Source organism: Pogonomyrmex barbatus, unplaced genomic scaffold, assembly GCF_055798465.1.
Source record: "Pogonomyrmex barbatus isolate J1 unplaced genomic scaffold, ASM5579846v1 scaffold3, whole genome shotgun sequence".
Lineage (NCBI taxonomy): Eukaryota > Metazoa > Arthropoda > Insecta > Hymenoptera > Formicidae > Pogonomyrmex > Pogonomyrmex barbatus.
The window spans coordinates 10,521,416-10,635,161 of record NW_028297127.1 but is presented as its reverse complement, the minus strand read 5'-3'; the positions used below and the strand labels follow the sequence as shown (position 1 = coordinate 10,635,161).

At 33.4% G+C, this 113,746-nt stretch overlaps 13 protein-coding genes and 2 long non-coding RNA genes across 47 annotated transcripts in view; 7 read left to right on the top strand and 8 right to left on the bottom strand.

The window, feature by feature from the left end:
* The first annotated feature begins 7,183 nt into the window (after positions 1-7,183).
* Positions 7,184-10,892, top strand: LOC105429460 (uncharacterized). 3 transcript variants are annotated; one of them, XM_011642447.3, is made up of 4 exons: positions 7,184-7,343; positions 8,042-8,220; positions 8,496-8,775; positions 9,406-10,892. In XM_011642447.3, exons 2-4 carry the CDS (start codon positions 8,051-8,053, stop codon positions 9,649-9,651), a joined length of 696 nt encoding a protein of 231 aa, XP_011640749.1. In that variant the 5' UTR covers positions 7,184-7,343; positions 8,042-8,050; the 3' UTR covers positions 9,652-10,892. The 3 variants fall into 3 exon arrangements, with proteins under 3 accessions (XP_011640749.1, XP_088935013.1, XP_088935014.1); XM_089078887.1 differs by having other exon boundaries at positions 7,211-7,270; XM_089078888.1 differs by having other exon boundaries at positions 7,211-7,461.
* Positions 10,893-11,452: 560 nt separating this feature from the next.
* Positions 11,453-14,815, top strand: LOC105429459 (uncharacterized). Of its 2 annotated transcripts, XM_089078889.1 has the most exons (4): positions 11,453-12,173; positions 12,256-12,442; positions 12,546-12,748; positions 14,378-14,815. In XM_089078889.1, exons 2-4 carry the CDS (start codon positions 12,437-12,439, stop codon positions 14,586-14,588), a joined length of 420 nt encoding a protein of 139 aa, XP_088935015.1. In that variant the 5' UTR covers positions 11,453-12,173; positions 12,256-12,436; the 3' UTR covers positions 14,589-14,815. The 2 variants fall into 2 exon arrangements, with proteins under 2 accessions (XP_088935015.1, XP_011640748.2); XM_011642446.2 differs by having other exon boundaries at positions 11,453-12,442.
* On the bottom strand, positions 12,761-14,371 carry LOC148936067 (uncharacterized). The gene is made up of 2 exons (XR_016139739.1): positions 13,964-14,371; positions 12,761-13,654 (listed from the first exon to the last, which is right to left on the bottom strand). It is a non-coding gene; the product is annotated as an uncharacterized LOC148936067 (long non-coding RNA).
* Positions 14,816-14,978: 163 nt separating the features above from the next.
* On the bottom strand, positions 14,979-29,173 carry LOC105429458 (popeye domain-containing protein 1-B-like). Of its 4 annotated transcripts, none has more exons than XM_011642443.3 (7): positions 28,586-29,173; positions 26,904-27,234; positions 20,032-20,379; positions 19,380-19,777; positions 18,624-19,045; positions 18,061-18,329; positions 14,979-17,101 (listed from the first exon to the last, which is right to left on the bottom strand). In XM_011642443.3, the coding sequence occupies exons 3-7, from the start codon at positions 20,365-20,367 to the stop codon at positions 17,078-17,080; spliced, it is 1,449 nt and encodes a 482-aa protein (XP_011640745.1). In that variant the 5' UTR covers positions 20,368-20,379; positions 26,904-27,234; positions 28,586-29,173; the 3' UTR covers positions 14,979-17,077. The 4 variants fall into 4 exon arrangements, with proteins under 4 accessions (XP_011640745.1, XP_011640746.1, XP_011640747.1 ...); XM_011642444.3 differs by having other exon boundaries at positions 26,904-27,023; XM_011642445.3 differs by having other exon boundaries at positions 28,651-29,173.
* A 720-nt stretch (positions 29,174-29,893) lies between these two features.
* LOC105429457 (popeye domain-containing protein 3) lies at positions 29,894-32,799 on the bottom strand. Its single transcript, XM_011642442.2, has 7 exons — positions 32,604-32,799; positions 32,176-32,310; positions 31,755-31,936; positions 31,432-31,671; positions 31,216-31,368; positions 30,854-30,923; positions 29,894-30,622 (listed from the first exon to the last, which is right to left on the bottom strand). Exons 1-7 carry the CDS (start codon positions 32,656-32,658, stop codon positions 30,447-30,449), a joined length of 1,011 nt encoding a protein of 336 aa, XP_011640744.1. The 5' UTR covers positions 32,659-32,799; the 3' UTR covers positions 29,894-30,446.
* A 903-nt stretch (positions 32,800-33,702) lies between these two features.
* On the top strand, positions 33,703-35,560 carry LOC105429456 (uncharacterized). 4 transcript variants are annotated; one of them, XM_011642441.3, is made up of 6 exons: positions 33,703-33,860; positions 34,232-34,391; positions 34,464-34,645; positions 34,851-34,977; positions 35,077-35,249; positions 35,337-35,560. In XM_011642441.3, exons 2-6 carry the CDS (start codon positions 34,245-34,247, stop codon positions 35,419-35,421), a joined length of 714 nt encoding a protein of 237 aa, XP_011640743.2. In that variant the 5' UTR covers positions 33,703-33,860; positions 34,232-34,244; the 3' UTR covers positions 35,422-35,560. The 4 variants fall into 4 exon arrangements, with proteins under 4 accessions (XP_011640743.2, XP_088935853.1, XP_088935852.1 ...); XM_089079727.1 differs by having other exon boundaries at positions 33,725-33,860; positions 34,238-34,391; XM_089079726.1 differs by having other exon boundaries at positions 33,728-33,995; positions 34,238-34,391.
* A 426-nt stretch (positions 35,561-35,986) lies between these two features.
* On the bottom strand, positions 35,987-39,177 carry LOC105429455 (sin3 histone deacetylase corepressor complex component SDS3). Of its 2 annotated transcripts, none has more exons than XM_011642438.3 (8): positions 38,945-39,177; positions 38,726-38,789; positions 38,543-38,656; positions 37,764-37,965; positions 37,462-37,642; positions 37,022-37,136; positions 36,845-36,929; positions 35,987-36,786 (listed from the first exon to the last, which is right to left on the bottom strand). In XM_011642438.3, exons 1-8 carry the CDS (start codon positions 39,072-39,074, stop codon positions 36,691-36,693), a joined length of 987 nt encoding a protein of 328 aa, XP_011640740.1. In that variant the 5' UTR covers positions 39,075-39,177; the 3' UTR covers positions 35,987-36,690. The 2 variants fall into 2 exon arrangements, with proteins under 2 accessions (XP_011640740.1, XP_011640739.1); XM_011642437.3 differs by having other exon boundaries at positions 37,022-37,139; positions 38,945-39,172.
* Positions 36,165-36,753, top strand: LOC105429454 (E3 ubiquitin-protein ligase MARCHF2). Its single transcript, XM_011642436.2, has one exon. The coding sequence runs from the start codon at positions 36,165-36,167 to the stop codon at positions 36,657-36,659; it is 495 nt and encodes a 164-aa protein (XP_011640738.2). The 3' UTR covers positions 36,660-36,753.
* Positions 39,178-39,746: 569 nt separating the features above from the next.
* On the bottom strand, positions 39,747-79,852 carry mmd (disintegrin and metalloproteinase domain-containing protein mind-meld). Of its 15 annotated transcripts, none has more exons than XM_011642427.2 (26): positions 79,041-79,852; positions 65,247-65,300; positions 62,925-63,073; positions 62,611-62,667; positions 62,412-62,491; positions 62,192-62,258; positions 61,570-61,716; positions 61,000-61,203; positions 60,573-60,647; positions 60,322-60,494; positions 59,953-60,122; positions 59,682-59,845; positions 59,390-59,557; positions 58,337-58,641; positions 57,953-58,072; positions 57,777-57,858; positions 57,578-57,673; positions 57,090-57,246; positions 55,054-55,156; positions 49,766-49,918; positions 47,712-47,783; positions 46,052-46,197; positions 44,502-44,847; positions 44,121-44,237; positions 42,509-42,718; positions 39,747-40,553 (listed from the first exon to the last, which is right to left on the bottom strand). In XM_011642427.2, exons 1-26 carry the CDS (start codon positions 79,126-79,128, stop codon positions 40,061-40,063), a joined length of 3,996 nt encoding a protein of 1,331 aa, XP_011640729.2. In that variant the 5' UTR covers positions 79,129-79,852; the 3' UTR covers positions 39,747-40,060. The 15 variants fall into 15 exon arrangements, with proteins under 15 accessions (XP_011640729.2, XP_025074638.2, XP_088935845.1 ...); XM_025218853.2 differs by lacking the exon at positions 55,054-55,156 and adding an exon at positions 52,271-52,370 and having other exon boundaries at positions 42,509-42,712; positions 61,000-61,200; XM_089079719.1 differs by lacking the exon at positions 55,054-55,156 and adding an exon at positions 52,232-52,370 and having other exon boundaries at positions 46,019-46,197; positions 79,041-79,851.
* A 256-nt stretch (positions 79,853-80,108) lies between these two features.
* Positions 80,109-81,510, top strand: LOC105429451 (uncharacterized). Its single transcript, XR_968096.3, has 2 exons — positions 80,109-80,895; positions 81,155-81,510. It is a non-coding gene; the product is annotated as an uncharacterized LOC105429451 (long non-coding RNA).
* Positions 81,511-87,215: 5,705 nt separating this feature from the next.
* Drep2 (DNA fragmentation factor-related protein 2) lies at positions 87,216-102,336 on the bottom strand. Of its 3 annotated transcripts, none has more exons than XM_011642420.2 (5): positions 101,637-102,336; positions 95,150-95,246; positions 94,075-94,248; positions 92,945-93,309; positions 87,216-92,577 (listed from the first exon to the last, which is right to left on the bottom strand). In XM_011642420.2, the coding sequence occupies exons 1-5, from the start codon at positions 101,646-101,648 to the stop codon at positions 91,723-91,725; spliced, it is 1,503 nt and encodes a 500-aa protein (XP_011640722.1). In that variant the 5' UTR covers positions 101,649-102,336; the 3' UTR covers positions 87,216-91,722. The 3 variants fall into 3 exon arrangements, with proteins under 3 accessions (XP_011640722.1, XP_011640721.1, XP_011640724.1); XM_011642419.2 differs by having other exon boundaries at positions 87,216-92,580; positions 101,637-102,334; XM_011642422.2 differs by lacking the exons at positions 95,150-95,246; positions 101,637-102,336 and adding an exon at positions 93,571-93,761 and having other exon boundaries at positions 87,216-92,580; positions 94,075-94,215.
* A 29-nt stretch (positions 102,337-102,365) lies between these two features.
* On the top strand, positions 102,366-106,844 carry dila (centrosomal protein dilatory). Of its 6 annotated transcripts, XM_011642599.3 has the most exons (11): positions 102,448-102,816; positions 103,543-103,810; positions 103,969-104,062; positions 104,157-104,226; positions 104,318-104,750; positions 105,100-105,317; positions 105,399-105,558; positions 105,641-105,897; positions 105,978-106,149; positions 106,214-106,377; positions 106,477-106,844. In XM_011642599.3, exons 2-11 carry the CDS (start codon positions 103,598-103,600, stop codon positions 106,613-106,615), a joined length of 1,920 nt encoding a protein of 639 aa, XP_011640901.3. In that variant the 5' UTR covers positions 102,448-102,816; positions 103,543-103,597; the 3' UTR covers positions 106,616-106,844. The 6 variants fall into 6 exon arrangements, with proteins under 6 accessions (XP_088935846.1, XP_011640901.3, XP_088935847.1 ...); XM_089079721.1 differs by lacking the exon at positions 103,543-103,810 and having other exon boundaries at positions 102,449-102,762; XM_089079722.1 differs by lacking the exon at positions 103,543-103,810 and having other exon boundaries at positions 102,450-102,816.
* Positions 106,845-107,105: 261 nt separating this feature from the next.
* Positions 107,106-109,613, bottom strand: 128up (GTP-binding protein 128up). Its single transcript, XM_011642391.3, has 8 exons — positions 109,426-109,613; positions 109,183-109,348; positions 108,529-108,659; positions 108,065-108,304; positions 107,802-107,970; positions 107,583-107,712; positions 107,374-107,496; positions 107,106-107,270 (listed from the first exon to the last, which is right to left on the bottom strand). The coding sequence occupies exons 1-8, from the start codon at positions 109,465-109,467 to the stop codon at positions 107,168-107,170; spliced, it is 1,104 nt and encodes a 367-aa protein (XP_011640693.1). The 5' UTR covers positions 109,468-109,613; the 3' UTR covers positions 107,106-107,167.
* Positions 109,614-110,577: 964 nt separating this feature from the next.
* LOC105429428 (uncharacterized) lies at positions 110,578-112,308 on the top strand. The gene is made up of 5 exons (XM_011642393.3): positions 110,578-110,974; positions 111,079-111,211; positions 111,281-111,398; positions 111,683-111,812; positions 111,954-112,308. Exons 1-5 carry the CDS (start codon positions 110,845-110,847, stop codon positions 112,016-112,018), a joined length of 576 nt encoding a protein of 191 aa, XP_011640695.1. The 5' UTR covers positions 110,578-110,844; the 3' UTR covers positions 112,019-112,308.
* The window catches only part of twy (fas-binding factor 1 twitchy), a 4,133-nt gene continuing 2,395 nt past the window's right edge, over positions 112,009-113,746 (bottom strand). The window contains exons 7-13 of one of the 2 annotated variants that reach the window (XM_011642394.3): positions 113,547-113,746; positions 113,189-113,421; positions 112,952-113,095; positions 112,712-112,876; positions 112,529-112,644; positions 112,334-112,448; positions 112,009-112,201 (exon numbers count right to left, since the gene is read on the bottom strand). The exon at positions 113,547-113,746 is cut by the window's right edge and continues 92 nt beyond it. In XM_011642394.3, the coding sequence (XP_011640696.2) occupies positions 112,127-112,201; positions 112,334-112,448; positions 112,529-112,644; positions 112,712-112,876; positions 112,952-113,095; positions 113,189-113,421; positions 113,547-113,746 (1,048 nt within the window). In that variant the 3' untranslated portion in view covers positions 112,009-112,126. Of the gene's footprint in view, positions 112,202-112,332; positions 112,468-112,528; positions 112,645-112,711; positions 112,877-112,951; positions 113,096-113,188; positions 113,422-113,546 lie in introns of those variants that run through there. The other variant, XM_089079713.1, reaches the window with a different exon arrangement.

Genomic DNA, 113,746 nt, shown 5'->3' with positions numbered 1-113,746 from the left:
ATCTTTGTTTGTATCGTGCTGTCTCCGTGCTGGACCACGATCTCAATACACGATCGCGTTTACATCTTCACGCTACACGACGAGTCGCAATTAATTACATATCTTTACTCCGTTTTAATCGGTGATACATAAATGTATTAGCGAACTATGTCGATGAAAAGATTACAAATCCATAAATTTTACATCTCCCTTTGTTTCTGTACGTACGATATTATTGCAAAGCTGTTTCATCGTGATCGTGACTGGAATATAAATGGAGTCATGCCTGCGATGTGAAGCAAACCTTATGGGATTAACCACCATGCGAAGCGGAGGAGATGAACCTCGTTTGAATGCTCATCTCTCGCGAATGCCGAACCGCATGATGGACCAGGAGACGGCTGTGTTGTACGTCGCCTGGTACGTACGTATCTGAAATACTCTTCGTCCTCGGCACGACGGACAGGAAATCGTCGTTAGGCTCGACGGAATTCAACGAGTGACACCACAAGTCACCGGAATTTGAGCGTCGCATAGCGGGGGTACCGCACGAGCCGCGAGTCTCTTTCCGAGCTGGATTCTGACGGCCGTGAATCCTCGGACTCCCCGTGGACTCTTAGCTTCGCATATTTGGAAATCGATGCTGACGACATTGCTGAAGATAAAAAGATTAAAGAATCCGAAATTTCCATTGGTCCCCTTATCAATCACGATGAAAAAACGTATATAAATATACAAATATCCTAGAATTATTTGAAAGAGGTATCTCGTGCTTGCATGTAGTAACGTTTCGATTTCAAACGTTCTGTCTCTCTTAAATTTTTACGACACCAATTTGTAAATTTATACATTCCTCTTTAGATTCGCACGTATTCTTAAACAACTGAATTTCTAAATTTTTGCATCTTGAATTGTTTGGATGCCTCGACTTTCTCACGCGTTTGCATTCCTGCGTGCTCGAGTTCGCGACCTCGTATTGCCGAGAGCGAGGGTATTCCCGGCGAATCCTTTCTCTTATTTTTATCCCGCAATGAACTTCCGAGCGACGGCGACGGATGAAGCGCGACGCTTTTCGATTGTCGATTTAATCCCCGCTACATCCCTCGAAACCGCCGACCATCCGTCCGCGCACCCCCGCGCACTCATCGAGATACCCTTCCTTCCCCATCAATTATTATCGTCCTTCTCGTCCTCGTACAGCCGACGTCGACGCGATGTAGGCGCCCTACGATTGGGCGCCGGGACGCCCGGCGTCGTCATGGCGACCGACCCTCTTCGACGAGGGCCATAGGGATGGGAGGGCGAATAACTCGCGAAAACACGTAAATTAAACGCACTATGGGGGTTGATGGGGCGGAATGGGGCCGAGTGGGTGTCTCAGACTGTGAAACATAGCCGTCATAAGCGGATATTAAAGCGTCCTTCCTTGGGGCAGGGTCCTTCCGCAGCTCTGAATCGGCTCGTAAACGCCAAATAAAAATTTTCATCCCCTTCCGAGAACATTTCCGTCCCGCCCTTCCTCCGTAGCTCTCCTTCCCTCTCTCTTACAGTAATGAGATGAATATCTTTCAGATAAATATCTTTGAAGATTTGTTTCTTTTTTTTTTTAAATATCTTAGATTATTACTTATTTACAAAAAAGCTAATAAAAAATAAATCTTTATTCTATAAAATAATACATATTTTTCTAATTTTTTTAGATTAAACTAGATATTTTACTACATAAATTTAATATCAAATTTCTACATTTGAAGAAAACAGATAAATAAGTTTTCTTTATGCTAGATAAACAACATTTTTATAACTATATAAAAAACGTGTGAAAATAAAAAAAATTTTCTTATTTTTGGTTTTATCTTGATTTATCGTTTTTTGCACTGATAATATTGCGCAAAGTACACAATTTTCTTGCTTGATTGCTCACAAAAGGCAAATATTTAAAAAATAATTAACACTTTTGACGTAAATTCGATGCGTAAAAAAAATAAAAAGACATGATCATCATCAGGTGTGCAATGTTTGTGTGTATGATCAATTCTTGAATGTTACGCACTTTGTACCAGTCGCAGGCAAAATGTACAGGTGTTTCATGGCGACATCGCCACTCGTACGCATAGATTACCGTCACTTGTCGTTCCAACGTCTTGTGCTTGCTGACAGTTCCAGTTCTGCAGTCACCAAACGTGCAATGCCCTACTGATCGAGCAGGTGATCACCAACCGTCGAAGAAGTCGACTAAATATCCTTCCCAGCGCGACAACCGACACGTGGACAGTGCAGTCTATTTTCTTTTGTATGACACGTCGCAGAATACATTCATAAATTAACTTCTTAGCTCTAGCGCCATTACTCGCCGCGCAAAAAGCGCCGAGACTTCTATCTTCAGTATTTAATATCGTAACATGATATCATATCCCTATCTTTGCGTATGATCATCAAATTTAAATTAAATACCTTCGAATAAATTTATTTTAATGTCTATTAAGATTTCTGATCCATTACCGTTTAAAATTTACTTTAATTAAAACAGAGAGAACAAATACTGAGAGTTTTTAGGTATGAATTAACATACGGGAAGAACAGTTCTGCTGAAGTATCAAAAAATTTCACTAGTTACAGATTTGAAAATACTTTTGTTGAATTATTAAAATAATTATGTAGGACTCAAATTAATGTTTGTACACTCAAATTAATTGCTAAAATATTTTTCAACAAAATTATATTCAAATTTCCATCTGAATCCAAATTTTTAGACATTTCAACAAAACTGTTCTTTCCTGTATTTCTTCTCTTCATTCTCGTACATAATCGTTAGTAAGTTTTTTCAGACTGATATATAATAAATAATAAAATAACCAAGAGTATTTCATTATTTTGGAACAGCGTTCTAGGATTTTTGTAATCTAGGATCGGAGGATCCCGAGAGAATGTAAGAGCGACCGCGGTGACTCGATCGCATAAACGCGCAAAGTCCATATTGATGGCAACTAAACTAGTTTAGTCGATCAATATGGCAATAATCATATTCTCTCTATATTGAAATAAAGATAGAAGAGGAACAAGTAAAAACTAAATGAAATGCGAGAAATCAAAATAAAATTATATCATCTACGACTCCAAACAATGTTGACTTTGAAATATTTAGATTCCTCAAGTTAGAACTTAATATTTATTGAACGTTATACAGGGAATATATAGATAGACATAATTTAATTATAACTGACCGGTCAACGACGGTCGGAAATAATTTTTTTTGAAAATATCGCACGTGTTCTTGTGGCGGGAAGAGAGAAGCGATAACAACCAACGGCACGAACCACGCCGGAGCCACTGTTGACAACGTAAAGGCGAACCATGTGGTCAATGCGCGTTAAACGTCTGCCGCGTAAAACGTTTAACGTTCCGTTGGAATATATGGACGTTCCGCGGTTATTTCGAATACGTTCCGCCGGTTGTTTTTACGTCGGCATAAATCACGTCCGCATTCGACTTTGTGCGTTTATGCGAACGAGTCACAGCGGTCGCTCTTACACTTCTCTCGGGATCCTGCGATCCTAGATTACGAAAATCCTAGAACGCTGTTCCAAAATAAACTACTAAACATTATTTCTTATATTCGCTAATAAAATGAGAAAAAATATTCATCGCAGAAAAGTTGGTGGAAAGAAGCAATTGGGAGCAAATTAGTGATTTATTGAAGAGTATAGAATGATTATTGTCATATTGATGCGTATTAAACTACTAAACGTTATTTCTTACATTCGCTAATAAAACGAGAAAAACTAGTATTCATCGTAAGTAGAAAAGATGATGGAGAGAAGCAATTGGGAGCAGATTAGTGGTTTATCGGAGGGCAATCTATCGATGAAGAGTGGCCGGGGAAGGATAGAAGATGGAGGGCCGATGGACCAGATCGAAGGACGCGAGTTGCATTTCAATGCGATCAGCACGTACGTAAAAGCGTTTTGTGAATTCCACGAGGGTAAAAACCCTCAATGGCGATTGTCGGCGAGGAGGGCCTCAAAGGCGGACGGTGTTTTCGCGATAGCGAGCAAACCCCATGGAATGTTTGGATCAACGCGTCGACTTTTCGACTCCGAGTACGATCGTTTAGGATTCATAAGATCTAGGATATCTGTAATTCATGAGATTTAGGATTTAGAAAATATAGAATATAGTATCTTTTATATTTATATGATACAATCTCATATGCAATAATTGTCTGCAAATAGAGAAAATTGCAATTTTCTCATCGAATCTTTATCAATACACGAAATAATCGATAATTAGAATTAATATGAAGAAAATGCAGTTTTTATATATATATTAAATAAAAAAGATTGCACTATAAAGTTTCATCAGACATATTACCATTAAATATAGTTTTATTTATTTATAATTTATTTATTTATATTTATTTATAAATAAATTGCAAAGATATGTTTAATAAAAAAAAAAAACATTTTGGCTACAAATTGTTTATATATGTTTTTTTATTTAATTTAGATTAATTTCAAGTTTAAAAAATTTAACTTGATAAATTACTAATTTATTCATAAATTGTTTTTATTTCTAGTGCAGATTTATTGTCATCTTAGAGTATGTATTTTGTTAAGAACGGCGAATAAATACGAAAGTTCAGGTGTGAGACACGTGGCGCGAGAACAGGCCAATCTCAAGATCCGGCGACCGAAGAACATGTAGATAAGGCACTTAGGTGACACGCGCTATGAAAATACACGGCGAAGAACCGGCGAAGGGGCGACAAGACAGAATTAGAAGCGGAGAAAGAGGCGCGACGTCCGACCGTTTGTTTTACGGCTTCGCCCGTTTCCACGACATCGAGCGCAATTTTTCTTGCTGCGTCCTCCTCTTCTTCGTCCTCGTCCTCTTTCTCCCTTTCCCCATACCTCGCTCGAGCTCCTTTATTCCGGAGAGGGCTCACGACCTGCCGACCCCCGCTCTGGCGGGAGATTAATGCCCGCCTTGACGCGATTACTCGTGATAATATCGCGATAATATTCTTGAATATTCAAAGATTTCGCAAAATAAAGAAATTCATAAATATATGAAGTGCGTGGAGTGCACCTTACGTGCATATATTGTATCAGACACTTTTCTTTCTCGTTTATTTTTAAATAAATCACATATTGCATTTAATAAAAATAATGAAACGTGTTATATCTAGATCTTTGTAATTTTTTTTCAGTTTTTATAATTTTCTTGTAAAATTTTAAATAATAAATTTTGCGTTGTCTTTTACACGAGATTACCTCACAATTATGTCAACTTGTTGCGTCATAGCCAAAACCCATTTCTATAAATGCATTCGATTATATCTTAAAGAAAGCAAACATAATCATCGTTGACAACAAGGGAATAAAAATACTCGTCCTATTATATTTAAACATTCCTAGAAGGGCTGACGAAGGTGCTCTCGATGTTTCATTTACGGCGCGGACGGACGGCGCGTCCGCAAATTCGTCAACAGGCACCCCGTTTAAAAATAAGACGTAAGAGCACCCTATCCCCGCCGAGACCCACTGGCTTATTGGCGTTTCTGCTCATTAGGATAACCCGGGGGGGGGGTTCCGACGCGATAACTCATTCGGCTCTAAGAAAAAGTAAATAGAGCGGAGAAGCGCGTACGCCGGCCGGGAATTCTGCGAGCGACCGAGATTATCGAGGAAACGTTTATTTTTGCTCGTTAATTTCACGTCTCGCTTCCGCCGCTCGTTTGTCTCCCGCCCTTTTCATAATCTACATGTCCCTTTTAGTCCCAAACTAAAGTAGGATACTTCACGTGCTCCAAGATCATCTTTTCTGTCATTACGATAATATTATTACGAAGTATCTTAAAGGAAGAAATAACTTAAAACTACATTCAAGTTTACGTAATAATATTCTTTGTAAAATTTTATTTTATGATATTTTCAAATATCAAGAAATCTCTGCTAGAAGATATAATTAAAAATACAATATTTAACAAATGAGATAAATAGATAGGATTTTGGAATAAAATGGTAGCTTAATAATATTGCTCGTAGTTATTCAATTTAGTGTCGTCAATGTTGGCTTTTCATGTTCATTGCGTTTATCATGCGTTACATATTTATCTCAGTATTCTTTTATAAATTTAATAAGGAAACCTTATAAAATTAGGATTAATATGAGTATAATTGTCTCTTTTTAATGAAAGATTAATCATTTAAAAATTCTTCGACATGCAAGTTTAATGTCAATGATAAATCTATCGAATAGTTAAATTTATAAATAGATAAAACTTTTGGAAAAAGAAGAGATTTATATTATGTGAAATCATTAAAAATATACTGTATTAATGCATTGTGTATAATAAAAAAAAATATTTGCATTCACAATTTTTGTATGATTAGGATTAAGACATGTGAAGAAAAAATAATAAACATAAAAATATACATATGCCAATTCTACTTTTATTTTTACATTAAATATATTGCTTTCTTAACATTTTGACATACTTTCGTTGCAATATCTAAAACTTTGATTACTAGTAATAATTGATTATATTTAAAACTAGATTTACTTTCATACCGCAAATCGATATGACAGATAGTGTCATAATATAAAATTACTTAGTCTATTTTTTATAACAATTTTTTTAACAATATCTTATAAATTTCTAATTACAATAAGAAATGATTATCTCTTAAATTATTTTTGGAACTGTTAATATTTTATTAATTTAGCGTATCACATTTTGAAGAGATTATCATTATCATCTATGAAAAATCTGTCAATAATATAGGAATCTGTAAATAATGATATTGTTAAGTTGTATTTTTTAAATATCTATAAATATTAAGTTTTTCTTTTTCAAAATTAATACCTACGCTCTCCCAATTATATAAATTTATAATAGTTAAAACAAAAAAATGATTTTCTGTTATTTGCAAGCTTATAAAATTATCAATAATCTTATCTTGAAAAGAATAACATTTAAAAAAAAAAAAAAATTATTGCTAAAATTATAAAAAATCAATATCGCAAACGCCAATAAAGTATCTCTTTAAATTAACAAAATAAGAATGCAAATTTAAAATATTACAAAAGCAGAATGTGTAGACAAAAAATATTTTATTAATTTATAAAATAGTATATATTTTATACTCTTTATTTTATCTTGACGAAGCCACCCTCAAGGAAACTGTCGGTAGAGAAGAAAAATCAATATCCTGCAACGTTGCCGCATCGAATATGTCAAGGGTTGAGTGTCGGAGTCTTTATGAGAAAGTGGTTTTCGTCGCAAAGGGTGAGAAAAAAGCAAAGGGAAAATTCAAGAAAGTCTAATCACACGTGGGTCATGACTACGTCGCACATCGCGAGTACGTAACTCGAGTGTCGTTGGTTCTTTACAATTTGTTCTCTGTGTTCAGAGTCGCATGAGACAAGTGTCGTCCGAGAGACGAGTATTGTTAATGTTATGCATGCTTCTCAGGGGATGTGAGTCTTTCTTATAGACTTTTCTCAAATTCACCCTGAACACGGCAAACAAATTAGTTAATTATTTAAATAACCGCAATTAGATTGGTAAAGTAAATGTGGATTTTATTTTTAAAGAACATTATATTATCTTCTTAGAATTTAAGAATTAAAACATTTAAAGTAACACTTGAGACTCTGCAAAAGTCAAAGATAGCATAATTTGAAAATCATCGAAAATTTGAAGAATCAAAGGAATAAAAATAATAAAAAGATCGATTAATTCTGAGATAAAAAAAAATGTTAAATACAAATCAATAAGTTAATAATATCGAGAATATATAAATAATAAAATTTAAAATAAACTCTCTTAGAAGCTTAGATTTAAGAAAGTTTTCGGAAATATAAACGGGAAAGGGAATTTGAAGATTCGCAAGTCTATATAAAAAAATTAAATTGTAATCTTCTTGATTGATTTCCTCAAAAAAATTAAATATCTCGAAGATTTTTACTATCATGAAGAAACACATTGTATAAAGATTGACTCGGATAATATTAGTGAAGCTCTTAACCGAATCATTACATATTCCTTAATTTCCAGGATATCAGCATGAGCTTCTGTCCACGGAGACGCTTTCGCATCACTCCTATGCGAGCTCTGGCGGCATTCTTCTTGATGGTCGTACTGTTCTGGTATAGCCTCAGTCGGCAAGAGATTCCGCAGCAACCGTGTAGTATGCCCGAAGAATTTACCGAGAAATTACATGATCTCGCTTATAGGTCAGTATTTATAAAATGTTGAAATAAAAAAAAAAAATTGTAAAAAATTCAATTCAAGAGATATTAAATATCTAATAATTCACACTCTTCTTCTCGATCATAAATTTTAAGTCGGAAAAATACATATAATTAATAACATATTCTATATATACTCTGAATTATATTAGTCTAAAGTAGAAGTTAGATTAGAAAATATTTTTTTGATTGGCTTTTGTAACCTAACTATAAATATTAATATAAAACATCTATTAACAAAACGTACGTGATTTCACCAGGGCTCACCTGGTTCTTACTAAATTGGGCATCGTCCACTTTCTCTGTCTGGGCGGCCTTTGGGGTCAAGTTCGAATAGGCCGCGCACTGCCGTGGGCTCGTAAAGTGGAATTATGTTTGGTGGATACGCTCCGCGACGATGTCTTAATCACGAAAGCCTTCCGGGAGGTCGGACTGAGTGCAACTTATCTTCACGCAGCGGGAATCTACAGGATACAGGAGCACGAGGTCGGCGAGGACGCACCCAAGGTGGAGGTAGTCGTTTTCGAGGAAGATGCAGTGGTAAGGTTCTTTAAAAAATTATTTGCATTTTGTTTAAAATAAATTTTATGTTAATAAAAATGCGTTTGTGTTTAAATAAATTATTCTTCTTAAAGATTACGGTTTTACGTGAAAAATAAAAGATACTACTTTTGTTAATATCTGCTTTAGATATTTCATTTATATCTTCGCGTTTTATTGTCATCCCAATTACCAGTTATAACTTTAATGATTCTTCCTTTACGTTAAAAGCACTATTTGTATTCAGTTGCGTTTTATATATCTAGCATTCAAATGTAAATTTGACACTTTATATGTTGTTACTTTTACGCTTTTATGGAAGATTGAAGAAAATTATGGAATATACGATTGCTCGGTGTGCTTTATAGCATCTCGTATGTAGGATAAGCGAAAATACTCCTTTGGCAGCGTCAGTGATCTATAAATCGGCAATGTAAATCCACCTCTCCCTCCCCCCCCCACACACACACACATGCGCGCGCGCGCGCACACACGCTTCCGCTAAAAAAAATCCTTTTTAAGATGTTTTATTTAAAATGAAAAGATGATGAAAATAGAAAAAAAAGAAACTTAACGGAGACGCCATAATATTAATACTTTGGAAAAATTTAATCTTATCGACGCTTGCAGACGCAGATGGTGAGAAGGGTTGGCTGGACCAGAAGAGTCCTGCCTCCAGATTGCGAGTTTTCACCGAGTCTACAGTGCTTTCCACCGCAATTAGTAATACCTCCTCTACCAGCGAAACAATTTGGCGGACGACTGATGCCCGTGCCACGAGAAGGCATAGAATTACAAAAGTATCATTATCCCAATGACTGGTGGTTGGAGATCAAACCCACTGACTGTACCGAGCCCCAAGACACAAATGTGTAGCGTACAATCAATTAGCCTGGTGCTAGATATTAGAACATTGTAGATCGCTAGATCGAAACATTGTCTATGGTTCAATCAGCTTGGATATAATCCAGTTATAGTTTGGTTGATTTATCATGTCTAACTGATAATTAGCTTGGATTATAATGAAGAAAGATACCAGTGTATTTTATTATAGCCAAGATAATTCTTAGAAGTATACAATGAATAGAAAATGTGCATGTGACAACAACAATAGATTCTGAGTTATTATATAATTATTTATAAAATTTATTTAAGTTTGCAAATGTTTGATCGCGTGACGACGCGATCATCGCTTATAGAAAGTATTCAAGTGCTGTCGTAAAATAAAATCTATCGATAACATTATTGGTAGTGATCGACTGCTAATCATCGTAGCGATTGTACCATTAGACAGTTTTATAAATAGATTAAAGTTTGAAGTAATTTTTTTCTAACCGTTTTTCATTTTTGAGATCTTCTATTACTATTTCCATTTTTGAATCTCATTTTTTCATTGTTTTTCTTAAACTTCTAATTTAGAATTAAAGCTAATATAAGCATTTTTATAAACTGGTAATTTACATTTACTATACGCAATTATTGAGATTGCAGAAAGATTTTTTATGCATTTTTACAGCTTCCAATAAACTTTTTTGATTATTTATGCTGGAAATTTTTAAACACAGTAACATTTACATTACCATAAGTGCTACGAAGATTCAAATACATGTGAATATATGATTAATGTTCGTACATATATTCTTCAAAACGCAAAGTATTATACTTAGTCGTGAAATTATAGCGAAAATATACAATACGAAGTAAGCTACGTGTAGTTAAAATGCATCGTTAGCTCTAACTTATTAAATTATATACTTATTTACACGTTTATATACATGCGCTTTTTTATACGAGAACATATCTTCTTAAGATGATATACTTTGTTTAAATAATTAATACAAATACTATTATACTTCAATAGACATTCTTATTGCAATTTATTATAAGCTGTAAAGGCAACTATAATTATTCAGCGCAAAATAATGAAAAACAATAATACGCAATAATAAGATGTATTTATTATACATCTACTAATTATGCGCAAACTTATATTAACAAAATTATAAATGTAATTGTAGAAATACATTTTGTAATGTTATAGTTATGTTCTGGTATAGTTATGTTTTGAAATTTTCTATAAGTTAAATAAAATTCTGTGAAATATTAATATATTAAAATATCTTTTAATCTTTATTTTAAATCCAATTACGATCTTGCTTTATAATTAGAAAGAGAAAGTTTTGAAGAGCTTAAGCAGACTCTTGATTGTGACTAGATTGATGAAATAGACAACACAACAGCATCATCATTCAAAATAATGAGCATTTTACAGCTTAAAGAAATCTTCGAAAGTGAACGCGCGCATTATCACGCGCATTACCATGCATTCCTTGTTGAAAGTATCTTGAAAGTACCTTTATGAATGTCCTCGTTAACTTTTCACTCCGCTCGATTTATGACTTATAATTATTTTTTAGTGTAAACATTTCTTCTACGTTGACATTTCTCTCAGATTTAATGTTTACTTTAATAAAATCAATTTAAATTGTAAATAAATTATTTTAACATTAATTATTTTAACATTAAAAATAGAACGTTTTTTGAGATTTTATATATTTATATATACTTTTTCTAATTATCATAGGGAATTAATATCGTATTAAGTTGAATTTAATTATATTAAATTAATTTAATTATATTAAACATTTAATATTGCTTTTGCAATTTTCGAAAAAAATTAATATTGTCCAGTAATATTGTACAGTTTGATTATTTCAATGTGTGTGTCTACAAAATTAAGGAATATATTAATATTTTATAAATTTGAGTCACAGAGAAAGTATTTATTTTATGTAATATAAATCTTGTGTAATGCATGAAATTTATATCTAATAGGCTTTCTTTAAATACAATTCTTTCATTTCTTGAATTATTGTGCATTAATGTCATTAATTTTTTCAAAACAAGCTTTGAACTATTAAATGATCTTTGTGCTTTGTACTATTTAATGATATCTTTTTATGAAATATTTATTTGTCCGTTTACGTGTAAAGTAATAAGCTTGTTTTACGTTCATATTTTTCTTAGAAATTTTGCTTTATTAAGATTGTAGCAAAATTAGTCATCGTTATGATGACATTTGTGTCATTGTACACATGTCTCTTTAGTCGCTTCAAGAGAAATAGGGAATAGGAAGGGAAGATATAAAGTCTTCTGCTCGAAGACTTTCGAGTTCAGTCTGATTTCTATCCATGAAGGTTTCGTCTGACTACGTGTGAACATTTCTCTTCATCAAAACTTTAAGTGCTAATATAATATGTCCTAAATTTGATTCCAAAAATAGAATAATATAACGATAATATAACGATTTCAAATCAAAGAATATCGATATCTAACGATTTCACATTTTATGCTTTTTAAATGTGTGATACGGAATTGTTAGTTGCAAAATTATTAAGGTGACTCAATTAAAAGTAAAAATAATTACTTTAAAGAGATAAATTAATAGGTAGTGATAATTGATAAATATTCTTTTATTAGTTCATGGAAAAGAAGATGACCATTAAAATGAAAAAAGTATCTAGAAAATATCATTCTAACTATATATTTATTTAATTAGCAATTTAATTAATTAATATCAAATATAATAAAGCAAATTGCATACATTGGAGCTACAATTATATTTAAAAAATTAAAAGAAACATATTGTACATTCTATAAAATGAAGGTAAGTTAATTAATTAATATCAAACGTAGTAATAACGTAGATTCCTTTTAATAAATGAAAATCGATATTAATTTTATTGTAACATGTTGATAATAATTTTTAGTTATATGTGATTATTATGCTTATTGGTCTAATATTGGAATTAGTGAAATTTAGTGAAAATTATAAAATTAAAGCATATAAATATCATAATCCCCATTCATGGCGACGTCCAAGATGGCATCCATTTCCAAAACATCGGAAACATTCCAAAAGAGGGCCATCACAAAAGTATCATTATTACGAACCAGAACAAGAGTATCACAGGTAAAATTATACTTTGTTAAAAATTTCATCTTTATTGGATATATTTTTACTGATAATACTTTTTATTATTGTTTTATTTTAATTATATATATTAGGTGTACAAAAAAGTTCTGAACTTTTCTTGTAAAATTCAAGCTTTATTCAAAAACAAACAAAAAAAATATTAATCAGCGAAATATTACCCGTTTGCATCAACGACTTTTGCTATCTTTCGGGTAGCTTGCGAATTCCTTAACGATAGAAGCTAACTTCGAAGCGATAAAGTCATCAATGCATTTTCGTATCTCTTCAAATCTCACGAAATGTGTATCAGCCAAATGATGCTGCAGCGACCGGAATAGGTAGTAATCGAAAGGCGCCATGTCTGGGCTATACGCCGCGTGCGGGAGAAGTTCCCAGCCTAACGCAAAGATATGGTCCTGAGTCGCTTTCGCAACATGTGGTCGAGCATTGTCATGAAGCAAGATCACTTTACGACGTCCTTGGCCAGTAAATGGCCTCTTTTCTTCTAATGCATCGCTCAAATTGGTCGCTCAATTGTTGGTAGCGGTCTACCGTGATTGTTTTACCCGGTTGTAACAACTCGTAATACAACACACCTTTCCAATCCCATCAGATACAGAGCAAAACCTTCTTGACGTGGATATTGGGCTTTGGCGTCGATGTCGAAGGTTGACCAAGGTCAATCCATGATTTTCTACGTTTAGGGTTATCATAAAGAATCCACTTTTCATCGCCTGTAATGATTTTGTGCAGAAAATCTTTTTTCCTTTGAAAGCAAAGTGAGTGCAGTGTCACGCCGACGATTTTTGTTGTCTTCGGACAATTCATGCGGAACCCATCTGCCTTCCTTCTGAACCTTTCCCATATGTATGTAAACGTACGGAAATGGTTTGCTACGTAACGCTGTAAGTCATACTACATGTAAAAGATGGTATCAAAAATTTCGCCAAGAAGATTTCAGTCTTGAAGATGAACCGCGTGCTGGACGCCCTCAAAAAATTGAAACAGACGAATTGCAAGCACTGCTGGATATAAACTCTGCGGAAACTGAAAAGGAGCTTGCGAACAGCTGCCAAGCTTTATATCCAGCAGTGCTTGCAATTCGTCCGTTTCAATTTTTTGAGGGCGTCCAGCATGCGGTTCATCTTCAAGAAATCTGAAATCTCCTTGGCGAAATTTTTGATACCATCTTTTACATGTAGTATGACTTACAGCGATCTCTCCATATGCAGCACAAACCATTGCAGTGGCTTCAGCAGCATTTTTCTTCAGATGAAACGCGAAGTGGATGGAAAATCGAATATGCTCTTTTGTTATTGCTATCGTGAACACTACTGATTTTTGAGGTTATGTGCATCAAACGCCAAACCGTATGGCATTTTAGAAGGCCAAATGTCAACGCTTTAAAACCGCAAAAGGGCGGGAAGATATATAAAATTTAAATTGTTATTTCGGTTGTATGAAATCTAAAACTCAGAACTTTTTTGTACACCTAATATATATATATATATATATATATATATATATATATATATAAGCGATTAAGATAAACAACAATAAAAATTGTATGTGTGTATGGTTTGTATATATACTTATTTTAATTATTTTAATTATTTAAATACGCAGATATGCACCCCATCATGATTCGGTAGATACATCGGAACATGATAAACCTTATGTCATAGTTATACAACTTCCACAAAGGAAGGAACTTCCTAAAAAGGAAAAAGAGAAATATCCCTACGAGCGTCTGCATACTATAGATCCTCCGCGAGATGCTGATTATATTGACGATAACGATGATGAGCTGAAAGTATACCAGCTTAATAACAATTAAAAGTCAAATAATCAATTGTTACTCAATTTTACTTTCTAACATACGTTATAATCCAACAATATGAAAAATTTTATAACAATATGAAGAATTTATAAAGTTAAATTTTAGTTTAGATATTTGTGTTACATGTTTTTTTGTTACGTTTGATATTTTTTATATGTTATCCTTTTGTATTTAAAACTGTATTAATTTATAAATATTTGTTAATAAAAATATATTGCTTTGGAAATAATTTGTAAATTATTGTTTTATTTTTATCTTTATAATTTTTATCTGAAAATGTAATTTATGATTTATGAATTCTGGATTTATTATTCTGTTATCTTATAATATTGCAAGGAAAAATAAGGATTAGGAGATGGTGGATTTTATGTCTTATTACACTTCACGTTTTTCAATGCAGTTTTTATTTCTAACATAATAGTCAACGAACATATTGTAATTGTAAATAATAATAACATATAATGTCGTGATGTTGATGTGTCGCTGCTGTTATCCGCCTTGCGCAATTTGCTCTGCTTACATTTATTTTCTCAACACGACGTCGACAAAGATCATTCAAACGGATTCTTTCGTACTTTAGGCTCTTGTCTACGTCGGAAAATAGATCAGTCTTGCAAATGAGAGTTCGAAATTCAAATTAATTCTAGAAGTAATTCAACAAATTCCCTCTGACTGTTAATCAAATCTAAAATCACTGTAGATATCACCCAGAACTAACAAAGTTGTAGCAGCAACTCAGTCTTTTAAATTTCGATTGTTACAAATATATAAAGTTTCCATACTCGCTATATATGTATATACGTTCAGCTTTTACGAAAGCAACTACGTAATAATAGAATATTACAACGATCTCGTCTGATTTGACGAAAGTAACTTCTACTTTAAACAACGACGATCCTTTCCGACGTGCGCCTCTCTTAAAACTTCACGCAATCCTCCATAACATTACAATATTCTACAGTCACTTTTTGTATTTAACATTTATACTCGACTCTACACAGCCGTTTTAATTTAAGTTTTATCCCCTTCACGATTTTTGTTTAATTGTTTGTGCGTCTTTATTGATCTTCTACGGCTTCACTCTCACACGCGGTGATTATATAAACATAGAAACATACAAACACACATGTTTTTCTTTTCTTCTACATGTCTATCACGCACGACGCATGTTAGCTTTTTTTCGTTTAATTTGCGTGAATAATTAAACTTTGCTTTTTATAATTTGCATCTCGCCATCAACTACATTTTTTGAAGCACTTTATTGCAGGTTTTCTTTTTTTTAACGAAGCACTTATTTGTTTTTTACACCTGGGTTATTCGGCTTGCTTTTCATTTCACTTTTACAATTTTTTTTTTCTCTTTATTTATTTAACGCGTTTTACATTTGATTAAGGGGGTGTGCAAATGCAATTTTCCGTTCGCCCGTGTTGGATAGAAACTGCTGCGTGTTTTCTCGACATATCACATTTATCGTGAATGCGCATTTTATGCACTAATTTTATACAACGATCCCGATCTATTTGCGCTGTTCGGATGTCCTTCGCTAATAATACGTGGTAATCAAATGTTATTTTTGTATCGAGAATATGCAGTTGCATAATCTTGGCGATTTATAGAGTCAGTGCTTATACAAATAAAAAAGACATTGGACTGGTAGATAGAAACTTGATAGATAGAAAAACAGGATAAGGATTTTTAAAATTAGCAATTTCTAAGAGTATCGAAACCGAAATCGTTACGAAGGACACCTCAACTCACGCAAATGCGAGATATGGCTTGCATGATTATCGCGGCAGCTAATTACGCACGTGTTTTTCTGTATGTGTATATAATCAGCGTTTCTCTGAAAGACTTAATAATTATATCCGTTGTAATCACAGTCGATGTAAAAGTGTACACAGAGGCGATGCTCATTAATACAATATATTTATATTTAATCTTTCGTTCACGATTTCTCTCTCTTATTCTACCTCTCATTCACGTTCCCTTCTCAACATTCGACCGTATTTCGGGTCTACTCCGAAACCCCGACGGATGCTCCCGAATACGGTCGAAAGACATCGAAATATATATTCTTTTTTTTTTTCTCAACGGCCGCCATCGCGGTTTCGATTTCACACGTGCGTGCGTGTCTCTCTGTAAGGCGTGGCACTTGCAAGATATGAAAATCAATCGCACACATCAAAACTGCGCCCACAGCAACTTCGCCTACCCGCGCGCGCTCTCTCCTACGATTACGATTCTGCGGTGCCAAGGAATCTCGTGGTACCGAGGCGTAATCCGTGGGATACCAAGACCGTCGCGTTCTCCCCCTTCCTTCCAAGGGAGTAGGCCATTCGTTGGTATCGCGTCGAACCGGAAGTTCAAAGGGCGAGTTTTGCGGCGTGCCTTAGGATGATGACGAGACCACGACGGGGCTAGGCGGAGCGTTGCGGCGACAGTGAGAGTAGAGGCACGCTGGCAGGGCCTTCCCCGTCGGGCGAGCGTCATACCGGTGTCTCGAAGGTTACCTGGAACGATTATTTTATAATCTATGATAAAGATAGAAAAACGACAAGAATGATTTATGACATCGAAGAAAAATCGATCTGTGGACATTGAATTTTTCTTTTTGTCTAAAATAACAACACGATATCGCGTTGACAGACCGAGTGCAAAGATTGAAATTTTTATTTTGTTAAAGCATAGTAAGTACAAATATCTTGGTTTATCGTTAAGTCATAGCTTGGTAGCATGTATGTGTGTTAAATGTCTGTTTTGTCAAACTGTTAAAGTCGTTAAAGTAGATTCCGATCTGCTATCTCTAAATCGGCCGAAGCTACAGTAAGCGTAAACGTGAACGGAGAAGTATCTATAGTTAAACACAGTAAGACAGTATAATTACAATATTAGAAATTGTAATTCGTTCCTCTAATACGGTGCACTGAAGCGTACTAGACAATTCAGGCACGTTTGCTAAAGGAGAGTCTGCAAATATCTCGATATACTTAGACACAAGTTGGCGAACAAAATATATTCGGACGACCAGAATAGCTTCAACTTGCTTGTAATAACAAATATAATACAGCTCAAGTGCTTGGAGAGAGAGAGACAGCATTAATGATGGCGATATATTTCTTTTTTATTATTAAAATAAAAAAGATCTTATATAAAAATTATTTGCATGTATTCTTATTTTAATTCAGCATTAATATTTGATATTAAATTCAGCAAACATAAAAGGAATGGGAAATTAATCACGTTTAATTAAATTTCCAGAAAAATAAAAAAAGATATCACTCTTTTATGGACATACGCTTTTTTATGGATTTCGTTTTTAAAATTTGCATGTAAATTTGCATGTATCTTGCTTTTGTTTGATCTAAAAATAAGTCACTGCATATCCTGCATCACGGGATAGCACTCGATCTTCTATCGTCTCTCCGTAACGAAGTCGACGTAACGAAGTCAATAAATGAAATCAACTTACCTCTCTAGTCCCTTTTCTCGATCGTTTCCTCTCGAGCTTCGGTGTTTGAGGTAGCAGGGTGTAATCGCCGCCAGCACCCCCGCTTCGCTGTCGCGCCACGGGAGGGTGATGGGACAGCGCGGGTGCTCGCGGGGGCGGCGAGAACTGGATACCCTGCGGCAGTAATGAGTAGCCGAGGTTTTCGCTTTGAATGAACGGCGAGGTCGCCGGGAAATGGTTCGCCACTACCGGCGCCCAGTACTGATGCGAATACCGGACCGAGGAATTCCCTGAAGACAGACAAATTACGACTACCTTGGTAAGGATAGCCTTTAAAAGGTTTAACCTTTTTCGAATCACGAGCGAGGGAATACATCCCTTGTAGTATGATTGATTATGTAAACTAAATTGTTGAAGGTCTTGGTGAAGGCAAATGTTACGGCAAGATACTTTTCACAGCTTCATGACGTAAGATATTAAAGCTCAAAGTCCAAGGATAATACAAAAATTATATATAGAATTAAAAAAAATCGATCTTTAATTTATCACAAGAAAAAAAAATGGAAAAGATTGCAATTACTTACTGTCACTACGCGAATTGCTATACTGCTTGTGCGTTTTCCAGGTCGTCGATCGAACCCTTCCGGCGGTTTCGGTGTTAACGGCATCGACGCTGAGACTCCTCGTGACTCCCCTGTAAGGATTCGACGTGGCGTTCTCACTGGCGCTCGCGACACCAGCGAGCTGCTCGTTAAGGGCGTACAACTTGGACGTAATGTCCTTACCGATGAGGGTGTTGAGAACGACCTTGAGCAGTGGCCTATGCCGGAGCACTCTGAGCAATTTCATTCTCGTCCAACAGATGTACGTGCTGGGCTCCTCGGCTCGTATCGTCACTTGGAAGACGTCGGCATCGTTTTCGTGTGTAGCCTCCCATTCGGGCGAATCGACGAATTGGTAGGCTCTGATATAGTGTAAGTGAGTTCCGTCGCAGGTTACCTTCAATCTGAAATTAAAAAGTGAAACATCAAAGTCGTACCTTTATCATTTTTATCCTCGACAAAAAAAAAAACGCTCGATAAAATCTCCTTTACTAATGAATTAATGCAGCAAATAAAAAGAGATTAAAAGTTTTAAAAGAAAGATATAAAAGTTTTAAAATTATATTTCTGATATTAATGATTATTCCAGGTCGCAGAGATAAAATAAAAGGATATTAGCGTCTGTATTAATTCAGTTTCAATTAGCTTTCAATTTCAGATAGGATCAGCACTCTTTTACAAGAAATGACGCCTCCATTCGAAGAGAATTAATTTTTAATTAAAAAGAAGGATACCCACTTCCCACGTAAAAGAATAGATAGCCTTCTATCCGCCGGCGTAACCCCTTCCGTTGCATAGGTCTGATCAGAATCCAACTTGAGTATCCTCGCTTCTTTCGCCAGCTCCTGGAAATGCTTCTTGCTGACCTTATAGGGCTTGAAGAGCTTCAGATAGAGCTCAGCTAGTTCGGGACTAAGAGCCGGGGGTAGGAATCGACAGGCGAGTATCAACGAGTGAATGCCATTCAACAATCCGAGGGCTAAGCACCATAACATGGCGTCCAGAGCGCATATGGTGAACCCGGCCCAAAGAGCCGCCAACATGAAACCCGCCGTGAGGAATGTGCGAAGAGCCAAGACGGAAGCCTTGAACGAGCGCGGCACCAGAAATGCAGCCGCAAAAAATAAATTTGCTGCCTGAAATTAACGTAGTCAATAATAAATCTATATTTCAAGAAAATATTTAAAAGTTCTAATTATTAAAGCATTTTGTTCATTTTGTTTCATTCAAATTGTTTCAATTGTTTCCATAAAATTTTTATGGAATTTTTTGAAAAAGAGACATATCGAGGACATTAATTGTTACTCATATTACATAAAGAAAAATTTATATAAAATTTTAAAAAGACTTAAACATTTCCAGTCTCAATATCTTCAAAGCTCATTTTTACCTGAAAGAGCTTATGCTGAGCAGCCTCCCATTCGTCGCAATAGCCACCCGGCATCAACACCGTCGCGTTTAGCCTTTCGGTGACATTGCTGACCTCGGTGCCGTTCCAGACGTCCGACCACAGTTCCGTGTAGTTGAAATCGTCCAGCGAATAGCCGCCTAGGTTCGGCAGACCGCTATAGTTGAAAGGGTAGCCTTCGCTCGAATAAGTCGCCGCTGATGTCGACGAGGTGGTAAACGGCGTTGTCGTCGAGGACGAAAGAAGGCTGCCCCCGGTCGTCGCGGGTGAATCAGTCGTGTTCGCCATTTTTTGTCGAGGGCGCGTGGTACGTGCCATCACCTTCAACTCCTGCAAGTCAGACATTCCCCTCTTAAATATCGTTAAATGCCAAGCGTCAAAAATTTGTGAGAATTGCGGTTGTCGATTTGTTACATATTATTTAAATCGCTTCCATAATATATTTGTAAAAGAATATCTAATACCACTTTATATCTTCATAAAACATGTTTATCGATTATTATAAAATTAGGAAGAAAATACGATTAAAGAGAAGAAAACTGATTATTGGATTTTACAGATTAAATATTTAATAGCAGAGTTAACAAAAAAACATTTAAAATCTCCGCTGTTAAATAGATATTAATGATCAATCAAGATGCGATATTGCAAGAAAAAGTTCTCTCCTATGAACAATTTTTCGATATCTCCTAGAGTTTCCAAGCGAGTTCTCGAGTCGACCTTTTATATTGAGGGCGCATATATTGTTGCCCTTAATTCATCTAAATTACAGTTAAGCACTGTCAGATTTACAGCGGAAGTCGAAAGCAACTGGCCGATTAACGTGGAATATCGATTTGACTCTTCGTGATTTAGGATGTAATATCTGCGCTTTATTATCTTCGAGGTCGCGCGCGAGGGCCTGCGTGACTTCAGCGTTTCGTTTCGCCGCCCCGACCCGAAGATTTCGCGGGATATTTTCTAGCCGAAACGGTGAAAATCTCGAAATAGCATGCAGTTAAGGATCGACCACGTCATCGCCACCAGGAAAGTCGATTTTATCTGCTTCCAAGCTGAACTGTACTGAATGCCCCCGAAACTGCAGGGGCGTCCTCCAGACCGCAAAACCGAACAAAACCTCTTGGCACATGTCGGCTTTTCTAGACTGTTTTCTCTCTTTCGAAGATACATCTGTGTATAATTTATACTCCTAAGGCACATATTGAGTTTCATATAAAACCTATTATATATAAGATCCATTTCTTGCTTCTACTTCGATCCAACAATTCCAACGTGATTTCTTACTAAGCTAAAGCTAACAATTTGCATTCTAATAGGTTTTTTTTTACATCGAATAGAACGAATGCATGCAATTCTTGTCCGGCAATAGAGATTTTATATTTAGCGATATATGAAAATACTGATATCCATCTTCATCGCGATAGATATTTGCGTTAGATTACGTAAAACGATTATATACGATCTTTCCACAATGAAAAATGTGTCGTTTTATTGCTCTACCTTGCTTCACCTCTTCGGAATCGATTACAATTCGATAAGAAAGTCACTGGTCCGTGCGCTCTACAAGAATCAAGAAAAGGAACAGAATCAAAGTGAAGGAAAATTAATCGATTAACTCTTATTGCGAAACGATTGCTGTCGATACGAGCTGCGCAACCAGCCAGAAACGGCAAGAAATATCATTTAATGTCTCTTCCGCTGACACAGCATGCGCCGATAATCGTGGATCCGCTCTCGAAATGATTCAATATCATCATTCGATTTTCGATATTTCCGCCCGGGGTGAGCCAGTGTCACGCTTCCATCTAACGGAAACGGAACGTCGGTCTATTCGGAAATTCGTTAGGACGCTTCTTCCGACCTAATTCAACTACCGTACAATAGGTGTAAACTGGAATTCAGGGAAAGTCTATTCATAGATAACTATAGTCACAGTTCTGATTACGTTGGCTGTAATATATTCCATAAAAACTGGATATTCTTGTCTTAGAAAGAATAATACATATCTAGAATCTATATTCGAAAGAGGACACTACATTTAATTAAATGTCCCAGTTGATAATTGTGTTCCATCTATTCTCGCAACAATTCGTTGCATGTCAAAAAATATTAGTACCGTTACGAATATGAGTATTATTTTTAAAACTTCACTTCTACAATTTCACACATACAATCTCACTGGTTGTGAGATATCACTCTGTTATGAATCGACGACTGAGATTCTCCAAATAAAACAGTTGATATGGAATTTATATTTAAAATAATGGTTATATAGGTCATGTCATATTGTCTGGAAAAAAAAAAAAAAAAAAAAAAAAAAAGAGAAAGAGAGCTAACTATCTTAAAAGCATCAAGACCAGATATTGTTTAAGCTTGATTCATCTTTGATATAGTCCAGTTTTGCCTAAGAGGTTTCCTGAACACATTTACTTGATTTTACGTTCGTGCAATCCCTAAAGAATTAGCGTCTGCCTGCTGCAAGGGCAGTTCGTGCATTTCGTTATGCAAATCCTAATTCGCGGCTTAAGCCGCGTCATGATACAAATTTGATCTTATCTTGATATTCTTTCGCCGTGACGTGAGCTCGCGAAAGGAAACGCAAAGTAACTAGATAATCGGCTTTGCCAGCGAGATTTCAACTGCAGATTTCATCCGCTCTTGTTAGACACCCTGTGTGTGTATTCCTTGTTATCTCAATATATTCCACAGACATTTCGCACGACGTTCTAATCATCGTAAAATTCTTTGCCATTTAGAACTTTAGTTAATATTAGAAATAATATATAGGACAGATATATTTTTATTTTAGATTACTCTCTTTGCGGGTTGTGTAATAATCTCTGTTGGCTGAACGAAAGAAGGGAAAGTACAACAACTTTGAAATTCTTTTAAATTGAAGATTAAATTAAAAACAGAACTTTTCGGATTTATTTCTCTCTCTCTCTCTCTCTCTCTCTCTCTCTCTCTCTCTCTCTCTCTCTCTCTCTCTCTCCTCCTTCTTTTTTCAGAGAGTCTAAATTTCTTCATTAGTCCGACGTTACCTTTATCGGTGTATTTCTGCTTGTGTTAATTAATCCATCTAATGACGTCACAGCGGTAATTCGCACGAAACGAACAAATTTGCTGAAGATTCTTACGGACGGCCGAAAAGTTTCAAGGTCATCGTGCCTCCGTATCGACTTAGCTCGTATGGTAATTAAGCACGAAAGCGGAGCTTTCGTGACTGGCTGCGCTCACTATCGCCCCAGAAGACTTATTCGCGAGTTCTGCATGGGCTCGGCTGGGTCAGGGTAAATCACGTGACATCATAACAGGGTGTGGTGATTTACGTGAGGTTCTAAAAGCTTCCCTGCAGCGTGTGCAGCTTGCATTTACGACACGTCGAATTTTTATCCGCGCGAGGTCCAAAGTTATGAATTGGATTCCAAGAAGAATATTTAGGAAAGGACTCTTGTTTTAATGATCGATGGTAAACATAGCAATAGTGAAACTAAATGATTTAAATAAAAACATTACAAGCAATTTAAATTTAATTATATACATTATATATAATATTGTGTCGATTATTCTTTAAACAAGTATATATTACATTTGAATAACTGTATATTAAATGTTTGCTTCAAATTTAATTGATATTTAGCTAATTCCACTTAAAAGAGAAATCAATTTTAGACTTGGCAAACAATTAACAGTTACATGACAGCTAGCATAATAATCCTAAAATAATATTTCAGAAGATTCGATAATGCATATATTACGATGTTGAATCAAATATTATTTAAATATCATCTGCTATTTTTTTCCAACCGTTTTTTTATTCAATCATGTTAATTGGTTCTCTTCAATTCAAGCTAACAAATTAATGTCGATAACGTATTGGGAAAAAAATGAAAAAGCCAATATGCTCTCTTTTATTGCTCATGTCGTGAGTCCATATGTAAATTGGGTCTCCTGAAAATATGAAAATAATCTTGTCGACGGGCAAGATATGGCTTGCGTGACGACAATCGCTTCCTTGCGATTTTACTTCCGTTTGCCACTTTGTTCCGACCTCGAAGATGTCGACTCGTATAGAAAACGCCGATTCTATTAATTTTAGAATATTTTTAGAAAACTAATGACATTTAATTGGAGGAAATTTAATCACAAATATTCAAGTTTACTCATAATGTAGACGTAAATGTAAGATATCTCTATAGTGATCGAAAGGTAATCTCAATGCAAAATAATTCTGTTATCCGCTTATTCTATTATCTGATAGAAATTCAAAACTGCTGAAAAATCGGTGTAATGTATGCAGATGAGAAAGATGACTAAAATGCTACGTCACGTAACTATTCTGGTGTCACGTAACCATTTTAGAATTGACCTGGAATCGCCGAGCGGACACGTTCTGTCAGTCCCGATTCGTTTTACGATGGACAGCGGCGGTTTGTCGGACAGCTTTCGAATTGGATTAGAGCCATCGGAGGGTTTGAAGCCAACCCTTCGCCTTTCGGTCTCTCCATTCCCATCGTAATGGTGGCCGACAAGCCGCAGGAGACAGAAACGATTCCGATAGTGCGGCGCTTGATCGGTCAATCCAATTTATGCCGATGCCAATTACCCAACTTATTTCTTTTGCTCTCCATGGAAATGACTCATCTATTTTCAACTATCACTGAAATTCCTCGCGTATTTTCGGCACCTTCATTCACAGTATTTTCTTTATCTATAGACTTCTGGATTTGCTAACACATCGACCGTTATTTGGAAGTTCATAAAAAGCGACAATAGATGGATGTCAATAGATGGAGAATGGATCTTAAGTATCAGATTAAATATTAAATTACGTCAAATTTGTTGTGACAAAAATTATTAATATAAAAAAAAAATCACCAATTAAATATCTTCAAAACTATTTCCAACCTTTAATTAAAAAAGCAAAAAGAAAAAATAAAAAAACGAAACAAGATAAAAAAAAATTACATCGTTTCAGTCAATTATTTTTGTGGCCAAAAACATTTATTAAAAATTTATTAAATAAATCGAATTCATTTACACTATACATTTTAATCTTCATAGAGAAAAATAGTGATAAAAAAAAAAAAGTAATATTTGCAAATGTAAATAAATCTCGACTATTGTAAAAATGTCATTTGCCGAGTCAAGGTCCAGGCTGGAGCATGTTGGACTTGCGCTTGGATTTACGCCGGGAACACTTGTTGCCCCGTCAAGCTTATCGTGTGCGAGTCATCGCATGTAAATAGTTTTGTGCGACTTCTCGACCTCTGTTCGGAATTTGTGCACGATTATTTCATAAGTAAATCAGAATCTTTGTGTGGCAGCGCATTATCCTCGCGTCTCCTGCGTCACCATTAATTTTCCTCTATACGTCTCTTTTCTCCGATGCAAAGTCACGAGAGTTGTTCATATTCGATCATGCAATGTCGAATTAACTAACGTTGGTTAACACGCAAGTTGATGACATTAGCGTTACTTGATGTCGAAGAAATCGCGTTTCACCAATCTAGTCCTTCATTACTTAAGCGAGTAGAAGGACTTATTATTCAGACAAGTGATAAAACCCAATGGCCAATCAAGAATAAAAATCAAGGATAGATTGGCAGATTGCGAGACTATTTATAAAATGGCGATCTTGTCCTAAATCAAAGAAAAAAAAAAAAGAAAAAAAAATACATACAATGATTATTATATAATGTGATAATAAAGAAAGCTACGAAAGAAAATGTGGTGCGTAACTTCAAAGTAACTTTAAATAATGCGTCAATAAGAGGAGAGTTTATTCTCCGTACTATGGAGGCCGAAGGTTACAGTATAGAAAACTTTGACGGGGGTAGCGTTTACTCGTCTAGTAAACAGCCAGCAGCTGTCTACAATGTGGCGCGTGGGGTTGGCGCGAGCGCCGTACGAGAAGAGAGGGCTATCGACCCTTTCGACAACGACGGAGGAACCACGCGGTCTGCTACGTGCGACCCTCTTTCTTAAAGGCCACTACGCACTGCGATACACGTGTCGGCAAATTGGCTGCGAAGTCTCTTCGCCATTTCAAAACGCGATATCCAAATCTGAGATTCAATTTACAAGTTTTTTTTTTTTTTTTTTTATCACAATATTACAGTTATATGTATCAACATACGAGTGCTGCGTCATATTGTGAGGTTCAAAAGCACATATGTATACGTAGTAGTCAGTTTCCGCAAAATATTAAATCATTCAGAACGCGTTGCTGCACTGCGTGCTAACGAAACCTTTTTCTCTAATTGCGTGAAATAAATTGAATTATAAATTATGACTGTGTAATTATTTAGTTTATTTAATCCTTTCCTATATATGTTTATATTATCAAATAAATTAAATTGTATAATATATTTACTACTATTTGCGCAATTCAGAAGCGAAAGCATTCTCTCATATTAAGGTTACTCGTTTTAATTCTTCTCGAGCACCTAGAAGGTAAAGTTCGATTTTGCTTTTACACGCAGAATTATTACAAATTGCGAAATTAGCGGCTAGTTATTATTTGCAAGTTTCGTCGTCTCTTTGCACGAACATAAAGCAACAGGTAAATGCTCTAGCATCGCATGTCACAATTAATTTCTTTTACGTCGGAACAGCGCGAACGCGACCGATTAGGGAGATTATAACATAAGATAGAGATCTTAATGGTTGAAAAGAGTATTTAATTATCTGTAACCTTTCACTTTTGCAAAATTGCACATTCTTTCATCATCGGTAGCTTATAAGAGAGCTCTAAGGCTGTCGTGCAATTTTTCAATTTTAATAGAGCGATTTAATTATTAATATGCTGTCGTTTTAATTAATCTACGTAATAGTATCCTTTAGATCCTTACCTTATGGTGGATAAGCGATATGTCTTTTGGAGTGCAAGATGATACACCTCAGTCTGCTGTGAGTGTGCGACGACAGCAGCAAGCACGAAAGCGCTGAGCTCTCTTTGTCCTCGTCGGAATCTGCGAGGCAAACGACCATCATTCCGCGCGACACCATCGCGACCGATTACTTTTTCAAACCCGACACAACCTTGCCACACGCAAGAAAAGAAATACGTAGATCGATCACATAGATCACATAGATAAGTAAAGTCACAATAACTGTCGCCAGTTTCCCGTGATTTGTTTTAACGAAGCGTTTCTGGATTCTTCGTCGCCTAGTGGCAAATGCCTGAAACATCACACGATTTACAAATCAGCGAGGATTTAACTTTTTTCTTAACTATTAAAGAGATAAGCGACCGTCGCAATCTTGTCTCTTGGTACTGCAAAGTTTAAACGAGTTAACTTGAGTTAGTTTAAGTTTTGACGATTGAACCGCGTAAAGCGATTATAAGCGCCAGCTATTCTCTTTTCTATTTATTTTAAATAAATTTAAAAAAACGTTAGTCATTTATGTCATTTTTAATTAATTTTTAAATTTTAACAGAGATATTATAAAATAAAAGAGAAAAGAAATGAAAACGCGCGCGCGAGAGCGAGAGAGGGAGAGAGAGAGAGAGAGAGAGGGAGAGAGATATTAAAAGTTTATTGGTTTAAAATTTAATTTTTAAACACTTAAATCTTGTTTAAAATATTAGAGTTTCACTTTTTGAGTAATCAAGGTGTCTAAGAGGATTAAAATCTGTATTAAAGAATTAAATTTTTTAATTACTTAACTTTTTAATTTAAGCTTGCAGCAATACAAGCTTTTCTTAATTCAAAAGTTTAAAAAAATACTTCGTCAAACGAGAGGAACGTCATCATTTTATTACTAAGCGTTACAAAGCACAAAATCTCATCCGTTATTAATAGTGATAACTCGCCAACTTTCATTCGTAACCCAATTATTTTCTGCTGACTAGCACACAACTAGTAGTACCAACTCGAACGATCATCATCATTCTTCGTAACCCACGCGAAACTCTTTAAACATAGATTATCCCTCTCAGCATCCCATAAGTAACGTCAGATGTTCTCGCATCAGTTGCGAAACTATTAGAATTAACTTCCATCAACTTGCCTAACTAGAGAAAATAACTAGAGATACTAGATTAGATATATTTTAACATAATATCCAACAGTCAGCACCTTGATTTTATTTTTGATCAATAGCAATTACATATTCATTGATTACATATTCATCTCTCTTTCTTTTTCCCCTCTCCCTCTCAGTCTTCTTCGTCTATACGAAATTTTCCTAAAACTTTTGATTCTTCTGCTATGTCAAACAATTTAGACGAGTAACGCGATATTGCTGCGGTCTGTCGCGAGAGCAACAACTACGCGGCCAAGATGCATGTTTTCATCACGCTACTGATCAATAACAATCGCACATCACGCTCATCGACTCTCTCGCGTTCGCGACCTCGAGCCGTGAATCTCCCGCGCGACAATACACCCTACGGTCCAGCAGTGAGATTATCACACTCTGATTTTTTTTTTTTCTCTGGTAGCTTCGCTGGAAGCTGCACGAAAACGCGCCACAGCTTCTCTCTCTCTCTCCCTCCCTTTCTTTCCAGCATCCCCTGTTCTCAACGCACCGGATGTTCCGCTCGCTCGCCAACGGAAATACGGCAGCATCACCAGCCTGGAAAGTGGATCGTACTTTTCATTGGAACACTGTTTATACGGCAGGCTGGACGCCATGGTCACTGTCGCCAGAAGCAAGGAAGAGTAGTCCTCAGCAACGGCGTCGTCCTTTGTCCTGTCGATGGTGGCGGTGGCGGTAGCGGTAGCGGTAGCAGTGGCGATGATGATGGCGGTGATATCCTCCTGTTCTTTGCACAATCTTCTCGCAGGATACGGCCTCATCGGTGGGAAGACGCAACACAAGGAACGACGGCCACTTGTACGCTCATCTCACGGAGTCTTCCCTTACCGATGTATACGCGCATGCAGAGTACGCCAACCAGCTTTGCTCTCTTGTTGGTCACCCCGCAGAGCTTTTCTCATCCCTCCTTTATCTGCCCACCTGTCCACCTTCAACCCCCTCGCGCTCGCTCGATCGCGTTCAAGCGCGCGTCCCTCTTGCTCTTAGCGGCCCTGACCCGAGGGCGCGAAACTGTACACTCCGGGGGTTGCACTCCGTACGATGACGCGCCTCTGGGGGCTCTCGCGACACTAAACCACCCTTGGAACTAGCACCACGCCCTCCGCGTAGGTGGCACCACCGTTCGCTAACCCCCTTTTCGAGGCCGAAGGCACCTGCTATAAGTCTTATTCGAGAGTCCTTCGAATGGTCTTTCTCTTCTATAAATAAAGGTATCTTCTCTCTTTCTTTTTCCTTCTAGAGTTTCTTTCTAAACTTCTGTCAAACTTTTTTGGCCACAAACTTGGCTTTTCTGATATATATAATAAATTATATTTATAAATGGATAAGAGGGAAAGAAAATGAAGAAAAAGACCTTTTGGAAAATGTAATAAAATTTAACATATTGCAATTGAAAAAATAAAAATCCAAATGCATATTAATAATTTAAAAATATATAAATACATATTTATAAAAAATTAATCTTATCATAATTTTTCCTTCAAGTATTTTTCGAAATTTTTATTAAAAACATTTGGGACTTGTTGATTAAGGTATAATTTAAAAAAGTGTAAAGTAAAATTGATGCAATGACAAAATTAATGAAACATTTTGTCTTTAATATCATATATTTTTATTTATTCAGTTATAAATATTGATTTTTTTTTTAAGATTTGGTTAAATATATGTGGACATTTTTCTAATATCTTTTTATAAAAATCTTTTATTGATAAGAAATTCTAGATTTCTACTAAATTCCTTTGATCATTCTTGATATTTACAAAAACATTATAGGCGCATTTATAAGTATTTATAAGTATTTATCTATAAATGTTAGATTTATTTAATATGTATTTTTTATCCGGAAATTGTTCCGAAAATACTTCTGTAAACATTATTTTCTTTGCACAATAGAATTCATTCTTTGAAACCATTATCAAGTTTGATATTTACACATATGTACATAGCGCATTAAATTTACATTATATATACCTACTTTTTGAAAGGTGCCTTCGTTGCGAATTTCGTTGCTAGGCAACAAACCTACAGAATATATTGTACCATATTGCGATGTAAAAATCTAGTCCTTAATGAGACTATCTTAACTATTCTCTAGTAAAATTCAACTTATAATTAATTACAGAAATAACATAACAATGATTTAATATACAAATCTTTAATATAAAAACTTCGTTCCGGCGAGTTGAAATCCGGAAATTGCATGAACTGAAATCGAACAGAAGTAAAAGTATGTTTTTCTACTGCTAGTCTTCGAATGATCGCCAACTCTCCGTACTTTTGAAATCGAAAGCCTGTTCGACGTCATCGGAGTCATCCAGCACATTCTCGTAATTCGAGTAGTTGGCGTAATGCTATTCATCGTCAACAATTTCGCAACTGTGATACTTGCTGGAGGAATCCAGCCAGCTTTCCACACCACTAGAAGCCAAATCGTCACAGGATGGCAACTCCGGAAGAGGCTCCATGCTCGGCGCACCCTTCTTCGTCAAGTTATTCGCTGCGCGTTCCTTGGCCTTCGTGCTACTAACTAAAATTAACAATTATTTGAAACAATAGCTTAATATTGACAAAAATGAAAAGGAGAGCAAAATGATGTCTTTACTTTTAAACACTTTTCCTCAGAGTTTTGTAAAACAATAAATCAATTAGTTTAATCGTAACTCGATCTCAATTAATAAATAACCGTTGTTAAACGTCGGTTTGATTTCTTCTTTATGAATTAGCACTTTTTTATAAGCTTGAATACTTCTATACTTACTGCTAATTCCTAAACCGGCGCTGATGGTAGGAAGGCGAATGTCCAAGTGTGATCCTTTGTCTGTAATTATCTGAAATTTTGATAAGATTAGAATATTAATAGATAAAACTGTAAAAAAGATTTTATAATAAAAGAAATACAATATGTATCGGATATTAGAATCATTTTAAATGCTTAATAAAATGACCTTTTGTATATTTAATAAACTATATAAAAAGTTATATATACTTGTATGTAAAAAGAAATTAGATTGTTAATAAAAAAGAGAAAAATAATTTTACATTTGACTAAATAATTTCAAGAAATATTAATTTAATTTTAAAATAAAAATAATCTTTTTAATAATTTTTTTTAAAAAGTACCTTGTTATTCATTGCATATAGCTTCGTGGCGATATCTCTTGCCACTAGTGTAGTTAAGACAGTTGCAAGATAAGTTTCCTTCACGAGTAGATATTCTAAAGCTGTTCTCTGCCAATATAAATATCTGCAGGAACTTGCCGCCACAATAGAAACCTAGAAGATTTATTTTGGTTTAGAATTTTTAGTAATTAGATAAAAAATTAATCAAGATTGTACCTTAAATTTATCGTCAACAGAAGCTCGGGAACTTTCGAATTCTGGTGAATCTAAAAATTCGCAAGGCAATATCGGATGCAGAAAGTTAGTATCACTCAGGACGTTGACTTTCCCGGTAAGCAACAAACCTAATCTGTCCGTTCTCGTTAGGTTCTGCATCGCATATGCCTCGCCAGCATGAAGAGACATTATCGTTGCAAACTCTGGCGACACTAATCGTTTGAATTGTATCCGTGAGACCTATGCAAATTAAAAGTCAAAAAGAAAAATAGATCAATTCCAAAATATTTTACGAAGAGATCTCTTTGTCATGAAAAACTTACTTTGAAAGGATAGAAGAGCGTGTGATAAGCTTCTTCTAATTCGGGATCAAATCTAATGGGTCTCATTTGATAAACAATATACACTAATTGACCGATATTGAGCAATAAAAAACTAAAGTTCCAGGAGAAGATATCTGGTGCGCAAATGACATGCCAAGCCCATCCTGATAGCAACATAAAACCTAGAAGATAACAATAGAAGTAAGAAAAAAACTTAATCAGATTAAATTTAATAATTCTAAAAAAATAAATTTAATAATACAAATAAATTTAACAATTACAAAAAATGTTGTGAAAATTAAAATTATTAAAAATCAATATTTTTCTTAAAATTAATTCCAAAAAAATTAACATCTTTAATCTATCTGTTGCGCATTTTTTTCATCATATTTACGACATAGATAATCGTTTAATTACTTACCTATGATTAGAACGGAATGCATGAATAAAATTCCCTTTTTCGAAGACGGCGCTGAGTACGACAATGCGAAGCAAAAATTCGCCAACTGGAATAAAATATGTTGCGGCTGTTGCCACAAGCAGAGTGCGGTGTTTCCTTGAAAGGCATAAAGAAGAATCGATGGATTGATTTATTGCTTTTCATAAACTTTCCATTCACGTAAACGTGGTAATATTTCTGCCGCGTGCGACGTCTTTTCATTCATGTGACGAGCAACCCTTACTATTGCACTTTTACATTTACTTTATTAAAAAAAAAAAAAAAAAGAAAAAATCGAAGGAAAATTGAGAATTTCTTTTCGTATTTTTAAGAATAAAAATTATTTTTTTGTTAATACGAAAAAATAAATCTTGCTCTAAAATGCAAGAATTCTTTTCCCCAAAACTCACCGAGAACAGTGATGTTGTATGAGGGCAAAGGATCGTGACCCAACCCGGGACTCATTTTCTTCAGAGCAGAAATACGCTATTACGTGTTAAAATGCGCTATTACGGGCACGAGAATCGACTGTTCATGTTCAGTGATATTTCTCGAGCAAGAACCCAATGTGTTTTCACCCCTCGCACACGCGGATACTAAAGGATATCCCTTAGGGCGCATGTGCTGATTCCACAAGATCGATATTGTTTCCCGTCGGTTCGAAAGGATTCAACATGATAATTTTGCAATACCGATTCGTGATAAAGGATATCATATGGTAATATATAATCATATATAAGTAGACAGAAAGTATACATATATATATTTCTTTTAATAATTTTATTATACAGAGGATAAATGAATTGTTAAAAAATAAATTTTTATAACACACAATCTCAAGAATTATTCATTATCATTTTAAGGCTTCGTTATTTTTCTTTTGAATTCTTTCAATTTTTAATTATTACTCTAATATTTCAACTGTAGTTCAAAAACTTTTAAGCAAATTTTTAATTCAATTACGGAATATATAATAAATGATAATATAGTTAAATATATATATATATTGAACTTGAAATCTTTAAAATGAGAGGTAATGAAAATAGGTAATGATAACATTTTTAGCATGCGTTTCGCTAAAAAGTTTAATTTCTTTAATTTTATTTTTCTCAATTATTATATGTAAGCACTATACTATAATATAAATATAATCTATATTATAAGTTAAATAAGTCAATTCTTTTAATTCAAAATTGTACGATAAATTTTAAAATAATAATAGAATAAGAAAGACAAAATTAAAAGCAAAAAATTATATATTGAAAAGGTAAAGTATTTAAAAATAATTATTTATTTGCAGTACAATGACAAAAGTAAAATTGTGTTGATAACGCATGAAATATTTATTTTCTAAGATATTTCTATTTTAACAATTATATTTTTTTATAATTTTCTTATAATTTTCTTATAATTTTCTTATAATTTTCGCAAAAAATGCTTTTCAAATTACTAGAGATAATTCATTATAAAATAATACTTTTGCGTCTTGATGTTGGCGATACTGGCGATTCGACGCGCGCTTCCGTTCGACCGGCAAGGCGCTGAAGTTACTGCGGAATCGATAAAGAGTTCAGAATGGAAGCCAGTCATAAACAGCTTATTTATCTTCGCAATAATCGGCCGCCGCGAGCGCTTGCGACGTGCGACAAATCGTTCTGGGGTTTCAAGTGAGTGCAAAAGAAAATCGGCCGTTAATATCACGACTAATTACAGCCTGACATTCGTTTCCTTGCACAATTAAACGACTGGCGCATAAGTTAACGCGTTTCTCGCGGGACTTAACCTCCCAGAACGACACCAAAGTGCGTCTCTGAAGAACTCTTTGTCCATTTAGTTTTAATTTTAATTTTTTATTACTTGTTCATTTATTTGCTTTTCTTTAATGAGAATAAACATTTTTTATTTGGATAAGCTTTTTTTTATTTATTATATCTATTAATAATTGATTGTATACAGTTTTTGTATATTATAACATTGAGTATTAATAGAAAAATTTTGAAGAGTTTTTATGAATGATGATAAAGGTGTTTTTTTGCAGTTGCAGATGATCAATGTTGGAAGGATGGTATTGCAGATCCATTGCCAACAACAATGCAGATGCAGAAGAAGAAGACGATGAAGAGAGTCCTGAGGAAGAAGTGCCTAACTATAAGGACCAGTATCGCAACCTCAAAAGGAAGCTAAAATTCTTGATTTATGTATGCAACGATATTTGTTTTTTGATATTGCTTATTTCAACAAAATATAATAAAATATATATTATATTGCAGGAGAATGAGTGTTTCCAGGAAGCTCTACGTTCCACGCAAAGAAAATTGCTCAAGGTGAATAGGGACAAGAGTTTCCTATTAGATCGTCTTTTGCAATATGAAAAGGTAGATGCGTCGTTCAGCGAAAGTGATGAAACCGAATCATCAGATGAGGAAGTTGTTCGTCTTGACAATTCCAAGAGGTAAAGAAGTTATATAAAGCAATGTAGCAATCTGATTATGAAAGAGAGGAAGTTCTGTCCTAAATAAATTAACTATTAAAATGGTTTAACTATAATTATATGATTATAATAACATGCAATATACATGTATAAAAAGTATTACATATGAAATACAATTTTTATCAATTATTTGTTTTGTACGAATATATTTTTATATAATTTTTAGGAAAAAAGTTGAAATGAACGTTAATAATCATACTTCTCATCATTCGTCAATGGTCACAAAACCACTTAGTACTAGCAAAAAGAAAAGAAATACACCAAAAGTTGCTAAAACGAACAACACACCTATAGTAAGTGCATTCATGTTATTAGTAATGTGTTTAAAAATCGAAATTTATTGTAGAGAATAGTTAGTAAAGAATATTATAATAGAGATATTTTTATTTCAGGTACAATCCTCAAATAATATGGTTCCGATGTCCTTGATGTCTGATGGGCACATGACACCTGAGGAAGTAGAAAGACATTTGGAATCTCGTCAGACATATCTGGAACTCGTGCCAGAGAAAGCACCACCTACAGTTCCAACAGAAATGTTCAGTAATGATCCTTCCTTGGACAGGTGGGCTTTCTACTTTATTGCTAATAAATATTTCTATTTTCATTGTTTTTAATTAAACACAAGATTATTGAAATAATATATTTTTAGCGAATCAAATGAAATTGGAGAACTCGAAACATCACCCAGTAATATGGGCGAAGATTGTCTCAGTGTGGACATGATGGCAGAGTGACAAACATTCGTTTATAGTTTAATCATTAATTATAAAATGCACATATAGTTACATGGCTCTTTAAGATTATTTCACGCGACTAACTCAACTGTATCCACTATAATATAATACAAATTTTTATACACACAATAATAAAGAATGCTCCTAGCTTTAATTCCCTTTCCAAACACCTTTGTGAATGATGATGCATCTGTCTTATGTTTCATACAGTTTGTTGTTTGTTTATAAAAATATTTGGCAGAAATTTCATTCTCGTGATGATTGAGAAAAATGATTCGGTAGCCAACATTTTAAATAGTATAATTTCAAAAATAGAAGTAGAACTAGAGCAAAAGTCATCGTTACGTGCAAGCCAATCAGAGCTCGAGGACGTTACAAAATCGGAAAAAAAATTATCACGTGATTCGGTGGAAGACATAAACTGTCGTATTTGTTATGATCCTAGTTCAGAATTATCTGTTATATATCCCTGCAGGTGTAAGGTTCGGACGAACAGAATTGTATAAACAAAATTCGATTAGCCAAGAATTATGAGAACTAAGGGTCGAAATTCAAAAATCCAAAATTCATTGAAAATTCACACAGTTTCTATGTTTCTTTTATTGTTTTATTTTTAATAAATTATAAATATTCCAATTTATAAAATGATTTAATTTTGTCAATGAAATATATGAAACACTTTTGGAAAAAGAAGTTAATTTTTATAATTATATAAATATTACAATTATGATAATTAGGGAACGATGGGCGCGATCCATCTGAAATGTTTGGAGCGATGGTTAGAAGAGGGCAACAGGGATAATTGCGAATTGTGTGGTCATGTATTCCGAGTGGAAAGAACACCTCGTTACAAAGCTCTCCGGTCCGTTACAGTATGGCTGTGCCTGAATCAAAACGAGCATCAAATATATGTCCGCAATGTGAAGGCTGATCTACTCAGGTGTCTTATAGTTATCCCCGTAACCATTGCATGTTCTTACGTCTGCATAGTGGCTGCCGATTTTTACTCTATGAACAATTACGATAATTTTCCACCGGCACGATGGACCACCTGTTCTCTACTGTCAATGATGGCGCTACTAATTTTGTCTTTTTTTGTCTGGATTTACATGACGCTACAATATCATCAAAAAGCATGGTTTTACTGGTGGCAGAAAACCAGCAGTGTGAAAATCATTGATTTAATGCCAGGAAATATCGCTTTAAGAAATGATAAGCGCGACGTATCACAAGTCTGATAATGGATATCGAGGATAATAGAGGAGTTGATTAGGAGGCCCGTCGTTTGATGGAGATCTTTCCACGACTCAATTGCGACGTGTAAATGCGTACTTTGCTGCTGTCCGATACTTTTTTCACCCAGATCTGAAAAAATATGTATCTTGCGAAGATGCGCGACTTATTTAATGCTTCGAACACTTACCACTTCTGTGCCAATTGCGGAAATGTTCGCCGCAAACCTACTAAGATCCTTGCCTTCGACATAGACAGGCTGACCACGATGGAACCTTTAATAAAATTTGACCAAAGGATCCCTCTATATTTAAGGATAATCAAGTTTTCAATATAAAGTCATAATAGAAATATAAATCGAAGGTACCATCTTCGCTCATATAATAATTTCCCATCCTCTATCCGAGTTTCCACCAATGGAGTCTCAGGCGGCTGTGATATATGTTGAGATGGAATATTTACCGCATTGTAATGTGGTAAAACTACTGTAAATACAGCATTATAGTTATGTATTAACTAAAAAATTTATTTCTTATTTTTAATCTTTACATTCGATTATATGTTCGCTTTTCGTTTATGTACAAGGCGTCACAAAATTCGGGCATTAAAATACTATTAGTCCTGGAAAAACTAAATACTAAAAGTTATAACCTACCTATATAATTGCAATGCTAGTATGAAATTTTGTGTTTTGCAAATTACAAAAAAAAAAAAACAAAATTGTAAACTTTCATTATTTAGTTTTCCAAGAAGTTCTCTATTATAGTATTTTGAATGGTGAATTTTAAGATACCGAGTAATGTGCACCTGGTTTACGAATGGTGGTTGGCGCTTTCGCACGATTGATTGCTTTTAAGTCGAGTTCGATCTCTTTCTCATCCAATAGATAATTTAATTGTGCAGGAGGTGGTTTTCGCCGTTTCTCTACTTTTTCAGGTACTGGATCGTTGGGACGTCTGCGTAATTTTCGTGTCATTACCGGTTTTACCTAATTAAGATAGAATAATGTCACAATAAAAAAGAAATATTTTTTAATTAATATACCGCATCCAAGTAACGAGCTCGGGTTTTTAAACGTATATTATTTAAGCAGGAATAAATTCAAGTACCTCCATGGAGTCACCTGTGAGTTCCATCGTTTGACGGTCTGACTCAATCATTTTTCGTTTTTCCTCCATATCAGTAAGCAGATTTTCCTTGAGGTCAATCTTTTTTTCTTCAAACTCTTTCGCTGCTGCTTTCTTCTCCAATATATAATCACGTTCGACCCATTCCGTCAAGTAATCTCGATAAATTATGTTCAATCTCAATCTAATAGAAATAATATCTCTATTAATATAAGTTTTATTTTTAGTAGTTTTTCAAAAACACTAAAAATCTTCAAAAAGTTTCTACACTCTTATGATTTCTAAAAAAACAGAAGGAACAGGAGAAATATTATAACATGTCATGTGATTAGTTGGTAAGATAAAACCAGTTAGATAATCTAAATATTCTTCATCAATCACTTCTATAAACAAACATATTTAAATATCTCAATTTATTCAGATACAGTTCTGAACAATAGAGAGCATTATCTCTATATTGAACACATCTATAACAATCTATGACAAATCTATAAATCTCAGATAAAAAAACACTTCCTATTCACAACATTATCAGATCATTATTCATCCTTAGTATAATTCTCAAGTTTCACAGTTACATTCATTACATTATAGCTACTTTCGTATTAACTGCAAGGTCAATTTATTCTGCTAAATAATCATATAATACTTTTCAGCTTCATTTATCCTATTCTTTTCATTTTTTTTTAGAAATTATAAGATTATGAAAACTTTCTAAAGATTTCTCGTAATAAAATATTCAATAATCAACAAATAATCACCGTTCTTTATATTGTGCTTCTAGTCGTTTCAGTTTTCGATTGTATTCGGGATGCGTGCCTTCATTTAATTGCTGCAATTGCTTTTTTAAACTAGCTAATTTATCCTGATACATCCTGAAAGATTAAATATTGATATAATTTCTAGCGATAAATATATTAATACAATATAATATTTAAACTTACTGTTCTTTAATTTCTGTATATTCTTCGGATTTCCCCATATCGGTTTCGCTCGCCTCCTCGGTGTCTGAAAAAATTTTAGCTTTGTTAGTTCTTGCAAATGTTTCTTATCTTTATTTCATAATTATGTTTATTGATAAATTATAATTCCAAAAATTACAAGCGTAAAACTATGGACGATAGAACGTGCACTTATATAGATACATATAATTTCATTATCACCTTCATCACTTTCATCTTGCTCCTCGACGACATCTCTGTCTTCTTCCAGATATTCTTCATTATCTTCATCGAGATCATAATCGTCCTGCCGATCGTACATCGTAGAAAACGGCGAATTCTGATACGACATCGTTACTCATACTTGTGTTATTCTCTTGCGATACATAACAAACTCACTTTGGGTTAGGCTAACCTATGAGCTAACCTAGCTTGGTTAAGTAGGTTAGGTTAGTTTTTTTTCTCTATCTTTAAAGGTGTCTTTTCATGTTGATGCTCGACGCTCATTTTCAGAGTCAAAATGAATGACGCGATCAAAGATGATAATTTAATTTCACTATTCTGTATCAATTTTGATTATGTGATGATCTGATATGATCTATTTTGACGCTAAAAATGAATGTCGAGCATTAGCATGAAAAAACATCCTAAGTATCTTTTTTCATATTGATCAATGCTGATCAATACTCAAGCTATCAAAATAGATCACGTGATCAAATAAGTGACTAAAATTCAAATTTCATTACTTAAGATTAGGGCTTTTAAAACTTAAACTGATCATATTATTTCTTTTCTTGCTTATTTTTTTGTAAATACAAGTTTTAGAATCGTAAAATTGTTTTTCAATAAAAACTAAGAAATAAAGTTTGATGTCGCAAGGAAATTATTGCATCATTTCTCGGCTATGACGTAATTATTGCATCATTTCTCGGCTATGACCAATATCTCACGGTAAAAAAGTCGAGCTTTAAGTACAATCATTAAACTATTTATGCAGAAAGGTAAAATAACAAATACAGCGAAATTTGAGTAAATCATTTTACTAATGTTTATTAATAAACATTTCATATAGATTATTTGAATTTATTATAATTTAATATGTGTGTTGTTGTTCTTGTAATCGTCACAATTATAGTTCATCGTTATTTACACTATTCAGTATAAAATGCGAGTTCGAGATTACATTATCGTCGCCATCGTCATAATTATTACCACTATGTTTATTATTATTATTATTATTATTATTATTATTATTATTATTATTATTATTATTATTATGACTTTTCCCTTTTCTTTCTTTTTTTTCTCAGACACTACCTGTCATCGATTAATTAATTATCAATGCTTGTACTCAGGAAAATGGGGGGGCAGTAGGGCAGTATTTTCATTATCACTAGTGTTGTTGGTAATTAATTCTTTAGGGGAATCATTATTCATTATGTTACAATCTAGACTAAAGTTATCGTCTAGTGGGTGTTTGTTAATATTAGGCTTGTGATTAACATTAATTCCACAAACTTCGCTTAGCGTTTGCTGTTGTTGGGATTGAGCAGATTCGACTTCGGCGTTGCTGCCGACGTCGTGGTTGTTTTCGATTTGTGGGGGGGATGGATAATAACCACGCTGCTTGATTGGCAGTTGTTCCACCGGCAGTTGGTGTTGCTGTTGTTGCTGCTGTTGTTGCTGCTGCTGCTGTTGCGTTTGCACCGGCATCGCAGGCGGCGGTGGTGGCTGCTGCGGCGGCCGATGCTGCACTCCTCCTCCTCCTCCTCCTCCTCCATCCTCACTAGTCCACCGGGCTACTTGTTGTTGAGCTTGAATAAATGCATCACTAGAAAATAATAAGATTACACGAGCCCATTGGATCTAGTCCACCGCCACTAATGCTGCATTCAAACGCGGGACGTAACAACATTCAATAAATGGAACCAACGGAGAGACCCAGTCGACCCAGAAACGAGAGCTGTTAGTGCATACGTGATTGTTCTTTGGTTTAATCTTTATATCCGAACTATCGATGTGTAATAAAAAGTTTATAGTGTAAAATAGAGTAGGACTTTATATATAACAGGAATAAAAAAGAATGATTATAAGATTGAATTGGTGAATCGATAAATAATCTAACAATTAATTTTAAAAATTAATTCTAAAAAATATCGATTAATTAATAATTGAAAAATTGTAAATAGTGAATATGTCATTACATTAAAATGACCCAATCAAATTACCCAATTATTCCTTATTTGTGATGTAAAAGATTATACAAACTTTCTTCAAAATAAAATTCTTATATATAATGGTTTATATATATTATTCCAATTAATCTTGTCTAGATAATCAAGGTACTAATTAATTGCTATTATTTCAAATTTATTTTTTGAAAAAGAAATTAATTTTAAAAGAAATAATTTAATAATTGGAAATATACGTATATATTTACATATATACACACATATATATATATATTATATTTATATGTATATATATATATATATATATACATATAAATATAAATATATATATATATATATATACATAAATATAAATATATATATAATCATATGTCTCATATAACTTTAATTAATTTTGATTACAACTTCAAATTGTACTCTGAGAAGGAGATATCACGTATACACATTAATTAAAAAATTAATTGAAACATTTAAAGCACGTGCGAAGCCTTGCGATTCGTTTCTACAACTATTATTTTAATTCGGCATTCTTTATACTATCATCTAACATATCAGGAAGAGAAACTTCAGATAAGGATAAGTGCACACATTAATGACAATGTAGACCATTTCATTAATAGATTGAGAAAGATTTCTTGTAATGTTTAAAAAAATTGACAAATCTGTTCATTGTAATTTAGCGAGTTTTGCAATGCAAAATACTAGAGAAGCGGCATGCGCGAGATTTCTCTGTCATAATCATAAGTTCTGTTAGATGTCCCAGATCTGTTTAGGTATTAATCAAATATCTGAAAAAATTAATAAAAAATAAAAAAATTTTCTTACAAGGCAATTTTCTTACAGATTATCAATATTTGATGCATGTTATTCGGGGACATATCGAGTAGACCTGTGACGTATTCTTTTATTCTTTTAGCTATACGTGTGTTGTTATTGTTTTGTTGTTTAGAGCAACATGCACACAACGCAAAAGCAAACGAAAAAGCATGCAGATTTTCGTGTGCATTTAGCTTCTTTCTGCAAAATTTCATGGATTCCATTATTTTTAACAAACTGTTTTATTAATTCAATCTGCGATGCAATTGCGAACGCGACAATTGCGGAATTGCAAATATCGTATGCCGAGTCCATTTATACTTTATGTAGATTTTAGATTTTCCAGCCAATCGTATATATTGTGATTCTCACAATATTCACAATTTTCTTTTTATTTATCTTATTTTTTAATATTCGCGAGAACAGTAAAATCTCTCCGATGTGATTGCAGATATAACTTTCTTTATATTTGAACTCCTACTTTCTCTCAAATTGCGCCTTTTGTTAACTTTCGATATGACACATGCCTTTTACACATTCTTTACAATTATTTCGATGTCAGCTTTATCGATATTTCGATTCATTTTCTTTTCGCAGATGACAACACATGCACCATCCTTATCTGAGGTATAATGAAATCTTTATTGTGAGCTTATCGTAGGATTTGTGATAGAGGGGCGGTACAGATGTGAGCCGATAATAAGTCTCAGTGTCAGTGAATAATCGCTACTAGTGAAGCCGTAGGATTTTTCGTGTGACGCAAAGAGTCTTGCAATACCTTTCACAATCGGGTGTTTCACCCCTAGTATTTGAGCCTCTGTCAGGATCGGCAGTTTCATAGATACCCTCGTCCTCAGGGTGCATTTGATGGGAGTGTTGATGGGTGTGTTGATGGTTGCCGTAAGGACTTCGGGACGTCGGCTGACGGTATCTACCGTAGACGAATCTACTAGCGTCCTCGTCGCGGCCGCGGCTACATCTTCTGCTTCTACGTAGGAAATCCAATCAATCCCTGTGCATAAGTCCACGGGCTACGCGACACTTTCACTCGCGCTATCTGAGACTTTTATTCGCTATTTTCCAAATTTAATTCCTATCTTTTACGATACTCGAGAATTTAATTTAGATGTTATATATATGTAAAAAAATTTATTTGATATTTATTTGATTTTTCCTGATATAGAAAATATTTAAATTATTTATCTCTATCTTCACTTTTTCTACAATTAATTCATTGTCTGTATGCTCTTTGTACAATTCCTTCACTAATCTAATCTATCATGTTTTTTTTTATATCTTCTAGGCAACGATGATATTCACACCTGGTATCGATATATAAGTCAATTTAGTTGATGATAAATAATACAATTCTGCTGTTACTCGGCGCCTTATTAATATTTTAATTGGACCACAATTATTATCATAATTAAAAACTTGTTACGTTGATTATTTAGTATAAACAGACTCCGCATCTTACGCCTCAAGTAAATTTTCTATGCGTACATACTTATTTATAATTTGTTAATTACCAAGTGTGTATCCCTTTCTCGTTATCCTTGCGCGTGTTTTATTGTATAATCTACGATTTCGCAAAACATCGAATATAGTGTCTGATATATATATATATATATATATATATATATATATATATATAAATAAATGCGTCGAGTCTGACAGCCTTCTGATGCGCAAGATAGGAAGCAGAATAAGATAATAAATTAACCCTCTCATTTCATTATAATTATTTTATCTCTATTACATTACTACGTACCGATTTGTATATTTCTTATAATTTTGTATAAAAGGTTTTCCTAACTTAGTTTTTGAAGACATATGAAAAAATGATTACGACGATGATTCAAGTGAGGAAAAGATGTATATTTTAGACACAAAAACAACATATAAAAATTATATGTATAAATTAATTAGTTAGATAATAAAATTAATATATATTTATTAAAAAATATAATTTAGATATAGATAAAAAATTAAAAAAAAGACATTTTTTTATGACAATTTGCGATTAATTGATATATGAGAGGGTTAAGATAATAAGTTGGCGAAAGAGAAGATAGTAAGCAATTCACAGTGAGAGTTATAGCAGCGTGTGAAATGTCTGCTGACAATAACTGTGATCAACAAAGTATGAAAAAGCTCAGACGTATTTAGCCAACCGTTTCGATAAGAATACATTGTTGAATTAAAATGAATGTCTAATTTACAAATTATTGCTAAAACGTCTAAGAATATTTTTGTGTACTGTAATGAATATCCTTGTAATTCGAAATTGTTATCTCGATATTACTTCAAGTTTAACGCTCATTGTCTGAATTGAGTTTAAAAGCTTGTTTGTCATAAGCCCGCGTACTTTTCTCTCGTAAGTTTCTTACCCTTGTGATGACTCGCTACAGACAGAAGAATCGATTCTGTAATGTCGATCTGGTTCGCCCTCGGATATTCGAATCTCCTCGGACTCGCTCGGACTCATCTGACCAGTCATGTAGGGTCTGATGACAAAATTAATCATAAATGTCTTTTTAATTTTGAAAAAAAGCTCAAAACTTACAATTACTTAGTTGAAAACTCGAACGATGAACGTATATGCCAAAAGAATTTGCAATATAAAAACTAATCTATTTTGTGATGTTTAAAACACAAAAATTCACAAAAAAATGTTGTGAATTGAAGAATAATTCAGAATAAGAAAAATCTGAAATTTCCTGAGACCTGAGAGAAGTGTTGAGTGCTGTAAATGACATAAAGATCTATACCTGCTTGTTGCTCGATGTTCAAGTTGACGAATGAGATCTTCGAGGGTGCGTATACGAATAGTGCCGCACGGTGGCTGCAACTCCACGTCATCCTCCTCTTCCTCCTGTCCGTTGTCGATGCCATTGTCTTGCCCGTCGGTATCCTTACGATACATGTCAGGATAGCCGCATTCGGCCAGCGATTTGCGCAAAGCGTCATCGTCAAGGAGATTGCTGCTGCCCGACGGGGTGCCCGCGAGATCGCGACGGCTTGCCGCATTCTTCAGCACCTCAAGTATGTCCTCGTGATAACCGTTTAGCTGATTCAAGGTTCTCTCCACATGTTCAATCGCACCTCCACCTAGTCCTGGCGACATTTACATGTGACTCGAGTTACCGCTCCATTAAAAGAGGACTCTCGCTGATGCAGTTCGCGTTAACCCTTTCGTGCGCAACGATCTTTTCGTCTCCTTTTTCTACTTCCTTTTCGTGAAACTAATAAATTCCTCTTACAGGCGCACGCGGGAATTAATAAGTATCTTATGATACCTGTCTATTGTTGATTTCTTAATCCACATTTTTAAGATTAGATTTTGTAGAAAACGAAAATTATTCTAGTTTATTTGCACGTAGTAAAATGTATACTTGAAATATTTGGAATTAATCCATATTAAGCGCATGAGAGAGTTAAATAATTGTGAAGTCTTTTAAAGAATCCTTGTATGACAATTCTGTATTAACCCCTTATATGGACAATATTAAATCCCAAGGCAGATTTTTAGTAATGTTAATATTTATAACTACATGTATAGTGACTAATTTGTGTTTGTTAACCGCTCTTACTTGATGATGATGAAAATAAAATATGTTAGAATTACTGATTTATAAAGGGTTAACGTTCGTGAAGAATCGATGCAAAAAGTTCGAACTCGTAAGGGATCAAAAGACAACCGAGCATGTAGTACGCGCAAAATTGTGAATAGTTTTTTTAGATACTTAATTTCTCGAATGTTAAAAATATCTAATATCTATTCCATAACGGTACAAAAAATACAGCTATTTAATTTTATGGCTAAAAACATTTGTTTGATTAAATAAAATGTGTCCGGAAAACTCTTTCTATTTTCCCAATCGATATATATTATAAAAAATATTAAACAATAATTACATAAAAATAGATAATAATAATTCGTACGAGCGTTATTTGTATAAGAAATATTTTTCTAAAAATGATATTGTGACATTTTTTTAAATAGAAACAGTATGTCTATTAATATTGAATAAATAATGATTAATTATTATGATTATGATTAATTACTATTCAATATGATTTTTATTTTACTACAAATAATGAAATTAAAACTTTAATTAAAGAATTTTCCTTTTGCAATGATTTTCTATGTTTTATCATACAACGTTACTTGATTATCTGCATAATATTGAGCTACAAGTTCGGTTAGGTTAATCTTTCGGCTCGCCAAAGTCCGAGCTTCCTTCAACTATTCTTCACGTGAGATTTCGTGAGTCATCACGCTCACTTGTTGTGTTACAACTATCAGGCATTACAATACCGTAACCACCGTGTTTCTTTAAAATTCCCTTCTCAGGCAACTTTGTGACATTGTTTGGTGGGAGATCAATGAAAGAGACAACCTCCTCTGCCGTACCTCCATCTTCCTCCTCCACGCCGAGCCTCTTCGGCTGCGGTTTATGCTCCCTGAAAGATCAGATTTATATCGATGTTCGCTTTTGTTATCAACACCTCGTGTTATCTTTTATCTGCGCAAAAGCAAATGTGCAGAAACTCAATCGTGTTTTCTTCTCTTTTAAAAATAATAGAATAGTTTTTATAATACAAATATAAACCTTAAACTCTTGTGTGTTCTAAGAGCATTAATTGTTGTTCATAAAAATATAATATTATATATATTATAAAACAATGTTTTATAAATCAAAACAAAGATATACAAAAGTCCGTAAATTTTACAGAAACGGTGTATTAACAGATATCATACACACGCATATGCACGCATATACACACATTTTATTAAAGTAGTATTATTGTCCATAGCATTTTTTCTAATTACAACAAGAATGTAAATCATAACATTGACTGATGAAACAAATTGTTTAATCGCAAATAATAATTTTTATTTCTAACATTCTTTTTTTTATTTCTAAATTTTTAAATTTTGATTTAACTACAAATAAAATTAATACGTTTATTTAAATGTTTAACAAAAATGTTAAGAATTATAATATATACAGGATGTTCCGCGAGACTTCTGCCACCGCTCGTAAAAAAATAGATGGGACCGAGATGAACATAAAAGTCCCATATCATTGGTAGTGGTAGAAGTCTTGCGAAACATCCTGTATATTGGAATAATATAATTGAAAGCATTTGCATCGATTATTATAATTTTATTGATTTTACATTTATTTTCTATTAATTGCAATAACTTTGCAGTTATCCTATCATTACCTATTTTCATTTAATTACGAAATGGGTGATGATAATATTTAATGATCTTTTTGCGATGAGATGTTAAGTGAAAAATCAATTCTGTGATGAGAATTCCGAGTGAGTGTTCCGGGTTTAATATATAATTAATGATTAACGATATTTAACTGTAGTAATATCCCAGATTCATCGATTTATCTTTGGGAAAGAAAGAAAGATACGACGATAATACTGAAATACTTTGTATAAGTGCATCTATTATCATGCAATAAACAAAAATTATAGTGGGATAAAATAATAATAAACATTTCAATGCGATGAATAGCATGCGAGGATCGAATTATTTATATTTAATTCATATTTAGTTCGACCACAGCGTGTGTGTTGCAAAGTCAGCTGAATTATTAAAAATGTGATTGTGCAGAAAATGGTTTCGTGCGAAATACGAGAAGATAAATAAAGAACAATTCGGGGCCGGATTGATAAATATAATTACATATAGAAAGTTTTGATTCTCTAGATTGTTAAAAATTTACAAAGCTAATTGCAATAACGCGACAATTTCCTGCGTCATTAAAACGCAAAATGGATCGCCGATCGAGAATTACGGCGATCTCGTTAATAAAATTATGATCCAAGTAAGGAATAACAACTATTCCAAGATTTTTTGTATGCAAATGGACTGTAAAAAAAAATCAATGTAAAAATGATTCCTTGATTGGACCAAACTTGATGGTAAACATGACGGCGACACACATGAGACTTACTTGACTCTTGGCCCTTCGGTGGCGAGGACGTTATTCGGATGTCGAAACAGCACGCGCTGGGTCTCGCCGCGGCTAGAAATATACTAATATAGGCATGCCGCGGCTATTCTTATTAACCCTCAACTACTATGTGCATCGTTCATATTCAATTCTCTTTCAACCTTGATCAAGAAATATATTCCATTCTTACAAATATCTAGCTAAATATCTCTCTGTAATTTATATCTAATGTTATTTATATCTAATCTAAAAAAATTTTTATCTATTTTTACATAATAATAGACGATACTGTTTTTTAGAAAGTTAGATACCGCAATTGGGATAAAATTTAATAGAAAATATACTTTGTTTAAATTTTATTTCCTTTACAAAACTAATCAGTTATTTATTTCTTATAATTATTTTTGTTAGTAATATTAATCTACTCAAATAATATTAGAAGATTATTATAAATTATTTTGATGAGAAAAAAAATGTACATTTTAATTAATAAAAATATTTCAGTAATATTCAGAAAAACATTTGACAAGTAATTGTAAATATCTAGCAAAATTAAGCATATATGTAAATTAAATTGAATATTTATTTCTATATTTAGTTATCTATCTAAATTTAGTTATTTCTGCACAAAGATCAGCGCTGCACTTTTCATAATAATTGAGGATTAATAAAATTCTGTGAGTGTATACTATTTTTCATTTTTTTACTTGCAAAATAAAAGAAATCGACCGAGCAAAATTCATAATTTTCTGTCGTTCGCGCGCTTCGATTATATTATCAAGATAAAAATGATTAAATAAACATAAATATATAAATATTAAAATCTATTTCATCAAATTCCAATCATCTTCGAGATTAATAAAATGCTTTATCTTGAAGTTATAAGTTAATTAATAAATTATTATCAATATATAACGAGTCAGGATAAAACTTTGTGAGAATCTCATGAAAATATTATACTTTGTCATAATAATTAATTACATCTATGCATTACTTTGAAATCTTTTATAGATTTGATATTTATATTTAGGGACCTAAAATACAATTAACAGTATCGGGAAGATTATTATAAAGCGCATACTAAAGCTTATAAGTTTAGGAGTAAAGTTTAGGAGTCGAGATCTACCTGAAATAAAAAGGTATCGAACTCCAAAGTTACATTGATTCAAGCAAACTTTAGCTCATTTTTTATAAAGCTGCTCGCATATTTTCAATAATAAGCGTAACTTTTTATACAGGATGGGCCAAAGATATAATTAAAAATTTATATACACACATATATATATATATATATATATATAGGAAATTGAGTAATTGCGTAATTTTTTTTTAAATATTATAGAATCCATTTTAAATATTAATTATTTAATCGTTGATAACTTTTGGCCCCTCTTGTAATCATCTAAATTACAAAAATATACTGCGAATTTTTCGTTCGTCGTTATATTATAACAATGCTCTTCGAAAACGATCGAACGACAGAAGCATCTCGAGCTGCAATAAATCCTACATCATACATCAATGAATGCATGATATTTCATTAACATTTGTTAGACGAATTCTGGGACATCGCGATAGTTTAAAAAAAAAATATATATTTAACATGCACGCGCGTTGAAATTCGCCGATTGTGTGGAAAATAACGAAGAATATGATGAAAAATGAGATAAGATGTAAGATGTAATGAGATGCTCTTATAACTATTGTCAGATATACTTTTTGTTAATATAATAATTTTTATTTAATTATATTGTGATAATCTTTAAAAAATTTTTAATAAAAAAACGACTATAATTATTAGTTAATTGGAAATATTAAAAGTAAATATTATCTTCTTCGGAATTTACTTAACTACAATTAATTTTTAAAATTGACTTTCTATTTTAAATATTAAAATATTTTATTTTAAAAACTCGGTTTTGAGTAGCCAATTTTCCGTATACTTCACCCTTGCAAAGCCCAAGTTAATTTTTGGCAAGCTCGTCCAATGTGTTAAAATATTCTGTAATTCAGAATAGAGAATGGCTAGTAAAAGAGGCAAATGACCGCCGTACCTGTACTGAGGCATACTGCCGAAAGTCAGGATCTTGTTAACCGTGTCCAAGGCCGCAGCTTCCGCGTGATGATTACCGGAAACGCCGCTGTAACTTTTCTGCTGCGGCTTCTTCGAATATGGCGGATCGTACTTCTGGACGGTGCTCTTCCTTCTGCGAGAAATTTATCGATTACGCACAACTTGTCATTTTGTATCGCGGGAAAAACGTAATAAAGCGCATGCAAGCTAGTGGAAGAGTATTTGTTTGAAAAATATCGGATAATTTTCAGGGATTTTAATGATGTTAAAAGGGATTATCATTGCGGAATTGCATAAACCGATTAATATTGTTATTAATTACTAGCATAGCTATCAATGTATGATTTAGTTTAGAATTAGTTATAAAATAATTTTATCTAATTATATTAATTAATAACAAAGTTACCTGGAGGATTGCTGTAGAATATTCAGTTTGTTCAATAAAGATATGAATAGGAAATGTAATTCTTGCTAACATAAAAGGGTTTAAAGAATTAATCGACATAATTTAGAAATTTAGAAATAAGAATTTAATAAATTAAAAATCCAAATTCAAGAATAAATGTTTAGATAACAAAAATTATAAATATAAAAATAATCTGTTATATATAAATATTTATTCTTGTGTATTGAATTTTTAATATATATAATTCTTTTTTCAGAAAGAATAGAAATAAATTATATATATTATATATATAATTATAGAAATAAATAATAATCTTTTTACTGTTAGTCGCGTCAATAGAATATTTTAAATTTTAATTATTTACGTCATTGATTAATATCCAACATTTTGCAATATAGCTCATTAATATTCAAAAATGTTCAATATTATTTGCAATATTCTTATTTATTCTAAGGCTCTTATTTATTTATTTTAATAACATACAAATGCAATCCATCGATGCAAATAAACATGGCGTCGATAATCCCTCTTAAATTGCCAGATGAAGTTCATCAGAGTCTACGTATATTATTATCTGTGATCAAAATTATTACAGATAATATAACCATTATAAGCAAGATTTGCATTTATTCAATGTTCGATCTATATTCTCGCTACAGAAATCAACGGATCTTTTCAGCATGCAAAACTTAATTTCGAAGAAAAACGGATAACCAGTCAATTGGTACATTTGCAGCTATCCTTAGGGATTTCCACTGCAGTACCCATTAACTAATCAGTAAAAGACAAGTAGGAAATAGTTTAACTCTAAACAGCATTAAGATATAGTAGCACAAAAAATATCGTATTTTGATTACGTTAATCTATGATTATTATTAAATTTAAAATATTGAAATCTTTTTAAGAAAGAAATATATTTTGTGCTGCTTTAAGTTAAATGTAAGAAATAAATTAAGTTTAAAAGTAAATAGTGAATTATAAGAGAACAATATTTTATTTTTAAGGAATAAAAAATTTTTTTGTTTAATAAAAATACTGATTATTACAATGTGCAATAGAATGTATACTTAAATATTTAAAAAAATATTGATATAATTGATAAATTTAATATAATATATAATTAAATATATTTAAATTGTTATGCTTAAGGGCAACTTCGTAATATTTTGTATATGCAATTTATTTTAGCATTTAACAAAAAGTGTGAAAATTAAGTTCATGAAGAAAGTATCAAAGAGAAATATAAAAAGATACAAGATATGAAGTTTGATACCATGAATATATATATTGCATAAAGAAAGAGTTGCGAAAGAGCATATGTAGTAGCAAAGCTTTAATCTTCGTAGAATTTGTAATTATATTCTTTAGCAAGAATTTGATTTAAAATTTTTATTTTAGAATAACAATCTTTATATTATAATTAATTATTATATAATAAAATTTATTAACCTATCCAGCAGAAATGTCCAAAATACATTACAGAGATATTTTGAAAATATTGCGATATGCCTGATGTATTTTGAATATTTCTGTTATATGGGAAGATAAAAAAAATTTTTTTTTGCGATATTTGATAATCACAAATATATGAACTATGAAATGTTATAATTTAAGACTTTAAGAATCTTTGTAGAGGATCTAAAAATTATTTTAATTAAAACATATACTGAATTTTAACAAGAGAAAGAGAGAGAAAGAGAGAGAGAGAGAGAGAGAGAGAGAGAGAGAGAGAGAAACTGCAATAATAAAATTAGATTTTAAAATTGCTAATGCGTAAAACTACAAACATGGAAGCAGTATCAAGCAACAAAATCAAATGCTTGCCAAAGAAAAAAGCAAATTTTCCGAAGAGCAGCGTGCCATTTATTATATGCATACACTCCTTTCATCCCTTATAGCATATACAGAGAAGGACAGAGAGAAAAAAAGAGAAAGAAGAGATGAGAGAGTGTAGATAGAAAGAGAAAAAGAGAAAAATGAAGAAAAAAAAAAGAAGAGGACATAGAAAAGTTCTACTTGTGTATGTTTCTGCACACTAACCTGAGACAGAGGGAGAAGTTTTTATGTACTACGACTGACCTGTAGCAGAGAGCCATCAGAGCAAATACTACGAAAACACCCCCTACCACCGACATGAGCATACCAACTAAAAATACAGTGTTAGAGCCGTGGTAGTTCTCTGTATGCGTATTGTATGTATGTAATTCGTCGTCATCATCCGTCACCATTATCATCATCATCGTCAGATGTGGCGGGCCATCGTTTACGCCGTCATAAATGGATTATTATTTATTCATTTATTTATTTAGTTTTTGTTTTGCGAAACGAGGATTTACACCATCGCAGTTTACGCAGTGCAGGAGGGTGGTTTGATTCGGTATTTTCGTATCCGAGCGTCCCACAGCATGCAGACAGACAGAGATGGCAGACAGAAACAGACAAGAAACAGAGAAGCCAATATCAGCACGTGAAAAGAGACATACACCCATATATTTATATTATTATATACGTTGACAATTACGATTTATGTTACAAAGTGTTCATTTTTTAAATAAAGCAACCAAAGTCTTATTTATATTATTATATCTACAAATATTATATAATAATACTAAACTGTGTGATTCATTTCTTGATACATATCGATACATATTGTATATCTTGCGGGATCATTATAATAAATATACAAAAATAAAACTCGAGTTGCGTTTTAAAATGAACACTCTGTGTAGCATTGCTGAATTATCAAAACTTGTAATTCTAAAAATGCAGACGACGAAAGTCGTGACGCGCATTATATGGAATTCAGTCGTTTCAGCAATAAAAATAAGAAAGTCTGCAAGAATTTGAAATTACAATGTTTTACAATCAGAGCAATGACACACAACAGATTTTCAGAGTCTTGAATTCTTAGATCTGAAAATCTATGTCTATATCTTAATTCTCAAAGACCTAAAATTTCAATTGTTTAGGGATCCTATGAATAATCTGTATAGATTTATAGATCTGCGAGATTTCAATAAGCCAAGGAATTCAACATCCAGGGACACAGAAATCTGCGAATTTCAATATCCAAGGATATAAAAATCAAAAAATGGTTAGATCCATGGATTTTAAAATCCAGGAATCATATAATTCTAGAATCCTGCCCTTATATTTCTGGAAAAGGGTTCTGGAAAAAGGCAGTTCTGTTAACCCTTTCAGTCCTAAATATTACTTCTTTAATTAATAATAACAGTTACTTATAAGTAATTAAATAATAGAAACTTATAAAATATATCTTGCGAATAATCTTGCCGAAAGGGTTAATCGTATTAACTCATCGGAGCATCGATTTTTTACGCAGAATCTGTTTCATTGACTTTCTTTGAAAAAATTGATTATTCTAATTTGTAAGCGTCCGCCAAGTTGCATATAGTAGTTATCAATAATTGACGATGTCCAATAAGTTCTTCGCTAATCAGCTTCTTTCATGCTTTCATGGGGCATATAAGCAGCTGGCACATTGTAGTTTCTTGAATATCGCTTTTTGAAGGACGAGCAGAAATTCTGACTTGGAGGTAAACTTTTTCGTTATTCGATAGAATTTACTTATATTTGTTTAATATCATTTGTTATCTTTTTTGCATATATAATATTAAAGAAAATATTTAACATATTTAAAAAGACAAAGCGTTTAGTTTTCTTTAAATTCTTTAAATTGATATTATTATCGTTTTATTGATTTATTTACACAATTCTACTTTCATTTTTCAATCCATTTTTCAATATATATATATATATATATATATATATATATATATATATATTTGTTTATTATCATCGTCCCTCAAATGCAATAATCACTAAGATGGACTTCGCTCGAACAACATAGTCGCGATCATAAATCACTATGCCATGAGCACATCCATAGCACACACCACCATAGTGACAATATTGTTTATATATATAAATATATAATATGTAAATAAAAGAACGTGTATACATATATATTGATTTTGTCATGTATGCGAGCGATTCAGACGCAAAACCAGTTGCATTCAATTTTTATAAAAAATATTGATAAACACAGCTGAAAATGATATTGGAATTCTCAATGATCGAGAACAACTATTTTAATTAATAGTAAAGACTAATAGTAAATTTAAGTTTAAATATGTTATTTAGTTTTAATATCTTTAATAGATTTCATATATTTAGAATTTAAGGATCCTATAAATTAGCTATACGTCATCTAAAGTGTAAGTTTGAAATTCAACTTAGCTAATTCATAACTTAGAATTTATTGAAGAGAATTGTAGCGTGGGATTGTAGCATAATAGGAACTAAACCATTTCAAATCCATAATATGTGGGATATCTTGTTCTTCTAAGGAATTCCATAGCGAGGAGCGAATCTAGGATGCGGAGTAACTAGAATCTAAATGAACCAAAGGCTAAAGCGTAGGTGAAAGACGCAAGCAATCTAAACTACGAAGCATGTAACAAGATCCAAAAGATTTTCGAGAAATTTATATATTTGCGCTTCTTGCAACTGATTCGAAAGTGCTAAAAAGAGCAAGAGAAAATCAAAGAATAAGAATATAAAAATAAGAAAACATCAACGTAAATAAACTTATTTCTTATTGTCACGTGAGCTGAACGCAGCGAGTTTTGTCTTCTGCAACACTCGCGTTTATACGTGTAATAAGTGAACATCGAGTAGAATAGACTAAGAGTGATCAATATTATTATGGCTGCGTGCGATGCCTCCTCATCATCATCATCATCAATTATCATCATCATCCAGCTAGCCACGAATTACGACGACGAAGACGAAGACGACAGGCCTTGATCGCGGGCGATCTGTTCCCGCTGTTACTGTACCTGTAGCAAACAGCCATTAGTGCAAAACAAAGGAAGACGCCCGTCACCACACCCACCAGGATCACTACCATCAATCCCGTAGAGAGATTGTTGTTGGTGCCTCCTGAAATGACCAAGCATTTTGTATCCCGCGCGTGCGGCGCGCATGTGCGTGTCCGTGTCTCGTTTGTGTACGTGAAATGTATGTGGCGTAGTGATTGCGTCTTGATATATCGCAAATATATCGTCACTTTAATCGTAGAACTTTGTAACTACAAGAATTCGAACAGCTTCCTTTTCTCGCTGAAGAATTGACAATCTTGAAGATACACCAGCTCAAAAGAATTAAAAAGTTCTATAATTATTAGACGATCTCCTTTATATATATATATATATGAAGAATTGACAATCTTGAAGATACACCAGCTCAAAAGAATTAAAAAGTTCTATAATTATTAGACGATCTCCTTTATATATATATATATATATATATATCGCTTTTTTTTAATATATACATACTGTTAAAATACTATTAAAATATATTAATAACTACTTAATCTGAAAAAGGAAGGTACAGCGAATCAAGGATTTAAGAAAACAGGAGAATGTAATTCAATAAATCTAAAAATCTAAAAATGCGATAACTAAATAATTCCTTTTTTCTTAATAAGAAAATAATCTAAGAGTGTTTTATCGTAAGGGATAAAAGCGGGGAGTCGCACTTGAAAGGACGAGAAAATAGTAAAAGGATATTAGAGGATGTAAGAGAGTTCTTCTTTTCCCCTTTCTTGAAACTAAGTATGTTTATCGCACAGTATGAATCTAGATTTTATGCACAGCTGACAGTATGAACCTAAAAAATCCTAGCTTTGCCTTATCACGAGCCTAAAGTCGATTAAAATAATCGACTGGACTCATACATTGCTAGAATTGAAAGTACAGTAGACTTCCTTTTTATCAAAAATAATATTATTTCTATCAATGAAAAAAACGGTCTACCTCTAATCAAACGTAAAATTGATTCAGGAGAGTCATAATTTCAATATTGATCATTTATATATAAATTTTTGAAATAAATTTTATTTTATTTATTCTTAATTAAGTAAATAATTATTTAGAGTTTATTATTTCAGAATTGTAATTTCATTTATTTATTAATTATTATTATAACAAGCGCTTTAAATGAAAACATTATATTTTAAAAATTAGAATAAATTAAATTTGATATCGGATGATAATAATTTGATAATAATTATTATTTTTTGGACAAGCGCTTTAATTGTTATATAATTTAATTAAATTTCGATTGAAAATAACAATTTAACGGAAGTCTGCTATACTGCTAAATAAGAATTAATAATTTAAAGTTAAATAACGTTATGATAACGAATATTAATGGTAAAATATAAAATCAAATATTATGATTACTTTTTATATTTTTATAACGCTTAAATTCTAGAATATAATTAATACGATTATTGTCTGCCACTCCTATTTTCTTGTATCATATAATAATGTTAGAAATAATAATTACTAAATGACGTGTCGTAAAATTATAAATCAAAAACTTAGTTCAAAAAGCAGCAGCAATAATATTTCTGATGCATATATTTACGCGTATAGTTTTTAAATGTTTGTGAAATTTCAATTAATGTGTAACACTATTTTTATTCTTGTGTTAATTTTTATATAAAAATTGAGCATATACTTTAATTATATTTAAAGAATTGTAATACAAAAATATATAAATTTCAGATTTTTCTAGATTTGCCATCTTCTTGAACTGAGTCACTGATTTAAGAATAAAATAATGACTGTGCCAATAGCATGAATAATCATACTCTTTTCATACAGATAATACCCTTCAGAAAGCATGTTTGAAGCAAGTAAATTTGAATAATATATTAAAATTATAAAAAAGTAGATACGCTTATATGTCTGCTAGAGAATTAATTATAACGGTTAAAAAAAAAGATCTGCAAGAACAGTTGCGCATCAATTTCCCGCTTTTATCCTCACAATTATGAGAAAGAGTTGTGTAAGAAGCTGTAGCTTACCGTAGGGGGTCTCTTTCTTTTCCAGTTTAGAATCAGATTTATGTGCTATTTCAGGCGTGGGTGTCGTTGGTAATATTGTCGGGATGGATTGTTCTATGGAACAATCCGGTCCGCTCCATCCAAGAAAGCAGTAACACTTATTGACATTTGTACACACCTATGAGAAAATAGCAATTTTAAATAATATTGCATATTTAAGATTTAACATAAATTATTAACATAATTGTTTTGCGGAAATATATTTGATGTGCCATGAGTGTAATTTCAATTTATTATTTTATAAATAACTATTGAATTATTAAAAAAAACTTTAGAGAGAGAGAGAAAAGTATATTGATATTTTCAATAAAATAAAAGTTGAATTCTTTAAATAAACATAATTCAAACATATTTTTCTGATTTTGGAATTATTATTTATTATTATTTAATTTGTTCATAATCAAATTGACCTATAAAATGTTATAAAATATATTATAAAATATACTTACGCCATTTCCCGAACATTCTTTGTCGTCATGATTACTGGGACACTTTTCTTGATCGATGTGTGGAAACAAGCTTGTGCAAGTTTGATTCACGCAAATCTAAAATGTACGGTCAATAATTCAATAAGAATCATATTGAAATTATTCAAAAAGATAAAGTTACGTGCTCTTATAAGTGATATTTAAATGTAGCAACAATTACCAAATTATCACCGCAGGATGTACCATCACGAACTAATCCCATTCCAGGAATATCAAATCCTTCTACTTTTCCAGTCGTGGCTCTTTCAAATCAGAAAAATTGGTTTTTACAAAACGTATTATATATGAAATATCTGATTCAATCAAAGCATACAAATTCCGAATTTAAACTCTTACTTGCATTCATACTCCTGGCTCTTGATGGAAATTATAGTTCTAGTATGTAAATCTTTCATTCCATCGATTACCGGTTGTTTGCTTCCTTGTTGGCATTGAAGAGATCCACAACGAACATTTCTATAAAAAAGACTTTTCATTACTTTCATAACTAAAATGATATTGTATCTAATCATATAATAAATTTCTGATTCGATTGACTTGCATTATTTTTTATGTTAATATAATATAATGTTAATTAAAATAAAAATTCTAAAATTTATATTGATATTAATATTAATTTCTCTATTTTTGAATTTAACTCTTTATATCTTCTTTTTTTCCTTATTTTTTTATATTTTCTTACATTTTTATTTTTTTTATTATACGAAAACGACTACTCACTCGGGATCGCATTTGATATAGTGACCGCTGGAGTCGGTACCACAATGGCCGTTGATGGATCCTTTAGAGTTGAATTGTTCGAAACATTTCTGATCGGCGGCGATACCGCCGTAACCCCATACTTGCTCGCATTGCAGATCTAAAGCTGGGCAAACTCCGTTGAAGCAATGCCCAGTGTTATCTGAGCACGGGTTGCCATTCTTCTTGTAAACATCTGGTGGACACTGACCGGTGTCGCCAGAGCACACTTCCGGTAAATCGCATTCATTCGTCGATTCGCGGCAGACGACACCGCGAGCACGGAGCTGCAATTTTATTAATATATATAGAAACTTTAAGATTTACATTAAAAGGTGCATGCTTTTGTAAAGAACTGTAACTCTCTATATAAGGAGAACAGTAAAGCTATCAATCGATCAATTATTAAAAGTATATGCGAAAAATAAACAACAGAAAATTGTACGCCACAGTTGGAATTACTTGTTCTTCACAAATATGCATTTATCACTTTTCATACTGTTATATTTGTTATATTAAATTATATTAAGATATATTAGATTAAGAGAGAACTCTCGTCTTTTGGATAATCTCTTGGAAAAAATCAAATCTCGCATTCTATGCCTGATATTAAAGTACATTAATATAATTTATTTTTGAGAGCATTTCTGAATATTTAAGAAAATACTTAATTATTTATTAAATGTAAAATTATTAAATGTAGATATATATATATATATATATATATATATATATATATATATATATATATATATATACACACACACACATATAATTATATAATTATACGTGTAAATATATATACATATATTTAATAATTTACATTTATAAATAATTAAATAATGTTTTTCTGTAAATATATGTATGTATTTAATAATTCATATGTATTTAATAATTTATATTTGATAAATAATTAAATATTTAGAAATGTTAAAAGCGAATAATAGTATTTTTGTCATGTATAAGATGTGATTTGCCATATCGTATCTCTTCCAAGAGATTACTCGCTTGAGGATGAGTTCTCTCTTATCTCACCTTGCAATCGCTGCAACAAGGACCAGTCGCGCATTCGGCCTCCGTTGTCAGCTTGCAGGTGATAGGATCGCAGCAAGGATCGAGCTCCTTGCATTCCTCGATCGATCCGCAGTCGCATTGTTCCCCGTCATCGATTACCCTGTTTCCGCATGATCTCCTAATCTCCAACTATAACCCAGAACAGATTCAATCGGTTACGGGTATGTTAATCGAATTTGCTTCACTGATCATCCAATTTCCTCTTAATTCGATCAAAACATTCGATCGATTACGTATAAGTTTTTCGATGTACCTCGTTTGGCTTGTTAAAAAGGCAGATGCCATGGCCGCTTTTTAAAGCTTCTATATAGTCAGTTTTACTACATTCCGAAAACTTGTATGGCTGAACGTTTTCTAATCCGACGATGGATTGAGCCATGATGCATCCGTGCCAATCGCGGCAATTGCAATCGTTCCCTAGAATTTTTAATAGAAAGTTTTACCATTCCTGTGTGAAACTGAAAATTATTTTTCTATTTGCGAAATTGATTAATGTACTGAAAATAAGTTTTTGTGTTACTTACTTCCATCGTCGTGGCTCATGCCGATATTGTGACCGATCATGTGAGCCATGGTACCAGCTAAAAGATGAGGCTCGTAAGTATTTAGATCGACGCTGATTCCTACGGATTTTTGGCTGCACACGGTCTCGGGTACAGCCATCCCTGATTCTCCACCTGAGAATGTCTCACCCCTGTTACGAAAACATATCCAAAATCATTTATTTACTGGTTTTATATATTTGCTAACATTAAATTTTTATATTTATAATTTCTTTAGAAAAATAGTTATACTAAATCGAGATAAAATTATGTTTGGAATATAAAATATTGGTGATATTAAATATTAGAATTCGAGGAGGAATGGGTGAAAAACTAGAACAATAAACTCACGTGAGCAATTGGGTGGTGTCCTGAGCAACTTGATACATTCTCCGCATCGTATAATCGTTAAAGCTTAACAAGGCTTGATCGATGTCAATGCCGTTATCGATTTGCGCTTGGTTGCTACCTTTCCAAGTTTCGATGTATACGACGGAGACTCTAGTGTTTAATGTACGGAAATACTGCGGAGGAAATATAATTTAGAATATATCCTATCGAAAGATAAATTAACACGAATATTGTTACATAATCGGGCTTACCAAATCTGCGATATTAGCAACTTGGATGGCATCGTGAACAACCTCAGCTCTGCTACTACCGTTTCTTTTGTCAAACTGTGTACAGACAGTGTAATTATTTTATTAAAATTATTGGAAAAATATTAGGACTTTATTAAATAATTATTTATTAATATTGTTAAATTGTATTTTCATTTAAAACTTGAAAAGACAAATAATATAGAAAAAGAAGTAAAAAAAAGTTAATGTTTATTTCATAATTTTCTGTTATTATAACAGATTAGAAATTGCAGATTAGAAATTAAATCGAGCAGTTGAATAATCTACTATCTGTTCTTTGGAAAATCGTCTGTTTTCTGTTGCATATTATTTTACGTATATTTTGTCGCTTTATCTGTACAATTCTGTCAATTTAATAATTTACACTGAAAAGGATATAATAACATACCATAGCCTTATCGATAATGATGGCAGTTTCGATGTATTTGGTTGCTTCACGGACGTCTCTTTTGTATCGATCGGAAGTGATCTCTGATAGCCCGTAGGTGTGCTTTTGCCGGCGGTTCTTTACACGCCACTCAAGATTTCCCGAGTTAGCGCAGCCTTTGTTAACTTTTGTTCGGGCTTCAAATATAATGTGAGGATGTTTCTGCTAAAAGAGAGGCCTGCATATAGTTTATGTTCCCACCAGCCACCTTGCCGCCGTACCCGTCCCCGACATTCGACATTCCATTTAATTATAGCGCAACCTAAACTTCCGCGAAGTTATCTCTAGTAATGAAATCAAGCCAAATTAGTCGGCTTGAAAAGCCGACTCAAAGCTTTGGATTCAAATTTAACCGACTATTATTTCGTAATGGTAAATTATTGAGCGTTGATTGTACTTTTCTTTTTCGTGATAACTCACATTCACATAATTATCTCAATATTTTTAATAATGCGTACACTAGCCATAGTACAATGATAATTTCTACTACTTATTAAAATTATATAATCAACGAGAAGTAATTTAACTGACCGACAAATCGCCGCCATAAAATGGATGAATGACGAAGGTCTCGTTGCCTAAATGAATAACACCGCTGACACCGTTACACGTGTGAAAAGCAGCGCTAGCCCCTGGATAATCTCTTACAGTGCCGTGATAATAACAATGTTCTATCTCCTGCAAAAGATAATACTATTATGAATTTTATCGCTAAACTTGAATTTTCTTCCTAACACTTATTTAAGTCCCAGTGTGAGTGTTTTATTGTTTACAATATTGCTTTTATAACATGGTAAATAATATAACAATGCTTGTATATGCTTATATATATTCATTATTGACATTTTTTCCTTCTATGATATTAAAATAACTCTGCTATTACTCGATATCTAAAGAGTCACTTTTTTATCTCTTTTACCCTTTTATGCTCCTATCAAGGAAGACCTCTAGTTCTACAATGAGATAGCTCATATTAAAAGCAATTTGACTCGACTAAACTGATTGTAACAAACCGCAGAGCGAAGTACCTAATTATGCAAAAACAATTACACCTTTATTAATAACTGCGACTGTTGGATTGCGTCACGTAAATATTTAAATATCATTAAGTTATTACATACGAGAATTTCGCATTTTACTTAAAATATTTTACCTGTTTAGATACTTGTTCCGCGCCGGCTAAAAAGTCTTTTTGTATAAGATTTGGAGCTAAAAGTTGCCTGCAACACAATAATAAAAAATCTTGATAAATTTTTAAAAAATTTGAGAAAGTATGAAGAATATTTTTTAAAGATTTCCCTTACAATTTTTGTCTTGTATTGTAAAAATTTTATCTATATTAAAAAATATATTTAATGTACAAAGATACTTACGTATTTAATTCTAAATCTAGACGAAATTTGTGATTAAAGGCCTTGATCAGAAGAGACGTCCGGTGAAAATGTCTTCCTGTCTGAAAATATCAATTTCATAATTAATCTTTATTGCAAGCTATTTTAAAAATACTTATTTATTTCAATAATTATATATTAATAATTAATTATCAAAGTTTGTTTTCACTATAAAACTTACTCTCATTCTGCCTCTAGCATTCTGATATCCTCCATCTCCGTAACCTCTTTGAGGAAACTAAATTACAATAAAGAACACAATTAATTATAAATTAAAATAAATAATGTAAAAGTAATCTAAAATAAATTAAAAATATATAATATGGAAGAATATGTGAATATTTAATTTATGATATAATTTTTATTTTTAGAAATCTTTTCCCATTCTTAATTATTATATCTATATTTATTTATTAATTTTTCACTAATTTAGCAAAAATATTCACCTAGTGAAAACTATGGAAAATAATATAGATGATGACTACAAAATCTTACCTTCGGTAAGCCGACTTCTCTTGTGGATATCCCCATTTTCTCGTGATGCCGTAACTGTACCGGATAGATGATCTGATAGTAATGACCACCGATATTTCGTATTAGCTCTTGGTTTTGTCGATATTCGTGTAGTAGTCGTTCGACCTCACCTGAAATCAATTTCCACGTTCAATCGAACGCCCTAATTTTGCCCCTTCATCCCCCACTCTTTCATCCACCCCTCTATGATCTCTAATTTCATCTCGAATGGACTTTGGGGCGATTCATTGCGCCGCACCGACGAAATTTCACGCTATTGCCATTAACCTGCCCTCCCAACCACCGCCATCGAGATTTTAATCCGTATGACTCAATAATAACGACAGTAATAAAGTAGATTTTATTGTCCCATTTCCTTTTGTATCCACGTACTAGTCCTCTCAATCTAGATTGATTTGGCTTCGATCTCTTATACGAAAGAATGACATTTTCTTTCTCAAGCCTCGCGCATAAAATTTATGATATGTATACATATACATATATATTTTTATAGTATATTTTATATATATAATATTTACAAAATGTTTATATATTGTTTGTATTGTATTGTTTTTATCGATTTATAGATTTACAGATTTTTATAGATTTTATATTCATAATATAATACAATTTATTTAAATTTAAAATTATTCCTATTTATTTTATTTTGAAATTTTTCCACGAGCAATTTATATCCTATCCTTGACATTGCTCCTTAGAATCTATAAAGAGTTGAGAAGATACATCTTGCGTGTGTTTTGGAAAATTCCCATTACCCAGATTGGCGATAGATATCGATCGTCTGAGGCTCTTCTGAGCTAACGCTAACTATTTCACATACGTTAACTATTTCGTAAATCGTTCCGTGTCTTTATTTTGAAAAGTTTACGCTTACAAGTCGCAAATTCAATTTCCATTTTCACTTTTCAAACGTCGCCAAAACACGCCGAGATTACTCGCCGATTAATTTACTTCTTTCGCGCCGCCCGTCAGCCTCCGTCCTCCTCTCGCCAATTGTTGCCGTTGCCACAGAAATGTATGTCGTATAAATTGCGATTAATTCAACTGACACGACTGCCATCATTATGTTTCACTGTACAGTATTATATACGTTGCAAGCGAAAACTCGTGGCGACTTTGATTTCCTATCGGAAAATTCTGACCTAGTCCTAGTCCACGCGATTCTTGAAATTCCTTAAATGCTCTGATGACATTAGAATATGATATTAGAATCGGTTTCTTTTTTTCATAATTATTTAACTTTACATTTTTGTCCGGGACAGTAGCCGATAGCGGACTTTAATTTTTTAATTAAACTCGATTCTCCGAATCCTAGATTCTTTGTTACCAAGGCACCCCCACGTAATATGTTTTCCAACACTTTCAATCCAGAATTAATTAAATTGCAAATTGAATTTCTGTATAAATAATAGCTATATTCAAGTGGTATATCAAATTAAATTAAATTTCATGTAATATTACAGCAACTATTGCTGTTTACTCGTGTACGCTCAACACTGCTTTACACCCTAATCCCTAATTAAGCTCCCTAATTCCATGAATCCTGTATTCACAACGTTACTGAAATATATTATGTAGAATTTTCTCAGCTTTTAAAACCAGATTAAAATAAATGCAAGCTGAAATAACTTGAAATTTTTCTTCTCTCGCTCTTAAGACAGATTTTCCATTACACAATCGCCGTAATATCTAGGCCGGGTTTCGCGCCGTCAAGCTCTGTCCCGGTGCATTGTCCCCGTCTAAAATGTAATCCAATTTAAGTTTCGCGTTTCCGACCAATCAGCGGTGTTGACTTAACAATAAACCGCTCTCGAGGATTTGTCGTATCCTCGAGGATCAAGTTTCTAACGAAAGTGCTGCATTGCGGTCCTTCCATTTTACGGTAGTTTGTTTACGCAGAACCTTATCCCACAATCGTCGGAAATGTGCAAAGATTGCGACAGCATATCTTTACAAATTTTTCCTCTCGTGCAAGATTAGCGAAATTTTAATTACATTAATTGAAAGTTCGCTTATGTAAATAATGATAAAAATAAAATTCAATTATTTTAAAAATATAAAATAAAAATAAAAATACAAAATTGGCTATTTATTAATTTTTAATTCTTTTATTAAATTAGGGTTAATCTCCCAGAAAAACTTTAGAAAATGTAGAAAATAGAAAGTAATTTCTCAAATAATATTCATAAAATTTTGCTTATTAAACTTTAATATTTTTGCAAATTAACTGACTGTATTTCAAGTTATCCGTAATTTTATATCCACTATAATATGCTTTCTCACCAGCGGGAGTTTCCTCTTCCTTCCAAAAGGAATCATCTAAGGTGTAGTCTGCTTCTAAAACAGAGAAAAAGAATACGCAATTCAATAAATTATCGAGAGTTTTTTAATTAAATTCCCCGCAATATTCAAATATGCAAATAGGTAAAAATAGACAAATAAGCAAATAGAGCAGATGCAAAATGCAAATTAAACAGATAATTTTTATAATTAGATAGATTTTTTTATAATTAGATGAAACAGATGTTTTTATAATCAGCCAAAAATAATATATTAAAGATATATTGTTAAAGGGATTAACAATGAATCAACGTGTTCAGATATTTTAATAGTTCATTAGAGAGTTTTAGACGAACTTCACCAAAGTTTAACAATCTTGAGCAAACTCTTTACTGACCACGTCTAAACAAGAAATCAAAGATCAAAAGAACGGAGGATCAAAGGATCTTGGGATTTTGAATTTCTATATATTTAAAACGTCAGGATCTCAAGATTATCTCAGATGAGAGATACGCTTTAACAGTTTATGGTAAACTTTATATTAATTTAATTTTGAGTTAATTTATTTAATTATTTATTTATTTATTTACTTGAGTTTAATTATTAATTTTAAAGATATATAATGCTAGATAGATAAAGCATTTAAAAAGTATTCTATTCTTTTTCACATTCTTTATTAATGTTTATTCTGGAATTTTGCAACATTTAGAAATATGCAAAATATTTTATATACAATCTATCCGCATTGGTTGTAAAAGCACGCTGTTTAAAATGTTATAAATCATAATAATGAAAGACTAGAGATGACGAATGTTGAATATTTCAATATTGAAACATCGTAATGAATCCGTTAATTATGCATCAGTTACTCGTCTCATTATTACCGTATGTTTACTTAGCTTGCTCATTCATTTGTTACGCGAGATTAATACAGAAAATGCTAACTTTTCTATTCGCATACAGAATAATTTTCTTATATTAGTCAAATATCTGAAATTGCCTTCTATTACCCTGTGGATGTATGTCGACTTAACCATTTCCACTTCTTTATTTATCATAAGTACATGTTATGTTCCTTCCGTTTAAATAATCACGCGATACATCACGTCCAATGCAATCTGGATTGAGTAAAACGTTTATGTGAGCAACAAGAAAAAGAATATATGGCAGTATTTGCACTTTTATCCTGCGCGAAGACGAGAATGGATGATGAAACTTTTTCATCTTCGCGCAAAATTCCTCGCCGCAAAATTCATAAGACGGACGTAATACCGGATAAAGGGACGGCACCAGTTTGCACTGGCCTACTTCCGGTAGTAGAGCACAAAAAAATCAGCCGAGGGCGAAGTCGGCCTCGAATAGATCGGAGTCAATGACGCGACGGTGTACTATAACGGCGTTTCTTACCCTCCAAAACCCTTCGGGGCTTCTTTTCGAACAAAACCGGTACATTGCCTTTCGCGATTTTGGGCGACTCGATGAGATTTTTTTTTCAATTGTTGGTATAAATATTTATTGCCAAAAACAAATAATTTCTGAACAATTTACATCTCTCATCCGCAATTTGATCATTTTCTTTTTAAATTTAATATTTAATATTAAAATCTCCGAAATCAGAGCAACAAAGTTTGAATTGGATAAGATCGAGGTTGAGAAGAGCGTGAAAGATGAAGGAAGTTCGATTGCCTGACGAACTTGATAATTAAGTTATTTAGAACTCGAAGTCCTCGAAGGACTCTGACATCGCTTAAGTCTGAAGGCATTTACGGAGGAACACAGATGCATCTAAAGATATGAACCTGCGCAAGATTTGGTTCGAACCAATTATTATACGAAAGATTTAATAATATAATTATGTAGTTATCTAGAATTGAATATTTGAGAGCTTGAAAAATCTCCGATAAAAAAATCAAAGTGTTTCGAATAATACTTGGGAAAGGAGATGCCAGTAAGCACGTGAGGCTAAAGAGTCCCCAAGGAAACCTTAGATTGAAGATAAGCATCGTGTTGCCACGTATGGAATTGAACAATCGATTTATCTGAAACTCAAAGAAGAAGCCGGGCTTCAAAGGAGAAATCCTGAATTCCCTAAGTCAGAAGTTCAAGAAGGAAGAAACAAAAGAAAATCATATGAAAATCTTGATTATGTAATTAAATTCCAATATCGTTACACGAAGAATTTAATAATTTCTTTACCACCTAGAATAAAATAATTAAATTATCTAGAGAAAGAAAGAGAGAAGGAAAATTAAAGCTTGAAAAATTTATTATGAATGATTAAAGAGTATTTCGAGTAATATATGAGATGCGGGATGATTAGCAGGAAAGATAGAAGATTCTCGAGGAAGATTTTTCGAGGAAGTTCGAGGTACGAAGCTGTCGCATACAGGACTGAACAATCGGTTTATCTAGGACTCGAAGAGTCGAGCTTCAAAGGAGCCTGACATCGTCTAAGTTTCGAAGCACGCTCGAGAAGGTAGTGCAAAAGGGCACCCGTGAAAGAGAAGGAGAAAGAGAGAGAGAGAGAGAGAGAGGAAGAGAGAAAGAGAAAGAGAGAGTCCTGGGCAAGGTTCGACTAGGTTCGGTTCGGTGGCATTGCATATCCCGGCACATCTCGCAGGTGCAGGGCGTGGTGCCTTGTCGGCAATATCGATTACAAACCCGGGCGGTTGCGCATTCACGTCGACACGTGGACGTGGACCGGCAGCCAGACTAAATTTGTGTTGCCCTATATTTTAGGTTCCCGCACTCATCTGCCTCTCAAAGATTGATTGCTTTTCCCTCCATCCCTTTCCTTTCATCCTTCCTTCTCATTCTCTCCGTTCTCCTGTCTGTCTCGCTCTCTCCTTCTCTCCTCTCCCCCCCTCTCTCTCTCTCTCTCTCTCTCTCCTACTTCCTTCTTTGCTGTGCCTAACAGCGCCATACCGGAAGTTACGACCCTACAACCGGATTAAGATTCTTAGGTTCAAGCATACGAAGGGTCAAAGATGAAATTCATAGGGATAGTTAACGAATGATTCCATCCATCCAGAGAGGATTTATAAATAAATTGAAGAATCTTCTTATTTTAAAATCTAAGGTGATTTAAAAAAATAATCTTTTTTTATTTATTTAAGTTTTCTCATAAAATTGAAATAATTCACAGGATTAGATAAAATTTAAAATACTTTTAAACTATCTTTAAGATATGTATATTTAAAATATTTATTGGGAATTTAATAAAATTATTATAAATACATGCAAATAATCGTATCAGTATTTGTAAAGAAAACTACATATGTATACATATAGGTTTTAAGAAAATAAGTTTGCAAATCCCAAGATATTGGAATCACATTTGCGACCTGTTTCTGAGTCCCTAAAATTTCTCCGCGACTCGTTGCCGGAAGATAAACTTTCTAGGTTGAAAGCTCACTTTCCCACCGAATTTATTTTGTACAAAGACTATATTACTTAAGACTACTGTTGAACACCTTGGGCTTAAACTACCCTTTTATTTTAAGGTCTCTTAACTTTATTGCCACAGAAAGCGGCAGCTGTCGATTCTTTCATAACAGAGACTCTTCCCGTTGGCTCATATTGATTTCTTTTCACAGTCGCGTAAACCATTTCCGCGAAAGACTCGTTTCATTTGTAAGATAGACGTATCCGCGAATTTAGAATCACTAGTTGTACGAGTCTTCAAATAAATTTTATGATCGTCAATCTAAAAAAAGCTTAAAATTTTGAAGACCAGTAATCTCAACGTGGAAAAGCGAATTCATGGATTAAAAAAAAAAATTATAAATTATAAATTTTTTCAATAATCTTGAATTATAAAAGATATATATATATATATATATATATATATATATATATTATTATATCTCTTAAATTTTATTATATCTCTTAAATTTTATTATATCTCTTAAATTTTATTATATCTCTTATATGATGTATAATTAACATAAATTTAATTGCAATTATAGTTATTATGGATAACTATAATTATTTTCAATTATTGAATATTCAGTAATATAATAATACATATATATATAAACTTCATAACAGATCATTATCTGTTTTTTTTAAGATAAAGTAGTGATAATAATCTATGTACTGGTAAAAATATAAGCTACCAAAATTCTCGACACAATCACAGAAAGTAATTTCCTTTGGAATTATCGGCGACCTTGTCGTCGTGTGTTGCTTGTCCCGAAATCCTACGATTACGGCCTTAAATCCACGCGCAATCCCAAATCCGCAGTATCCTACTCTCTCCAGGCTCAAAGGGTTGCGTCTCCGCTTAATGGAGCCGCGTACGTTTGAGATAAATTGCCGGCGTGGAGAAATCCTTTTCCTGTGCAAACTATTTATCCCGAAGACCGGCATGGAAACGTTTTCCGATGGAATGAGAAGCCGCGTGAAGGGCGAGAGGATTGAGAAAGAGGAGGAGAAGACGAAGGGTGAGGAAAGTGCTGTGTGAATGGTGAATCGGTTAAAACACAACCCCGCTTCACCCACTACTATTTGCTCGTTTTTGTCTTAATTCTTGAACCTCCTCACAAATCCAAAGACTTCAAGATTTACGAAAATTCAAAGATCTGAGAATCTGAGGGTTAGAAGATTTTTATAAAATAGATTTTCAAAAGTTTTTCAACTTTAAAAATTTTTTTATTAATTTTTTACATAATTGCATAATTACGAATAGAATTAGAAAGTATAATTCCGAAATTCAAGGAAAGATTCAAGAAAGTACTTTACATATTTATACAGAAAGAAAGTTAGAAATCGAGATTAAAGAAAGATATAACGATAAAGTCACTTTAATTCATTTTTAACCCATTTTCTAAACTGATAGAAACTACATCGCGTGATTATCGCACGTTAACGCGAAAAGTGAATTAAAGTAAAAGCTCATAAATCTATGTTTGTAAGGTAAACTTCTTCCTGACGCGCCAATTTCTTTCGCTTCGAATTTTGATTTTTGATTTGTCCCGTCAACATCTCGTCGCACGCGAGAACGATCCAAAATCGAATAAATATGCAATCAGACACGAGCAAAGATTCGCTTTGAGACCATCTTTCCTCTCGAAATTTGTCTCTCTTTTCCGTGTTTGTCGCAACTATTTATTTCCTGCATTTATGGAAGATTGGTGAATCCCAGGCTGCAAGTTGAACAAATACTAGTGTACACGACATCTCGGAAATACTGCCATTCCTTTCGTCTACGAATTCTTTGATCAATTTAGAGTCCCTTGTAAAGGAAAGATTTCACCGGATATTATATTTCCTAATTTGCAACATTAAATATCTCAATAAACAGTTTTAAAAAAATTTTAACTGTATCTAAATTTATACTTTTGTCTATATATAAAAAAATTAATTTTAAGTGTATAAAGAATACAATCTACTTTAATGATTTTCATATTTCATGATATTTTTTTTTATTATTTATTACGCTGCTAAACTCACAAAAGGTTATCAGCAAAATTTCATGATATTTCTTATATATATATATATATATATATTTCTTATATATATATATATATATATATAAGAATACACACACACACACACACACACACACACACACACACACACACGCACACCCACCCACCCACCCACCCACCCACACACACACACACACACACACACACACACACACACACACACACACACACACACACACACACACACACACACACACACACACACAGAGAGAGAGAGAGAGAGAGAGCGGAGAACAAATATTTTTTTTTTTAAATAAATGGATGTTAGTACATGGAATACGCAATCAAAATAAAAACCTTTGCATGGAATGCCACGCATAATAAAGCCTTCTAACGAACGTAGGACAACATTCTTATTCACTTACTTAGCTCGCGTATGATATTTCAACATGAGATTTTCCCAACGAAATGCTGTACTTGCAAAATAAAAATGATACATCAATGACAGGCCAAGGAGAATGAAAGTAATGATCAATTATGCCTAAGTGTCTCATATTTTCCTTTCGCGTCATGGTTTGGCGTTCAGGATCACGCATCTTCTCCGCAGGTTACGGCGCCTCGGTCTGGCTGGGATGAAGGTTTGCGCGCATTCGTTTCAGATTTCAAACGCTTTGCCACTTTGAACATCGGTAAAGCGTAGGAATTCTAAAACAAATACCACGCTTTGCGCTTGTCCTGGCCGTTCCTCTCTTCGACATCTCGATCCTCTGTCGCATCGCGCCAGAATGCAATTCAACAGTACCTAGTACTTTGATTAATAAACATGATGATGTCGGGATTCTTGCAACTTTTGACGTTGCATTCTTTTTCATATGAATTTTATACTCTTCCGAATATTCATACAATTGTATTTGTAAATCTTCGAGCCTTTTTTTTATTTTTGATTTTTGATTCCACGAAATCTCAAATTCAAGATACACAGCTGAAAAATTAATTTAATTAATTAATTTTGCTCCGCGCCATCCAGATTTTGTCTGGAAAGTTTATATATTGTCACAATCTAATAAAGTAGACATTTCCGCCGTCGCAAGCCTCCTGCGACGTCATATTTATTTCTTGTCTAACGTTCTGTCGTTGCCGTTTGCTGGTTCCCACATTATTCGCCCGGTATCGAGATAGAGAATGATGACGGTCATTCCCGAAAAAGGAAAATGGACGAGACTGGCGGCAGGTTGTGGATGAGTCAGCCGGAAAAGCAGCAGCCAGGTTCGGGCAGAATTTCTCACGTCGAAGACGATTTAAGAGGACATCCGGAAAAAATGACCTGCCATGAGTCCGGCAATTTCGATCCGAGGTTACGATTCGAGACGTATCGATTCAGAAATTTAGAACTATTATCCGAAATTTAGACGACAAATTGCTCCTTGCCAATAGAATAAAAATAGAATAATAAGATTTAGATCCAATTAATCTAAAAGAAGTACTTAAATCTTTGTATATAAAAGCATACATTCTATCTATGTATCTATCTTGTCTGACCATTGAAGTATTTTCTACTTAACTTGCTCGCAACATCTTATCGAAAGTAGATCTTATAAAATAGTAAATCAAATGTTAAACATTTATCATTTTTGTTATTAGTTCTAGTATTATTAATATTATTAATATTACTAGTTATTATTTTATACAGAGTTAATGTAAAATGTTTTAATTTCTATTTTAAATATTTTTTTTATAAAAATCTGTTATTGGCATAACATATCGTATATTTATATAAAATATTCAGTCCGATATACCGAATGAACAATATCACAGTTTAGTAATACAGTATTTAGTAATACAAAGATAACAAACAAATGCAAATAAAAATGTATAGGATGCATCAACCAGAAAAGATAGTGAGCGGATAGTGAGCTCGAGCAGAATTTTTCAGACATTGATAGCGTCTTAGAGAACACGTAGGAAAAATGATCCGGAAGTTTGCTCGCCTTGCTCTATCATGATATTGTTTGCAGACGAGCAACCAATACGACATGACACTTTCTCGCCGAAGAAAGGATGAATGTAACATAGCTGCGGGACGAATTGATACCTCGTTCTTCGCTGTGCGATCGAACTCTCTGAAATTCTTTAGATTCCTACTCGTTTGAATCAGTCGACAAGTTTTAATTCTTCTCGATTTGCATGAATTAACCGACCGGATAGATATCGCGCTCGGCAAATCTAATAGCACGGTTTGGCGAGACGAGAGAAAGAACGTAAGCACGGAGACGCACAAAAGAGCACCGCCTCGTATACAACGCCACGGCCTATTTTTCGTTGCCGCTTTCAGAGATCATGCTAAAATTGGAGATCTCTCCTTTTTACCTCGCCGCCGGTGAGGTGACTCGGCCTCTTTTCGCCGAGAAATTTAATTTCACCCCGCGTCCCGCTCTACCCCGGCTCACCGGCTACCCTCCCTGAATTTTTATCGCTACGTGATCATGTTTTCGATTCGACGGGAAACGTCGAATTCGCACGGAAGACAGAATTCAAACGGAATACGCGAAACTTACGCGAAAATTCGCGAAGCGTGATAAAATTCACTGAGCGTAGGGTAGGTCATACCCCGGGGTGGTTCATTGATAATCGACGATGGCCCGATGAATCCGTCTCATTTTATTCAAGATATTCCGCCGCGCTTCGTTCACCCGAAGATGTCCTAGATCGATGTTCGCAAATTCGCCCGAATAAAATAACCGATATACAATTTACGTTCTAAAGGAAAAACTGGATCGGATTGACCCATATCATGCATTCCGAGGGTTAGTAAATCCATCGTTCTTCCGTCACTCGATAACCGCGTAAGATCCCCTTCTCCCGCCCGACTCTCCCGTTCTTCCCTTTCGCCCTCCCGCGTTTCCACCCTCATTACGTCATCAACGCATACGTCAATGTACACTGCAGGCGCTCTGCAGTCGACTGCCTCGTTATTTCGCGATTTCCTGTTGATCGCCGCCCTATGACATCGCGAGAGATCGATCGCCAGATACGTACGTCGACAACGAAATGGAAGGACACGCGCGTACGCGTGTGCACGAAATCGATCGTCCTTTTATACGCTCGTATACACGCTTACGCGTGCAAAAATGCAGCTTTTAACGTATCACCATTAAAATGCAACGTCGATCAATAACCTCGATCGATTTGTAGACTTGGCCGACATACTAACGCTATTTGCGCGATTCCAGTTTATTCCCTTCCGTATGCCATCGGCAAAGATAGCGGTAGGGTGAAATTTAGAAAACAAAGAAACTCCTTCTAGATTTTTCGCGAGAAAAATCGATTTACTACTCTTATTTTGACGGAAGCCATTTCATAAAAATATAGATCACGATCTATCCAATCATCTTTTATTCTATAGATTGTTCTTATCAATTTAAAGTTGATTCTTCCTTAATAAAGTCTTTAAAGATATATGGTCTTTAAAAACTTTAAAAAAATATTGATCTCTAAACAATTAAAAAAGATTCGTAGATAAAAGACTCGCTAGATTTAGAATAATCTTTATAAATCGAAATAATGTTGAGAAACATTATATCAACAATTAAGTTTTTATTTTATAGATTTATATTTAACAGAAAAATATTAAAAAGAAATTTATTTTAAGAAATTATTAATTTAATTATTTGTTAAAATAACTGTACACTAACTCATTATATCATTATATCATTAGGAAAGTAATATTAAATCTATAAAGGAAAACGCAGACAAGCGAAACGCGTGGATAATGATATGATGAAGATGTATTTACTAGACAAGTGGTTAAGCGAGTAGATATGTAGTAGGCATATGATTGCTCGAATGAATGGGTATTTAACCACTTGTCCAAAGACTACGTCTTCACTGTGCAATTATTCAACTCATCTTCCGCAATTGTTTAGCATTTTTTCACATTAAACGTGTTATTATTACTGCACAAAATGGCTTTAATAAAATAGTCTCTTTTTCGAGATACAATGTGCACATGATAAATTTTTTGAATTTGATCAGCGTTTGTGTGTGTGTGTGTGTGTGTGTGTGTGTGTGTGTGTGTGTGTGTGTGTGTGTGTGTGATCTTTGGCTTCTTAAATCTTGCCATTTCAATCGACTATAAATTTTGCATTAAATCCGTACGTATTACTGCGATTTTTCCAGGATCTATCGTTCTATTTCGTTGAGCTGCAAAATCGGCCGCGGATTCACGTATTAAAAGCCAATAAATTTGAACTGGCACGCTGCCATTTCAATCTCATGGGTCCTGCTCGAGGAAACTCGTCGACGAGCCGTCTTTTCGTCCCACGTCTTTGATTAATTGCAGGATACAGATTGATTGATTTCATGAACAATGGGTAAACAAAATATTCGCCCGCTACACCTCTTTCGTTATAGCCGATGTCATTTTCCGCAGATGGATTTTGATAATTTTACGAAATATGAATATATTTCAGATTGCAATTATTATTAAAAGAATTATTTTTTAAACTGCTTATTAAATTAAGAATATTTAGCTGGAAACTTTTATAATTAATTTATAATCAATTATTCATACGTAACATATAATTAATATTTGTCAAGTACTAGAACTAGCGCAAGAATGTAAGGATGATATCGCTTACAAATGACATTTTTCACGGTTACTGATAAATATCATGTAACATGCAACTACTTGTGAATTTTTCATCGATGCATATCCCGGAGATAGTTGAGGCTTTATGCTTGTGAATATGTTTTACGATTATGGAAATATCCGGTAAATATAAACGTGTATCTTCTCAAAAGGGTGCCATATTTATGGCTCCTTCAAACAATATCTGATACCGATCTTCCTTTAACGAAAATTTGATTAGGCGCCATCCTGCTACACAACTTGTACAATTTCCGCGTTAAGTGACTTTGTAACTAAAGTCCAAAGAAACATTTTTATAAGAGCAAAGTTTGCTCAAAATGACTTAAAAATGGAAACGTTATTTCTATTTATAATTTTTATATCATATTTTCATTATTTTGAATAGTTTAAACACGCCAATAAAATAAATCAAAAGAAATATTATTTTTCAATGTTTCATTCTCTCTCTCTCTCTCTCTCTCTCTCTCTCTCTCTCTCTCTCTGTCTCTTCCACTCTTCCAATCATACGAGAAAATACTAAAATTGTCATTAAAATATTTATTGGTACTTTACGGCAGCCTGTATATTTTCGAAACTAGCATATAAGAAGCTTATAAATATTTTATGACCGTACCGATATAGCTCGATCCTTAGCGATATTTTATATTGATAAATATAACCGACACCGAGTAACACCGAGTAACATATAACGTAGCAACACTTCGTACGATCAAGATACGATACAAGTAATTGAATCACTTAATAATTAATTTTAATGCACAATTTGATGAATTTGTTATCTTCCCTTGAAATTTTCATTTTATAAAAAAAGGAAATTTTTCATTCGTAAAAATAAAATTGTGCGAAGGTAAATTTTAATTTTCAGAAAATTTCATGAAATTCAACTGCATGCCTTTAACATTGCGCGATAAAAATATTCCTATTAAGGATCACGATGTACGTACGTGCATCATCATCGCCGTCGTCGCTGTCGCGAAATCGACGGCGCGATAAGCTGCGACGATGCATGTGCAAAGCGCCCATTCGCGTGCTCGCGGTTTTACGCGGCAACGAGCGGCGTCTAACGGTATGCAAAGCGGACGAGCGGACGAGCGGAGTAATTCCGCACGCGATAACATTATGAATAATGCAACGGCGGGATTTGAAGCCCGACGGAAATGTACGTAACGATTACGCGCATTCCGACGACCGACGCGGCGCGGTGCGGCGTCGCGCGTTTTTCCCGCGGCCGTTTCGGGAAAATCCGCGACGTGCCGCGTACGTACAGTCGTAAGCACCGGTCGTTCCGCTGATCTATATTCGCATTTTCCACTGTCGGCGAATACCAAAACACGCCAATTCGCGCTATTTACGAGAAATGTCGCGCGCGCGGTCAGCAGTTTTTATCCTGCGAATTGGTAACATTAATAAGATGCTTTTCTTTTTATAAAGTAACGAGGCAACGGATATATATCGCGCACATTACTTTTGGTGATTATATTCAATTTAACATGCTACATTGTTTTTGGATAATTTTTTTTATAAAATTGAACATATGTACATATATTTTAGATAAATATTAATAAATATGAGCTTATTTTGAAAAGATTGTAATTTACTTCTTGTGGTTTAATTTAAATATTTGTTTTATGTTACTTACGCTTGGACTTATAATTCATTTTATTACACATATTATATATATTGAAAAATTATGTGTTTAATGAAAGGGATATTATACATGACAAAAGATAAAGGATTATTGAACGACATCGCAACGAGCAAACATGTGCTACGAAGATATATGTGCCTTGATAATTAATGGGAAGATTACAGGATATGAACAGCCATGAAAGAGGAAACGTAATAAGGAATGTAGCTCTCGAAATATGGCAATGTTGGTGCTTCTAAAAGATCTACAGGATTAAGACGTAAGGATTCCAAGACATTAAGATTCGTGAATACAAGAAGGAGATATCAAAATTCAAAAATGTTAAAAATAATAAATGCAAATTTAAAAGTGTAAAAACTTTTAAACGTAAAAATAACAAATGTAAAGATTCAGATTCAAATCGTAAAGATTCAAAATTCTGAAAAGTCGAGCGTTAAGAATTTAACTCGATAATTTAAAAGGTCGAGGGTTGCACTCTAATAGGGTGCTCATCCTTGTTCAAGGATGCAGAGAATTCACGAGCTCTGCAGTGCCCTAGCAACGACGAAGACTCAGACGATAGGATCGATTCTTTAAATTCTAAAACAAAACTCTCAAACTCTTAAACCCACGAATTTTTAGATTCAACAATATTATGTTTTAGAATTTTTTAACGTCTCTCTCTCTCTCTCTCTCTCTCTCTCTCTCTCTCTCTCTCTCTCTCTCTCTCTCGTTCTCTCCCCCTTCTCTCTTTTTTTTCCTTTCTCTCCATCTTGTCCTTCTCTCTTATTTAATTTTTTTTATACTTTTTATACTTTAGTTGTGTACAATTTATAAGACATAAAATTTCAAAATCATAAATTTTCAATATTCCGTTAAACATTTTTATCTTTTAACCTGAACTTTTAATTTTTTAGATATCTAAATCCTGGGATTTATGAACCCAAATTCTTGATTTCCTTGAGTAGATCCCTTCATCTAATTTCTAGAGATTAGATTAAGTCATTTGAATCCTAGATTCTCTGGATTCCTTGAATTCTGGAATATCCTGACCCGCAAACCCAACATTATGAATTCTTTGACGCTGAAAATGAAACGATGATTTTCCATTTAGGAAATTTATAATTTAACAAATCCAAAATCGACTTTAAATCTAGGAAATTCAAGGGAATATCATTTTAGATACTTAAAGTTCAACAAATTATTAATCAAAGAACTGACAGTAATTGAAAATCTATAATCTCATTGCTTCTTGTAAATGTAAAAAATTTGGACTATTGAAAAATCTAAATGTAAAAGTATCAAAGCTAAATAAACTAAAACTAATGAACTCTCTTTAGAATTAAACGGACAAACATGCTGCTTGACATGATTGCATCCAGCTATCCGGACGTGATTACTCGGTGAATAATTCGCGCTCTAATTATGAACTAAACCATTATCCCTTCACACTGAAAATTATTCTAGCAAAATTATTCCAGTTCACCAAACGGATATTGTCACTCGATAAGTCATACAGATCATTTATTATTAAATTATTGGTCAGATTAGATTCATCTTAGTGCAAAATATTACAATTATTTGCGTAAAATTATAGTGAAAAAGTTTTAGATCTTCGAATCTTTTTCCTTAAATCCATTTCTTCCCCCATTTCTTGAGTCCTACCTCCTTAGGACTATTAAGCGGACAGGGTGGCCAAGCAAGGTGCGCAGGCAGGTGTAATACCTCCGTAACGATCAGCGCTTTACACCCATTCATTCACCCAGCCATTCGTATAGAGGACCGTAGCTTCCACTTAACCCGATAAATTACCCTACGTCAAATTATTCGATACTCAGTTCGCAGTCTTTTTCAAAATTGATCGAAATAAATATTTCTGATAGACATGATCATTTGATAAAGAATTCGGGTCGAACAAATTCAAACTTCCTTTAGTAAATTACGATCGTTCTGCATCCTCGAAAATATCGGATCGATCACCCTCGGTGCGATTAAGCTCCAGCCATCAATACACTCAGCTACCAATCCGGACAGGCAAGCGAGCAGGCAAGATAAATTTAAGGCAGACAGGTAAGGCAGGCAGGCGTTACCTCGCTTGGATGTGGTGTCAGCTAAGCTGCTAATAAATCCACGTACGGCAATCACGAGAACAAAGAGTCCACAGTGTAGCCAGAACATGTTTACGTCTTAACAACATTGTTTAATTCCATATTACATGACGCTCGTGAAACACTGCGACGATGGCGGCTGTTGCGATCCCGACGGGCTTTACAGGATTATTCATTACTACGCGCATAATCACCGACGTCTACCACCTCCTCGATCATTAGACGCGGCACGCGGAGCCGAGCGGAACGGAGCGTAGCGGAGCGGATCGGAGCGGATCACGAGCTGATCCTCCTGATGATGATGCGCTACCGATCTCTGAGATGTGCGAATAGCGCGCTCGCGCGGATGACTGTATGTGCGGCGACGAAAAAAACGACAGAAAAACAGCAAGACGGACACGTCGCGCGAGCGGAATATAGCCGAGCGGAGCGAAACGGATCTCTCCTTCTCTTTCTCTTTCCCTCTCTCAGACCGTCTTTCTCTCTTAATGTCAGTCAGTCTCTCTCTCTCTCCCTCTCTCTCTCTCTCTCTCTCTCTCTCTCTCTCTCTCTCTCTCTCTCTCTGTTTCTCTCTCCTCGTTTTCTTTCTATCTCTCCTCAAATCATCTCCCGGCAGCTTTCTTCGGGATTTTCGTGCACCGTCGACTAACGACAAGGAGATCGACCGCGAAAGGAGAGCACACTATTTTCCGGCGACTTCTTCTCAAACCCGGAGCGGATTGCGGCCCTACTACTCTCGCGCGCGCGCGGCCAGAAGAGAGGAAACTGCCCGGACCGAATCACGCCTCGGCTGCCATCTTCTACCTACGCCGGGAGTCTGGAGTATGAAAATATTCTCCGCTCCCTCTCTTCTGGTCCTCCTCCTCGCTGCCGCTCCCGCCAGCCCTCGTTCTTCTCCTCGTCACTCCCTCCACCTGCTCGCTTCCAACCCCACACGGCTCACCGCGGCTCGCACGCTCGTTCGTTCACTCGTTCTAGCATGCTCGGTGTACCGACGGCCTCTCTTTCTCGCGCACCCTCGCGCAGCGCACCACCAGCAGCTTGGACCACCACCTTCTCTTATCGATTCCTGCGCCATTCCGCCTCCCGTCATTCCTGTCAAATCAATAACGCGCGCACCGGCTGCGCCGGCGGTTTCCTCGCTGCCGCCGCGGGGGCAGAAGCGCCATCGAGATGCGAAAACCTTCTCTGGCTAGGATAGCGCGCAGGGCATGAGAGAGGATGAACCCTGGACCAGGTGGCGGGAGCTGCCACGGAGCATCAATCGTCTGGAGATGGTGATTCTGTCGTTTTGGTTGGACCCTGCGGGACGGAGGGTAACGCAGAGTACCGGCGTGATTGTGGAGGTTTCAGATGAATGGTGAATTAGGGATGGAAAAATAGGAGAGAAAGAGGAGGTTGAGGAAGAGAGAGAGACACGGGAAGCTGAGGCGGAAGTATCTAGAATCAAGTATCGATGCTGGGATACAAAGTTGAACGAACGGAAGAATCAAGAGGTTTACTCCGTATCCTGATTCCACGAATTCTAGATTTTACGTAAAGCCCCGATTTTCTTGGATCTTGGTGTAATTTTAGAGATAAGTACAGAAAAGAAGATGAATAATATGTAAAGAAAAAGAGATAATTGAAGGAAGATGAGAGAAAAGATTTATTATATTTTTAGATTCAGATTTCTTTTTTTACAATGTTATTATATTATGACACGCAACGTACAGTTGAAATAAAAAGATAGATACTAAAAATATACACAAATGTATTAAGACAAGAGTAATTAAAGGGATCAGTCATGGAAATTTCATCCTTGGATTTACTTATCAGATATGAAGAAAATACATACGTAAGTTACTAATAATTGATAGTACGATTATTAGCGTCAATCAAGAGAGTAAACTGAAAATAGAAGAAAGGAAATAAGGATAGAAGAAGAGAGGATATTAGATATCCGATAGTCGGCATGGAGCACGAGATATTGGAGATGGTGGATTAGGTGAAGATTGTGAACGAAGAGTAGAGGAATTATTGAAGTGCAATGATGATGATGTGAGAAGAATATCTAAGATTACTCTAGAGTAAAAGGAGTTCTGCGAATGTTGCAGGTACTGAAGCAGCTGGAATGGAAAGAATTAGGAACCTGTAATTCAGAGATTTTCAAAAATTCTTGGAATGTGAGACGCGCTAGATAGACGAACGCCAAATAATTTAACATTCTCAGAACCTAGAATTTAAAGAATTTGGATTCTGGGATAGTTACTTTGCAACAAATATGAGGGTTAGGCTAACCAGGGTACGAGGAATATAAAAGCACGAGCATCTAAGATTCAAGGAAGCTTCAGGAATAATTCATGAGTTACAGTATCCAAGATTCAAGAAAGATCTAAGATTGAGAGAGTCTGTATCTTATGATATATCATTATTCAAGAAAGTTAAGATAAATATACTGAATTCAGAAAGTCTGAAATTTAAATTTATTCGGAATTTGCTTAAAATCAAAATTTTACTAATTTTAATCAATAAATAGAGTTTGGTACTTTCCATCATCTATTATTTCTCTAACAAGAAAAGATGGATTTGATTCTTCTTGCGGTATTCAATGTAATTATTGTTGTTTGCGCGCGAATTGATCTCCAGGGAGATTTATTATCATCAGTACCTTCTTACCTGCCAGTCAATCTTACAGTGAATTGTCGCATATCTTCATCGTGAAGTTTTCGTTTCTAAATTTAAATAGGCAACAGCTTACACAGATTGCAAAATCTGCCATTTATAACTGAGGCAGCTGTTTTGCATGTAAATTTAAGAATCGTGTCTCACAATGATTGTCCTCAAAATGATCGTAATTATTTCTAAACAATAAACTCGATAAAAATCTGAAAACTTTTTGAAAACGTTGATTCTAGAGTTTAAAAAATATAGAATTGAGAAAGAAATTGCAAGAAATACATATAAAAAAATCATGTTAAATAATTTACTAAGAAAATGTCTATAAATATCAAAGAAAATTAGAATAATTTAAAGCTATAATTTTTTTCAAAATATAAAAGAGTATGCATTTGAGAAAAAGAATTTTTTTGAAATTTATTTGTATGTTAACGTTTAAGATAACAAACTATAAGGATGCCAAAAGTGTTTTGCAATAAATGCACTAATGATGTATATGAAAGATAAAGAACCAAGACAAGTAAGAGATTCATTCGCATATTGATCTAAATTTGGGTCGCCGCGTAGGATGCATAGTACCAATTCACCTAGCGATTATTTATTTATAACAGACTGCGCGTGAGTGAAATAATGTTTTATATTTTATTTTACATTTGGCGTAGACTGCATGCGTACGCTCTTTGCTATATGTATTATTAAAAAATATATAAAAACAATTATTTTATTATTTTATTTAATAATTTTTATGTTACATAAAATAATATAAAATATATTAAATAAATATCCTAACTGAAAAAAATTATTTGTCTCTTCATATTTTATTAATATGTATATTTTGGCACAATTTATTCTTAACAAAAACAAATAACTAAATGTTAACTAGCTAAGAGTAATTGCTGAATTTTTTTGAGCATTTAAATAAATATATATATATATATATATATATATATATATATATATATGCAGGACAGGTAACGTGTATTAAAAAAAATTATACATATAAATTAATTTTTAACAAATACATGCATTTAAAAAGACCGAACGTAAAAATAAGTTTCTCGTACCAATAAAAACAAAAAGTCGAGCGGCCTAGTTTCTTTCTCCTTACTTTCTTCCACCTATTTGTTTATTTGTTTATTTATTTATTTACGTATAGTAGGTACATTTCGGCTGTATATTAATCCGTAGTCGAGAGAAACAGACTCACGTTCGCAGTGGAACTTATTCGCCGCGCGCAGAGTTCGCCGTCACGTTTTCTGCGGCGAGGGAAAATAATAAAGAAAAACGCCGTTCTTCGCGCCGGCGGAAAACGGAATAAGTGCACAGTATGAAATGTGACCAATCCAGAAGAAAAAAATTGCTTTACTTGATTGCGTTTAAACGTTTACATCCTGTATTTCTTAATTAAATTAACATAGAAGAATTCTAAAGTTTAAAAGTTAAAGATGATCGGGAGAGAAGAAACTTATCTTTAAATATTTCACAAAACGCATATGTTAATTTTAAATTAAAATTTTAGTTTGTGTTTGTATTAAAAGTTTTATATCTTAAAGTTATGAAAGCAACCGAATTTATATAATGTTAAATTCCATTATTACTTTATTACTTTAAACCTACTACTAAATTTAGATTTTTCTCACATTATAGACAATAAATTATATTTTTTTATCTCTTGTGTTCTAGATTTTTTATGCAAATTATATTCTTTATACATAAGTTTTTAATTAATATGTTTAAATTAGTTTTACGAACGGGAATGGATGTATAGATAAGTAAAGTATCTTTGTCTTCTTCGATTGGGCAAATATTTCACATTATGCGACGACGACAAACATGCGCGCCGGCCACCGAGATAAACAATTATAACTTCGCGTCATTGTAAAGTGGCAGTCGTGTAAAAACATTCGTCTAACATTAAGTAACTGTATAAGCTCGACGTCAGCGCGGAACATTTCTCTTCAACAATCGAATAATCTTTCTGGGCATTATCCTGCGACGCTTCTCTACTGATCTTTTTACTAACGCATCAATTATAGTGGTGTGATGGAAGGGTTAACCCTTCCTCTGTGTGTGTGTGTGTGTGTGTGTGTGTGTGTGTGTGTGTGTGTGTGTGTGTGTGTGTGTGTTTGCGTGCGCCTGAGAATGGGGCCCTTCGAATTCTATGAAATTTGCATAGGGAAAATATATTCATGAAACAAGAAATTTAGAGAGATTGATTTATCTACTTTTGTAAAAGATATAGGATTGCATATTAGGTTATAATAGGTGTGAAATCTAATCAGAATGTTTTTAGATATCTAAGAAAGAATATCGTCATGACATACGCCCAGAAGGGATTAACGAGGAATAGTTGATGATGATCCCATTTTGCACCGTCCTTTTGTTGGTGAATTTTTTTTTATCAACGATAGTCTGGGTAGTTTCTTAAAAATAAAATAAAATTTTGAGGAAGAGAGATTTGGGATTTTTTGGGGAATTTGGGAATTATGTATGAAAAAAATAAAAAAAAAGGATCTAGACAGATATGGATTTGGAGAACTATTAATCCAATTGTGCCAGAATTCAAAGAAGCCAAAAAGAATAAAAAATTGAGCTGTCGTTTTTATTAATAATATTTGTAAATTTGTTTAGACACCATTTTGCAGGAAAATTCACGAACAAAGTGGTGCAAAAACTCGCTCGCCAGAAAATCGCACAGGATAATGCGATTGTCGCTATTGTGCATTGAACTCATATTATATAATCTATATATATATATATATATATATATATATAGATATATATATATATATATATATATATATATATATATATATATATATGTATATTATATAATATAAAATATATATATATATATATATATATATATATATATATGTATGTATATATTGTATGTGACTTATACACTTGGTAATTATAGATTCCAGTGGATAATCGTATAATACGATCTTTATTATTTACATTCTTGCTGCACTCTCATCAAACACACACGCACACTCTCACGCACGCGCGTAATATGAATTGTATATATATGTATATACATAGACACATGTGGTCTACGTGATTCTCCTTTTTTTTCATACTATGGGTGTACGTTATGCATTCACGTATATATACACGTATTATACTCCGTAACGTGATAAAACGTTAAAAAAGTCATCGTCAGTATATTATTTCTCTCATCTTCTTTCGTCGTTAATGCTTAAAAAACCTTAATTTGCTCTACTTTTTTATGTTTCGTTTAAGACAGTGTACTGTAGGATTATGAATCATGATTAGTTTTTTATATTATATAGTTTATATTATAAATATGCGTGGTGTGCAAAGAAAGCGCTCGTCATATTTTATGATAAGCGAATAATCTTATTTAAATCTATTTTGTAATTATAATTTAATGATGTATTTATAATATATTAAATTGTATAAATATGTATGTATTAATAATACAAATGTGCATTTAACTCAAATAATTATTAATTCCTGAAAAATAAGTTTAAAATTTAAATACATTATTATTGAAATAATTTTCTCTTCAAATTTTTAAATAACTTAATTTTAAAAATAACTTAAAATTTGTGTATATAATTTATTCAAGCATATAAAAAATGAATTATTAAAAAATTTTAAGTATGAAGAATTAACATCTTATAAAGATTCTTAGGATCCGAAAAACCTAAATCCTTAAATATCTTTACAATTATTAAAAAATTTATTGTATTAAACACTAAAAATATCTATCTGTCTTATAAATAACTTTTCACTCCATATAACATACATAAATTAACATAAATAAATATAACATACAATATATATATATATATATATATATATATTATATGGAATAAAAAATTAAAATTAAAAAATTATTGATATATATATATATGTGTATTTATATATAAAATAGAAATCTTTTAAACATAATTGTGAAGTTGAAAATACGATACAATTACTTATAATAATAAACTGTGGCAATGTACGAATGCTTTCTTAACACACTGTATACGTGTATACAGGGCAACGTGCCTCTCGCGAGGGAAGACTCCTTCTAAGTATCTCGTCCTGGATAAATCTCGCAGGAATTTCCATCTTTTGATTTACTCCCTCTACTTCATTGTTTCAAATCTTACCTTCGTAAGTTAACGCAATTAATTAATTACGTCATTTATTCATTAATATGTGCTAATCGCTACGCGGCAAGAGTTGCTAAATGTACTTCGCGATTAGTATATGAAGATTTATACAAAGTGCTCCGAAAGTTTTATGCGACAAAATTCCTTCTACTAAAATGTGCATTTTATTTGAAGAAAGATTACCTTATTAAAATCGTACAAATGATAGATTCTTAAAATCCGCATAAATATTATTGTTCAAATAGTTCAAAAGTTTTTATTTAAAAATCCATTAACATATGGAAAAAATGAAACACTAAGGATAAAAAAATTTGTGAAATAGAATCTAAGTATTTAGGAAATCAAAAGAAATGTTATCAAGAAATGTTCTTGATAACATTTAGCAAGGATTAAAAGATTGATAATTAAACATTAGGAATTATATGTTGAAAAAGATTATCACGAAGATAAAATTAATTAGTAATAGAAATTAGTATCGAGTATTCTCGATATGTACAATCCCGATTTCCTATTTCTGGCACATGCTTTTGGAACACCTGTATAAAGTTTCTCTTCTGCTATATGCAGTAGTGACTATGTCCTTTTTTTTTAAAGTAGTTAAAGGTTATTGTAATACGGTCATGCAGATACACAGAGGTAATCATAATGCGAGGTTGCTTACGCTAGATCTCTCCTTTATGACAATCAGTTGCTCGCTGCAGATCGATCAATTTATAAGTCGTGAAAAAAACGCATTATTATAACTGAAGAATTGCAATTATGAATCTTAGACAATAAATTACACAAATAGAAAGATCACAAGAATTTCTTATAAAATAAAATCTTTTCTCCGATCACATATTAATATTTTATATAACTGAAAACATTTGCAAGTGTACGATAAATAATGTAAATTAATGTTTAATAATACTTAATTTTATATATATATATATATATATATATATATATATATATATATATAAAATAGACAATAGAAAATATAAATATTATTATGAATCAGAGTATATACGAGGGCATATTCGGACATCAGAAATAATAAAATTATTAAAATGAAGATTTCAAGGATTCACGCGTAAACCTATATCTTGTGTTTAAAAAAAATATGAAAAAAATCTATAGTAATTAAATAAACAAATAATTATCGTAGCGATGATTAAATATAAAATGAAAAATTCATATTAGTATGCGAGTCAATTTTTGTTCAGATAATTCCAGGACATTGTACTATTTGCAAAAAAGGATTATAGGAGGAGACTACGTATAAATAAACGACAAAGGCCATGTTCTTAGTTTAAGATGTATGTGCATATGTACGTGTGCATGTATATGTGTGTATATGTATTGTATCTGCATGTACCAGAAACAACAGTTCCAACTTATAACAATTCTTTTATTCCTTTTTACCATTATTATTTTATTGTAAATATTAATATTAGTTATTTGTGGTTGTTTTTATCATTATTATTATTCATTATTATTTAAAATGGCTCTACGAGACCAGAAACCTGTAAAGGGTTTTTTTCCTTATCATGAAATAGTTCTCGAGAGCAGAAACTTTCAATTGCAAAAGCAGACGTTCTTTTACAATAAAAAACTCAATTTGACAGATCCAAGATGTTCTACTCTGTATTTTCTCCTTTTTCACTCTTGTCTCCCTTCTCATATTAATCTGATTATCTTAAGTTCACGTGACCCTTGAAAATAAAAGTATCGAAGTTTAATGATTCGAAGATCCGAAAAGTTAACGATATGATGATTTAAAGAAGTAACAGAAATGAAACGAATCTAGGAATGTCAGATCTGAGGAACTTAAGTTTCTTACAGCGATTTTAGATCCACGAAATCTCAAATTGGAAAAAAGATCTGTGTCTGAGAAGATCTTCTAATCTTAAATTCCAAGATACCTGGATTCCCAGATTCCGACAATTTTGCGATCCAAGCGTGATCCACGCTCGAAAGTAAGATGATCGCGAACGAAGTATGAGATGAGATAAGACACATGGAAAATCTGAACGCCAACGAAATGAGGAGCTTAGTTGCTTGCCTCTGTGTGCTTATGTGAGTGTCTCTTTTTGTTTTTTAAGTCATCTTCAAAAATTTGCTTTCAAACGTTCCTTGAGTTAGCCATAACTGAGACAATTTATATATATAAAGTGGTTTTCCCACGACAGTTCGCTGTATTATAATATGTATAATATGTATATATCTATATATATATATATATATATATATATATATATATGTGTGTGTATATATTTATATACGCTATATCGAATAACTCTCGCGCGTCGTGTGCTATCATTTCTTTCTCTCTCTCACAATTTCTCGAGTATACTTACAATAGAAATATATTAAAATTGCAAAGTTTCACATAGAGCGTATCCTCAACATGTATCGATATATCACTTATAATCATGTAATACATTCGCTAACGTAAATTCCGAATGATTCAGTTTATGTTTATACTGCGTACACGTAATTTATACGTGCACATATATGTAAGCATATTTTTCAAGTATCATTCGAAACCTTCAATTACCTTCCTTCTTATAAAAGACTATTTACACAATTTCTTTTTATATAGAATGAAAAAATAATATTTCAATAGTAAAAATATATAATTCCTTGAGAAGGAAATTTAAGAAAATTTCCCTTCTCTTATAAATTCTTAGTTACAAATTTAAACAAAACAAATAAAATAAAATGTATAAAAATTTTTCTACCATTGGAATTTAATATCTTTTTTAAATAATTATTTATCACAATACAAGAAATTATGTACCAATATAATTATATGTTGTTCTATATCGTAAGGAAGGAATATAGAAAGCTTTGAGCGATACTATCTATGTGTGTTCCACTTCGAATGAATGATTTTCATTCGCGGATCCAGTCCAAGAACCAGTAGCTGCAACGAGCCAAAATGCCTAAAATAGATATTAGGTTCCGTTATAGAAAAATTAATAAAAAATATAGATAAAGAATTTAGAATTAAGAAAGAATTACTAATTCGATAAATAAATAAATCAAAAATATTTAAAAAATATTTAAGAAACTTATTATAATTTAGAAACAATTTAAAAACTAAGAAATTGAAGATTAAGAAATTAAAATTTTAAAATGCTCAAATTAATTAATTAAATCCACATAATAAAAAAATGTATCTATTTAATTATCCAGATTATAAAAAAATTAGATTTTCAAGGAACCTAATATCTAAATGATTGAAGATCGAAGAATCCAAGGATTCAAGGATCTTAGGCTACGAGAATATGTTTCACAAGTCTACAAAAAGAATTTACGTCGGCGAGAAACAAACAACTTTATTCTCATTGTTGTCGCATCGCTTTATCATTAAATTTGTCGATCTTCGCGCAGTTTGTGAGTTTTCCGCGATGTTCGATGAATTAAAGGCAGCCACGCGATACGTTAATCTGTATTTAATATCGATAGTGAGCATTCTATGGCGATCTATGGATCAATACAGGTGCTCGCCACATGTTATTCATTCGCCGTCATTCGAGATCATCGATCGTTCCTAACGTCGATGATCAATCTTGCCTCTTCGCGGGAGTTTCATTCTCTGTTGCGCCTAATTAAAAGTATAAATTAATCCTTTATTGCAAAATTATTGCATATCTTTTATAAGAATGCTATAACAAATATGTTTGTTGCGCTACTAATTATCATAAATTTATCTCTGAATAATATTATTCTAATATTCAACGTCTTATAATAAATTTCAAAATATATTTCTAAGAAAATTTATTGATCTGAAAATCTTAATCTACATTAAGAAAGAGAATCTATATTAAAACACTAGAATACCTAATAATCAAAGTTAAAAAAAAATATTTATCTTAATATTTCATTTATAAATGTAATTTATCCAAGAATATTAAATTAATACTAAATTTAAATTTATTTTTAATTAATAGTGGCAAAGTTTACAAAAACTACATTTAAATTCTGCAATAAAGGATAATCATTGGCGCGAACAAAAAAAATAATTACGTCATCAAGTATAGCCAAGTCTTGTCGAGTCGAATCGTTACGCATTAAATATATTCAAACTTCTTTTATTTCATTCTCTTTCCTCTCCCTCTCTCTTTATCCCTTTAGCCTACCTAGCTCTCATTCTCTCTCCCATACTTTGTTTCTTCTCTTTAGGGCAGTGTTGTGGACGGTTACGGAATCAGCGTCCGTAATCCCAAAAATGTTTCCTACAAGTATACATGCTAATTTTAATAAGTACATATTTCAACAACCGTCTTTATAGAACTAGGTTTTTAATAAAGTTGTATATATTATATCATATTACACATTATTTCATTACGTTACGATTTTCTTCTAGCTTCGCTTTTTCTTCTCTTCTTATTAAGAAACACATTCGAAAAAAATGGTGCTTCTCGTCGATCTACCCTCTATCGTCTTTCGATTTTACGAATTAGGTTCCTTCCCGCGACGCGGATGTAATTCGCACGCATCGCTCGTTTTTTATTTTTCCGTGAATCTCATTCTTGATCCGAGGATTTCGTGAATTTAGGAAAAGCTGTCGATCTTTCGATTCCTTATAAAACCGATATGCAAAGTTATTCGAACGATGACAAATAAAAAGATTTGGCACAATGTTGCTCATTTCCCTGAAAATTGGAAGATATTTTTCTAAATTTTCTCTATTCTAATTAAACAAGAGTTGCATTGAATATCTTAATTAAATTATAATCTATTTAAAAAAATCTATTTACATATTTAATAAAATAATATTAAATTAAAATTTCTTTCTCTTTGTCATCCTCTATAATCTTCAAAAAAACTTTCTTTTATATTCCTCTATGATTGCATGGTAATTCTAGAAATAATTTAATATCGATTCTAAAAAGTTAAGAACGTGAAGGATTGAAGAAAAAAGATAGAATTCGTATCGTGAGATCTCAGGATCTAAAAAATTTTAAATATGCACAGATTTATAACATGTTAAAGATTTATAACATATTAAAACATCTGGGATATAAAATATTTAAATATAAATTCTGTGCGATTTAAAATACTTGGAATCTAAGGCACCTAGAGTCATAATATTTATAGATTAAAATAATTTACGAAATTTAATATCTAAGAAGGTGCCATATAATTTAAGAAATTTCAAAATCTAAAGTTTCGAATAAACTCCGAAAACAATTCAAAAAATTAAAATTCTCATGATTGAAAGAATATTTGGACTTGAAACAGTAAAGTTTGGAAATCTCTTACGAGAAACATTTTTTAAAGAAAATTGAGATATTACAATTCAAAAATCAAAGTTTTTTGGATATTTTTAAAATTGAAAAATTTTTAAGAACTCTTAAAAACTTATAAGATTAATATTATAAATTCTAAATACACACACAGGATTATTACAAAGAATTCTAAAATTTTGTAGGACTATAATATTGGAAATTTTCTAAAAAGATCTAGAATTTTAATGAGGGACTCGAGATCTTAAAAAAATTTTGGAAGTGTCCTGAGAAATCCTAAAAAATTTGATCTAAAAAATTGTAAGTTCGCCAAATTTTAGGCGGTAAAGTCTGAACTTTCATGGATATACTTGGCACGAGACGACGCTGTTGCATCTCTTAATCTTAAAAAATTTCTAGAAAATGCTAAAAAAACTCAAGCTCATGGGGAATCCTTGTAGGATCATGGATTCTAGGAATATTCTAGGAAATGCTACAGACTTTTAGGAAAAATCACAAAAAGTTTTCAAAAAAATCCTCGGATTCAATGAAGATACCACGTGATATTTCGCGTCCTTATTTCCGTTTACAACATATCCTAAGTTAATAATAACCAGGAATAGATGTATAATCTATCTATCTATCTAAAACAGCATCATATTAAAGTCTATCCTCCTCTTCTTCCTCATTATCTTCATTATTCTCTTCGGACTCCTCTTTGTAGCCGGGATGCTCTGAGATTGCGTAATAATTTCCATTGTAAATCACCCCGAGCTCCCGCAGTACATCGCCCCGTATGATCGCCTTGATCGTCCAATTGTAGCACTCCTCGCTCTCGCTCTCGCGATCCAGCCGCTCGACGTCGAGGATTTTGGAGCTGAGTCGCTCCAATATGATGCCGATATCCTTGATGCTAAGATGATGCTTCTGGTCGACTGTCAGCTGATCGATCAGTAACAGAAATTTCTCCGAAGTCACAATCTCGTCTTCCATTATTGTATTCTCCGTCTCGGACTCGGAGCTGTCGTGCTCTTGATGATGATGATGATTGTGATGCAAGTGGAAGCTAGTGGCACCAACTAGGCGAGAGCTGGATTCCTCGTCGGCGGTATCACGAAAACGAACGTGACCTTTGCTGAGACCAGGTCGCTTGGTGCCGTCCGAGAGGGAGGATGGTGGTTGCGGCGACGGAGTTTGCGTTTGCGTCTGCTGTTGTTGCTGTTGATGTGGATGATGCGGATGTTGATACTGCGCGTGCTGCGCATCCTGAATCGGCGATGTCGCCACCGATTTGTGCACGGCGATCCTACGGCCCTCCTCGTGCAAAGCACAGCAGTGGAAGTCACATTCGCCGATGGCACCGCCATCGGCGCCGTTCACCGGACTACCGTTTCGTGCGACCGGCTGGTGAATATGGTTGGAGCACTCGGGTGTATGGATGTGGATGGTCGTACTGTCGAACGAATTCGTACCCTGCTTCACCAAACGGCCCGGTATGTGCGATTGCACCGGCTGCTGCTATTAGAATAGAATAAGCTTACAGCATAATAGAAAGTGCTTAATATTGTTTAACTTTTAATTTTTTTTTATAGGTAACATGATATTGTTAATTGATTGATACAACTTAAAACATAAGAAATTGCAATCTATAGATAAAGCACTTAGATTGATTATGGCCATAGTTGAGACTGCAAAGTTTAGTGCGACGTTAGGCTAATAATATTTTCTTAAAAGCAAAAACAGATTAATTTTCTCAAGATTTTAGCGAAATGGATGTCGCACTGATCTCCTCGTGGACTCTACGATAGCTTTAAAAATTTGCGATGGAAATAAAATTCCAAAATGAGACGATTAAAGTGACAAGACTGCAAATTGAATATACCATATCGTCATGATTTATCACAGTGATTCGCGGGCTGGTGTACCGCGATGGGGCGATCTCGCCGGGCAAGTGCCCCGCCTTGCCGTCATAGCTGAGCTTGTCCAGGCTGGTCTGGATTACCAGGGACGGCCGCTGGGCGCCACTCAAGTCGGCTTTCTTAGTCGGCGAGTACTTGGAGGTCTGGGCGTCCTGACCTGCCTTCGATTGCTGCTGCTGCATCTGCGACGACGACGACGAGCGCTGGTCCCAGTGCAGCACCACTGTGACTCGGCCTTTATTGTCCATGATTTTCCACGATGGCGTCTCATCGTGCAACTCCAGCGCGTGGATTGTCTCGCAGACTATTTTCGGGATCGCCGAAATTGCTGGGAAAGAGAAAGAGAGAACGGGTTATCAATTGTCGGTGGACGCGGGAGGGACGCTGCGAAGGATACGGGTAGTGTTTGGTGCTGCAAGGCGTAACAATCAGTGCCGGTGATCCATCGCAAGAGTGTGAGATCCACAGATCTTAAGGGAGCCAAAGAACTTACGAATTCAAAAGTCTAAAGAGGGTTCGGGTGATAATGAAGATTGTTGTAAAAGATCCAAAACATCTAAAGAGAGCTTAAGAATAGAAGAAAACCTACTTGGTTGATCGTTTAAAGGCTTGTGTGTGTGTAAGGATTCAGTTTGATCCACATGTAATTCAGTTTGATCAGTTTCAATTTTATCAGTTGCCTCGAGATTAGTTTCCTTAACCAAGTTGTCGATTTCCATCAACCAAAGTTGATCGTTGTAATATCCCCTTTACATAGCAGCGCGTATGACTCTAAAGAAGCTATATATTCGAGGGTTCAAAAATCCAGAAAATCGAGACATTTGAAAGCACACAGAAGAAAAGCTACTTGGTTGATCGTTCAAAGGTCTAAATAAAATCTCAGTTTTATTTGTAAAATGATTTGTTATTGTATAATGAATGCCTAAAAGACGCTTTGACCCTCTGATATCCCTCTTTTACATTCTTCGGATATTCTTGTTTGTTTTAAACGTCTTTTCAAATTTTCCGTCATCCGTGTTGTTCAACCTTAGCTTCCTCAACCAAGTTGCCGATTTCTCCTAAAATCGTTCTGCGTAATGTCCCTTTAACCTACCAGCACGTATGATGTCGACGCCAGTGGGACACCAGCGTTCACCATGCCGCAACAGGAGCAGGATCGTGTTGTTTCCTAGTGTCTTGAAGTACTCGCCGTCCTCGACTTGCGTGCCGTCCGATTCCAAAACTAGCGAGACATTCTCGTTTTGTGGCACGCCCAGCTTTTCCTTACCTGAAAGCAAGGTTGGTCGAGGGTTGGGGTGTCAGATGACGTTCAGCGTTTGTGATAACGCTTTAATGTCAGTGTGTGGGCGTGTGCGTGTGTGCACGTGTGATATATATTCCGTTTTACGTGTACGTGAGCGTGCATGTGCGTGTGCCACGTGTCGCATCTGTACTGTGTAATCATGTGAATGGCGTAGTTGCGAATAATAGTGGTGCGTCCTCGAACGAACGAACGAACGAACGGCGCTTTGTTTCTGAGAAATGTTGCGAGAAATGTGTGTTGCGAGAGCGACACTTTCAAAGGAACTTTACAGATAATGCAATTCCGCGCTGCGATACGCCGAGCGGAAATATTTCCGACCGGAAATATTTCTTCGCCAGTCGGCCGGACAGATGGAAAGAGACTGCTCCGGAAGGACGACGCGACGCTCGCAAGAATTAGCCCAAGTGCGTCGGTCTTTTGCAAAGACTTTGACAGCAGAGTCTTTCTCAATTTTTTCTAAGTCTTTCTAAGACATTTTATAATCTTTTATTTAAAAAAAAAAGATTTTTTTCCTTCAAAAATATGTTTTGTAAAAATGAACGATACTTTGTGACCAGTAAATCAATCTCTTGAGTATCGTGAAAACAATGTTATATACAACAGTATGCTACTGCTAATTTATAATAAAAAAATAGATGAATAATAAGTTATTTCATCAGAGAATAATCATTCTAATAAATCTGATATTTTGGGAAATTTATAACGTAATTTTCAACAAAATACAGATTATTTTAACAGTGATAAATGTAATATCTTGAATATCTAAGATGCGTGATAAATACAATTTAATTTTTAATTGCTCTGCTTTTAATTTATCGAGTTTTAATAACTTAACTTTATAAATTTAGATTTAGATATTCTTTACCTCGGACAATCAACTCTTCAAAATTGCTAACAACCAATCCTTTTCTTACGTTACGCCAGCTGTCCCATATCTTAAAAGGTCTCTTGGCCCGTAACTCCTGCATAAAAATTAAATTAACATTAATAATTAACATTAATATCATCATTTAACGATTAAAATACATCACTAAAACATAAGATATGAATTATTATTTTTAACCCAAGAATAAGAATTTAAAAAATAATAAATAGTGTAGGATGAAAATCATAGATTGATGGAGAAAATAGAAATTTTGACGCGATCAAAAGGGCATGACATCTGGCATCGATTAATTTTAGTGCAGTGAAAAAACGCAGGTGTGTACTGCACTTTAATACACGGTATAAAGTTAAAAATGGTTGACATTTGCGATTATTATTGACCTTAAATGTTCTCCGGAAGCTCGTGCAAGCTTGCAGGCATGTAAAGCACTTTGTAAAAATAAAGATATTGAACATTAGAAAAAGGGTAAAACGGCAAACTCTTATGTTGGCAGTAGTTGAAATATGCGATTTACTGTCTTGTTATTTTTTTCATACAGTTTTAGAAAATATAATTTTATGCAATTTTGTATACATTTAAAGTTTGTATATATAATGTAAAATTTGTATATAAAGATATAAACAATAAATTAACTTTTTTTACGCTTTAAAGAATGTAAGAAAAAATAAAGAGATCTTGAAAATGAGATATGACTCATACACAAATTAAAAATAATTCGTGACAAGAAAAACGTGTGAAGAGCGTGAAGAGCTGACCCCGGGAAACGCTGTCGCCCAGATGTTAAATGGAGTAAATAATTTTCCAGCATGCTTTGCACACATAGAGGTCATATAGAATGGCTGATAAATAAAAACTGATACACGAAACTATCAAATATTTCACTAATTTTTAAACTTTTAACATAATTGCAATAGAATTGCATATATTTATAATTTATTTATTTATATATAATTTATATATAATTATTTATATATAATTATATATATAATTTATATATAATTTATTTATTTATTTATTTATATAGTCTGATATAGATTTAAATAGAAATTGAATTTAAAAAATGTATGATATAATATGCAAAACATATAAGATGATAACTGTTGTCCTAAATCCATTAATATACAACTGACATATTAACAATCGGAATATAACAAAATAATATAATAATTATTAAAAAATACGAACCAATGTTCTCAGCTGCGTGCAAAATATTCCTGAACTATTGCAATTATTGCATTTCGAAGATTTAAAAATCTTAAATATAAATCTAGGATTTAAAAATTCCTCCGAAACGTATCTAAAAATTAAAAAATATTTCTTCCTTCAAGAATCTTAAAATTTAGAAATATTCAAAAAATTTTAAATATTCAAATATCCACAATGTCCTGCGAGAACATTCAAAACATTCATAACACTCATACTTGTACTAGTACTAATATATACAATCAAATATAACTGATTTAGCATATAATTTATATTGAATTATATTGAATTATAAACGCGTGATCATATCTAATAATATCCATATTAAAAACAAGCAAATACAAGAATATAGAAGGGAGGACACTTACGGCAACAGATTTATCGCGTTTTTCCACGAATTTCCCACTCGAAGATTTTGCGGCGTTTATCGAAAGTGAATGATTTCGTTAATTTACTTTAATTTACTCGATTTACTTTAGAGATGCATTTACTCTACACAATTTATCCGCGAGTATTCGTCTCTGCCTCGTTTCGTGCACTCTATCGTACTTCGCACTCTTCGATCGGCAAGATTACATCCCGACGACGTCGCTAGCGATCTCGGAATAATGCGAATCGAAGGGGTGCATTATGTTTGGGGTTGTTTCTAGTCCTCAACGGGGTGGCGCTAAGAGGACGCGTGCGCAGTTTATGCTCGAAAGCACTGACCTGGTTTAACCGGTCTTAACTTGTATTAGGTGTACAAAAAAGTTCTGAGCTTTAGATTTCATACAACCGAAATAACAATTTAAATTTTATATATCTTCCCGCCCTTTTGCGGTTTTAAAGCGTTGACATTTGGCCTTCTAAAATGCCATACGGTTTGGCGTTTGATGCATATAACCTCAAAAATCAGTAGTGTTCACGACGGCAATAACAAAAGAGCATATTCGATTTTCCACCCACTTCGCGTTCATCTGAAGAAAAATGCTGCTGAATGATTTGTGCTGCATATGGAGAGAAAGTCATAGAAAGCTGTAAGTCATACTACATGTAAAAGATGGTATCAAAAATTTCGCCAAAGAGATTTCAGTCTTGAAGATGAACCGCGTACTGGACGCCCTCAAAAGATTGAAACGGACGAATTGCAAGCACTGCTGGATATAAACTCTGCGCAACTGGAAAAGAGCTTGCAGAACAGCTTGGCGTTACGCAGCAAACCATTTCCGTACGTTTACATACGATGGGAAAGGTTCAGAAGAAAGGCAGATGGGTTCCGCATGAATTGTCCGAAGACAACAAAAATCACGACGTGACACTGCACTCACTTTGCTTTCAAAGTTCCGGAAAAAAGATTTTCTACACAAAATCATTACAAGCGATAAAAAATGGATTCTTTATGATAATCCTAAACGTAGAAAATCATGGGTTGACCCTGGTCAATCTTCGACATTGACGCCAAAGCCTAATATCCACGCCAAGAAGGTTTTGCTCTATATCTGGTGGGATTGGAAAGGTGTGTGGTATTACGAGTTGTTACAACCGGGTGAAACAATCACGGCAGAACGCTACCAACAACAATTGAGCGACCAATTTGAGCGTTGCATTAGAAGAAAAGAGGCCATTTACTGGCCAAGGACGTTATAAAGTAATCTTACTTCATGACAATGCTCGACCACATGTTGCGAAAGCGACTCAGGACCATATCTTTGCGTTAGGCTGGGAACTTCTCCCGCACGCGGCGTATAGCCCAAACATGGCGCCTTCCGATTACTACCTATTCCGGTGGCTGCAGCATCATTTGGCTGATACACATTTCGTGAGATTTGAAGAGATACGAAAATGCATTGATGACTTTATCGCTTCGAAGCCGAGGAGCTTTTATCGTCAAGGAATTCGCAAGCTACCCGAAAGATGGCAAAAGGTCGTTGATGCAAACGGGAAATATTTCGTTGATTAATATTTTTTTGTTTGTTTTTGAATAAAGATTGAATTTTACAAAAAAAAGCTCAGAACTTTTTTGTACATCTAATAATAGAATATATCGCTTATTTATTTTATGCAGTGCATAGTTGGATTTGCCGGTCATTCGTCCATACTAATATATCATTATTATGTTTGTTAAACATTTATAATTATTAAATATATTACAGAAAGATGCGGTCAATTTGTAAGAACGAAAAATTCCTCTCATTTTTATTGCGTGAATAAATTATTTCATTTATTCTTTATTATTTTTCAAATTCTATTGTTTTCAAAGATTAAATATTTTCAAAGAGTAAATATTTTAAAATCAAAAAAGATTTTAAAATACTATATTGAGCTTATGCTTTCTTTATCTAACAATCTAGTAAAACGCTTAAAGTTCTACAAATATAATTAATATAATTAACTTCAAGAATTGAAAGATTTAAATAGAATCAAAGGGAACTTACGGAGAAAGGAGAGTGGAAACAAAAATTTAAAGAGAAATAAATGACATATAAATTTGTATACAAAACTAAAATTAAGATAAATAATCATTTAAATCATAATGTTATATATAAAAAAAAAGTAGAAAAATTTAACAAACGAGCAAGAATTTAGAATTTAAGGATCAAAATACCGAATATTTAAAAATTCAAAAATTCAGAGTTTTAAGAGTCTAAAAACTTAAAATTGAATGTTTATTGAGGTAATACAAGTATCAATCCTTTCTATGCAATAACGCATTCGCGCACTCGTCGTAAATGGAACTTAGTAAACAACATCGCAACGTGCTAACGAGCAAATAGGGAACCGCCTGCAGCTGCAGCGGTCTGTGCAACGTGAATGTACCCAGGTGCATCCCTTAACGAAGTATCGTCGAGAACCGCCGCCGTCGACTACTTCACGAATTTTTGATTTATTTAAACCCGTCACACTCAAAAGATTTTAAAGTCGTGGAATTTGGAATAACCAATGAGCCAAGAATAGCGTTAAACAAATATTTAACGGAATCTTTTGTGACGACGTTTTTTCAATGTGTCTGCACTGAAATGTCCTTGGATATTTATATGTTTTAAATATGTTTTCCTTAAGAAACTTAGTAATTCGATTCTCCATGTATTTATAGATTTTTTCTTTAGTTTATTTATACGCAAGACTGCAAAGTGTAAAAAAAACATAGACTCCACAAAAATATGAATTTCTTCGTTGGAATCACGAACTCAGGTGCATTCTTTAATAAGAAATCTGGAATCTACTCTCTCAAATCCTTACTTAATTCACTTCATTTAATAAAAAGTTTAATACATGCATTATAAATTATTTGTTTATTCTATTCGGATTTGTTTAGTTCATAAATTGAAAGTAGAGCCAAATAGCAAATCCGAAAGAATCTTTTTTGAAATATTCTCGAGAGTCAGATACAAAACTGCGAAAAGGCTTCTGAAACAAAAGGTATACAGGAATTTTGTGAAACGTGACAAACGATGATAAGGATTTTGCATAGAAGAGTCCGCGAACGTGCAGAACGACGAGAAGAATTTTGCGAGCATGCAAAGTAGCGACGAGCGAACATACAATGAGATACAGAGCGTTCTACAAGCGAGAAAAGCATTCCAGCAACGAAAGAGTAACATTCTCGCGACTCTGGTCCGCGTATAATTTTCAATATAAACAGGTCGAGAGAGAATATTTGTAAAAAGCGCATTGAATTTAAAATCTGTATCTTGTGGACCTTTTTAAGAAGATTCCAACAACTAATGATGGTGATACGAGAATTGTAGGATCCTGCAAATCAGTGAAGCAGAATCTACGAGCGAGTAGTGGGGTAAAGTTATTGTAAGAAGGCAATGAGGACGAGTCTATATGAGCGGGAAAAGCGTGAAGAAAGATTCTAGCAGTAAACAAAACGGATGCAAAGCCTCTGTGAACACGCAAAAACGACGAAGGAGCTTCTATCGAGGAATAAAGTGGACTTTGCAAATGAAAAAAAGTATCGAGAAAGAATCTACGTGCAAATAAAATAACAAGGAAGATTTTACTAATGTTAGCGGCATTATCAAAGAAAAGTTTTATTGATAAAAAAAATATCGATAATTATGCAAAGTGATAAGGGAAAGATCTAATCACTCTGATGAAAGATCTGATCACTCACATAAAACAAAATGAAATTTATGAGTTCTAAAAGAAGCGATAGATTATAAAGTTTCGAAAAACACAGAAAGATAATTATTCACAAATACTAATAAAAGAATTATTAAAAAAATAATTATTGTTTTAAAAAAAACACATATATGTGAAAGAGATAATAACATAAAAAGTTAATAGAATTGTTAATAATTAGCAAAGAAAATTTTCTGATAAAATACTATTCTAAAGAGAAAAAAGAAGTAAATGAAAAGGATCTTAAATATTCTAAACCCGATTCTCGATTTATCAAGAGATACGTTTGAATATATTTCCTCCCTATTTATTATTCCCCTTAGAAATCGCGGATGGTGATAAACGACTCGAATCATAATTCAGAACATGTTCACAAACTAGGACAACAGCAGCGAGTATCTCTACAACTATGTGCTTCCATATTACAAATGAAGAAAAAGCGTGTCCACCACAGTGAGTGCTAGGTGCGAGAGGATTAGAAATTTCAGAAATTATCGAGAAACACAATTCTTCAATGATATCTTCAATTGGTAGAATTGAAGGAAATGAAGTTTCTGAGGATGTAATTTTAAGCACATACACGAAATAATTTAAAAACCCGATGCGAAATCAATTCTTATAAGGGGAGACGATTGAGGTTTCTTCTAGCAAGGATTAATCCCGAAAAATATTCTGAGCAAACAGGATTCTACAATGGGAGGTTTCTGAAAGGGCAATCTCATGAGCACATAGAGGAGATGTCCTGAAAGAGCAAAATGAGGCCGAGCGATTCTACGAGTGAAAAAGTGGAGCATTCGTGCGAACACTTCTTTATGGAGAACCGCGCATCTATCGAGACGGAAGGAGCGGGCCGAAGGGCTCGTCCCTTCAGCCGTTCGGCCTTGCCGAGAGGGTGATGCACTCTGGGGGGTACAAGCCGAGGACCGACCGTCGGGTGTCACGAGGTCACGTGAAAATAGGTCACCGAGAGGCGTCCTCTCCGTGGAGAGAAGACTCCCACGACGGCGACGATTTCTCTCGTTTGCGATTCAGCACAAGCAGAAATATTAGAATTTCTCTTCCCCTTTATCTCCGCCACCGCGAGGATAATTTGCGAGATGGATGCTGCATGCGCGCGAGAAAGAAAGGAAGGAAGCTGCCGGAAGGATATGCGTACCTCTCTTGCCATTACGTCATAGCCCTGCAGGTAAGGAACCGTCCCAGCAGCAAGCGCGCAGTTTTATTCCGAAGGAACGACCACCAAGGCGAAGGGAAAAAAGGTTACACGTCGCATTATATATCGAGGGATGCTCTCTGGTTGCGCTGCTGTCTGCCCAGCCTGCTCGCGCGTACACCCTCGCAAGGTGTCTCTCTCTCTCTTTCTCTCTCGCCCTCTCGCACCGTCTCTGCCCCTCTCCCTTCTCCTCTTCCTCTCTCTCTCTCTCTCTCTCTCTCTCTCTCTCTCTCTCTTTCTCGTTCCTCCTCTCTTTTCGCTTCTCTTTTTTCTCTATCTTTCGGGCACGAGAACGAACACGCTGCGACACTTCACTTGACCGGCCGTCTGACTGGCTGGACTTGTGTCACTGGCTGGATAGCGGCGTCCTGTAACTACTGGCTGGCTGGCTGGCTAGTTGACTTGTATCACTGGCGGTCGACAGACGTGGTATCTTCCCTTCTTCGTGCGGCTGCTCCTCTTCGAGATGCTGCACGCCGTTCTTGTCGCACCCGCGGCGCCGCGCCTCGCTCCGTCCCGCTCGCTCGTACGCACGTCCGCGAGGTAGACGAGAGCGAGGAGCGCACAACACCCTCCGTTATCCCGCGATTAAAGTACTGTCGCCCCCGACCGGCCGCCCCTGTGCTGCCTTGCCACCAGGACAGACGGTGAGAGAGAGAGGGCGAGTGGAGAATGGCGAGAGGAGCGACAAGCAGGGGCTGCGACGACGTACGTACGTCCGTCGACGTGGACGTATCTAGTCCGACGATTGTGCCGTGCGTATGTGCGATTAACCGGCGTGTGTCTAAGATTTCACTGGCGCATACGACGGAAGCCCCCGCGAATTGTAACACTGGCTTCCTCCCAGCGGTTACTGCGGCGACTCCTAGTTTTAGATCGATTCTCCTACGGTACGTACCGCCGTACGCCGCGAGGGGTCGGAAGGGCCGTTCTGCACATATACCCTCCCCTGTCATCCGCCCTCTTGCCTCGTCACCCCCGCCGCAGCCCAAACCCCCTAGAAAACCTCGCCCCGCGAACGCCACCGACAGCTGAGACCTGCGACTACGTTGGAATGCCATTCCCGAGGGTACGGCAAAAGTCGCATTGGTAGGAAATTTCAAGGGATGAGATCTCTCCGAAGGTAAACGCGGTCTTGAATAACGATGCTTCGATAATATCGATAGAATTTAGGAATCTCGTTCTTTTGAAATTTTATAAATAGGTATTTTCTTATCGAGGGTTGAAATGGAAGATATCAAATAGGAGTAAAATAATTCTATTATGATCAAACAGTTTTATACAAGAGAAAGTTTTTCGACATTACAATAATATAAAATTAATAAAATTGATAAATATAATTATTATAACAAATATTATTTTTTAATTAAAATATTATTTAAAAACTAAATACTGTGTCGGAGTAAATAATCCTATTGTAATTAAACAAGTTTTGCACAAGGGATAGTTCTCTGAAAACTATAATATATGATGAGAGAGAGAGAGAGAGAGAGAGAGAGAGAGAGAGAGAGAGAGAGAGAGAGAATGAAAGATTAACATTGACAAATACAATTATTAATATAAATAAATATAATATAAATATATGATTCTTTAATTAGAATATTATTTAAAAACTAATTAATTTGACAGTATATAATATATCATAAATAACATTTTAATAAAAAAGTATATTATCGTTTCTTTATTTCAATTCATCTATTATGCATACGCGTGCATTCACGTACAAAGTACTTGTCCTACACGTAAGAGAATACATCCCTTGTTTACGAACGTGCATCGCCATGGCGATCGTCGAACAACGCGTAAATAAATGCGTTTACACATCGATACACGCAAATTTGTTGAACAGTTCAGTTCATCACGTCATTTAGATATTTTCTCGTAAGCAAATATATTAAACAAACATGGCAACGGAGAATTTGAGTGAAAAAAAGTGCGATTTCAACCAGAATGTAATCGAGCCACATTGCTCATTTGAACAATTATGCAATATGATAAATCAATTCGAGAAAGATAGCAGTATCGAAATCGCAGAGGTCAATCGAATAGATTTATTGGCAGTCGATGAAAAGTACAATGTCAATCTGGAACCAGCAATGTATAAATATTTAGGACAAGTAAGCAACGAAAGTTTAGCTTTTAAAAATTAATTAATAAAAGTTAATTCATTAATAAAAATTAATTAATTTATAAAAATAATATCTAATTTATTTCTCATTTATTTTCAAAAATTATTTTGCTGAATTATTATTGAATTAAATATAATTGAGCGCAGATCAAGCCAGAGAAAGATATTGCCACAGACAAATGTGGACCAATCGCAACAACTTACGAGGACATAATGTCCTTCTTAGGAACATTAGAAAATGGTATTAAGATTTAATAGATTAGCATTATTAAAATAATATTTTAATTCACGTTAAACAATACTAACTATATAATAACTTTTATTATTATTAAAAGATACACCTGAGAATGATATCATTGCCAATAATGCCACAACTGTAATCTCATCCTATCAAAATCTTAATAGGTAGAGAATTGATCTTCTATAATATTTCTTACAATTAAAAAGTGCATATTAAGAAAAAACGGTGAATTATATAATTATATTTTTTTTGTAGGTACGACGTGCAAACTCTCAGTTGTCATCAAGACGATTTAGAAACCGCAAAATTACAACTTGAGGAAAAAAACGCGACGATAGAATGTTTGAAGAATCAATTAAAATCTGAGCGCAAAGCGGCATGTGATAAAATGGCGTCACAAAAACACTGTCATGCTACCAAGACGAAAGAGTTAGAGAACAAGTATAGGACGATCGTGGAACGTCATCAGAAATTTATTGAACAGTTGATTTCCGAGAAAACAGATCTCACGCAGAAATGCGACTCTCTCGCCCGACAAATTAAAGAAATGGAACAGAAGATTCAGCGAGATATAAAAGTAATTACTGAGAGGCATGCTGTCGAGCTGCAACGTGCGAAAGAAAATATGGCGGCGTCTGAAAAGATCCGACGCGAACGGTGGCTGGAGATGAAAACGTCAAAAATCAAAGTAATCATTAATTTATCTCAATTAATATTAGCAAATATAATTCAAAAACTCCCTTTTAATTTTTATGAAATTATAACATCGAGAAAAAAATAATCTCATGCTAGAAGATCATTAATTTCTTTACGTTACACAAAGAGTTACACAAAGATATTTATAATAAGTAATAATAATGATAAGATGATGATTAAAATTGTGTGGAATAATTAAAAATTACACAAAAATTATTGATATTGCATACAAAAAGAACGATTTAGCTGAAGTATCTAAAAACTTAGTCGGACACAGATTTGAAGATAATTTTGTTGGATCATCAAAATAATTATGCAGCAACATTATTTTTTCTGTGCAGGAAATGACAGTGAAAGGCCTGGAACCAGAGTTGCACAATATGATGGAACAACATCAACAGGAAATCCAGGAATTAAGACGCGCGCATATAAAAGAGTTACAGGATACAGAGTTACGTGCAATGCGTAGATCGAATCAACAGCTGGAGCAATTACGAATCGAATTGACAGACAGTCACGAGAAAATGTTGGCCAAAGAGAAAGACATATTGACGACAAGGTATCACATGTCACATGTGTATTGATCTTAATATAATTTTAAGTAAAATCTACGTGAATCATAATAATGTGTGTTGATTAGATACAAGGAAAACTTGGAAGAGCAAGAAGTGCATTTTCAGATGCAACAAAAAACATTCACAGAACATTTTGAAAGAGAGAAATCAGCACTCATTGCAGAACAAAAGAAACGTGATCAGGAAACAAGCGCAACGATCCAACAAATGGAATTACATTTTCAAGTCTGTTTTACAATAAAATCTTTCTACTTGAGGAAAAATAAACAATCATTTAACAATAATTTATATAAATATCCTTTTACAGAAAGAAACGGAAAGATTAAAAGAGCAACACGAAATTGCTAAGAAAAATTTTGAAGAATCCTTGAGAAAAGAGTGGCTCGCGTGGTCAGATGATTATAAAAAACAACAAAATGCGAAATTCACGAGAGCAGAGGCTGTAATTCGTAATGATTGTCAAAAGGAAAGAGACAGGCATATAGAGATTGCTATAGTTAGATTGGAAAAGGAAGCTCGCGAAATGCGAATTAAGTTGCAGCAGAGTTTCGATAATAAATTGGAGTATGTTTATAATGCGTTTTTTCTCTAAGGAGGAGAAATACAAAAAAAACTTATCACGATTCTATCGAAATTATTTTCAGACTAATGAAAGAAGATTATGATGTAAAATTACAAACCGCAATTAAAAGCGAGAATATTTATAAAAATAAATTACTATTACTGGAAGAAAGACTTAAATGTACAGAAACTCAATTTGAGAAAACAGAAAATAAATTAAAGGAGTGCATGTTTAATCTCAATAATATGAACGAGGTAAATTTCGTGAAAATAACTCATTAATTAAATATAATTACTCTTTATAATTTGTCGATTATAGACGGTCACAAAGTTGACTATAGAGAGAGACGATGCAAAGGAAATAGCGAAGCAGGAAATCGAAATAGAGAAAAGGGAGTTGGAAGAAAAAATTTCGTCACTTTATCAAGAAATAACACAAAATAACATTAATAGAGATCAATTTATGACACAACTGCATAGCAGGTAAAAATATTCAATAATTCAATAAAAATATTAATACTGATATTGATATTGAAAATGATTAAATCACTTTTTTTCAATAAATATATCACTTTGTTTTAGGATAAAACTTGTAGTTACTCAAAAAGTTCTAACTATAAAGAATCTCAATAAAAAGCTTGAGGATGTTAATTCAAGATGTGAACACTTGGAAAAGTTGTTGGACCAACAAAGGAAAGAATATATTTTGAAATCTTTGTAAATAGCTTATATAATTTATAAGATCGTATGTGTATATATATCTCCGTTTATATATTTGAACACAAATTAATTTTTACTATGTATAGAGATACTTTTTCCTGGACAAATCACCACGAATTATATGTTACAAAATGCAATATTATATTAAATAACAAATCATATCGATAATTGATTTTATAAATGTAATAGTACATATAAAATTAAAAAAATATAATAATTAAAATAATTTACTTTTATATTGTACTTTATATTGTTACTTCACTCAAGAAATTTTAAGTGACAAGTATAAAATATAGACTTCGAAATTTTATACACAATTTCAAATATATATAAAAACAACTAGCTAATATCGGTAAAAATTTTATCATTTTCGTTGCATTTTGTTCATTCATGATCAGATATAATAGCGACATAAACATATATTATGCAGATGTGAATATAATATATTCACATTCATAATTAATAAAAATGTGATCTTTTTACAAACAATATTATTCAATCTCATTAGTTAACTTTATTTGCGCCAAGAAAGGATCGTGCAAGGTAAATGATATCACACTTTTTTTACAATTTGCACAACGTCTTCGTCACAAAGAAGATGATCCTTTCCTACTTTTTGGGGTTGATGTTTCACCGATGAGCCCCATACCAATGCGCTGTAACAGAACGAATAAATCAAATATTTATAAAGATTAATAATTTTTTACGATTAATAATTTTTTTACGAATATTAAACATGATAAAATACAATAATCTTACTATTTAAATTCTTTCGCGATCGATCTGTGAAGTTTATTACAGAAGTCTTCAACGGTTCGCTTTTCAATATTTAATACTACGGGTGCGTTATAGTCCGGGAGTTGTCCTTTTGGTTTCGTGTAACTGTCATCAAAATTAAATTCATAGATTATTCTAATAGAAATCCATAAATTATAGTTTATATGACAATTTAGAAGATTTGGACTCACATCCTCACAAGTTGTAAATAGTCCCACATTTTTTCCAGCAGATCATCAAAGTTCCATTTGTGATGAGCTGAGATCGGCACACAATGTGGAATTTTATAAATAATATCTAATTCTTCTATACTTATTTGATCTATAAGAGAAAATTCTCGTTCATTAATATTTCTTATCTATTTCTTATCTCTTCATCATTATACTTGGCAACATTTTTGACATAATTACCTATTTTATTCAAGAGATAAATGCAAGGAATATAAACGCGATTTCCTTCTATAACGTCGATCAAGTCATCAGAGGTGGCGTCGTACCTTAACGTAATGTCCGCATTACTGATTTTGTATTCTGACAAGATCATTTTCACCGAGTCAAAATCTAATTCGGATTGTGGACACTAAAATATTTGCAATAATTTTTAATTTCTTGATATTCGATCCATACTGACTGTTAATAATCAATAAATTAAAATCAATAAATCATTTTCTTACCATGGTTTGTAAATTAATACCACCCTTATCTTTCTTCTTAAAAGTTATATTCGGTGGCTGTTTGTTCAAGCGCAAACCAAAACCTTCCAATTCATGCTCGATCAGCCGTTTATGTCCGAGTGGTTTGAGCACATCTAAGACGATAAAGATAAGGCTGCATGTTCGCGCCACGGCGATAACTTGTCGTCCACGTCCCTTGCCATCTTTTGCACCCTCTATAATACCTGGAAGATCTAACAGCTGCAAGATGCATTCTGTTATAATCTTACTTGATTTTATTGCCATAGTTAACTTTGAATCCTAATTCAGACTGTGATTAAAGTAAAAAATATTAAATCAGATTAGAAATATGGCTCATATTTGCAAATTAAAAAAATAATAGGCCCTATGAAAAATAATAATTATTATATTCAAAATTTTCATTAGTATAAAATTATATAGCAAATTATCCATTATAGACTTACTTGTATCTTTGCACCTTTATATTTTATGCAACCAGGGACAGTTGTGAGCGTTGTAAACTCATACTCAGCTACTTCAGAATACACACCAGCAAGTGTACTCAACAAAGTAGATTTTCCCACAGATGGAAAACCTGTATATTTAATCAATTAAAACTATATAAAGAAATTTTGTCACATATAATCTATAAGATTTTATTATATCATAAAAATTCCTTGATATAAATAAATTAAGAAATATTGATGTAATGAGATCCTCACCTGTCAAATTGTAAGAAAATGGGAAATATATTACTTGTAACATCATTACTATTCATAAGTACTTTTTTCAATAACAAATTGATAATGTTATATTTTATTAATAACAATAATAACAATAACACAATTATATTTTGGAAGCAATAAGTATAATTATTATTATTCTTATCACTAGTTTATATATGTATAAGTGTGTGTGTGTGTGTGTGTGTGTGTGTGTGTGTGTATGTGTGTGTGTGTATGTATGTGTGTGTGTATGTGTGGCAAGGATAGATAATGAGTTTTAAAAGAAATCTTAAAATATGGAAAAAGCAATAATATGTTATGTGTAACCTGTTTCAATGTAACTGGACTATAATGCAGCTAATATAAAACATCACACATTTGTGAAAGACCTACCAACGAAACCAATACGAGCGTCACCGGTTTTGGCAACTTCAAAACCCTGCTCGCCACCTCCGCCGCCTCCTTTCGGAGTGATCAGTTCGCGTCTAAGCTTTGCTAATTTCGCTTTCAACAGACCCAGATGCCCAGAAGTCGCCTTATTCTTCTGAGTACGAGCCATCTGGAAGAAAAGACCATTCCGTGAACAAAATGCTACAAATAACAAAATACTCGTAACATCAATAAAATAAAGATTACCTCAGCCTCAATAGAGGCGATTTTTTCCAGGATCGTGCTCATTCTTGGATTTATTCAAAATATTGTTGGATTTATTCCTCTAATAAACTACTCAAACGAGACTTCCTGTCATATTATTAAAACTGCAGAAATGCCGGAGTACAATGACACAACCTGACATGCTACATGTGCGCGCATGCCGATTGTTACACGAATTTTTAGCGCATGCGCAACAGTAAAATAGTAAAATAATAGGTTTGTTTGCATTGCTTATTGCATTTAAATTTTTCGTCCTTTCTTTTTCCATTGTCCTTGAATATATCTATCCTACTTTTTAAATGTGGAAAATTTTCGAGAGTGCAAGCAATGCGAACACATCTATTTATTTATTTTGTAACTGTTAGGAATTTTTATGTTCAGAGTACCGATCAACTTTTTTCTAGGGCGAAAACGTGAAAGTGGAAATTTTTTTATTAGTCCATATTCAAGAGTCAATTTTGTAATTTTTTGTAACTTTTGTAATTAACTTTTATAATTTTTTGTTTTTATCTCGTTTCAAGATACATAATTGGCCTGAACCCATTTTTATTGATAAAAGTGTCTAGAGGAAAATTACATAATCGTTATCCTAATATAGGTTTAAAATAAACGGTCTGCAGGGGGTCAATCATGTAACTTTACGTGAAATTTTTCACTTTTCATTTTTCACTTTTTACTTTTCATTTTTCACACCTCAAATATAAAAAATGAAAAGTAAAAAGTGAAAAATAAAAAGTGAAAAATTTCACGTAAAGTTACATGATTAACCCTCTTGACATTTCATGTGAAACTTTTCATGTACAGCGATTATGTATGTAGTTTGGATGCATGGAAAGTGAAATCATGAAACATAGTTTCATAAATTTTATAGCTAATGAAAATTATTTTATTAGTACAGTATTATATACATCTTTTAATAACCAATTGTATATGTACTACGTACACTTAATCCTAACGCAACTCTAAGCTTCTTTAATTCCGAAGCATATTTATTAATTCCCTAGATTTCCGCCTTTCCGCCAACAAAGTACACAACGAAAAAGTTCACGTAAAAAATTTCACATTTTGAGAGAGTTACATGATCCCACAAAATCGTACATGATCGTAAGTTCACGTGAAACTTTTCACTTTTCATGTTTCCGCCCTAGGGGAAAAGTTACATGATCGACCCCCTGAACGCGATTAATTCTTTCTATGTTTAATCTTTAGGGAATGATATCATTCTGGAATTGCTCATTCTGTTTTCATGTTATATACAATAAAAGTTTGTTTGAAAATTTATTTAAATGAAATCGGAGAATGTTTAGAGTGTAGTGTTTGAAAAGTGTTTGAATTTATTTTAATGCGACAGCGATAAATTCCCATATTTTTCCTATTTTTTTAACGTATTATCTGTGTAACATGGAAGACATAGAACGTTTTATAAAACTTATACAACAGAAAAGACTTGCTAATCAACGCGAGTTAGAACGTCTCGATGCCGAACCAGATGAACACAAAAAATTGATGAAGGAATTACGAGACTTGAGAGGTAATCCAATTTTAATTATTCTTCCTCTCGAATTAGTTTTAATTGGAATTAATTATGTTGAAAAATATCATGATTATATCCATTAAATGTCTCATTGTTTGCAGGACAGAGGATACAATGCAAGGAAAACATCACGAAACATCTCAATATGATTACTTCGCACAAGCATTCTGTACACAAGATCGTACACTCTTCAAAAGATATTTCAGGCTTGCCTGTACCACATGATTGTGCACAGTATGTAAGAATGTTTTTTTTTTATGTAAAATTTCAACTCTTCTCTTGATTTAAATTTTTCCATTTTAGAGATGTGAAGACAATGTTCACTGATGCGATTGAATTCTTGAATAATATGGGAGATACTTACAAAATTCTTAATGCTAAAGAAAATAATATAAATCCTTTAAAATTGATCCAGGCTGTGGTAAATAACAAAAATTATAATATTAGTAAATAATGAATATTTTTATTCAATATAGAAGAACCTTAAAAAAAAGTATAAGAACCTAGACATAATAAACAGGAATAAGGAATAAAATAAAGAAATTACAAAGTGAATTATTTTCAAAAAATGAAAGGATATTATGTATTGTATGATCAAAGAATATCGCAGTTTCTCACATGTTGAAATTTAATTCTCTGTTATTAATTCCTTGTGTTAATTCCTTTCATTTTGCCTAAATTCTAATCATGCTTTGCAATTTTTAGATAACATGCACAGAAGATGTAGGAAAAGCACTATATCAAACAAAATGCAGTATTGCCCAGCTGGAAACATTGAAGGAAAATATTGCAGTGCTACAACAACATGTTTTAGATAGCAGTGATAACACTGAAGGTGAATATTCAACTCTTCAGCTTTTTTGATAATCATTTATTGTTTATTGTAAATTTGAATGGTATATATAAAGAAATGTTGATACAAAGTTTTAAGTATTAATAATAATTGAAAATATAATTAAAAGCTTTTATTTTTTAGTTTTCGAAAGTATAAACCTTACTAATAATGGTGAGTCAACAGATAGTGGATCAACTATAATGTAAAAAATAGTTTATTGTCTGTTATGTGTATAAAAACATTAAGCAGATAATTTTTATGAGAAAAGTGTATAATATGTATTTATTGACTATTGTATCAAAATTTCATGGCAGTTATATATATTGAATGTTATCCAGTTGGTCATCCAGATTCAACTTCAACATTACTAATTGAGGATCTACAACTTCCTAAAAAAAAAACAATTATATATATACATATATATTTTTGTAACATATTAAGGAATAATGTAATATATTATGGAATAATTCAAAAGAAAGAATTTTATTGTCATTTATATTTGATGATTATTTTTCTCTTACCCTAAAGTGAGTAGTAACTTGGAATGTTTGTTGTTGATTAGACGATGTTTGCTTGTCTATATAATTACATGGGTTGTTTAGACTTTGTTTCAATTTTGTCAAGGGCATCGTTTCGCTGAGAAATTTGGAATTATCTAAATATTATTTTTATAAATGTTATTTTTATAGAGTTGAATCATTATGAGTTATATCTACCTTATATTTACTAAGTTCAAGTTCTCAAATTGGCTACGAGGATCGATTTTATATTCATTTTTGATACGATGAGCGTTTTCCAATGCTTTAATGGCTTCATTTTTTTCAAATGTCATCTGGATAATTATTTAATTATATTGACATCTATATTTAAATATCATGTAAAAGTTTGATTACTATTACCCGTGTGAAATTTTCAAGATCTCGGGCGCGTGTTAAAAGCCGACATTCCTTTTCTCGTAAACTTTGCAGATGCCCTTCGAGGTATTCCATTTTTTCTTGCCACTTTAATCTTTCTTGTTCGGCATATATAGTAGCATTTTGTGCTGCTTTTATAGCAGCCGACATCTGAAACAATATTTTTTTCTCTTAGTTTTTTAATATACACGCTCTATATACTATGAAAATATATTTTTAATTTACCTCTATCTTTGTAATATTATCAGTATTACTATTTATTGTCTTTAAAACTTCATATTGCTTCTTCTTGGCCGCAATTACTTCTTTCTCCTTTGTCAAAGCCTTCAATTGTCTCTCTTGTTCATTAAGCCAAGATTCTTTCAACGCCTTGCAATACATTATAGATGATTTTCAAACAGCATTAATATTAATATTCATTCATACATTAATTATTTAATTATATCTACGTTAGATAATTACCTCTAAATGATTACGCTCCCATTGCACTTTTTCTTCAAACAATTTTTTTTCATGTGACAAAGATTCCTCTTTTTTTTTTAATGTTTCCAATGCATTATTGAGCATTGAACTCTTCTTCTCTAATTCGAGCATTAATTGCGTAACATGTGAATCTAATCTCTCAGCTATTTTTATTATTTTGTCATGGTCTTGCTCCAATAATTTCTGTTGCTTCTTTATTTCTATGCTTTGTACTATAACAATATTGTAAATAAAACATAACAAAGTGAATAAAAGTTATAAATTACTTGAAAGTTGAAATTACTTATTTAAGTAATTTAATTTGTTTAAGAGTATTTTAAATTTTACTTCAACATACTTTGCATGTCTTCCTCCTGATTCTTTAAATAATATTCTCGTAGCTTTATACTTTGGTCATTTCTTTGATCAGTCTTTTCTTGAATAATTTTTATATTCTCTATGATAAAATCAGCTTTTTGTAACAAATTCTGCAAGTCAGTCTTATGAGTCGCTATAGTAGTCATAGCTAAATTCTCCACTTCTCGCATTTTTAATATG

What these genes read in the sequence shown, in the direction of transcription:
- dila (XM_011642599.3), top strand. Translation starts at nt 103,598, where the DNA reads ATGGCAACGGAGAATTTGAGTGAAAAAAAGTGCGATTTCAACCAGAAT. An exon ending in CTTAGGAACATTAGAAAATG is followed by an intron (nt 104,063 to 104,156) that starts GTATTAAGATTT and finishes TATTATTAAAAG; the next exon opens with ATACACCTGAGAATGATATC. An exon ending in TGAAAACGTCAAAAATCAAA is followed by an intron (nt 104,751 to 105,099) that starts GTAATCATTAAT and finishes TTTTCTGTGCAG; the next exon opens with GAAATGACAGTGAAAGGCCT.
- LOC105429456 (XM_011642441.3), top strand. Translation starts at nt 34,245, where the DNA reads ATGTTGGAAGGATGGTATTGCAGATCCATTGCCAACAACAATGCAGAT. An exon ending in AGCTAAAATTCTTGATTTAT is followed by an intron (nt 34,392 to 34,463) that starts GTATGCAACGAT and finishes ATTATATTGCAG; the next exon opens with GAGAATGAGTGTTTCCAGGA. An exon ending in AATGATCCTTCCTTGGACAG is followed by an intron (nt 35,250 to 35,336) that starts GTGGGCTTTCTA and finishes ATATATTTTTAG; the next exon opens with CGAATCAAATGAAATTGGAG.
- LOC105429428 (XM_011642393.3), top strand. Translation starts at nt 110,845, where the DNA reads ATGGAAGACATAGAACGTTTTATAAAACTTATACAACAGAAAAGACTT. An exon ending in GGAATTACGAGACTTGAGAG is followed by an intron (nt 110,975 to 111,078) that starts GTAATCCAATTT and finishes CATTGTTTGCAG; the next exon opens with GACAGAGGATACAATGCAAG. An exon ending in TAAAATTGATCCAGGCTGTG is followed by an intron (nt 111,399 to 111,682) that starts GTAAATAACAAA and finishes TGCAATTTTTAG; the next exon opens with ATAACATGCACAGAAGATGT.
- 128up (XM_011642391.3), bottom strand. Translation starts at nt 109,467, where the DNA reads ATGAGCACGATCCTGGAAAAAATCGCCTCTATTGAGGCTGAG. An exon ending in TCGCCTCTATTGAGGCTGAG is followed by an intron (nt 109,349 to 109,425) that starts GTAATCTTTATT and finishes CTTTTCTTCCAG; the next exon opens with ATGGCTCGTACTCAGAAGAA. An exon ending in TTATCTCTTGAATAAAATAG is followed by an intron (nt 107,713 to 107,801) that starts GTAATTATGTCA and finishes TTTCTCTTATAG; the next exon opens with ATCAAATAAGTATAGAAGAA.
- Drep2 (XM_011642419.2), bottom strand. An exon ending in TGAAGAGTTGATTGTCCGAG is followed by an intron (nt 94,249 to 95,149) that starts GTAAAGAATATC and finishes CCTTGCTTTCAG; the next exon opens with GTAAGGAAAAGCTGGGCGTG. An exon ending in CGTCGACATCATACGTGCTG is followed by an intron (nt 93,310 to 94,074) that starts GTAGGTTAAAGG and finishes TCTCTTTCCCAG; the next exon opens with CAATTTCGGCGATCCCGAAA.
- LOC105429460 (XM_089078887.1), top strand. Translation starts at nt 7,244, where the DNA reads ATGAGAAAGTGGTTTTCGTCGCAAAGG. An exon ending in AGTGGTTTTCGTCGCAAAGG is followed by an intron (nt 7,271 to 8,041) that starts GTGAGAAAAAAG and finishes CTTAATTTCCAG; the next exon opens with GATATCAGCATGAGCTTCTG. An exon ending in TTACATGATCTCGCTTATAG is followed by an intron (nt 8,221 to 8,495) that starts GTCAGTATTTAT and finishes TGATTTCACCAG; the next exon opens with GGCTCACCTGGTTCTTACTA.
- LOC105429454 (XM_011642436.2), top strand. Translation starts at nt 36,165, where the DNA reads ATGGGCGCGATCCATCTGAAATGTTTGGAGCGATGGTTAGAAGAGGGC.
- LOC105429459 (XM_089078889.1), top strand. An exon ending in CCAGAACAAGAGTATCACAG is followed by an intron (nt 12,749 to 14,377) that starts GTAAAATTATAC and finishes TTAAATACGCAG; the next exon opens with ATATGCACCCCATCATGATT.
- mmd (XM_089079719.1), bottom strand. Translation starts at nt 79,128, where the DNA reads ATGTTCTGGCTACACTGTGGACTCTTTGTTCTCGTGATTGCCGTACGT. An exon ending in TGACACCACATCCAAGCGAG is followed by an intron (nt 65,301 to 79,040) that starts GTAACGCCTGCC and finishes TCTCTGTTTTAG; the next exon opens with AAGCAGACTACACCTTAGAT. An exon ending in TTTTTAACAAGCCAAACGAG is followed by an intron (nt 59,558 to 59,681) that starts GTACATCGAAAA and finishes TCTGGGTTATAG; the next exon opens with TTGGAGATTAGGAGATCATG.
- LOC105429457 (XM_011642442.2), bottom strand. Translation starts at nt 32,658, where the DNA reads ATGAGTCCCGGGTTGGGTCACGATCCTTTGCCCTCATACAACATCACT. An exon ending in ATACAACATCACTGTTCTCG is followed by an intron (nt 32,311 to 32,603) that starts GTGAGTTTTGGG and finishes ATGCCTTTCAAG; the next exon opens with GAAACACCGCACTCTGCTTG. An exon ending in CGCCGGTTTAGGAATTAGCA is followed by an intron (nt 30,623 to 30,853) that starts GTAAGTATAGAA and finishes TGTTAATTTTAG; the next exon opens with TTAGTAGCACGAAGGCCAAG.
- LOC105429455 (XM_011642437.3), bottom strand. Translation starts at nt 39,074, where the DNA reads ATGTCGTATCAGAATTCGCCGTTTTCTACGATGTACGATCGGCAGGAC. An exon ending in TATACAGAAATTAAAGAACA is followed by an intron (nt 38,657 to 38,725) that starts GTAAGTTTAAAT and finishes TTAATCTTTCAG; the next exon opens with GATGTATCAGGATAAATTAG. An exon ending in GAAGCACAATATAAAGAACG is followed by an intron (nt 37,966 to 38,542) that starts GTGATTATTTGT and finishes TATTTCTATTAG; the next exon opens with ATTGAGATTGAACATAATTT.
- LOC105429458 (XM_011642443.3), bottom strand. Translation starts at nt 20,367, where the DNA reads ATGGCACGTACCACGCGCCCTCGACAAAAAATGGCGAACACGACTGAT. An exon ending in TAGCAATTCGCGTAGTGACA is followed by an intron (nt 18,330 to 18,623) that starts GTAAGTAATTGC and finishes GTCTGTCTTCAG; the next exon opens with GGAATTCCTCGGTCCGGTAT. An exon ending in CGAGAAAAGGGACTAGAGAG is followed by an intron (nt 17,102 to 18,060) that starts GTAAGTTGATTT and finishes TAATCGTTCCAG; the next exon opens with GTAACCTTCGAGACACCGGT.